Source organism: Podarcis liolepis (genome assembly GCF_965112155.1).
Source record: "Podarcis liolepis genome assembly, chromosome: 11".
Taxonomy (NCBI): Eukaryota; Metazoa; Chordata; class Lepidosauria; order Squamata; family Lacertidae; genus Podarcis; species Podarcis liolepis.
The window spans coordinates 46676010-46819384 of NC_139565.1; the positions used below are offsets into that span (position 1 = coordinate 46676010).

At 44.0% G+C, this 143375-nt stretch overlaps 5 protein-coding genes across 14 annotated transcripts; 4 read left to right on the forward strand and 1 right to left on the reverse strand.

Annotated features, from left to right (window-relative positions):
* Positions 1-6421: 6421 nt before the first annotated feature.
* On the forward strand, positions 6422-10027 carry RPL37 (ribosomal protein L37). Its single transcript, XM_083466344.1, has 4 exons — positions 6422-6578; positions 8174-8309; positions 8984-9068; positions 9922-10027. The coding sequence occupies exons 1-4, from the start codon at positions 6576-6578 to the stop codon at positions 9989-9991; spliced, it is 294 nt and encodes a 97-aa protein (XP_083322470.1). The 5' UTR covers positions 6422-6575; the 3' UTR covers positions 9992-10027.
* Positions 10028-14442: 4415 nt separating this feature from the next.
* On the forward strand, positions 14443-50340 carry PRKAA1 (protein kinase AMP-activated catalytic subunit alpha 1). 3 transcript variants are annotated; one of them, XM_083466051.1, is made up of 9 exons: positions 14443-14614; positions 30966-31107; positions 32884-32977; positions 35296-35440; positions 39893-39980; positions 41132-41356; positions 42297-42780; positions 43346-43472; positions 45333-50340. In XM_083466051.1, the coding sequence occupies exons 1-9, from the start codon at positions 14512-14514 to the stop codon at positions 45575-45577; spliced, it is 1653 nt and encodes a 550-aa protein (XP_083322177.1). In that variant the 5' UTR covers positions 14443-14511; the 3' UTR covers positions 45578-50340. The 3 variants fall into 3 exon arrangements, 2 of the variants coding, with proteins under 2 accessions (XP_083322177.1, XP_083322178.1); XR_014517249.1 differs by having other exon boundaries at positions 14468-14614; positions 43346-43946; positions 44020-50340; XM_083466052.1 differs by having other exon boundaries at positions 14504-14614; positions 32884-34344; positions 34526-35440.
* A 4165-nt stretch (positions 50341-54505) lies between these two features.
* LOC310688833 (uncharacterized protein) lies at positions 54506-61618 on the forward strand. Of its 8 annotated transcripts, none has more exons than XR_014517213.1 (3): positions 54506-55163; positions 57270-57312; positions 60423-61618. XR_014517213.1 is itself a non-coding variant. In XM_083465617.1 (3 exons), the coding sequence occupies exons 1-3, from the start codon at positions 55000-55002 to the stop codon at positions 61604-61606; spliced, it is 1416 nt and encodes a 471-aa protein (XP_083321743.1). In that variant the 5' UTR covers positions 54506-54999; the 3' UTR covers positions 61607-61618. The 8 variants fall into 8 exon arrangements, 5 of the variants coding, with proteins under 5 accessions (XP_083321743.1, XP_083321739.1, XP_083321742.1 ...); XR_014517214.1 differs by having other exon boundaries at positions 60509-61618; XR_014517215.1 differs by having other exon boundaries at positions 60512-61618.
* Positions 61619-62695: 1077 nt separating this feature from the next.
* On the forward strand, positions 62696-88714 carry TTC33 (tetratricopeptide repeat domain 33). Its single transcript, XM_083466283.1, has 5 exons — positions 62696-63024; positions 64215-64444; positions 78124-78205; positions 82017-82148; positions 86382-88714. Exons 2-5 carry the CDS (start codon positions 64224-64226, stop codon positions 86736-86738), a joined length of 792 nt encoding a protein of 263 aa, XP_083322409.1. The 5' UTR covers positions 62696-63024; positions 64215-64223; the 3' UTR covers positions 86739-88714.
* Positions 88715-89667: 953 nt separating this feature from the next.
* PTGER4 (prostaglandin E receptor 4) lies at positions 89668-108018 on the reverse strand. Its single transcript, XM_083466122.1, has 2 exons — positions 105992-108018; positions 89668-93364 (listed from the first exon to the last, which is right to left on the reverse strand). Exons 1-2 carry the CDS (start codon positions 106820-106822, stop codon positions 92783-92785), a joined length of 1413 nt encoding a protein of 470 aa, XP_083322248.1. The 5' UTR covers positions 106823-108018; the 3' UTR covers positions 89668-92782.
* Between the last annotated feature and the right edge of the window lie 35357 nt (positions 108019-143375).

Consider the following 143375-nt stretch of genomic DNA (forward strand, 5'->3'; position numbering starts at 1 on the left):
AGAGAGTACACTGAACTGGTGAGATTATCAGCAAGGCTAAGAGACGTTACGGATGAAAAAAATTATCAGAGAGTGGGATACATACAGAGTCTATGTAAAAGAACATTGTCAAAAGATCAGTCCGTTGGCAGGTCTTGATGGAGCTTCAATGTGCAATTAGGATAATTTTATAAAATAAAACTGATAGTAAGTTAAATAACATGGAGAAAGTAAAGTCCAAGTGTGTATTTAAGGAATTTAATTTGGGAACACAAGGGGAAGATCAGAATCCTTGTATAATTTAATCACAAATGTATACACAAAGCAAGTATGAATAATTGTTTATTTTTTATTTCTCATTTTGCCTATAACATCTATTGTACATTTTTGTTACAAAGTTTTCAACCAATAAAAGCATATATACATATAAAAAACAAAGTTAGATATAATCACTAGGATTTTCAGTTGAAACACAACACATAGTGGGGAGGATTTGTGAGAAGGTCTTCAATCAAGGTGACGAAGGCTGTTTTGGTACTGAAACTCTGATTGGTTTAGATAACCTGCTTCCTCTAGGGAGGACCACTTCAAGAGGGGCTGCATCATCACCTTTTTCAAAGTGGCAGGAATAACTTCCTCCCATAGTGTGGCATTAACCACTCCCTCGATCCATCCTGTCAAGCACCTCTTACTAGATTTAACCAGCCATGATGGGCAGGCAGTCAGGTTCACAATTACAAGCCTCTTGCTCACATCGCCAGGCTGCAACAACATCCACAGTCTGTAACTTGGCAGTGCTCCACTGGTGTCCAACAAGCCTGAACTAATTTTGGCATCGTTCAGCATTGTTGCTGTTTAGCCATTTAGTCATGTCCGACTCTTCGTGACCCCACACGAGCACACCAGGCACTCCTGTCTTCCACTGCCTCCCGCAGTTTGGTCAAACTCATGCTGGTAGCTTCGAGAACACCGTCCAACCATCTCATCCTCGTCGTCCCCTTCTCCTTGTGCCCTCCATCTTTCCCAACATCAGGGTCTTTTCCAGGGAGTCTTCTCTTCTCATGAGGTGGCCAAAGTATTGGAGCCTCAGCTTCAGGATCTGTCCTTCCAGTGAGCACTCAGGGCTGATTTCCTTGAGTATGGATAGGTTTGATCTTCTTGCAGTCCATGGGACTCTCAAGAGTCTCCTCCAGCACCATAATTCAAAAGCATCAATTCTTCGGCGATCAGCCTTCTTTATGGTCCAGCTCTCACTTTCATACATCACTACTGGGAAAACCATAGCTTTAAATATATAGACCTTTATTGGCAAGGTGATGTCTCTGCTTTTCAAGATGCTGTCTAGGTTTGTCATTGCTTTTCTCCTAAGAAGCTTTCAGCATAGTTCCAAGCAATTTTGACTTCAAAGTGCTTCGCAAATCTTGTAGAAAAGGTATAATCTTTTCAGGACCAAGTATTCCTTCGGACAATGATAGGACTGAACAGTCTTCCTCAACCTGGTGCCCTCCAGACATTTTGAACTATAACTTCCATCAGTTCTGGCTTGCACAGTGGTTGGAGAAAGTTGTGCTAGTATTTCTGCCTGGACAACGGAACAGCTGAGGAACTTCGAGCTACGGAACAAAGAACCAAGGAAAAGAAAAAGTGAGGAAGATGAGGCAATATGGTGCCATGAGCTTTAGCTTTCCTCAAACTTTTTTGTTCAGTGCAGTAAGTAATTAAAACTTGCTGCACAAATAGACAGTACTGGAACTGAATGTCTAGGGACTAATGGGATGTTTCTACTTTGGTCCCTTCAGGCTACTTCCATCTGTCGTCTAGAACAAAACAAGATACTGCCTAAGAAAGCTTTAATTCTTCTTCCTAAAGCATTGTAGCATTCCAAAGAGTCTATTATATTTCCTTATGAGTTTTGGCTTTCTCTGCAACAGATATTCAGGTTCCTCCTTAAATTTCAAATGGCTTTGGAGCATAACAACATCACACTCATTAAAATTGATTTTAAGTCATGGATTTTAAGAGGTCCTCTGATCTCGATCTGAAGATTGCAGCTGACAGACAAGCTAACTCATCCCTTGATGCACCATCCCTGTTAATGTCCAAATATTCTCCCTCTCCATTCATTATCTGTTATGTTCCCAGATGCCAATCCTTTCTCTCTATTACTTCTACAGATGGTGATGGTCAAATTATGGCTGGCAAGAGAGAGAGAGAGAACATCGGGCTGATATGTTCTTAGCTTGGGAAATTGGCTGTCAGCAAGAGCTTCTGGACTTTCTTCTGTTAGCAAATGTCATTTACTTTTTCTAATTAGCTGTAATTAGCTGGCTCCAAAGTTCTTAAGGTATTTATCACATTTCAGGGACTAATAGAATGAGCCTAGGGACGTGCCTTTTGGAAATGTGTCAAATGACAGTGTTCGGCTATTTTCTGCAGCACAAATGGTTCTTTCCCAGGGGGCTTAATGGAAGCTAACTTTCATAGGAGCCTAATCAACCTTCTGTTGCCTCCAAGGAAAACAAAGGATTTATTTGCACATGCATGTAGCAGGTTCTATACAACATCATCCACTGTGGACACAGTGTCGCTGAAATTAAGATATGAGTTGCAAAACCATTCCTTAAGCTCTCAACCTTAAAAGTGCAATTTCAGCAACTAACAGTACCAGTTCTGGATTTCAGATGGTAAAGAATACCCAGAATTGGCAATGAAGCAATCGTCCACCTGCAGCATTTGGTGTCATCTGTCTTTGTGAGCAGGGTTCTCAACGATAGTGATCCTCAAAACTAACCCCCCACAAAAACCCTTATGTTTAGTTGCGTGGCAAGTCCCCTCCCCCATGCGGATTGAAGACACTGGACACAGTATTTAAGGTTAATGGGCATAAAAGGCCACAACTTTATTGATTACAGAATTGGAAGGTATTGACCTTAGGCATTGGCTCCTATCGACTACCCGGCATGGGGACCGGGAAGGGTTGTCCACAAGCCGTGGGAGTCCTGTTGAAGTACGCCAACTAGGATCCCAACGGGTGTCACCGCTCAGGGGCGTGCCGGAGGCCCTTACCTCCCTAGGTTTCGGACAAGGCAACGCCCCCCCGGAGTCCTCTACCGGACTACCCTTTTCTTTTGGGGAAGGTGATGGCGTTTCCTCCCCCCCTTCATTTGCATAACAATAGACCCCTGCCAATGCCTAACCGCCAATACTGAAAAAGTTGTGACGTTTGCTACGAGGTAGGCGAAAAAACCAAAAGGCTCGAGGTGTGCCAACTTGGAAAAATTCCTACCAGGCCCCTTGCGGCGACCAACCAAAGTCCATAGCAAGGTCAACGCTACCTAACCTAAGGGTGGGTGGGAAGGGGAAAAAACCGCTCAGCTGGCAAGTGGCAAAGAGGGCGGTCCCCGGGCGTGCCCAGCCTTAAATAGGCTGGGCCACACCTCCCCGGTATGCCTATGGGCGGGCCGGGTCGCCGACACGCCCGGGGATTCCCTAATCACGCGGGGGCAATGGCCTGCCCCCGCGAGCGGGATGTGGGAGGGATTTCTGCCCGCAACCCCCTCTCCTCCCAAGTCGGAAATGGCTTAGTAAGAAATGAGTCACGAGGTAGCCTTTCTAATATGACCCCTCCGTGGAATGAAATCTGGAAGAACAAACATGCCCAGATGCCTCACTAAAACCCTTCAGAATATTTGTATCTTGTAGGATTCAACTTTAAAGAAATAGTGGGGTGTCTGACTTCACCATTCTCTTTCATTTGACTTCACTTTAATTTCAATTTCCCTGCTGACCTTTTGAAAATCACAGTAGTTACAATCACTTATTCCCTCCCACCCTCTCAACCCCAAAAATAATTGGGCGATGCTAGCGGTTAACTGGAGGCATACTGACCTCTAGTGGCAATCTGTGTTTGTGTTGTGCACATTAAGCCTGCACAACAGTCGTATTTTGGCAATCTAAGGCAAGCAGCAAAACCAAGAATTTTATTAATCCCTGATGAGCGCCATACATGACTGTGCTTGATTTGGTGGGGCTCAGACCTGCTGGCCTCTGCCTGCCTCCAGCAATACAGGATTCCTAAAACTGATGTGGAGTTCCCAGTTTCACCCACTGAACATGCAGGCAGGCCTAAGTGCCACTCGGTGGATTCTTGCCTGCAGCAGCCACCCAAGCCTCACTGTTGGGGTCCAGCATCCACAGAAGTCAAAGCTGGTCCTGCCACCATTTCATGAGGGCATCAGGCCCAATTGTTGCATCAGTTTCAGGCTGTTTGGGGGAAGGGACATAGCTCAGTGGGGGAGCCTCTGCTTTAAGTGCAAAAGGTCCTGGGCTCGATCCCTGGCATTTCAAGGTAGGGCTGAGAGAGACATGCCTGAAACCCCAAATGGGCTGCTGCAAGTCAGTGTAGACAATACTGAACTAGATCAAGGGTCAGCAAACATTTTCTTTTTTCTTTTTTTTTTTAAGTTTTATTAGAAAAGAATTCACTTTACATGACAAACTTCAAATACATATATACATATCATTAAAAAGTAGAAAAAGAGAAAGTAAACAATCTTGAAAAAAGAAAATTGCCAATAAGAAAACATTCAAAGGGGAAAAAAAACAAAGAAGAAAAGAACGAGAAAAAAGTCTGTCTTTTTTTATCGTTTTTCCTTTTTTCTCGGTCAGCAAACATTTTCAACAGGGGGGCGGTCCACTGTCTCTCAGACCTTGGGGGGCGGGGCTGGACTATATTTTTTGCGGGGGGGAGAATGAAGGAATTCTTATGCCCCACAAATAACCCAGAGATGCATTTCAAATAAAAGCACACATTCTACTCATGTAAAAACACCAGGCAGGCCCCAAAATAACCCAGAGATGGATTTTAAATAAAAGGACACATTCTACTCATGTAAAAACACGTTAATTCCCGGACCGTCCACACGCTGGATTTAGAAGGCGATTGGGCTGGATCCTGCCCCCGGGCCTTAGTTTGCCTACTCATAAACTAGATCATGGGTAGGCAAACTAAGGCCCGGGGACCGGATCTGGCCGAATCGCCTTCTAAATCCGGTCTGCGGATGGTCCAGGAATCTACATGAGTAGAATGTGTCCTTTTATTTAAAATGCATCTCTGGGTTATTTGTGCGGCATAGGAATTCATTCATTATTTCCCCCCCCCCAAAAAAAATATAGTCCAGCCCCCCACAAGGTCTGAGGGACAGTGGACCGGCCCCCTGCTGAAAACGTTTGCTGACCCCTGAACTAGATAGATCACTCGTCTGAATCTGCTCCTATAAGTGGGGCAGTGATTTGCCTTCACCTTCCTGTTCATGTTCTGCCCCAGGAAGCACACTAGGCCTCTGGTAATGACAGAATGCCTTCTAAATGCTTTATTTTTTAATATACTGTATTTTTCGCTCTATAAGACGCACCGGACCACAAGACACACCCAGTTTTTGGAGGAGGAAAACAAGAAAAAAAAATATTCTGAATCTCAGAAGCCAGAACAGCAAGAGGGATCGCTGCGCAGTGAAAGCAGCAATCCCTCTTGCTGTTCTGGCTTCTGTGATAGCTGCGCAGCCTGCATTCGCTCCATAAGATGCACACACGTTTCCCCTTACTTTTTAGGAGGGAAAAAGTGAGTCTTATAGAGCAAAAAATACGGTATATATATATGCAGAGTAAAACTTTAGGCAATGTAATAGAGAAGAGGTTGTAGCAATGCAGTAGAATTGGGATGTTGGGAAAGCAAGCTCCTGTTTTCACCTATGAAATTAGATACTGCACAACATAAATTGAGCCAACAAAAAAGAATTCACTTTTCAACTCTCAGGATTACGTTCCAAATGGAGGTTTACAGTGCAGCCCTATGTACGTTCACAGAAGTCCCACTGTGTTAAATGGGCTTACTCTGGAGTACTGTTGCGAGCTTTCGTTTAAATTGTTCTGTAATGTAACAGCAAAACCAGCATTTGCTAGAATCGGGATCTGTGGGTAAGCCTTACTGAAAACAGCAGAGTAAACACGCACAGGGTTGTGCTGCAAGGCGTTCCGTGCAAGAGTTTTGCAGGTGGTCCATTTATTTCATAAAATTTATACACTGCTGGGCGGGGTGAGAGAGAAAAAACACACATCTCAAAACAGCTAAGACCAAACAATAAAATCAAGAAAAAATTACAGTTGTTTAAAAACGTACAAGCAAGTTATCGAATACTGTGGCCCATTAAAATTCACCGCAGAATTTCTAAGCATCTGTGCCGTTTGCTTTTAGATCACCTCCAAAAAAAGAAAAAGGAATTTGCAACTCTATGTCCGCTGCCGCCTCCAGGGGTTGTAGCGTCGTTATACTATTATTTGTAAGTTACTATTTGCAAGGGAGGCTGCGTAGCGCATAGGGAACTCTGAGACTCGGGCCCACCCCCACTGACGTCACTTCCCCCGCCGGTCCGGAGCCCTTTCCTCGTGTCACCCTTTTCCCCTTCCGCTCCCCCTCCGCATGCCTATTCAAGGGAGCCTATTAAGCGGTTGCGCTTCCTTCGCCGGAAGCCGCGGCGAGGATATTGCGGAAGTCGGGGGCGGAGCTAGCTCTCTTTGGTTGTGGCGGCTGAAGGAAGATGGTGAGTGCGGGATTGGGGGCGGCGGGGAATCCTTTGCCATCCGTCGCCGTTTAGGGCCCTGCGGCCGGGGCCGCGTAGGGAAGCGTTTCCCCGGAGACTGCTAAAGACGGGAAGCCGTGTATTTTTGGCCCCGTCCCTCAGGCGTTGCGGCCGCGCTCAGCCGCGGGAGCCTCGAGTCCCATAGCGCGAAGAGAGCGCGGGGAGCTGCTACGAGGAGGCCCGGTTGGGCCTACCAGCGCGCTCCGTCTGTCTCGGCAGCGCCACGGGTTGGTTGGGCGGAGGTTAGAGGAGGAGCCGTGCAGAGGCCCGGGCCTGGCTCGGGTCACCTCCCAGCTCGAGCCACGACCCGTAGTCTTGTTTCTAGCGTTGCTTTAAGGCGAGGAATGGGAGTGACTAAACGTGTGGCTGCAAAGTTGATGGGTTGCAAGTATACTAGCGTGTTAGGCTAGCATGTGTTTGCTCTGATTTCTGGAGTGAAAGATGCTACTGGACTGAGAAGGATGCAGAATGCTCGGGTTTCTTAATAAATAAAATCACCTTAAAGTACTGTAGAAAAATGAAAGCTCTTGGTTCTTTTAATATATATCGCATACATCATGTTGGATAGCTTATGTGTGCGAGTGTACACATAGGTCCCCTAATACTGATGCTTTGGCCAGTTGGTATTAAAATGCCTAAGGGTGTCTCAGTGAACTTTGTGAATGTTCGAAAATGCTTTACAGCCGGATCCTACCCATGCATACTCAGATTAAAACCTCAGTTTCAATGGGGCAGATGCCTCAGGGATCGCATCACTATAATATTTTATTGGGTTTTGTTGGTATACCAACTGAATCAAACACAACCATAGCAATGGAAAGGTGAACTAAAAAACAAAAAGGTTGGCAAAAGGGTAAGGGGCTTTGGGCACCTTCTGAAGGAGGCTGGCACCCCTCGTTCTTAGAGGGATTTGAAATTCATTTAAAATCTGAAATGCGTTGTTATTTTGAGTGAAAAGCATGCCTTTCATTTAATAATAAGGTAGTGCTGGAAAAGAGCACAGAAAATTGACAGTGCCTGTAAACCCACCATAAATTTTCTGTAGTTTTTGTCATTCAGTGGAAATGAGAGATTTGTGGTTTCATTTTAGAAATGTTTCACGTCTTTTGTATGGTTAAGCCTTCACCAATCTGGTGTCCTCCTAATTTGGTGGACTGCAACTCCTATTTCCTCCAGTCATGACAGCTGTGTTGTGCTGGTATGGGATGATGAGCATGTATATAGTACATTTCAAGGAAACATTCAAAAAGATCCTAGTTATCCCAACAGTGGGCCAGCATTGTTTCTGTCTTGCTGGGGCAAAGACTGAGGGAGAATTGCTTTTCTGAAACCACAAAGTGAATGGCATAGCAGAGATGGGAGCTGAATATCTTGTAGTTCACACTCTTCATATGCTGTACCAACCCAATAACTTTTGTCCTTATACTATGTATGCAAAGTACACTTGGTTTTTTCTATAAAACACTTGTTGCTCGTTAATGCTTTATCAAAGTGTAGGATTAAGAATGTTCTACATAATCATAGCATTTGCATAAACATTTCCATTTATGTTTTAGACGAAAGGAACATCCTCCTTTGGAAAGCGTCGTAATAAGACGCACACTTTGTGCCGTCGATGTGGGTCCAAGGCCTATCATCTCCAGAAGTCCACCTGTGGAAAATGTGGATATCCTGCTAAGCGCAAGAGAAAGTGTAAGTGCAGAGCTTCCCAAATGCAGGAACATATCTGACTTTCACATGACTGGTTCTGTGATACCTTGCTGCTTTGAGTTCCATAGTGTTGCACTATATAAATGCAAATACATAGTTTATTGTGAAAATATTTTGCCTGAGTAAAACAGTGTAGCCAGTTTAATATAACTTTGGATTTAATGACTTGTAGCTATAGGCAACCAGAGGTTTCATGCAGGCAAGTGACTGGGCTGAGGAAGGAGTAACAGGTTGTGCTATCCTTTTTCTGCTTTGATAGAAATTCAGTGTAGAAATTCAGGCTACTAGCTTGAGCACACTAGTAAAAATGGGCAGGCTAATTACCTGTGTGTGTGTTTCACAGTTTTAACATATGTGGAGAACAAAAAGTTTTCACATTTTCTGAGATTGCTATTCATATTTTCCACCCTTGACCTTTTCAAAGAGAGGCAGCATGGGTAGAGTGGTTAAAGTGTAGGGACTAGTATTGAAGTCAACAAGGTTTGAATCCTTACTCAAGCCATGTGTTCCACTGGCTGACATCGGGCCAGTCACTCTCTGTGCCTTATTTGTGAGCATAAAAATGGGCAGTAGAGGAGGAAAGCTGATACGCAGATCAAATAAACTTGCTTCTTGATTGTAATGCATCACATAATCTCCTTTTTTTTGTATTCTAGATAACTGGAGTGCTAAGGCCAAGAGGCGCAATACTACTGGAACTGGCCGTATGAGGCATCTGAAAAAGGTCTACCGCAGATTCAGGTACAGTAGAGTATCCTTGCTATTACAGATAATGTGTTCTGGAATGTAATGTGGGTTATTTAATGCAAGATCCATATGAATATATGCTGTAAGCTACCATGATGGGTTTTCTTTTTAATGGGCAGGGTATAAATATTAATAAATTAGAAGTAATGAGTTCTAGCTAACTAGATTAATGTGCCTGTTAGTCATGTCCATTACAACAGTAATTGGTAATAAAGCAATTATATCTCTTAAATGAGATTAAGCGTCACTGAACTCCGTGAGACTTTCTCCTTAATAAACTTGTGTAGGATTGCACTGTAAATAGTCTTAACCTGGCAGTGTATTCTAAACAAATAGCAGCCCCAATGGCTGATATATTTCCAGCAGTGCATCTTGAAGTCCATTATACTGTTGAAAACACTACCAGGGTTTTTTAATCTTACTGCTTTAACCCCCCATCCCCTAACACACACACACTTACACATGCAATGTATATACTTGAAACTGAGGATTAAAGTTCACTCATCTGACAAAGCTGATGCTAGTCCATGAAGATTTATGACATAATAAATTGGTTAGTCTTTAAGACAGGTTTGTGTTGCAACAAACACAGCTACCCCTCTGGGTGTGTGTGGAAACATTAAAGGGCACTTTAACACGTTCAGCATGTTGAGAAGTGTTTATTCATTTTAGCAGCTTATCTATGATGCCTACAAAAAACAAAAGTCTGAACATCTGAGTTCATAAGTGATTTCATTTTTTAACTGAGATAAGCTGATTAAAAAGAGCACTAAAATCAGTTAAATGGAAATGTTCGCTCTAGAACCCTTGTAGTAATCACTAACTCCACTTCGTCTTGTATACACAGGAATGGATTCCGTGAAGGAACAGCGCCAAAGCCCAAGAGAGCTGCTGTTGCAGCATCCAGCTCATCTTAAGGACTCAAATGTGTTTTTAAAATAAATGGCCTGAACTGCTAAGAACGCTTGTCATCTTTACATGTTCCTCAGTATCTCCTCTTCCACATTGAGACCTTTGTTCAAGCTTGGTTGTTCAGATAGTTCCTGATGGAAAGGAATCTGAAATATGATGAGATAAATATATAAAATCTCATGTTCAAATATACAACCCCCCCCAAAAAAAACCAACACACACCCAAAACCTTAGTACTGGTTGTGTCAAGCTTCATTTTGGTGGTATGGTACAGTTGGATATGTTGAAGATGTGTCATGAGAAAACTTGCTCCAGAAATTTATTAACATAAAGAATACGTTTTATTGGAGTGTCCACAACTAGCTTTGTATATTCACATATAGAAGATGGTAATTTAGGCTGTAATCCTTAAAGTGCTTGGTATAATTCTCCACCTGCTCCAAAGCAGTCCCAGTGCTGCACCAAAATGAAATTGTTCCAGGAATGTTCTGAAGTGCAATACTGCATAAAGAAGATCACAACTGTACTTTAATGTGGTTAGCAATGGTAAACAAAAACTCAAACTGCATAGAAAAAAATGCACCTTTTCCCTATGCTAAATATTTACTAAGGTTCTTGTTTCCTTGAGCGCTTGTTTTATCACTTTGCTTTGTTGGTCTTTACAACAAGCATTGCTTTATTGTTGCAAAGGGGAAAGACTTGATTTGACAAACATCTCAGCATTTTGGGCTTACCTTCAACATAGCCATGTCAGGTTTCATTTTACTTAGGACTTCCAAATAATGGGATTATATCCACCGAGGTCTTGCCCGAGGTTTGAAATTGGCCCATCAAGTGGGGGCTTTCACATCTGAAATTTATTGAAACATTCCTCTGCAAGTTCACTAGTAAAACGATACTAGGAACAGCTTCATTTTGGTTTAATAGAGGTGGAGCTGCCTTTGTAGTCTTGACCTAAACCATCATACATTTTAGCCTGTACAAGTATTTATTACAATTCAAATGTCGAATTTGTCAGAGGGCGAGTTGCCAGTATATAGTGAATTAAAATAAGGCATATTATGAGATGTTCAGTGTTGGGTATCCTTGACGTAGCGGCGTCAAGTATTTGAAATCGAAATACTTGAGTGTCAGAGATTCTACTACAAGTATGACTAACATTGGATATCACCTACTGTATTTGCATTTAATATACTGCCAAAGTTGTCCATTGTAAGGGGAAAGGTCCAATAAAGTAAGGATTGTGCTATATATGATAGTATTACATGGGCAAAGTTTTGGGCCACATGGGCAAATTTAGAATTTTGAGAGTGCCATGAGCATTGACTTCTTTGCTGTCTCCACATTGGTCTCCAACACACAAACCCAAGATAGCAGAACATAGCATTGGGCCAAAAATATAGGTTTACAAGGCAGGTTGCTCTGAGTATTAACTGCTGTAGTTAATACTAAGCACTAACGTGAAATGCTATATTCTCTAATGTACAGAACCAGATTTTTGATAGCTTCAAGAAAAAACTTTTAAAAAATTTCAGCATAACTGGGACTTTGCACATTCAACAACTCTGGACTACAGAGCTTAAAAGCAACACTTAAGAAAAGTAGCAAAATGCATTATTTCTCAGTAATTATGGATTACCTTCTAGATCATTTGTTGGTATAAGATCTGACAGTGTCTGGTCATTGGCGGGCACAGTGAAGTAGGGCCTTGCTGAGATCTGCTCTGTAAGTATGCCATCCGGTATCAAATTCTGCCATAGTCCGTGCACGCAGTACTGATCTCTATCAACCAATGGTCTGATTGATGCTCCAGTTAATGCTTAGGCATGTAAAAGATGGGTTTGAGCATACCTAATTGGGAGGAGAGACCACAGTTCAGCAAATGCATTTTTTTTCAGTGGAGTTGTAAATCGGATGCAGAAGGTCCCCATCCAGCAGCCATTTTTGCAGACAATCTCCCACCACCTGCATGCAGGTCAATGGAAGTGTGTGCACTTGTTCTTGGGATACTCCCAGTATTTTGTGATTCACTATGAGCCCTCCCCACCATGTACCACTGCAGCAGTTATTTTGTCCCACACCGCAGAAACTGTGGTCATGTCCACATTTTAAGAAATTCTAGCTGTACCCACAAACCACAAGGCTGTAGTTCCAAAGGCTCCCTTGCACCTTTACGAAGGAGCACTGCTGCCAGAACTGGAGAAAATACTTCATTTGTGTTGCTGATTACATGAGGTGGCTGCTATTTCGTTATAGGCATGGGTGAATCGTAGCCAGTGATTTGCAATAATGCGAACAAAGCCAGACCCAATAGCAGGTACTCATTTGATTGTTCTTTCCAGAGAATGTTATCTCTTTGTTTTGTTGCAGTGCTGACTACTCACCTGCGCTAATGCAGGTTTGGCATATTAATGCTGCAATCCTATGCATGCACACTTAAAACATCTACCTTTTAATACAGGGCAACATATTTTTGAGTAACCTTGGAGGGAATCCAGCCTCTCTCTGTGTGAAATAGTGGGTGTGTTTTTATAACGGAAGAGAAGGAGAACTGTGAGTCAGCCTTTCTTCCGCCTATTGCACCTCCCTTGATCTGGCCCTTGGCCAGGTTCATTTCTGAAGAGAGAATCTCTTCTCTGTGTGTCTGTGTTTCAGCTATTCTGGAATACATTTAGTAACTCTTAAAAACTGATTACTGCCATGTATTTTAATCTTAGCGTGGCCTGCAAAAATTAGACAGGTAAATATCTTCCTATCTGCCAGGAAATGTTTGAATATGTTTGAACCAGTGGTCAGCATCACCAGTCTAAAAAGGATAACAAGGAGGGATCCAGTCTAACATCTCTTGGGAGGGAATTCCACAATATTGGAGCAGACACTACCAACCATGCCTCCGGCTCACCTCACTCGATGACTGGGGGCAGAGCACGTCCAGAATGGTTAGGAGTCAGTGGGCAGCCTTATTCACCATGAATCTGCCTAATCCACTTTGAAAGCCATGCAAGGTGGTGGCGGTCAACCCACCTATGAGGGAAGGTAAGAGAACTGCCTTGGGCAGCAGGATTCACTGGGGCAGCAGATTCAGCCTCCAAGGAATGCAGATCTTAGTCCTGATGTAGATCTTCACTCCCCACTTCTTCCCTGGCACAGGGTGGGAGAGGGACACTTGTGGTTTGACTCAGGTGCCAAGATGTCTTGGGCAAGCCCTGCCATCACTATATTCTGTGGGAGCGAGTCCCATAGGGCAAGGTGCTGCGCGAAGGAGTGGATTTATTGCGGTCTTTTAGTTGTGCATGTGCTGAAGCAAACTATGCACACACATAGTTTGTGTATCTGAAGAAGTGTGCATGCACACGAAAACTCATACCAAGAACTAACTTAGTTGGTCTTTAAGGTGCTACTGGAATTTTTTATTATGCACACACATATATATCATAGAATTGGAAGGGATCTCAAGGGTCATCTAGTCCAGGGATCTCAACTAGATCATAAAAGACAGAAGGCAATGATATGCCTTTCCCCACTGCCATGGACTCAAGACTGTTCATAGCCCAGGAACCGAATTGCTGAGCTTAATTAAAAGGCTTGTGATCTAAACAGCATCTACAGTCATACCTCGGGATAAATACGCTTCAGGATAAGTATATTCGGGTTGTGCTCTGTGGCGACCCGGAAGTAATGGACCGAGTTTTGCCGCTTTCGCATGCGCAGACGGTCAAAATGACGTCACGTGCATGCGCGGAAGCGACGAAACGTGACACGCGTAGTCGCGTCTTACGTTCTGTTCAGGATGCGAACAGGGCTCTGGAATGGATCCTGTTCGCATCCCGAGGTACCACTGTACCTCCGAAACAAGTCCCCTTGAACTCAATCAGGCTCACTCTAGGGTCTAGAAGCAAGGCTTTCTGTCGTTTCCTAATTTCCCAAGAAGGAAATTACATACCCTCCAACATTTCACCGATGATAATAGGGACTTTCCATTCCATAATGATAATTATACTATTTATCCCTCCCCCCCCCCCAATCTTACTGGGTTGCCCCAGCCACTCTGGGCATCTCCCAACATACATAAAAAACATAATAAAACAAAAAAACACAAACACTGATTGCCATCAGTCGTCTGGGGGTCGGATACCTCCATACCCTCCAACATTTCTGCAATGAAAATAGGGATCCGGGATCCTATCAGAAACCGGGGCGCCTTCTCTAAATCGGGGACGTCCCTGGAAAACGGGGACACTTGGAGGGTCTTCTGGGATTATTTGGAATAATGATCTTCCCCCCGAGGCCTGCCTGCCTATGTCTCCCCACCCGCCTCCCGCCCCTAGGTAAAAGCGGGGTAAAAAGAAGAAGCCGCGGAGTCTCGCTTCTGGGCTTTCGAGGCGGGCGGGCGCTTGTGTGGTTGAGGCTCCTCGCACCCCGCACAGCCTCGCCTGAGCTCCTCTCTCCTATTGGCGAGGAGGGAGGGCACCGGGCCGCCTCGCTCCCCCGCTCCCTTGTGCGCAGGCTCGGCTCTCGGCGCAAGATGGCGGCGGCGGATAAACAGAAACATGAGCACGGGCGGGTGAAGATAGGGCACTACATCTTGGGGGACACGCTGGGCGTGGGCACCTTCGGCAAAGTCAAGGGTGAGCGCGGGGCAGGGAGGGCGGAGGCGGCAGCGGAGTGGACCCCCTTCCCGGATCATTTGGGGTCAGGGTGGCGGGGGAAAGGGGCTGTGTCCTTTCCACCCCAAAGGCTGCTGGCGCCTTTTTCTAACGGGGAGAATTTTTTGGGGGGTGGGAGAGGCGATGGTGGGAGGGGGCGTTGCTTAGTAACCTGGGGAGGGGTTGCATCAGTAGTAGCTTTGCCCCCCCAGTTTTGCAAAACGGGGCTCTCGTTTTTTGGGGGGTCGGGGAAAAGGTAGGTTGATTGCACCTTTCGGTCTTCCAGCTAAATATCAGGATTGGGTGTGAAAAGACCCACCCCCCCAAAAAATCTGCCTGCAAAACCTCCCAGCAACCCATATCTTATGGCTCTGCTAATGCAAGATGGTCTATGTTGCCTATCCGGATGCAAGTTCACTTCTATGGAAGGGAAGGTGTAGGATTGCAAGGCTTAACCCCGCAGGGCAGCCCCTAACCTGTGCATGTTTACTCAGAGGTAAGAGCTCAGTCAGTTCAGTGAGGCTCTGCTCCCAGAGTTTAGGGTTTGTGTCCTGACAACCTGATCCTTAACAAACTTACTCGCTCAGGACACAAGGTCCCATTGAATTCATTTGGGTTTCTGGGTTGCAGGCAGCCTTGCAGTTGCAATCCACTGCACTTTATAGACGGAAGTAAGCCCAACTGACTCTGATATGACTTACTTCCAAGAAGTGGTATGTTCATTTATGGCTTGGATGACTCACAGGAGTGACAGCTTGTGTTTTTTTCCTAATTAGTTGATGTGGAGCAGTTGATGTGTAGTTTTGTGAACTCACCTTCAGACTTCTTTTCTGTTACTGTCACCTTGCAATCCCTCCTGCTGCTTGCAGCCAGGGCTAAGTTCCTTGTTCTTGCCCTAACCAGTTTCAACCAGTCCAGGGCTGCATGTTCCCCCCCCCCCATTCCCCATAAGCAGCTTTTGCTGGGATGTGTCCTGAAAGTGATATGTTAAAATAAGAGTGTTGGTAAATAGGGTCAGGTAGAGAATTGTGCTCTGTCTGGAAAACTTTACAGCAGTAATCAACAGTCTATAAATTCTTTCTAAAAAGAACAGGCTAGTTATGAGTGCTAAAGCCGAGGTGATTGATGTGTATACATGGAATCTCAAGTTCATGGTGTTCTTACTAAAAGCTGGCAAGGGTGGAATTTGTTTCTCTGTTACTTCTTGCCAAAAAAAAAAAATCCCTCTAAAATCACCATTGGAGATATTGCTAATGTGGTCTTGGATCTTACAAGCCTATCTTAATCATGTTTACTTAGATGCAAGTCTCAGGGGTTTCACAAAAGAAATGACTTGGAGGAATAAACAAAACAGATACAGATACCACAGTAATTAACTCAGCATCATAAAATAATTATGCACATTAAAGTAATAAAGACAGGGTAGGTAGTTGTACATTTAAAACTAGCTGAAATAAATAAGGATTTGGTTCGTCTTCAGAATCCTAATAGTTTTGTAGTCTGGCAGACTCACTTTGGGAACATATTCTAAAATTGTAGTGTTGCCAGAAAGTGTCCGGCCTCATCACCCACTTGTAACAATTAGACAATGATTTGGCCCATGGGATTGTCCTTCAGACTCCTTTGCTCCTTCTTTGCATGCTTCAGTTCCCTCCCTTGCTTCCCGGTTCCTGCTTTTGCATTTCAGCCAAGTGAGCTAGAAGTCATAGTGAGGGTGAGGATCCAGAACATAGGAGTGAGAGTGTGGTCCCAACAGCAAGACCATGGTTAGCTGTGGATCAAGCTGATGGATTAACCCAGGCATCACTTTATTTTGATAAAAATTAACTTTGTTGCATCACTTTCCTCTTTCTTCATATTGTGGGTGGAGTGATTTGCTTTCCTCCTCAAGGGCGTTTTCAAGTGGAAACATGGAGAGATTCTCTTCCTATAAGGCTAATCAGAGGATGTTTTGTTGTCCCTTGATAGCTTTTCATAACATGTTACCTCTTGAATTTTGACTCTCAAGGTAGCTTTCTGCACTGATTGTTGGCTTGGGCTGGCCCTTATTTAACCTCCCGTTAGGGTGATACCTGGAGCAGTGCTCTTCCTGAAGCTCATATGGGGGGGGGGACATTTCCTCAAATATAATGGCCCTGCTAATTTCATGCTCTGAAGGTAATCGGAGCTAGTATCTTGAATTAGTCAGTCAAAGTGTAGGTGATCCAAAGTGGTAAACACCCAGTTCACACATCACTTTAAACCACGGTCAAGCTTAACTACGGCTTAATGCAGGCTGGTGTACATAGGAAAAAAATTGCTGCCTTTTCATTCCTCCATTGCTCCTGTGCTATCAAGAACTAAGCCATGTCTTGGGTTAATGTATCCAAACCCAGGGTCATGGTTTGTTTGACAGAGACTAACCATGTGCATCGGTTCAGACTTCTAAGCCAAACAGTGGCTTAGCTCTCAGTTGCATGGCAACCATAAGGTTAGCTATATTTAAAAGTGATGTGCTAACGAGGGCAGTGTGCCTTCTTTGCATGATTCCGGCAAGCAATTGGAGGGTAGTATTTTGCATCTGTTTGCACCTTGGCTAGAGAGCACTACCTCTACAGGAATAGATCTAGGAGGTTGCAAGAGCATAAGTGACTGTGGCAAACCATTTTCTTCAGGGACTGCTGACAGACTATTTACCAGATGCAACTGAATAAATCTTGCACAATTGCACATTAAAGTTTTGCTTGCATTAGTAAGTAGCTGTGATCTGTTGGCACCTACTATCTGACAAGAAGAGCTTTCCACACAGCAGATGATCACTCTTCATTTGCGGGGACAATGTAGAGGAAGATACTCTTTACTGTTTGTCCAAATGTTCTGTCTTGAAAAAGATAAGGTACAGATACCTTTTCCAACTGCTTGCTAAAATGACTTATTGACCTACTCCGCAGAAGGTTCTGCGTGTATTTGCAAGCAGCGTTAAAAAGCTGTTAATGGATCTTCTTACTGTTGCTAAATTGCACAGAAATATTCAAAACAGTAGTTTGCTCTTTATTATGTTTGGTTTTTGGACTTGACAGTAAACTTTGAACTGGTACTGTTTTGTCGCTGAGCGCTGACTGGCTTTCTAGGCTGTCTGACAAAGTTCTGTGTCACTTGTTCAGAATGCATTGGCCAAATAAATGGCATTGCCTAACTTGGACCCGTGTACTAGAGTAGAATACTTTGCTAGCAGAATAGTAGACATTAAGACTGTATAATGTGTATCAACCAAGTTTAGGAGCTAATGAATTGAGATTTTCTAGAGGACCTTGCAAGGCAATTGCTAAAAGTAATAATTGTGATGGATTAGGTGATTATCGAAGATGAACATAATAAAATCAATGTCCTAACCCAGCTTTCTAATTCAGTACTTTCTGTGTAACTGCAATGTGCTCTAGCTACTCTAGTCAACAAGGCCTTGCAGCTTGAATCTTACATTTATGTAGAAATTTGGAGAAGTTTGATGACACTTATTTCCAAGAAGGTGTGCATAGGGTTGCAGACTTAGAATAGTGTTTTGCAACCTATTTTCAGTCTTTTCATGAAGTTACTAAAAGCAGGTATCCATTTGTATTCCGGATATATGCAGGTGGGATTAGTTTGATACCATTAATAAGTCAAATAATTGGCAGACCTGTTTTAAAACAAACAGAACTGGAACAATGTCTGTAACATGCCCGCCTTGTAGCTTTTAAAATTTATTTTAAAGGTGGTATAAGCTGTTAATGCAAACCTCAGTGGAGAAATTATCTCTCTTGCAGCAATTGCTCTGTGGGCAATTCGAAGAAATATATTAAGCATCTGCTGTTTTGCTTACTGCTGTCTGAGACAGGATTTTCAGTCGGATGAATCACTAAATGTACGAATCAAAATGCCAATTTCGAATGCTGTTCCAGCCTCTCTGACTAATACTAGCAGAGCTGAATTGACATAAGAGGGGAGAATGTTGGTGTGGTAATAACTGGGCAGGTTTTTAGTCCTCTTGTGTAAAGGATCACTGAGGGGGCCTTTCCGAAATGTAAGTGTGTGTTGAGGTCACGCATACATGTATGTATTTGTGGAACTTTTTACCCTGTCTTTTCCAGCAGGCTTTCAAGCATTTTTATTTTGGGGCTTGAATAGCTGATGGAATCAGAATCATCACGTGAATATTTGGATAGCATGTGGCAGATGCTTTGTTCTTTTCCTGTGTATCTTCACAGGAAATTGCAGCCCAATTATATCTGGGTGAGGTCTTATTCCATCTTGCAAAAAGAAAGCAGTTATCACAAGGAAATAATTTTCTTCCACATTGCACAACCGTTTTAATTCAGGTCTTCCCTAGAATGAGAATTTCACTGTCAACCCAGCCCATGTCAATTAGAGCTTGGCAATTACTTAAGTTCTTTGGCCCCAAACTAAATCTTTAGGAGCATTGAGCACCTTCAGGGAGGTGTTCAGGGAGTTTTTAGTCCTGTTGGGCCTTGCATGACCGTTATATAGCACTACATTTGCTTATAGCCTTAGAAACTTGGATAGAAAATTATTGGCCACATGGCTCCTGGAACCTAGGTTACGGGCGCAAAAACAGAAAGTCTAGTCGCCATTTTGTTCTTTTTACAAGAGTGACTTGCGCTGTGGCAGGGGGATTGGTACTTCACTGTGCTGCAGTGTTCCTACTTTGGAGTTGGACAGGAAGGCTTTTCTCCTCCCATGCCCTCAGTGGCAGCTGTGACAATTTTATTATCGAGTCTCAGTCGCCACACATGGCAGCAAGACTTCTGGAAGTGCTCGCATTCTGACAATCCTCCATTGCAAAACGCGCTAGCTAATTTCGAGTGCTGATCATGTTTAGTAGGAGCTGGAGACCTTCAAGAGCTATGTGGTTCGGCAGGAAGGGCCACATTTCAGTGGCAGAACATCTACTTTGCATGCAGAAGGTAGCAGAACATGGACCCAGCATCTCCAAGTAGGGCTGGGAGAGGCCTCCAGTCTGAAACCCTGGAGAATCTATGCTGATCGCTGTAGACAGTATTGAGCTAGCTCAAGCATAGGCAAACTCCAGATGTTTTGGGACTACAACTCCCATCACCCCTGACCACTGGTCCTCTTAGGTAGGGATGATGGGAGTTGTAGTCCCAAAACATCTGGAGGGCCGAGTTTGCCTATGCTTGAGCTCGAATCAGGCATGTCCAAAGTCCGTTTTGGGGGCCTAATCCAGCCCACCAGTTGGTTTAATCCAGCCCCTGCGGCAGTTTATTTCCAACTTTGGGGTAAAATCATAAAAAAGCTCAACAACCTCAATCCTAATCATCAAATCTTGGCTCTCTTTGAAAAAGGTTTGGACACCACTGAGCTAGATGGACAAATGATCTGACTTGCTATGGCAACTTCCTGTGTTTCTAGAAGCCTCAGAACATAACTGGTAATACAGTCTTCCTGTTTTAAAAACAAGACCATCTTCCTCCTGAGTCTATTATTTTCTGTTCTGTACTCCATATTGGAGGTGGCCAGCTTAAAGTCTGCAGGTCATAAAGTGCCTGAAATAACTTTATGAGGCTCCCAGCAGTCCTGCCAAATTTGATTCAAGGTGTGGTTTAAGGTTTTCTCCTCCTCCTCTCTCGCAGAAAAAGGAGCAATGCTCAGTTAAGACAAGGGACAACAGCAGATCTACTTGGTGAGCAGAGCTTTGGGGAGGGACTTTTGTTCCTTTGCAATCCTGTTGATGATCTCTCAGTAGGGTGTCTGCATTATGTTCCTATGAAGTTACTTCTGGTTGTACCAGTTTTGCTCAAGACCCTTATCATATGCGTGTGGGTTGGATTGTTTGACCCCTGAGAGTTTGGATGGAAGCTGCCTATCTTTGCTCTGTCCCCTCTGTACTAAAAGCGATTTCAGTTCTCGGAATAATGGTCCTCATGTGATACCATCCACATCCAAGAGGGAAGTGTCATCAGGTTTGGGGAGCCCTGAGATTTGCAGAAGTACACGTCTGGGTTGGGGAAAGGGGCCCTGTATGGTTCGAATGTGCTCAGTGGACATGGATACTGACTAATTATATGGGGCAGGGTGGGGGGGGGGGAATGGGAGGAAGGGGAATAGAGTGGAATATCCCGGACCGGCATGTTGTATATGGCAACATTTTGTTGCACATCCCATTTGTCTTCTGTAAAGTGTTTTCCTGGTGGGTAGATACTATCTCCTGCCGGTGCTTTCACACACAGCCTGAACCTGTGCATATTTACCTGGAGGCAAATCCCACATGTGTACATGTGAGTGTAACTTTTTGTAGAAATGTGGAGTCTGTCCTCATCCCAAACTTCCAACCATTGTGAAATAAGCTTAGAACCCACTGGGGCAGAAAAGAAAATAATCTGATTATTTTATTGCCCTGCTAATCCCTCAGCATGTCAGCTTTCGCAGCGGATGAACTGTAGATGTTGTGGAAATAAATGTTTATAGACCTGAAGGTGATGGTCTCTGTTCCATTTGGTGGGAGGCTTGTTCCAGGAGGGTACATGATACTTACCTTTCCTGTTGTATCTCAGTTTCATTGGAACATCCTCCCTAGAGAACTCTACCTTGCCCTTAGGGAAATGACAGAAGCCAATGCGTTTTGCCCGACCTTTGAAATTATTGACATTTTAGCTGCTAGTTTTAGAGTGAGCTGATAGCCTGATGATAATGATCGTTGTTACTGGTTTTATTGTATGTGTTTATAGTCCCTACACTGCCCTGGGCGGTTGCATAACTGGTAAGGTGATCTATAAAATTTAAAAATAATAATAACCTGCTTGAGTTGCTGAAGAACCATATCTCACATAGAAATCCTGGCTGGCTAATCCATTTTTTCCCCTCCCAAAGGCCTCTTGCTATCATCGTTTATAGCATGCTGTGCTGTATGTTTTATGTTTCATAACAGTGCAAGACCTAGTTTTCTCAAGGCTACTATTTTGACCCGGGACAACGGTACTGCTATGTTTTGTGGTTCTTGAATCATATTCTGCCCACGCTTTGTTATGAGAAACAATACTCATGTTCTAGGATTTCTGTTTTCTCATCTAGTTGTTACGCACAGCTTTTAAACTTTTGTTGAAATTGGGCTTCGTTGTGCAGGCCATGTGCCAGGCTAAACATATTCTCCAGAGCATCATAGAATCGTGGAATTGCAGAGTTGGAAGGGACCACGAGGGTCATCTAGTCCAACCCCCTGCAATGCAAAAATCCTTTGCCCAATGTGGGGCTAGAAACCCACAACCGTGAGATTAAGGGTCTTATGCTGCACCAGCTGAGCCATCCCAGTATCAAATCAGACTTTGTTACTGTGATTTATGTATGGTATGATGAGCTGGCAGTAATGTGAATACAGTATCATGCTAACTTTCCTCCTATGCTTAAACTTGGACACAGTACCTCTGAAAACTGGCTGTCATAATTCAGTCCTCAGAATCTGCAACTCTCTGGTTCAACCCACCTTAATCCAGGTTTAGGCCATTTTAAACCACTTGATTCATGTTTTTAAATAGGTGGTGCCCACGGTGAGCTACTAAAAAAACACAAAACACCTTCCTGATAAGCAGGCCTCAAAATCTTCCCTGTTTGTCCAAATCTGTTAGACAGCAATCTGAATCCCATTTACCTGGGAGTAAGCCACAGTGAATTCAGTGAGACTGACATCTGAGTGGACATAGTTAGGATTGCAGCCCGTCGGTATACACCAAATGACCAGCACAGGCATTTGAGACCAGGCAGGCTAGTAAAAATAAAAACTAGTAACTTTTTGTGAACTTATTAGGCACGCTAACTAAACTTGCTTCACTTTGATAGTTAGAATTTTGCATCTGAGTATCTTGTGTTCTGATTTTAGAGAAAAGCTGTGTTTTGTGTCCTTGCTTTGTGTGGGAAATAACTTGATGGGATAAGGAAGGAAAGTCTGCTTTGCCTTTTCTTCCTTTCCCACAGAAACCAAGGCAATGCTATGAACTCTTCAAGCTTGCTTTGAACTTTGCAATTCAGTCCCAGAGGTGGAAGCAGCCAACTGTCTGTCGCCAATGAATTTTTTGTCGGGTCCTTTGAACACTTTCTGCTTACCAGAGATTCTTGTTCTCTCTCTTTGTATTAAAAGCATGCAATTTAGCAAATTTAGTTTGGCTGCCTGGCTTTTCTTCAGGTTTTCCAGAAACTGAACAATAAAGCTAAATTGCTTTCTGTTTGAGAAACGGTAAGAAGAAATTGTGAAGGTGAAGAGGGAGACCAATGATCAAAGAGTGACTAGGCACCAAGAGATGTGTTTTTTCCCTTCCTTATTAGCAGTTCTCTCCCCCTCCCAATAATATTTTATTAAGGTTTTTTCATAATACAGTACAAGAAAAAGTAACCGAAATAGAAAGAGAAAGAGAAAATAAAATGCAGAGTCCTTTCTTAAAGGTCGATCTTAACCCTTGTCTCACATAGAAAGGGGTGAGCTTTCCTTTCTTCTCCCAATCGCCCACCCTGGGAGATCTTCCCTTCTCTGCCCCTCATAAAGGGTCCTTCACCAACCATCCATCACCTTCCTGTGTATATAATCCCAATACAGTGGTGCCTCGCAAGACGAAAAGAATCCGTTCTGTGATTCTCTTCGTCTAGAGGTTTTTTCGTCTTGCGAAGCAAGCCCATTGACGGATTAGCGGCTTTTAGCGGCTTTTAGCAGCTTATCTGCTGATCAGATCAGCTGATAAGTGGCTTAGCAGCTTAGAAAAAGGGGGGGAGGGAAAAAACCCAGCAGGAACTCGCAAGACATTGTCGTCTTGCGAAGCAAGCCCATAGGAGATTCGTTTTGCGAAGCACCTCCAAAACGGAAAACTCTTTCGTCTAGCGAGTTTTCCGTCTTGCGAGGCATTCGTCTTGCAGGGCACCACTGTAAAACTCCCAGAGTAGAGGACACCAAGAAAAACAAGGGCGGGAGAGAGATGAAGGAATATAAAAAGAATAGAAGCAAAAGGGAAAACAGAAAGAGAGACAAAAAGGACTTCTGATTTTCCATCTGTCAAAGCGTATTAGCAGTTCTGTATAGAAAAAGATATTCCCTTGCAAACGTTTCACAGTCACCCTTGGGGGAAAAAGCTGCTTATTGATTTTAAGGCATTCTCTATTTATCTAAATATTTGGCCATGCTCTGGCAGTTGCAGCTTCATTTACCAGTGCAGATAATCCATGTAGCATATTTTTCATGCGATCATGTCATAACTTCCTCATACATTTTCTCTCTTGGGATAGGGAGGCCAAGTGCAAATGATTTTTTTTTTTTAATCAGGGGCGTTTGCAGAGGAAATGAGTGACTTATCTCAGGACTTGATAGTAGGTCATCTAGAGAGTGATCTTGTCTGTAAATTAGGCTGCGCCATACAGCTCCGACCAATAAACTAGAGAGCCCAGCAAGAGATCAAAGTTCGTGGTTGGTTTGCTGCTGTTCATGCTTAAGGGAGAAGCAAAAGGGGAAAATCGGCATTCCCAGTAAATGATTGTCCACTGCAAACCAGAGTTTACTGTCCATAGTTTACAGTGATGTGCAAATTGGGCATATGAGCTTTGTAGCTCTAAATTTCAGTTAGACAAATGTTTTTAAATCTTGATTGTGATATGCGTTGAATTCTAATTGTGGTATACATTTTATGTGAGCCTCTATTATAAGGTGTTGATTAACCTACAAGGCCTTGGGGGGGGTGTTGTATTGCAAAAAGGCACACAAAATATACAGTGGTACCTCGGGTTAAGTACTTACCGTATTTTTCGCTCTATTGGACGCACCAGACCACAGGACGCACCTAGTTTTTAGAGGGGGAAATCAAGGAAAAAAATATTATCCTCCCCCCAGCCCCAAAGAGCAACGGACAGGCTGCATGCAGCCTGTCCACTTCTCTCAGAGCTTCTCGGGGCTGCGGGGGAAGCCCGGGTCCCCCCCCCCAGCCCCAAAGAGCAAAGAAGCCAAGACAGCGCGCGGGATCCATAGCCGTGCAACCTCTCCAGCCAGGACATAACCTCTCCAGTGCAGCTAAAGAAGACAAGGCAGCAAGCGCGATCCATCCCGCTCACTGCTTTGGCTTCTTCTTTAGCCTTGCACAGCATCTTTAGTCTTGCGCAACGGGATGGATTGCGCCCGCTGTCCACCGGGGCTGGACTAGATGACTCCTGGGGTTCCCTTCCAACCCTGCAATTCTATGACCTCGGAAGGTGTTTGGGGTCTCCACCACTGGAGGCTTTTAAGCAGCGGTTGGGGGACCATCTGCCTGGCGTTCTTTAGCTGTGATTCCTACATTGTGAGGGGGCTGGGCTAGATGACCCTTGGGTGGCCCTCCCAACTCTATACAGTCCTACAGTTCTGCGGCAGGAGATCCACAGCCACTTCAGACAATGCCCACTCCCAATTTTCACCTGAGAGACATGTGTCGCTCAGTACCCCCCTACCTGCCACACTTCCCCCACCCCACTTAAGCTGAGGGAATTCCTGCCCAGAGAAACTCTCAGCAATCAAGGAGGAGGAATCCGCTGCAGCCGTGAGCAGCGGTGGATCCATGGTCCCCTTCCTTCTCTCCTCCGTAGTTGCTTTGAAGCAGGAAAGTGGGAGAGGAGCTGCTTACACGAGTGTAAGCTGCTCCCCTCCCACTTTGCTGCTTCAAAGCAATCACGGAGGAGGGAATCCGCTGAAGCCTCCAGCAGGGGAGGATCCATGGTCCCCTTCCTTCCCTCCTCCGTGGTTGCTTTGAAGGAGGAAAGTGGGAGAGGAGCTGCTTACACAAGTGTAAGCTGCCCCCCTCCCACTTTCCTGCTTCAAAGCAATTACGGAGGAGGGAATCTGCTGCAGCCTCGAGCAGCGAAGAGGATCCATGGTCCCCTTTCTTCCCTCCTCCGTAGTTGCTTTGAAGGAGGAAAGTGGGAGAGGAGCTGCTTACAAGAGTGTAAGCTGCTCCCCTCCCACTTTGCTGCTTCAAAGCAATTACGGAGGAGGGAAGGAAGGGGACCATGGATCCTCCCCTGCTGGAGGCTTCAGCGGATTCCCTCCTCCCGGGTTCCCTTTGAAGCAGCAAAGTGGGAAGGGAGCAGCTTACACTCGTGTAAGCAGCTCCTCTCCCACTTTCCTCCTTCAAAGCAACTACGGAGGAGGGAAGGAAGGGGACCATGGATCCTCTTCGCTGCTCGAGCCCAGGAGGAGGGAATCCGCTGAAGCCTCCAGCAGGGGAGGATCCATGGTCCCCTTCCTTCCCTCCTCCGTGGTTGCTTTGAAGGAGGAAAGTGGGAGAGGAGCTGCTTACACGAGTGCAAGCTGCTCCCCTCCCACATTGCCGCTTCAAAGGGAGCCCGGGAGGAGGGAATCTGCTGCAGCTTCCCCCACCTCCCGCAGAAGCCGTGCGCTCTTTAAAGGGGCTGTGCGGCTTCTCCTGGCTTTTCTGGGAGGTGGGGGGATTTCCCCACCTCGTAGAAAAGCCCGCAGGAGCCGCGCAGCCTTTAAAGAGGGTGCCGCTCTTGGGGGCTTTTCCCCCAGGAGGGAGAAGGGACTGCTGCAGCCAGTCAGTCCCTTCTCCCTCCTGGAGAAAAGCCCGCAAGAGCGCACGAAGCTTGTGTGCGGCTCTTGAGGGCTTTTCCCGCCTGCCTCCCCCCTGCATTCGCTCCATAGGACGCACACACATTTTCGCTTGCTTTTTAGGAGGGAAAAGGTGCGAAAAATACGGTAATTCATTCCGGAGGTCCGTACTTAACCTGAAACTGTTCTTAACCTGAAGCACCACTTTAGCTAATGGGGCCTCCTGCTGCTGCCACGCCGCCAGAGCACGATTTCTGTTCTCATCCTGAAGCAAAGTTCTTAACCTGAAGCACTATTTCTGGGTTAGCAGAGTCTGTAACCTGAAGCGTATGTAACCTGAAGCGTATGTAACCCAAGGTACCACCATATACCCCTCCTTTCCAAACACTTGGATACGTGCATGTGTTCTCAAACGGGAAAAGTGAATTGGTTTATGTTTGACTTGCTAGCGTTTGTACTCTTTATTAGGGAGGGGCCATAGTACAACCATGGAGCGTATGCTGTGCATGCAGAATGTCTCACCTTCAGTCCCTAGCATCTTTGGCTAAAAAGGGATCGGGCAGCTCAGTTTCCCAATGTTTTGGATGATAACCTCCACCAGCCCCAGCCAGCATGGTCAAAGGTCAGGGATAATGGGGGTTTTCATCCAAAACATTTGGAAGATACCATGCTAAGGGTGGCGGAGGCAAGTGTTGATATAAAAAATATCTGACTGAGATCCTGGAGGATTGCTGTCAGTCAGAGAAGGCACCTGCTGGACACATAGCAATCTTACATCAGGTTGTTCAGAATTGATTGTAGCCTTTATTTTCCTATTCTTTTCTAGTAGAATATTTATCAAATAGGTCTTACGATTGAATAGAATCCAGCAATATCTTGGGGTTGGGAGGGAATGCTGCGCAGTGGATGTTTTGGGGAGACTTCCAACGTGTAGAATAGGTACCGAAAGTTAGGTCAACCTTATCTTCCATTGAAATCATCAGGAACCCTATCCCCCGTTTGAAACATTGAATTCAATGGAAAACAAGCACATCCGAGTACCTTGTTCTGTGTGTCCTTGAAAACCACAGTACTTCAGGTAGAACCTGTTTTTTCTCTGAGTGTTTGCCAAATGTGGGTAAGGTTTGGAGCATTTGCTTTCCTACATGATACAGGGTTTTATGTAGAGGAAAATTTAATCTGAAAGGCATCAATGCGTCTCTCTCTCTCTCTCTCTCTCTCATGCTTGCATACTTATGTCCCTGCTACATTTGCTCCCCAGAACTCCCAGTGTGTGTGTGTGTGTGTGTGTATGTATGCAGTGAAACACAACTTTGGGTGTTAATCATTACAGGCAAAATGCTAAAACCCTAAAAACTATATTAATCATGGGTAATAAGATTTCTCAAAAGTTTCTGGGAATAAAAAGGGTTTTCAAAGGGAAAGCAGAGCTAGCCTGATGAATTTATTTAAGAACTTAACACAGCAATGGCGCCACTTGCTGAAATGACTCTGCTTCCTCACCTTAACTCTCCACACTGAAAGCATATTCTATATAGGCGCTGAATGTATCAACCTGCCTCAGACCATTTTTGCATGTCATGGTAAGCCATAAACCTTAGTTTGCTGTGCACAAACAAATCTTCCTTCCTATTCACTCCAGTAAGAAACAATCCACAATGCCTGGCTTTGCATTTTGCATCTAAATCTTTTGCCACTGGTGACTTTACCAATTGCGGTTCGTTGGAGCAAAACAAACCGTAGTCCCTGGTCTGCACATAACACAGTTAGCACAGAGGAGAGAAAAAGTTCCGGTAAGATGGTTCATTACCTCTGCAACATATAATTATGGCTTATTGCGACATGTGAATGAATCCCTCCTTGTAACTCAGCATTGCAGTCTCCTGAGATCTCAGTTGTGGTATCACAGCACCTTCAGACATCTTCTTGGTCACCTGTCCCTTCAAAAATAAACAAACTGAAGTTTGGGTTTTTGGTGCATTTTTGAGTTGTTTGTTGGTGGGTTGCCTCCTGTTGGTTTTGGAGTGTGTAGGTTTTGCCATTGTTTGGGGTGTGGGGTGGTGGTTTCACAGCATCACCAGTATTGCTTTTGGGAAATGGGTATTTTGTATACCCACAACAGTATCTTAGATTTCCAAATGTGCCTGAGGCCCCCAAAGTCTGGGGACCCCTCTGATGGGGAGTGGCTCTCCAGAGGTCTTTCCCAGCACCTACTAACTAAGGTATTTTTCATAGTAAATGCCAGGGATTGAACACAGAGCCCTTTTGCATGGAAATCATGTGCTCTTATTACTGGGCCACAACCCTCCAGTGTTGTTGTGATGTGAACGCTTCACAGTTTCTTTCTCGTGCTCCATTGCACTTGTTTGCCGCACGAGGCTGTGTCTTAGAGACCCCCTGCGCACACCTGCTGACTCTGTAGCAAAACATATACTGAAGGTAAGCTGAAACCAGGAACAGGCATTAAAACCTCACTGGGAAACCTTGCCTACATATTCCGGGACATAACATAGTTAGACATCTAGATTGTTTGGCTTACCTCCCTGTGTGAAGATGTGTTAATTGATGGTAAATTATTAACAGAACTACCATCCTAAAAGGGGGGCACTGTCATCTCTTAATGATCTAAGTGTTTCAAAATGTGCTGGAAGCTTTTTTGTTTCACAGAACTCCTGTCTAAGCAAAATAAGTGGTCAAACATTAAAAGGAAAAAAGCAATAATAGATTTTAATACCTTTGAATAGTGCACTGTTTTCTCTGAGTCATTAAGACCACAGTATCTTTCTCCTTGGTACACTGTGTTTTTCATTTGGCACAGACTTTGGCTTAGCATTATCTGCAAACCAAACTATGCCTTAGCACAAGCAAGCAAACAATGGATTTCCAGAGCAAAGATCCTGATTGCTGTGTCTTCCCTTGGTCCTGCTATACTACCCGGGGCTAAAACATGGCTTGGGGTTGTGGTACATCTGAACCCGGGCCTGTGCTTTGCTTGCTGCAGAGAAACCATACAGTTTAACCAAGGTTTGTTACTGGTTTGCCACTCATGGTTTGTCTGCAGCAAGACAAACATCAAATCCTGGTATAGGCATTAGGTTATGTCAAGCCATAGTTTAGGACTGGGTAGCGCAGCAGGATCAGGACTGAGGGAAGAGCTCAAGTGCTCTGATCTTTGCTCCGAGAACCTGCACGTTAGCACAAGCAAGGAAAGCCATGGTTTGGCTTAGAGTTACATGAGAACTGGCCAGTGTTCAGCTAGTAATGTGCTTCGTTTAACTACTGAGGATTAAATAACTCCCAGGTTTCTTGAATGGATTTGACCTTTTTAGCATCTACTCCTTTGCTTCCCTTTAACTAAGCTTCACATTTTACAATTCTTTTAAATGTTTCTGTGTTGGGTTTTTCTGGACCGTTTTCCATTTCCTAACTTGTTACTGCCTCCAGACATCTTAACTGTTGTGTTAGTCAGACAATGCTTTTGATTGGAGCTGGGGGCACTGTTATACAGTGGTTCCTCTCCATTCTCTTCTGCCGTGCCCACAAAGTGGTGGTGGGGAATGAGTGTTCAGACCCCTGGGCTCTCACTTGTGGGGTGCCTCAGGGTTCTGTCCTCTCCCCCATGCTTTTCAACATCTATATGCAGCCGCTGGGAGAGATCATCAGGGGGTTTGGGTTGGGTGTTCATCAATATGCGGATGATACCCTCCTCTACCGCTCTTGCAAATCAGAACCAGTAAAGGCAGTGAATGTCCTGTGTGAGTGTCTGGAGGCAGTTGGAGGATGGATGACGGCTAACTGATTGCGGTTGAATCCTGACAAGACAGAAGTACTCTTTTGGGGGGACAGGGGGCGGGCAGGTGTGGGAGACTTCCCTTGTCCTGAATGGGGCAACTGTGCAACTATACCGCCTCCAATCACCTCCTTTCACAGCAATGAAATTTACGACCCTCTGCACCTCTCCCATAACAACACAAAACTGTTGCTAGTTTCAACCATAGACTGTCTTGTGACCCTGTTTGCAAGGTACATTCTCTTGCCCTTTTAAAAATTGCTCCTCCGAAACATTCTTGCAGCCAAGTCTGTGCAAGTTACTGTCCCACAAAAGTCTTTTGTTTTATGATCCCATCTTTTCCCACAGGTGCCTTCTGTTTGGTTTTTGGTTTTGTTTTGGTTTTGCATTATCACTCGACCCTCTTGATGTTTACAAAAGCTTCTCTGCTTGATTGATTGGCAGCAATTCTCACTTGCCGGGTCATTTTTCTTCTTTTGTCTGGAAGGCAATATATAGTAAATAAGCAGAACTGTGTGTGAATGATCAGGAAGTAAGGTGTGTCCTGCTGAATAATTCCTGCAGAAGTAACCAGTGTTGCTTGCCTTTGTTCAGGTAAAGTCATCTGAAAGAAGCCCCCCCCCACCTCTTTTAGGGTAAAGGCACCTGATACAGCATCAATGAAATACAGTGGTACCTCGGGTTACATACGCTTCAGGTTACATACGCTTCAGGTTACAGACTCCGCTAACCCAGAAATAGTACCTCAGGTTAAGAACTTTGCTTCAGGATGAGAACAGAAATCGCACTGCAGCAGCAGGAGGCCCCATTAGCTAAAGTGGTGCTTCAGGTTAAGAACAGTTTCAGGTTAAGAATGGACCTCCGGAACGTATTAAGTACTTAACCCGAGGTACCACTGTAGTCTATGAGAGCCCCTTGATCCCTGGAGTTTTTTGCAGAAATATTTGCCAACCCTGGCTAAACATTTTCTTTCTTTCTTTCAGTTGGCAAACACGAGCTGACTGGGCACAAAGTGGCCGTGAAGATCTTGAACAGGCAGAAGATTCGCAGCCTTGATGTGGTGGGGAAAATCCGCAGAGAGATTCAGAACCTGAAGCTTTTCCGGCATCCGCACATAATCAAGCTGTAAGTTCACGGATGTTTCCGTTCAAGAATAATCTCTCTGACGCTGGGTGTTCCTTGAGAAATGGAGCTCTCCCGTTCAATGGGCAAAATGAATGTTGGCAGGTTTTCTGGTGTGATTCTTGTTTCTTCTTTGTGCTATAAACCAGTCATGGCAAGCAACCATTTATAACTCACAGGGAGCCGGAAGGCACTTGGCTAAAACGTCGAGTGAAGGCTTTTTTAGTCGCACAATAACAAGGATGGAAAATAACTCCCTTGGGGAAGTCAGTGGAAGCAAGGCTTGAATATGTGTGTGTGTGGGGGGTGTATTTTAGTACTAGGTAATGCAGTTGCCCCATGGCAAGCAGTTAAACGTCTACCTATTATGGTATGTATCCTCTTCTGACTACCTGCTTGTGTTGCAACTGCAGTAGGTCTTAGGAGCCAATATCACGATTTTTAATTAAATGTATACCCCACCTTTCTACAAATGTATACAAGGTGGCTTATGCAAAAATGACACAGTACAAAATAAGACAAAAGTGCAACCAATAAACAAGACAAAGTGCAATCTAAAAAGCAAAACCAGCAAGCAGCAGATCACACCGTAGAAGATCAGGGGCCATAAGACTCTCCTCTTTTCCCTTCCTCTGATTCCAGTTTCTTCCGCAAGCCTTATCCAGGGTTCTCTCTTTACCAGGCTTTGCAGCCAAGATCTGAAACAACTTCCAATGTTAAGAAGGGGTTTCCTTAGCAGTAGCACTCAATGCTGATGTAATGCACCATCACGGTTAAGGCAGAGGGAGTCCTGTGAGGTATGGCAAGGGTCAGGGAGATTAACAACAACAACAACAACAACAACAACAACAACAATATAATAATAATTTATTATTTATACCCCGCCCATCTGGCTGGGCTTCCCTAAACAGGGCTGCCTTCAGATGTCTTCTAAAAGTCAGGTAGTTGTTTATCGCTTTGACATCTGATGGGAGGGCGTTCCACAGGGAAGGCGCCACTACCGAGAAGGCCTTCTGCCTGGTTCCCTGTAACTTGGCTTCTCGCAGTGAGGGAACCGCCAGAAGGCCCTCGGTGCTGGACCTCAGTGTCTGGGTAGAACGATGGGGGTGGAGACGCTCCTTCAGAAATACTGGATTGCATGATCCTGAGTTCCCCTAAAAATCTTGTAACCATGGTTCAAAACACCGGGAGTGGTATATTTGCATTGCATCTATGTGTCTCATCCTTTTACAACACACAGTCCATCCAAGGTATAACCTAGTTGATCAAGAACCTGCTTTCTCAGAATCTCCTCTCCTTGTTTTGATGCTGTCCCTAGCTGTGGAAGCTTTGGCCATAGTCAAGTCAAGTCAAGTCATACTGCCTCTTGGGTGATGTGTGGTTAAATAGACTTGGTGGTTGAAATGTTTCCCCCAGCTCCAGATAGTAGTACTTCATATTTTCTTTGGTCCAGGATAGTCCAAAGCAGTCCCTGAAGACTTTCAGGAGTCTGGGGCATCAATCAAAGCTACCATGGATTCCCTCCAGGTGCTCTGCATTTTTTACTGACTCAGAAAATCCTGTGATAGCTGCATGTGTAAATGAAAGGCCTGAGGCAAATCTTTCGCACTCTGAATGTGAAAGTAAGCTCCATTGAACCTGATGAAACTTCACTTCTAGATAAGCACATGTATTATTTGGTTGCTCATCCGTACACACCCTTTAATTGGAAGAGCTGCTCACTTTGTATGGCTCAAGTAAGTGTATACAGTGAGTAAAATAATATATTTTCTTTCTCAGGTACCAAGTTATCAGCACCCCATCTGATATATTCATGGTGATGGAATATGTTTCAGGAGGTGAACTGTTTGATTACATCTGTAAAAATGGAAGGGTAAGTCTACCCAGTTTTTTCAAAGTCCTCCCTATATTTTTCAACCTTGGGTGGACTGCTGTACAGAATTGTGAGTTCGTTGGTTCAGACTAGATATTGAAAGCGAAGTATGCGAAAAGTATACTTCACATTGGAGTAGTCTGCTTATATGAACTTTCTCTGTTCTAGAAAATTGCAGTTTCACAGTTCATGGAACAGAGCAAGTGACTGGACTGTTATCTAACCCCATGTTACATCATTCCCACAATCACTTTTATGAGCAATGTCTTTGTGCAAAGCAGCCCACCTTGAGTTGTAGGACCCAGTCTCTGGCTTATTTAGAAATGGCATCAACTCTGGTACTGTGTAGATCAGTAGTGGGTGATAGGATGCATAAAATGTACACATACATGTAAAAAAATACCAGTAGTGTCGCTCTCCCCCCCCCCATTTCTGTGGTTAACTTTTGAAGAAAGTATCCACACTAAGTATTTCTGATCATTAACACCCCTCTTCTAATAGTAGTAGTATTGTATGCCAGTGCTTTTTCATAGAATTGTACAGTTGGAAGGGACCCCATGAGAAAGGCATTTGACCCCCTGCATTGCAGAAATCACAGCTAACCACAGACCGATGACCATCCAATCTCTGTTTAAAAACATCCAGTGAAGGAGAGACCCATCACCTTCCAAAGTATTTTTTTCTCAATGTATATATTCTCCTGGAAGCAGATGCAGAATAATAGACAATGAACTGGAAAGGAGAATGACTGGCATTCCCAGTGAATACACTTAGTCATGTATCTGTGGCTGCAACTTTTTCCTTCCCTTCGTTATTGATATATTTGTATGACGGATGAATGGTTGCACACTGGTAAGAAGCGGCACGGAAAGGCATTTGGATAGGCTTCAGTCTAGCTTGTAGCTTCAAGGATCAAGGCTGATCTTTGGTCTTGTAACTCACTGGTAAGAGTACATGTTTTGCATGCAGAAGGTCCCAAGTTCAAATCCTGAAATCTCCAGTTAGAAGTGTGAGGCCGCCTTTGCCATGAGACCCTGCTAGCCATATTCAGGCAGATAAAGTCTGGGCAAGATGGGCAGTAGTCTGACCGTATATATGACAGCTTCCATTATGTTTTCCTTGTGCTTATTTGAGCTCCTGTGAGAGCAAGAGCTTTTCCATTGGTTTCATGGGGGGGGGGGTGGCCTTTAAGTATCCGTTGCCATTGCAAACATGGAGCTACATTCATTCGAGATGCCCGGGTTCATATGAGAACTGCAGGTATGGTCTGATGAAGCTTTGTGTGATCTCTTTGATCTTGGTCTAGTCAGTGACAAAAGGCGTCAATACAGTGGTACCTCGGGTTACAGACGCTTCAGGTTACAGACGCTTCAGGTTACAGACTCCGCTAACCGAGAAGTAGTACCTTGGGTTAAGAACTTTGCTTCAGGATGAGAACAGAAATCGTGCTCCGCTGGCGCGGTGGCAGCAGGAGGCCCCATTAGCTAAAGTGGTGCTTCAGGTTAAGAACAGTTTCAGGTTAAGAACAGACCTCCACAACGAATTAAGTACTTAACCCGAGGTACCACTGTATTTATACTGAACCAGAGTTTTTACCCAAAGGGATGCTTAGTATTGATTTCAAAACCAAACAATGTTTGGCACTGTTTAGAATGCCACCTTAAGCGGGAACTGATGGACCTCTGGTTTTCTTATCAGAATGATTGATAGCTTTTCATATGGCAAGTTGCATTATTCCTTCTTCACTAGGGAAACAGCAAAATCACATATTAGCATTGCTAAAAGTGTGTTGCAGTTTGGTTTAGTTGGGGGTCGGAGAGGTTGAGGATGTGTGTGTGTGTGTGTGTGTGTGTGTGTGTGTGTGTGTTGACATTTTAACCCATGTTAGATACCCTTATTAAGTAAAGTCAACGTGACAAAGCATCTAAGAAGCTGTTTTCTGAATCCTGAAACATCGGTTTTGACACAACTAAGCTCTTCAAGGACCAAATGTTTTTTCCTCTTTTTTGGAGACAGCAAAGTTCTTAATCTAGCTCCTGCCACCACCACCACCACTAAGTAAGCAAGACTTATTTAACTTTTCCAACTTCTTTTGTACCCCAGCATTTTTCTCCCCACCCTGTTTTTGAACAAAACAAAACGGAATATATTTGGCATCCTAATGCCACAAAGCTGACATGCTCTGCCATTAATAAATTGGAAATGCTCAAGTGTCTTGCAGTATCTTTGTGTGTTTGTTTGTTTGCTTGTATGTGTGTGTGTTTGTTTAAAAATGTATCCCTTTCCTTGTTTTTCTCTCTCCCTCCCTCTCTTGTTAGCTTGATGAAAAGGAGAGTAGACGTCTGTTCCAGCAAATCCTTTCTGGTGTGGATTATTGCCATAGGCATATGGTAGTGCATAGAGACTTGAAACCTGAAAATGTACTGCTTGATGCACACATGAATGCCAAGATTGCCGATTTTGGTAGGTTTCCTTTGATGAATGTCTTGTATTTTTTGGTATACAATGAACATTTATGTAGTACTGAGTTCCTGGTGCTTGCATTGAACTCTGATACTAAACAGTGCTCTGTGTCTTGTGGTACTAAGGTGTTCCTTTGCCTATTTAGGAAGCAAAAGAAAGAAGGGTTCTTAAGGTCTGCCCCTCAATTTTTTTGTAGTTATTAACTTCTAGAATGCATTGATTATTTTCTTTCTTTGGGGGCAATTCTTTTTGTTGGAACACTGCAGAAAAATGCTATCGAGGCTCTGCCCATTTAGGAAGCATTTAACTCAATACTGCTGCTGTTTGCATTATTATTTTTTTAATTAACAAAATACATTGTTTGAAAATTTCAGAAAAAATGGTAACTAAAACAAATAAGAACAAAACAAAAAAATGCCAAACGGTGATTCAACAGCTCAATAATTAGTCTCCCTCACCAGGTAAAATTGGTCTGCGGAATGTTTAATTCTATATAGACTAACAGATGTGGTAGATTAGCTCCTACATCCAGATGATGCTCACATTTTGTATTTAAAAACCTCAGTATAATATACTTTAGTGAAAGCCAGTGGCATTAAAAAATAGCACTGCAGTGCATTCTGTATACTTGCCTATTGCTGTTTGAAATCAAATGCAAACTGTTTACTTTGGATTTAAATTCGAACGCTCAACATGCATCTTGGCGATTAAACCACCCAAGAGGAAAAGCAAATGTCTTACTAAATCCTATTTACTCTGCCTTCTTTTCTGTTTATATGGGATCAAAGCCGGTGCCAATACTTGCTTTGACCAAGCTTATGTAATGTGAATTTGCAGCCCAATCCTCTGCTTGTTAACTGGGTAGTAAGTCCCACGAGTTCCATGGGGACATTGCAAGCAACCCTTCATAAGCACTGCATCCTTAGCAGTGCAGTCCTATGCATGTTTACTCAGAAGTAACCTCCCACAGTGGGGCTTACTCCCAGGTAAGTGTGTAGGATTGCACCCTCCATCTTCCCTGCTTCACTATGTGAGTTGGCACCTTACCACCAGCCGCCCACTGTGTCAGCCTGCAGTCCCTTCTCCCTACTCCATCCTTTTAGTGAAGAACCTGTTTTCTAGACAGAAGTGCCTGCCCCCCTCACCAATCCCTAAATATATCATATATCCATGCTATTTGTATGCTGCCTTGGCTTTTAAAAAACTGAGTCTAGTGAAAGCAAATCGACAAACACCTGCTCTGTGGATTGTCCTTACAAATAATTTGTGGCATATAAATTTGAATATATGGCTGCGTAATCCTGGCCTTGGTTTTGTTCCCATGGTGTTTTAGCACCTGCCCTTGTAAACAGCTTTGAGGTCTCTGATGAAAGATGCTAAATATTTAGGTATTTCAAAGGTACGGTATAATTGGAGGTTCACTATCTTGCCACATCTTTCCTCTCTGGTGGACTGCTACATCTCAATGCCCAAAAGCTTTGGGACAGCAAGCAGCTTTGCTTGCTTATTTTTAAAGTAGAATGTCGTTTTAACTTTCCAGTATTAAATATGGTTTAGAACAGCATTAACACAAGGAGCTGCCTTTTCCCAAGCTGGATTGCTGCCCAAGTGGCCAACTGCATCTGCTCTCACTGGCAATGGCTTTCCCAGGCAAATATCCCACCCCTTTTTTGCTGGAGAGGCTGGAAACTGAACTTGTAGACTTCTGCATGCAAAGCATATTCTCTGTTGCTTGATATATGGCCCTTCCCCTTCTGCCAGCCCTTTGCAAATACAGTGGTAGCTCAGGTTACATACGCTTCAGGTTACAGACTCTGCTAACCCAGAAATAGTGCTTCAGGTTAAGAACTTTGCTTCAGGATGAGAACAGTAATCGTGCTCCGGCGGCACGGCAGCAGCAGGAGACCCCATTAGCTAAAGTGGTACTTCAGGTTAAGAACAGTTTCAGGTTAAGAACGGACCTCCAGAACTAATTAAGTTCTTAACCCGAGGTACCACTGTAGAGTAAGTAATTTGCCTGTGGTTGGCTTTAAGGGGAGATGAGCTGTCCTTCTGTGGCTGAGGTGGGGAAACTTTTTGGCTCAGCAGGTCAGATCCTTATCTGGCCACAGCCCTGCAGGCCAACTTTGACCGGTGGGCAGGACAACCCACCCGCCAATCACAGAACAGCATCATGCCGTTGGATGATTGACCTAGGTTGTCCTGCTACCTGCCAAAACCCCTTGCATAATGGTTCCCAAGGGCCCAACAGCCAGCTGGCTGTGGAGGGCTTGGAGACCCCAGCACAAAGCAGTTTGCATGCCCTTTGCAGCTGATTTGGCAGGCTTCAACTCTACCACCCATCAGCTGCTGCTGGGCAGTAGAGCCAAAGCCTGCTTTCCCATGCCACTGTGCAACTGGGAACTACACACTTATGAACTGGCTGTTAGTATCTTCAGCTCACAGGCAGAGGTACCTGGCCTCCCCCGAGGCAATTGAGCGAGATACTGTGCTTACCGTCCGTCTGCGACCTCGGCAGGCTAGGTAAACAAACCCGGCGATTCTTCTCATTAGTCGTGAGAAGAACACACCCTCTGCTTCTCTCTCCCTCCCTGCATTCTCCCAGGGAGGAGAAATGAGACAGACAGGAGTCCTTTCTACATGTTTTATTCCTGTCACTCAACAGTACATAGAAATGTGACTGCACCCTTCAGTCTCCATCAGAAGAGTCACACACTCCTACCCTGTACTTCCAGCACAGGTCATATGACACTCTGAGCTAACATCCGGTGCTCAGTACAGAGAATAGGCTCCACCTTTTCTCCAACAGTACAGTGAGAAACCACAGCATCCTGTTTTGCATTCCAGCTACCTGGAGCTGGCTTTTGCGTTGGTGCTTTTTCCTGACAATGGCGACTGCATCTCTACCTGCCCCATACCTAGCGTCACATATGACGTAAGGTGTGGAATGGGTGACTGCGGTTTGGGGAAATGGCTACAGTGGTACCTCGGGTTACATACGCTTCAGGTTACATACGCTTCAGGTTACAGACTCCGCTAACCCAAAAATATTATCTCAGGTTAGGAACTTGGCTTCAGGATAAGAACAGAAATCATGCAGCGGCGGCGCGGCGGCAGCAGGAGGCCTCATTAGCTAAAGTGGTGTTTCAGGTTAAGAACAGTTTCAGGTTAAGACAGACCTCCAGAACATAGCTGTCAACCTTCCCTTTTTTTGAGGGAAATTCCCTTATTCCAGTGCCATTTCCCGCTGCTATCCCGGATTGTTAGATATCCCGTAGACTGTCCCCAGGACAGGTGAGGCTGCTGATCCCTTATTTTCAAATCTGAAAGTTGACAGCTCTGCTCCAGAACGAATTAAGTTCTTAACCTGAGGTACCACTGTACTTTAAAACTCTGGTGAGCCGGGTTTGGCCCGTGGGCCAGAGATTCCCCACTTTGCTGTGCTACACAGATGATGGTGCAAATTTGTGCTGTGCCACCATTGCATGTCATCTCAGCAGAGCTGTACCTTTTCATCTAATTACGCACACTTGAGAAGCATGATGTTATCTGGGTTGTGGTTGCCGTTGCTGCTCGCTTCCCAGTCTTGTCCCCTTCCTTCCTGCAGAAGCGAAAACAAAAATAAGCTACAACTTGCAGGTGGTTGAGGGGTCATGCTGAAGTGGTGGTGCGTCAACTGAAGGAGACTTAGCAATGAATGATAGCAGCATGCTATCTCTGTTCTTCTTTATGTGAAGGGTACATGAAACAGCATTTCCTCTTTATGGGTCCAATGTTAAGTCATTCTCAGAGTAGGCTCACTGAAATCAGTGGACTTCAGTGGTCTACTCAGGGTTTGCCTTATCAGTGGTCCTCCAGCTGTTTTGGGACTACAATTCCCATCATCCCTGGCCATTGAGCTAGGGATGATGGGAGTTGTTATCCAAAAACAGCTGGAGGGCCAAGTTTGGTCACCACTTAGCTGGTTATCATCCTGTGATTTGAAGTTTGGATGTGACATCTATAAAATATGCTTGTCATTGGTTGCCGATTGAGTTCCTTATTAATTATATTAGCAAGTTCTTAAAACTGATGCAGAGGAACATTTCCTCCTTATCTTCTGGGACACAGCTGCTGTTTTGTTTTCTTAAACTCCCTTCAGAATTCTTGGTCTTGCCACATTCTGGTACAAGCCTCAAAATAGCCAATTCAGTTTTTCCTAAAACTTCAGCTTGGGGGGCAGGGTGGGACTCATTTACCCTGTTGTGTATAATTTCTGTTCAGATTACAACCATAAAACCTATTTCTTTACATTACTGTATGTTTGGTGTCATCACTTTATTTTTTCTGCCTGTAATTTATAAGCCCAGGTAACAGTGTGCAGGTAGGCCAATAATTTTTTTAGCACTGTGAGAGGCTTTAATATATGTTCTGGGGCTCGTCCTCTTCATTTGAACTTTTGTGCATTTTCAGGCCTCTCAAATATGATGTCAGATGGAGAATTTTTAAGAACAAGCTGTGGTTCTCCTAACTATGCTGCTCCAGAAGTAATTTCAGGAAGGTAGTTTCTCTTCTTGGATAAATGTATAATATGTATTGTCAAAAACAAAGCCCTGCTCTTCAGTGTTAAAGCCGCAAGGTAGATTGCTGAACTTCCAGGTTTGGAAACTTGAAATGTCTGACTTTAGTGACTTCTTTTGGTTCCTTTCAATGCTTGTTATGTATAAGACCTTCTCGGGGGGTTGGCATTTGGACAGTCATATCATAATAAGCCAAGATCTGAATATGATCCTTTGGCTGCACGTGCAGCCATTCCATTTCTCCCTTTTACACAAACCGTTTTGTCCAAACTGGGAAAATACTGTTAACTGCAAGACTTCTGGCTTGTTTATGTGAAAGGAAAATGGAGGGGCTGCATGCATGCTAACTTGTATCCTCCATGGAGTCGTCCTGCAAGAATGAAGTAGGAGCAGGATAGCAGTGGTGTTGGGGATGCACAGGTGCCTCATGGGAGCCATTCATTGCGCACACTGCTGTACCCAACCATGCCACTGCCCTAACCGTCCCCTTCATCATGCCATTGTCAGGAGGGCAGTCCAACTGGTGCAGTCCAACAAGATACAGTCATCCTAACGCTGCCTATAACTTGTCCATGTGGTTAAAAAAAAAAACACAGTTTGCCAATTTTAGTCATTCAGCTTTGCTGAAAATATGCAAGTGCTTGGCTTTAATGAAGATGATAAACTCATATATTTGAGGAATGCTTGGGAAAATAATTTCAGTGTCTTAAGAACCAAGGTGACTATGATCCTTGGAGGATTTTCAGGCTTTGCCATATGAATTTAAATTATTGTAATGTGGTTTTGGTTTTATCAATTCTGCCTTAGTGGGAAGCGTATTGGGTGATATTCCTAGCACTGTGATGCCAGCAGAGGCATCCATTTATAGAAAAAGCAGGGAGACAAATAGTAGCCATGGTTATGAATAACCAGGGCTTGATTCTAACCAGGTTCTTGACATAGACATGGTGGCTAACTAAAAGTTCGCCACACTTTTTTTGGTCCATTTTATAGCCACAGTTAAAAGCATATTGAATTTTACTGCTGTGTGTAGTCTTTTCCATTAATTGCTGAATGACTGACAAACCAGATCAAGAAGTGCTTTGTGTATGTGTTACCTGAACAAAATTTAATTATGAGCCTCATTTTTCAGGTTATACGCAGGTCCTGAAGTGGATATATGGAGCAGTGGCGTTATTCTCTATGCTTTGTTATGTGGAACACTTCCGTTCGATGATGATCATGTGCCAACTCTTTTTAAGAAGATATGTGATGGTATCTTTTATACGCCTCAGTACCTGAATCCAGCAGTAATTAGCCTTTTGAAACACATGCTGCAGGTGGATCCCATGAAGAGAGCTACAATCAGAGACATAAGGTATTTTTCACTTGGAGTAAAAAATAAAATAGAGACCAGGACGCGCCCCTTTTTCTAATTTTTTATGCTAGTGTATTAAAAAATAGATTTAACACAACCTTCATTTTAATTTCCTAGAGGTTTGAATAACTTCCTATGCTGATGCTTCAAAAACAGTATTTGCAGGATTCATTTCTTTGCTTTTGCATTGTTTTTCTTAGTTATAGTAATGTATTAAGTCCCTACCATATATTTAGCTTTATCATATACTGATTTTTATATTAGATTTCATTGTAATTCAAATGTTTTGCAACCACCATTCAAGTACAGGAGAATAAGCTTTAAATAACAGGAAAATAGACTCATATTATAAAATATGTAGAAAAGACTAAGTCAGTTTTAAATCAAGTTGTGAATAGAGTGTTGTATCTTATTCCAGCTTCGCTTTTAAATATCTGTCAGAAATTATAAGTTGTATCCTACATCAGTCATACTCAAGAGTAGACCCACTGAGATTGCTGGACATGACTAACTTAGGTCCATTAATTTCAATGGGGCTACTCTGAATTGAATCCAATCAGACACAATTCAATATGAGATGAAGGCAACAATGCTGCCCCACTTAGAATGGGGAATAAGCCCCTTCTGAATACACTTGGTTAGGATTGCAGTGTAAGAGAAGTACTCATGTTTAGACTCTGTAAGAAGCATTAGCTAGAAGGCGTGTGTTGGGTGGAGAGAATACTAAAAAGGCTTACACCCTAGCCTGATGACTACTTTGGCCACAGTTGCAGCAATTATCACAGCGTTCTGTTGTGAGCCACATCAAATTCCACCTGCAAAGTGAGAACTGAAAATTCTTAAGCTGCTAAAATCCGTATTTGCAATGTTTTGTTGATAAAAGGCTTTCTAGCTAATACACCAATTAGCTTTTGAAATGACTGGATCGTTTGGCATCTAGGGAACACGAATGGTTCAAGCAAGACCTCCCCAAGTACCTCTTTCCTGAGGACCCGTCTTACAGTTCAACGATGATTGACGACGAAGCCTTAAAAGAGGTCTGCGATAAATTCGAATGCACAGAGGAGGAGGTGCTGGGCTGCCTGTATAACCGGAACCACCAGGATCCTTTAGCAGTCGCCTACCACCTGATTATAGATAACAGGAGAATAATGAATGAAGCGAAAGACTTCTATTTGGCTACGAGCCCACCAGATTCCTTTCTTGATGATCACTTCTCCCGCCCCCACCCCGAAAGAGTGCCATTTTTAGTGGCTGAAACGCCAAGGCAACGCCATACGCTCGACGAGCTAAACCCACAGAAGTCCAAACATCAAGGGGTCAGGAGAGCTAAGTGGCATTTGGGAATCCGGAGCCAGAGTCGACCCAACGACATCATGGCAGAAGTTTGTCGAGCAATCAAACAGCTGGATTACGAGTGGAAGGTGAGATGATTACTTTCTGTTAACAGGCGGTTGTTTGAATAGTAAGTTACAAAAATAGGCTTAGGGTTAAATCCCAACTCAGTGGACTTGTCATGTCTGTCTTCATTGGCATCAACCTATCCATTACTGTTTTGGAAGTACCTTAATTTATTTATTTTTTAAAAGGTGGGGTTTTAACTTTCAACTATGTTTCCTATGGGACGCGGGTGGCGCTGTGGGTTAAACCACAGAGCCTAGGACTTGCCAATCAGAAGGTCGGCGGTTCGAATCCCCGTGATGGGGTGAGCTCCTGTTGCTCGGTCCCTGCTCCTGCCAACCTAGCAGTTCGAAAGCATGTCATAGTGTAAGTAGATAAATAGGTACTGCTCCGGCGGGAAGGTAAACGGCATTTCCGTGCGCTGCTCTGGTTTGCCAGAAGCGGCTTAGTCATGCTGGCCACATGACCCGGAAGCTGTACGCCGGCTCCCTCAGCCAATAAAGCGAGATGAGCGCCGCAACCCCAGAGTTGGCCACAACTGGACCGAATGGTCAGGGGTCCCTTTACCATTACCTTTATGTTTCCTAGGTGGTGAATCCATACTACTTGCGTGTTCGAAGGAAGAATCCAGTGACCGGCACGTATTCCAAAATGAGCCTCCAGTTATACCAGGTCGACAGTAGGACTTACCTACTGGATTTTCGTAGCATTGATGGTATGTCATGTCGATCATTTGCCAGCAACCTCTTCCTTACCCAAAGTGCTGCAAAACATTTATTGTGCTTATCCTGCCCTAAATCTGTGAGGCAGACCGCTATTATTCCACATGTGGGATCTGAGGATGGCTTAAAAACACGATGAGATTTATTGCAGCGGGTTTAATCTATTAATTTGTTATTATTACAGTGGTACCTTGGTTGTAGAACGGCTTGGCTCCCAAACAAATTGGCTCCCGAACGCCGCAAACCTGGAAGTTAGTGTTCCGGTTTGTGAACGTTTTTCTGAAGACGAACGTCCGATGGGGTTTCCATGGCTTCCGATTGAGTGCAGAAAGCTCCTGCAGCCAATCGGAAGCCGTGCCTTGGTTTTTTAACTGTTCCGGGAATTGAACGAATTAAGTTCAACATCCAGGATACCACCATATTATTAATTCAGACTTAATAGTTACTTGTTACCCGGAGGTCTTCCAGCAATTTACAACACATTTAAAACATAAATATAAATACACTATTCCATCAGAAACGGGGGGGTGGGACCCATAGGAAGTTACACTAGTAACAAAACAACATAATTTTAGCTCTTATTAAAAACCTGGGGAAAGAGATCAATTTTTCCCTGCTACTGAAAAGAGATCAACAAAGGTGACCATGCCTGGGGAGAGCATTCCACAGAATGGGAGCCACCACCGAAAAGGCTGTCCCCACCCTCTGAGCCACCCTCGGTTTAAGCATCTGGGAGAGACATTCCAGAAGAAATTGGGGTCCGGAGCTGTAAAGAGCTTTGAGCTTTCTTTTCTTCCTATTAGCTTTATTGCACATAGCCAAAGGCTGCCACAATGTACACAGAATCATTCAACAATTAAAAGAAAATATACTGAATTGATACAAAAAAATTAAAACATTTATATTATCAAGACATTACCTACTCTGAACAGAGCTATAAAAGTACCTTAATATATAAGTTAAGACATTAAACAATAAAATTTATAAGCTAAAATTATCACATGGCCACTAATATATTAAAAATAATGTTAATTAATACAGAATTAAAGCAATCTGTTCACCTCAAGCCTGTCAGCAGTTGTGCCACCACATTCTCTACTGTTGCCACATGTGGAAGTGAATACTGGCCATGACTTTTCATGGAGGAAAGGTACCAGGGTATCATAGTGATGATAGTTGTATGAGAGACTCCGGTTTAGAGATGGTATATGTCTAAGGACCAGATACTGGGGGACGAAGGGAATGGCCAGCACCATTGCTTGCGAGCTTCCTGGCTGGCCACTAGTGGAAACAGAATGGTAGGGGGAGATTGAACAGCAAGGCAGTTCTTACGGCCCCATTGAGTTCATAGGATTACTTCCAGAACCAGATGTCAGCACTTCTTCCACTGAACCACAATGGCTTTGCCTGGTGAGCTGTGACCATAATAATCCACACTGAGAGCCAGTGTGGTGTAGTGGTTAAGAGCGGTGGACTTGTAATCTGGTGAACCGGGTTCGCTTCCCCGCTCCTCCACATGCAGCTGCTGGGTGACCTTGGGCCAGTCACACTTCTTTGAAGTCTCTCAGCCCCACTCACCTCACAGAGTGTTTGTTGTGGGGGAGGAAGGGAAAGGAGAATGTTAGCCGCTTTGAGACTCCTTAGGGCAGTGATAAAGCGGGATATCAAATCCAAACTACTACTACTACTACTACTACTACTACTACTCTTCTTCTTCTTCTTCTTCTTCTTCTTCTTCTTCTTCTTCTTCTTCTTCTTCTTCTTCTTCGTGTTGTAACAGCTTCAGCTACCTCATTTGCCATTGTACAGCCTTGTCACTGCGGCTCTTAAATTGTTTTCCTTTCTTGCACCAGATGAAATTACCGAAGGAAAATCGGGGACTACCACTCCCCAGAGGTCAGGCTCTGTGACGAACTACAGATCTTGTCAGAAGGATTTGGACACTGAAGCTCAAGGAAAATCCTCTGATATGTCTCTTACCTCATCGGTGACCTCTTCCCTTGATTCCTCTGCAACCGAGTTAACCCCAAGATCAGGGAGCCACACGATAGAATTTTTTGAGATGTGTGCAAATCTTATTAAAATACTTGCACAATGATTTGTAAGATTGGCTTTTTTTTTTTACAGCAATAAGCATGCCTAAAAAAAGAGAGAGAAAATCATAGTCTGATGCTTCCAGTTATAATCAAGTTGTAGTTAACTTCGGCGCTGAGAAGACTAGCCACATTGCAATTTGCACAGGAATTGAACATACATTTAAAAGCAGTCTAGACCTCTTAACGTAATGAAGCAAATTATGATTAGACAGTCACTGTTGTGATAACAGGTACAAAAAAAAAAAAATGACAGCCTTTTCCAGCAAGAGTTTATCTTTCATTGTACGCACATTGGGGCTTCATGGAGTATTAACCGTGTGGATCATTTTTGTAGTATGTATTTCTATTGCTGATATTATATACCTGTTACAGTATAAGTGGTCACTTTCTAGATGAGGGGTGACTCTTTGGATCCCAGCCTTCAGCTGCACCCTCCTCTGTCAGTATAAGCGTTCTCTTTGTCAAACAGCTCTTGAAACTTGTGGCACTGGTCTCAGGTTTTTGGCAGCCGGTGGTGCGCTGGGATGAAAAAGGCTAAATCAACTTCTACTTTTGCTAGTCAATGTGTTGGCAGATGCAACTAGGTTGTACGCAGAGTAGACCCATTAAAATGAAAGAACTGAAGTTAGTCGCATCCATTGATTTAAAAGCGTCTACTCTGAGTAAACCTTAGTTAGAGGCAGCCCAATGTCAGAAACCTTATGCATTTGAATTCTGCATAAAGCATAAGAGTGACAATTGTAACGCCAAATAGAGTCAATCAAAGCAGTGTTGGGTTAGATATTGTGATAAGAGTGGAAGAAATGGGCCGGGATCTAAAGAATCCTGGAACCTGTTTTTGAGTCTGAGGCCGGTTTTAGGCGTGACTTTTCTTGAGCAGCCACTGCATATGCCACACACGTTTCAGAAGCATTTCAGGGACCTCTGTTTGGTTGGGGGAGCAATTCAGAATTCTCACCACACTTAGTGCAGGCTCTTTCTCTGAGCCTAATCGGATGCTTGGATCTTGCTTGTGGGATTTAGTCAAGAACTGCAGAGAGCAGGGATGGAAAACCTTAGCCCCACGGACTGGATGCAGCTCATAACCAGAGTTCATCCAGCCTGTGGGTCCCCTCTTGACCAGCAGCTGCTCTGTAGGGTGGGAAACGGCCTTTGGTGTTCTGCAAAGTCCGCAATTCCAGCTCCTTCCTCTGCAAATAGATCTGCTGGAATGTGGCCCCCAACAGCTAATGCGGCCCTCAGCCCCCCAAAATATTATCCACCCCTGACTTAGGGAAAGGGGCTCTCCAGCCTCTGGTGCTACCGATCTTTAAAGTCAAGAATAGACTTGGTAGGTTCACAACTGTGTAGATTCAGCAACCCATGTGTCATACCGGTAGCTAGTGAACAGCTCCCTGCATGCTACTTACAGGATGTGGCTCCTGTGCCTGCACCCAATGAGCATGTGGCTCATCAGACAGTCCCAAGCGGATTGGTGCATGCAGTTCTGGAATCTTGCACTGAGAATTCCTTGGCGCCCTGTTTTCATATGGCTTTCATATACAGATTTTTGGCAGATTACTCTTCTGGTAATGGCCTGTGTTGCATAAATCACTTTTTTTACACAACTTTTTAAATACTGAATTCAGATTTCTAAAAAAATAAGTAGCTTTGGTTCAGTTTTGAAATGTACAGGAACCTCTTGATTAAAAAAAAAATGAGCGAGCAGGTTTGGCTGCTAGAAACTTAAGTGTGCTTTTCAGTAATGAACTGAAAGTGTTGACAGAATGGCCAGCAACAGCAAAAAGCAGCTGGGTGCGCTGTGGGTTTTTAAAATGTTTATTTGATGAATTTACTCCAAAGAACACATTGATTTAAATGTTTTTTGTGTGCGTGGTTTTTTTTTAAAGAATTGCAGAAGGATATGCCAGTGGAAATGCTACATTTTCCCAATCATTGCCCAGTGCAGACATACCAATCATGATCAACACATAGTTTGGTCTGTTGCCTTAATCCTGGTTAGGATTTCAAGCATACCAAACACACAGTGAAGCTACATCTTAGCTTGCCAAGCTAAGTCCCGCCCCAAATAATAAGGTACAGAAGACTTGCCTTTCACCTTGCAAGCAGGTAGTGGAAACTGCCTTGCCTATGGTGCTTTGCGGATGTAGCACTTTCACCATGGTTAACGCAAACTGTTTTTGCACCTTAGTTTGTAGCCAATCCTTAACCATGATTTAGGTCAGCCTTCCCCAAACTGGTGTCCTTTCAGATGTTATTGTACTATGACTTTATTATCTCTGACCATTGTCTCCTGGCTGGGGGCGATGGGATTTGGAGTCGATAACAACATACAAAGGGCATCAGGTTGGTTAAGTATGATTTAAGTGTTCAGACAGTTAAGGAAAACACAACCATGTTAAGTGTTATGTTTGCTGCACAGTACCTGCAGATCACAGAAAACGGATCTCTTACTCATTCATTTTGGTGGTAATCTTCCAAATGTATTGCGCCAGCAATAAGTAGAAAACCACCGAAGGGAACAATCCTGTTTGAACTGATATAATATTAATCTGGATCTGCTAATGGGAGAATTTATAACAATAATTTCTCAGCGTAATGAGCTGAGATATGAACAAGCCTTTTATGCTGCCTCTTCATTCCTTACTTTGTGATAAGAACAAACCAAACGAGAAGCCTTCAATTAATTATAGTTTCCTGTTTTGTATGAACAGAGAAACCATGGTTAACAGCTTCAGAACAAGGCACCATTTTCAACCAAATTTAAGCAGTGGTTTAATACCTGGCCTGTTGGGTTATCCGTAGTTTTCCAATTAGGACAAAATGGGAAACTATACTTAATGGAAAGCTTCCTGATTTCCTTGCTAGCTAATGCGAAGGGGCTTTGTAACACTTGTTCACAGCTTGCCTTTAAACCAAGGTAATGATTGTCCCAACATAGTCAATATCTGCGCTTGAATATGCACTGAGTTAGAATAAACATGCAGCTGCTTAAGCTCACATCTGCTGCATGAATTCACGCACTGTCGACGGTCGGTAGTTTAACTAGAAGGGAGTTGGACCATTGCATGGCTTATTATGGTGTCAAAAGCCCATAAACTCCAGCTACTTGGGAATCTTGCCATGCCCTGGCCTTTCAGAGCCAGATACATTGAGTGGTCTTTTCACATCACATTTTCCGCCTATTTTCAAACAGTGACATAACTTTCCAGAATGCAGCAATGACTTTAGAGTGGAACTTGAGCAGCGATCTGTAATTTGTCCTCCCAAAGGAGAGAAAGTGTGTGTGTGTGTGTGTTGTCAGAAGAGAGGGGGCTTTAAAGGAACAAGGGGTATGTACTGCTGCTGCGATGCCGTAAGAGAGAGAGGTTGTCTTGGGGGACCAAGCAACAGTCCTACCTTTTATATAAATACCTTTTATGTCTAGTTCTTTTGCACCTATTCAGTAATTGTGATTTTATTTTTGTTGTTGTTAATAGTGCACTTGGCAAAATGATATGAACACGCTCTTCCCCGCCCCTTTATTTGCTGGGTAGCTTTCCTAGGATGTGTTCAGAAACCAACCCAAAAGCTCTCTTTCGCAAACGTCAGACAATAGTGGGCACAAGCCATAAGCATCGCTGCTGCACATCGTCTGTCTTATCTCTGTGGGATATGCAGCCCAATTGTATGCATGTTTCTATGGAAGTCCCACTCAGTTCAATGGGGCTTATTCCTAATTCTGCTTGCGTTAGGACTACAGCTTCAGTGAGACTCCTATACAAGCTCCATTGTGAGGGATGGGACTGGGAAGATATATGCCAGCAACATCTGTCTTTACACTGGGAACAATATATGTCATTTTTCGTTTTGTGCTACCAGGTTGTCTGGGTTGTATCCAGTGTTAATTCTTACATAAAGCAGAACCATTGAAGTTAATGGGCATTAATTTGGGGCCTTTAATTCTAATGGGTCTGTTCCCAAATTTAACTTGGTTGGATACCAGTTTTAATTATTTTTTTAAAAAATAGTTTTTGGCCATGAAACATTCTCTTTCTATTCCATTCTTTTAAAAATAACTTCCCCCTGCCTCCCCAAAGTGCAGGCTATCCAGTGTGTATTATTCAAGCAAAAAACAACCCTTTTTCATAGTGTGTGTGTTTTTTTACACTTTCAGTAAAATATTGATGTTGTAATTACTTCTTTTTTGTGTGACCCTGTGAGGTCACCTTACTTTTCTTAGTGGTATGTTAGGATAGGGCAATAGATGGTCATGCAACAAGAGGAACTGCTTTGTAAAAGAGACAGCCATGGAACTGTGAAGGAAAAAAAGGGCTTTCTCAACAGCAACTTCAAAAATAAATTCAATAGGGAGCATCATGTTAATTGGCCAAGTACCGTCAAATGATTTGTATTTACTGAAATTCATAATCAGTTGCGAGGTGTGTGTGTGTATAAAACTGTCCACGTGCAATGTAATTTAACACTGGTGAGAGGGTAGAAGTCCATCTTTGTGGTGCAATATTTTCAAAAGACCAACTTTCGTATGTGTTCTGACATTTTATGTGTTTCAGTACAAGCTTTTGAGATACTTTCTTTTGTCAATTGATTTTACCATTGTATAGCTTATGACATGGATGACCACCTTCTCTTACAAACAAGATGTGCCTACTTCTATTGCGGATTTCTTTTTTCTTTTTCGGCAATACTGAATGAAACAAAAATGCTTGTGATAGCTGTATATGACTTGTTACTTTTAATAAACATTAAATTGTATGCAAGTAAATCTGTGAAATGTATTTGTGTGCACGGTGTTCTGGCTTTCTTTCTTTTATATATATAATGCTTTATTATGCTTACGCATCAACAAAACACAAAAAAGAAAATCATTTACATCATTTACCACACAAGTACAAAGTCATCAAAAAAGAAAAAATAGGTTCAGATACTTGACAGTAAATTTTCTTAAAATACTTCTAACTTTCCGTTTTCTCCATAGTTCATTTCTTGTTCCTTAACTTTTTGCATAAACCTATCCACTCATTCATAATAAAGTATTATTTCTTCCATATCATTATTTTTTACTTAGTACAGCTACAGAGGTTATTCAAAGCCAGCAACTGAATTCAGACTACCACAGTTGTTCTTAATAAATGTTTTGCATTGTTTTGAGTTGTCGGTCAATTTTTCGGTTAATTTGACTAACACTGCATATTCGGCTAATTTCAATAGCCATTCTGGCTTTCTTCATCTCTACATTGACATCTTAACCCTTTGGGAAGCTGTTAAACTTGATTTCAGGCTTACAAAAGTGGTAAAAGTATAAAAACTACACCAATGGAGTTCCACTTCACTTCTGCTTAATATCCACCATGTGCTTTTCTTTCCCAAAAGCCCAAAGCAGTGAATCAGAAATTATCAGTACAGCAATATCTGAACAGCCCTTACAACAATATAGCTAACAATAAGTAGAATGTGGTAGTTATACTAAGTTCATATAAAAACTACTTTAAAAAATCACAAATGGCTATTAAATAAATGCAACAGTAGCCATTTATTTCAACTGTTCCTGAGCATTTGCTGGGTTTCTAGACATTTGTCAGATTCTTTAATGAGGACATTAATAATGCCAGACAAGCTTCCCTGAAGAATATCCATTATTGCTGTTGCGATCAGTATATTCTAGGGGATGGGTTTATGAAACCAAGTGAGGTGGCGTGAAACATTGTGCAACCAGAAGATGTGCTGCCATTTCAGTCAGGGGTCAGCAAACCTTTTCAGCAGGGGGCCGGTTCACTGTCCCTCAGACCTTGTGGTGGGCCGGACTATATTTTGAAAAAAAGAAAAAAAGGAATTCCTATGCTCCACAAATAACCCAGAGATGCATTTTAAATAAAAGCACACATTCTACTCATGTAAAAACACCAGCCAGGCCCCACAAATAACCCAGAGATGCATTTTAAATAATAGGACACATTCTATTCATGTAAAAGACAGTGATTCCCAAACCGTCCACAGGCTGGATTTAGAAGGCGATTGGGCCAGATCCGGCCCCCGGGCCTTAGTTTGCCTACCCATGGTTTAGGTGCATCCTTTATATTGCCCGCCCTGAGAGCATTTGTGCTGAATCGTGTAGAATATAAATGTATAAATGAATTATTTATTAGTAGCATTTGTAAAAAGTCAATGTAACTCAAAGCAACACAACCTGTTAGAGGTAGCATTGCAGTTTAAAATCAGTTGTAAAAAAAACCTTCCCTTTCACAATAAGTGAGTAAAGTTTTTCAGAGAGCACATGATTTCAGAAGGTTAAGATCAGCGTGGTTGCATATATTTATGTGTTTCCACTGTCCCCAGGCCAGATATCTGGTGTGCGCATAACCCCTTTTTTGTGGCGTCCATCAAGCCTGTTGTCTTTGTCCATGGAGTTTTCTTGGCAGGGATACTGGAGTGGCTTGTCGGTTCCTGCTCACCTGGGATCACGTTTAGTCAAAACTCTCTGTCTGTCTTGGGTGGCCCTGCAGGGCATAGCTCATAGCTTCTCCGAGTTATTCAAGCCCCTTCACCACGACAAGGCAGTGAGACTCTCGAGAGTCCCATGGACTGCAAGATCAAACCTATCCATTCTTTTTTTAAGATGTATTTTTACTAATGATTTTCTTGGTCTACAAAAGCATGTGCAATGTCTTTCTCTCTTTTTAAGTAACATTTTTTGCACATCAGTTTTGTTTGTTGAGACGTTAGGAAGAAAAGGGGGAGAGAGGTGAGTGGGGGTGGGGTTGGGTGGCGATGTTTCTATTTTACTTAATATATGTGGGGTTTTGTGTCAGCCTTGCTTGTACAGGCTCTTTGCTATTCACTTGTGTCATAGCTGTCAACCTTCCCTTGTAGCACCCTGCTTGTGGTTAACGCTTAGCTGGAATGAAATATTCAACGCAGCAACAGAGAAATTAAAATAATAATTTATTTGTCAGACAAATAAATGAGAGGCACAGTGGTATATGGTTACCAAGCTCTGGCCTGGCCTCCTGCCATTATGGCCAGCACTTATATTCCCTTAATCCAGCCCCCTTTGCTCCTCCTGTGGCTGCCTCTGTTCAATCAGCCTGGTTGAATTTCCTATTGGCTGATTGCTATAACCAATTCTAAAAGATACACCCATATCCTCCTGTCCTTATATGGAACACAAAGAGCTATATATTGTTACATCTATAAATGACAAATAAGTAGTAATATATCTTACATGTGTCTCAACAAGGAATCTTAATTACCAGCTCACCTCTTGCCCTCCTTGCCCTATTGCCTTCTAAAACAAATGGTTAATAATTTTAAATTTTTATCTTGAACAGATGTCAGAGACCTTGGGTTCATATTCTCATGCATCATCAATGAAATATCTCCTTTTGGAGGTCTTTAAACAAAGGCCTCACAACCATTTTGGCATAAGTGCTCGATTGGCGTCTCCTGTCTGGCAGGGGGGGCTAGGCTGATGGCTGGCTTAATTTCAGGATAAATCTAGCATTTCTTAAATCCTTTGCATAATTACATTTAAGCCAGCATATTTAAACTTCCTCAAAGTAAAAAGGAAGGAACAGTAGGAAGGAACAGTTTACAGCCTCAAAATAAAATAGGAAAAAAGCCTCTTCCCCTGTTTACACTCCCCCCCCTTCTCCAGCCAGTTGCTTTGTTTCCATGTGCTCTTGGCCTTTTGTCCTGTGGCTCAAGTTTAACGGTTTTATTTTACTATTTACCTATTCCTAATTATGTTTGGTCTATGTAACCTTGTTCTTAACCTGTAATTCCCTTTTTACGACTTTGAGAATTGTTTTCTGCTATAAATCAAGGGGGGGGGGCCCTTGTCTAGGAGGAAAACATTGCCTGTGTTCTTTAAACAGCTGGCCTTCTTGCCTGGCATGAAACTTTTGAAAATCTTTAAGCTCTCTCTTTAATTTAGGAACCTGATCAAGATATAAGCCAATATATGCCTTGATTAAAAATGCAGTCTATATTCAGATGCCACACCCTTTTTTTGCGGGAAATTCCCTTATTCCAACACCGTTTCCCGCTGCTATCCTGGATTGTTAGATATCCTGTAGACTGTCCCCGGGAAAGGTGAGGCTGCTGATTCCTTATATTTGAGGCTGCTGATCCCTTATTTTCAAATCTGAAAGTTGACAGCTATGACTTGTGTTCCTTTGGTGGTGAGAAAGGTTGGGGTTGGAAACCTATCCATTCTTAAGGAAATCAGCCCTGAGTGCTCACTGGAAGGACAGATCCTGAAGCTGAGGCTCCAATACTTTGGCCACCTCATGAGAAGAGAAGACTCCCTGGAATGTTGGGAAAGATTGAGGGCACAAGGAGAAGGGGATGACAGAGGAAGAGATGGTTGGGCTACTGCAATGCACTCTATGTGGGGCTACCTTTGAAGGTGACCCGGAAACTACAACTGAATCCAGAATGCGGCAGCTAGACTGGTGACTTGGAGCGGCCGCCGAGACCATATAACACCAGTCTTGAAAGACCTACACTGGCTCCCAGTATGTTTCCAAGCACAATTCAAAGTGTTGGTGCTGACCTTTAAAGCCCTAAACGGCCTCGGTCCAGTATATCTGAAGGAGTGTCTCCACCCCCATTGTTTAGCCCGGACAGAGGTCCAGCGCCGAGGGCCTTCTGGTGGTTCCCTTGCTGCGAGAAGCCAAGTTACGGGGAACCAGGCAGAGGGCCTTCTCGGTAGTGGTGCCCGCCCTGTGGACCGCCCTTCCAGCAGATGTCAAAGAGAAAAACAACTACCGGACTTTTAGAAGACATCTAAAGGCAGCCCTGTTTATGGAAGCTTTTAATGTTTAATAGGTTATTGTATTTTAGTGTTTTGTTGGAAGCTGCCCAGAGTGGCTGGGGGGACCCAGCCAGATGGGCCGGGTATTAATAATAATAATAATAATAATTGTGGACATGTTATTCTTATGTGCCAGTATAGTGAAACACTGGTTCTTTTTCCTCTTGCATTATGGGAATTATTTCTAGCATCCTTTGCTGCTAAACAGACTAAAAAGTCTGCTTATAATCAAACACGCTTCTCCCCCTTTTCAAGGGCACAGCAAAAACCTGTCCCTGGCACACACATCCCTGCATTCCATTCCCTGCATACCACACCTCCTTCTGTTTTACTTCACTTAGTTCACTTTAAGTTCACAATGATATGTTAATCCCCAATGTATAATTAATTATGTGAGTCTATATCATGATCTAAACATTATAATCGATCTTAGTCATAAATGGATTAAGAGCTTATATACCTGTCTAAGTGTAGCTCTAAACATTCTGTCTTTCAAGTGCCAAAGATCTATGGAGCTATGTAAGCCCGCCTTACATAGCAAATGAGCCAATAAGATTTCAGTTTCTTTGTCTTGTACTGAGCCAATCAGCCACCAGCACATTCGTGGCCATGTTTTTTGTAACTTTGAATAAAGAGGAGAGGCTGCGAGGCTGGAAGAGGAGATTCTCTCTCTCTCTGATCACACGCAAGCTCTCTGAAACAAACATCTCTTTGTCTGTCGTTATTTATCAAAAGCAACATCTGGTGACCCCCCGACGTGATTCTGAAGAAAGGTAAGTAAATAGATCCCTTTAGAGCTAAGCATTCCTCATACTAATCCGACTGGGGAAAGTCTAAAGCGCTTAATTCATTAGTATGGGAGGAGATTTGAGTAAAATGCAGAAGGCTCATGGGAAAGAATTATTTTCTTTAGTAAAACAAACAGTAGATAAGGTTCAAATTTCTCTAAAGGATATAGAAGGCTTGCTAAGGGAAATAAGCTACCAATGTCCTTTTTATCCTCAAGAGGGAAAATTACAAGTTTCTGTATGGGAAAAGATAGGCAAGATTCTTTTTTCCGAGCCTAGAGCTCCTATTGAATGCCTTCTCACATGGCAAAAATGTGCAAACGCTATTGCAAAGTTAGAAATGGCTTCTCCCTCAGTTTCCCCACTCCTTGCCTCAGCAGACCATCCCCCACCATATCCCAAAATTTTACCTCCTTTGTCTCCTTCATCACCCTGCCTAAATCACCCCTCCTCCCTCTCCTCTTCGCCTCAGCTTTCTGAGACCCCTCCCCCTTTCCCTGCGATGCCTGCTGTAAAAGTTATGGCTCAGCCTGCTGTTTTTCCTGCTGCTGCTCCTTCTCAGCTCACAAATACACCCCCCATCCCCCTTAACCCCCCTCCTTTGTCTGTTTCTCAGCCCGTTCCTTTCCAAGCCTTGAATCAGCATGCTTCTCTTCCCCTCCCTTCTGAGCATGCCCCTCATTACGGAGGAGCCGTTCGTGCTGGGCTTTTACAAGCTCAACAGAAAGGTCTGCTTTCAGTGGACGAACGATCTGAGTGGTCTGGGGAAATCCCGTCTCTTTTCCCATTCAGTTATTTACCCATCCCTGGGACTGCGCAGCAGCAAGTTTCCCATGACAAACTTCCATACTCTGTAATGAAAGACCTCAGAAAAGCTATCTCTGACTCAGGCTTAAAATCCCCTTATGTCATGGGAATAATAGAAGGTATATCTAGCGGATTCACGATGGCTCCGCAGGACTGGAAGGACCTGATGCGTATGATGTTATCTCCTGCGCAATACGTTGTTTTTGAAAGTGAATTTAAACATAGTGCCATAGCTCTAGCTGATCCAATGCATACAGCCAGTCAACTTTTTGGCTCTGCACCATTTGATAGTTTGGCCGCTCAAGCGCTTCTATCAGATTCACACTTTCAACGCACAGCAACTTGTGTACAGCGTGCATTTCGTAAAATTCCTGTTTCAGGACAGCCCCAGAGTTCCTTTGTAAATGTTAAACAACATAATACAGAACCTTACCATCAATTTATAGATAGATTAAAAGAATCGATTACTAGACAAATTGACAATGTGACAGCTCAGGATGAGTTGCTAAAAAAATTGGCTTTTGAAAATTCTAATTTGGATTCAAAAAAACTTCTGCAGTCTATTGTAACTCGCTCAAAATTTAGTCTTGCTGACATGATACAGGCGTGTGCAGAAATTGGAACGCATTCACATACAATGTCATTGCTTGCTACTGCAATCCAGGCTTCGGCGAAACCAACAGGAAATTGTTTTAATTGCCAGCGTCCAGGTCATTTTGCCAGACAGTGCACAGCCCCAAGGGGAACTGCACGTAAGGATAATACTGCAAATACCACAACCAGACCTTCCAAAAAATGCCCAAAGTGTGGGAAAGGATATCATTGGGCAAATCAATGTAGGTCTCAGGGAAACTCCTTAGGGCCCCAACTCTCGGGCCCTCAAGAATAGAGAGTTGTCAGCCTTTAATTTCTGCTGCTGCAAAAGTTTCTAAAAATGTGCCTTCTGAATTTGTTATTGATTTGATTAATCAAGAGACCAAATACACTGCATTGCCTGCTGAAATTGTAATTATGGCCAGCCAAATGGCAGGCCCACTCCCTTCTAAAGTCACAGGCTTAATTTTACCTAAATTTTCTGCTGCAAAACAAGGGATTCAGGTCATCCCAGGTGTCCTGCCTCCTGACTATGTGGGTACAATCATGGTTCAATTTTGGAGCCATATGCCCATGCAGTTAACAAAAGGAGAATCTTGGGCTCAATTGGTGATGCTGCCTTCTCCACCTGATGCTGTTTCTGCTGTTGACACTAATTTGCACAGGCTCTCTTTATCTATTCCCCCGCAGCTTCTAGCTGTGACCCAACGTATTGGAACAGGAAAACTCCTTCGTAAGTATAAAATTAATGGGAAAGTGTTGGAGGGTCTTATAGACACTGGAGCAGATGTTTCGGTCATATCCACCGATTTTTGGAATCCAATTTGGCCCCTTGAATCTTCTCCTGAAGTGTGGGGCGTGGGAGGCACCCAGACTTCTTGCAAAAGCGCACAGTGGCTGCCTGTCTCTTTGCCTGATAGCTCAGAAGCTATTGCATATATTCAACCCTGTGTGCTCAAAATCCATCTCAACTTGTGGGGAAGAGATTTATTACAACAATTAGAAGCAACCATTCAACTGAATGAATGAGTTTGTGCTTCCACTTAGGTGGAAATCCACTGATCCTATATGGGTTCCACAATGGCCTCTTTCTACAGAGAAATTGTTTGCTTTGAGACACCTAGTCGATCAGCAATTAATTGCTGGTCATATAGAACCTTCATTTAGCCCTTTCAATACCCCAGTTTTTGTAATAAAAAAGAAAAATAATAAATTTAGACTTTTGCACGATTTAAGACTCATAAATCGCATTATTGAACCCATGGGGCCTTTGCAATGTGGTATGCCTAATCCAAATATGATTCCACATTCATATCAATTGGCTATAGTAGATCTGCAGGATTGTTTTTTCTCTATTCCCCTGCATGCAAAGGATCGCAAATTTTTTGCTTTTACAATTCCAGAAATAAATAATTCCAAACCAGCTGAGAGATATCACTGGAAGGTCCTGCCGCAAGGAATGATAAATTCTCCCACTATGTGCCAATTCTTCGTGGATAAGGCGCTTAAATCTTTCCGTCTTAAGTATCCACATCTTCAGGTCTGTCATTATACGGACGATCTGGTTTTCTATTCCCCAATCCTTCCCCCTAATTGGAAACATGATTTAATAACCTGTTTGTCTATGTATGGCTTAAAAATTGCTCCAGAGAAAGTCCAGGAATCCCCCCCCTTTCAGTATCTAGGACATAAAATGATAGCTAGCTATTCTATTCCAATAATCCCTGAACTTCATATTTCAAAAACAATGACATATGTACAACTGCAACAATTGCTGGGAAATATTAACTGGATAAGGCCTTATTTTAAAATCCCTCTTGAAGTGCTAAAGCCATTGTTCTCAGCTTTAAAAGGCCATCGGTCTCCTGGTGAGCAAATCACCTTGACCTCTGATCAACTGAACACTGTTGCACAGTTGAAAGGAATCATGCGTACTCAATGGGTTGATAGAGCAATACCTAATGTTATGCCTGATGTAGTCATAATGACAGATTCTGTACAACCTTTTGCTGCAATTATACAGATAGGTCCATCTAAAATTCACATACTAGAATGGCTTTATTTACATCATGCACCAAGGAACACAATAAACCCTTTAGTGGATCTCCTTGCTCAGCTCATTTGCAAAGGACGACGGCGTTGTAAGCATCTTTTTGGTATTGATTGTAATCAAATTATTGTGCCTATGCCTTTAGAACAATGGGAAACTGCTCTCTCCACTAGCATGGATTTGCAGTGTGCTTTAGCTGATTTTGTGGGTCACGTGGATTGTCATATTCCAGCTGATACTCGCCTGCAAATGAGCAAACAATTTCCCCTGTCCTTCTCTTCTATTTTGTCCCCTGTTCCTTTGGATGCCCTGACTGTTTTCACAGACGGGGCGCCTTCTAGAGGAGTTGTCGCTTGGCAACAAAACAAGGAGTGGCATAGCCTGTACACTCTCCCACAAAAGTCTGCTCAGCGTTCTGAGCTTGCAGCCGCTGTAAAAGCTCTGCATCATTTTTCTTCACAACCAATTAACTTGATTGTTGACAGCTTATATGTTTCAAACGTCATATGTAGAATGCAAGGCAGTTATGTAAGTCCCTTATTGGATGATAACTTGTTGAGTCTTTTCCTGTCTTTACAAATGCTTCTTTCTGCTCGCTCTCACCCACTCTTTGTAGTCCACATTCGCTCTCACCAACCTTTTCCAGGTTTCATATCAGATGGAAATGCAAAAGCAGACTCCTTGCTAAAAATTTTGCCTGTCTCTCCTATTGAAAGTCATGCCTTTCATCATCAGAATGCAAAAGCCCTTAGCCGCCAATTTCAAATTTCATTGGAAGCGGCAAGAGCTATAATTCAGCAGTGTCCTCAGTGCAGCAATCAGATTGGCCATCCCAGCCCTGGGGTTAATCCCCGTGGACTGGAAGCAAATCAGTTGTGGCAAATGGATGTAACTCATTTTGCCCCCTTTTCACCCTGGAAGTTTCTGCATGTCTCTGTTGACACGTACTCAGGTTTTCTTTGGGTCTCGCCTCAAAGAGGTGAGCAAGTTAAGCATGTTTGCAATCATCTTGTTCGTGCAATGTCAGTTATGGGCAAGCCTCATTCTATAAAGACTGACAATGCCCCAGCATATTGTGCAAAAGGCTTTGCTCAGTTTTGTGAAACATGGGATATTCATCATCTGTTTGGCATCCCTTATAATTCTCAAGGCCAAGCTATAGTTGAACGCTCTCATCGAACCCTTAAAACTGCACTGAGCAGGCAGGAAAAGAAAGCAGGCATTCCAAACTCACTTTCAGAAAAGGAAAGTTGGTTGTCTAGTGTGCTTTTCACTCTTAATCATTTGAATATTTCCATACAGGATCATCAATCTTACACTCGCCTTCAAAAGCATTTCCAGCAAAAGGAAATTCTACCAGCTCCACTGGTCCGCTATAAAATTCTGCCCTCTAATGAGTGGAGTGAACCAGTAAAATTGATTACCTGGGGTAAGGGTTACGCTGCAGTTTCTACTCCACAGGGTGCCCGGTGGGTTCCTGCACGTTGTATTCGACTACACCATGGCGTGGCGACAGACTCTTCCGGATCCACTGCCTCAGTTCAACCACCAGCTCCAGATCACCCGCGATGTGACGTCCAGCCCCCCCAGGATTCGTAAGCGGGGAGATCGCAACGCCCCAGTGACATGGGGCCAGATTAAATCGCTCTCTCTTCAAGCTGAGCAGTATAGGAGGGAACAGCAGCTGGAAGCAAGCCCTACTAACCTGCTTCTCTCCCTCGTTGCTTGTCTTAATATGAACTCCATGATAATTCTCATCTTCAGTATTTTATTTTTGCCTCTCTCTACCTCAGCTCTTCCTACTGGTGATTCCTCAACGCCAAATGTATGGGAATCGTTTGCAAGAACGCTTAACGTGTCCTCCTTTTGTCTTACCCAGCAGGTGGCCATCGGTGAAATCCTTGGCTCTTGTCTTATTCCTGTTTGCCATGATCCTCTTGACATACAAAATGATACTTGGTTTTTCTCATCCTTACCCAAAAATAGTTCTCTTCGCACCCTTGGTTACACTGTTTATTCTGTCTGGGGTGACCAAGTGCGCAAACGCCCACCTTTAGCAATTGACTTGACAACCCCATATGTGGCTTCTTATAACGTCAGCTGCGCCCGTATGGTAAATTGTACAAAGTCAAATTGCATAAAAATGGGCAAAGATAACTTTAATTGCTCTGATTATGTAAACATTTCTTATGTATATAAGTACACAGAACTACCAGCAGGCTGGTTTTGGTCCTGCCCAGGTTACACATTCAATTATATTCCAGCAAACATTAGCCACGGTACACCTTGCTGCTTAAGCCGTCTGTCTATCATATTGCCTGAGAAACATCATCTCTCTTACTCTAGATATCAGCGCAGTGTTGAACTGTCTGAGGACTGTGATGATCTTGTCTCTCTCCCTAGCAGGTCTGAATACATCTCTTTAGCTGTTTCTCTCTTAGGTGTTCCAGGTTTGGCTGTACGTAATAGCGCAAATATTAATTCTTTAGCTTGCTCTGCAGCAAAATCCCTGAATTATACGTCTAAGGCGCTTCATCTTCTCAACACAGAGCAAGCTGAACTTCACGACGGTTTACTGAAGACGAGAGCTGCTTTGGACTATTTACTCATGATTCATCATTATGGTTGTGAACAATTCGAGGAGATGTGCTGTTTTAACATCACTGACAATTCTAAGGCCGTTCAAAATCAAATTTCTCATTTGCAAAATCTTACTCACCACATTAAAAAGGATATCGGATTTTCTGGCCTCTGGGACTCCTTATCCTTGTGGTCCACTGCCTGGCTTCCTAATTTTGCCTGGCTTCGCAATCTTTTTTATTATGCCATTATTATTGTATGTATATTGATTTCGCTTTGTTGCTTTCTCCAATGCATTCCTAGCCTTACAAATCTTTTTTCTCGCCTTTTTTCCCCCCCTCCACCACCTAGTGCTCTCCTTGCAGCCTATTATGCGAAATGGCAACGCCACCAGTAAGAAAAAACAAAAGGGGAGATGTGGGTAGGATTATTTTGAGATTCGCTGGCAAACCACTAATCTTGAAGTATTTTTGCCCCATCAACCCTAGCAGTATTATTTCCGGCATCCGATGGCAAACCACTAATCCGGAAGTATTGTTGCTTTATTCACCTAGTTGCCTTATCTCGCTAAGAAGAAAAAAAAGGATGAGATGTGGACATGTTATTCTTATGTGCCAGTATAGTGAAACACTGGTTCTTTTTCCTCTTGCATTATGGGAATTATTTCTAGCATCCTTTGCTGCTAAACAGACTAAAAAGTCTGCTTATAATCAAACACGCTTCTCCCCCTTTTCAAGGGCACAGCAAAAACCTGTCCCTGGCACACACATCCCTGCATTCCATTCCCTGCATACCACACCTCCTTCTGTTTTACTTCACTTAGTTCACTTTAAGTTCACAATGATATGTTAATCCCCAATGTATAATTAATTATGTGAGTCTATATCATGATCTAAACATTATAATCGATCTTAGTCATAAATGGATTAAGAGCTTATATACCTGTCTAAGTGTAGCTCTAAACATTCTGTCTTTCAAGTGCCAAAGATCTATGGAGCTATGTAAGCCCGCCTTACATAGCAAATGAGCCAATAAGATTTCAGTTTCTTTGTCTTGTACTGAGCCAATCAGCCACCAGCACATTCGTGGCCATGTTTTTTGTAACTTTGAATAAAGAGGAGAGGCTGCGAGGCTGGAAGAGGAGATTCTCTCTCTCTCTGATCACACGCAAGCTCTCTGAAACAAACATCTCTTTGTCTGTCGTTATTTATCAAAAGCAACAATAATAATAATAATAATAATAATAACGATAATAATTTATTCTGGTTGGACAGTGTTCTCGAAGCTACTATCGTGAGTTTGACCAAACTGCAGGAGGCAGTGGAAGACAGGAGTGCCTGGCGTGCTCTGGTCCATGGGGTCACGAAGAGTCGGACACGACTAAACAACAACAATCCCATCAAACACCCACTGGCGCATCAGGGCGCTGCAGCCTTCCTTGAACTACAACACCCAGCATGCTCTTGGGCGGAAGTGTGGAATTCTCAGTTCCGCCCGCTCCTGTAGAGTTCGGAAGGTAAATAAAACATGCAACGGCGAAGGTCGAGCGGCGCCGCTCTACCATGGAAATCTTTATGGTCTCTCCCGGCCCTGAGAGGGAGGGAGAGAGTCGCGTTAGAAGCCCTTGCGGCAAAAGACCGTCAGGGGAGAGCGAACGCTCTCTAGACCGGAAGTGGACTTCCATAGACACTGGTTTCCCAAACCGGCTGAGCGCGACTACTTCCGGTTCTTCCCTCCCCCGCTTCCGGGGAGCTGAAAAGACAGATGTGACCCGGCTCGGACTGTGACAGAGCTGGAGAGGGGAGGGGGCTCCAGGTAAATATCGCCTCCCCTCTTCAGTTGGGGATTATGCCTCCGCTCCTCCCCCTGTATTATTATATTATTATTATTTTTATTTATACCCGCCTTTTTCCTTGACAGGGACTCAAGGCGGCTTACGGATAAGAACCGCTAAAAGCATAGGGGGCGCGCGCGGTTTGGGGGCGAGGCGAGGCGGGGTGTCATTAAAAAGGCAATTAAAGGTGGATAGAATATTCTCAAGGGAGAAATGGCTGTTCTCTGACTCCTGAAGGAGAGAAGCGCCTTCCTAAGTCTCCCACTTTTCGTCTCTGGTTTAGTTTCTGTGAGGGAGGTTGAGGAGGCAGTGGAAGTTTGGAGGTGCAGGCTTCTTTTCCCTCACCCCACCCCATAATAGCCATTGCCATTTACTGATACTTCACTGCCACTGTATTGCTGTATTGTAGGGACAGGGCTGGCCCACCCGTGAGGTAAGGTGAGGCGACTGCCTTGGGTGGCAGGACCCCCAGGCAATCCCAGTGTTGGTCTTCCTTTCCCTACCCCCTTGTTCCTGATGTAGATCTTTCCCTCACCCTTTCAGCCTTTGCTTGAAAGGTGGCCCAAATATCCTTGTAATAGTCACAATTATTATTACATTTGATGGAACCTAGCCTTTGGAATTCCCTCCCATTAATTATTAGATGGGGCAATACCTCTGCTGCCATTATTATTATTATCATTATCATTATTATTACAGTGATACCTCTGGTTATGTACTTAATTCGTTCCAGAGGTCCGTTATTAACCTGAAACTGTTCTTAACCTGAAGCACCACTTTAGCTAATGGGGCCTCCTGCTGCCGCAGCGCCTCTGCCACATGATTTCTGTTGTCATCCTGAAGCAAAGTTCTTAACCCAAGGTACTGTTTCTGGGTTAGCAGAGTCTGTAACCTGAAGCGTATGTAACGTAACCTGAAGCGCATGTAATCCGAGGTACCACTGTATTCCTAATGTTATTATTGATGCCTATTGAAGACCTTCCTCTTTCAACAAGTCTTTAAAGTTTACAAGGCTGATGTGGAAGTCACATCATGGCCAGAATTCATTTGTACAAATCAGTCCCTTTTGAGCAAGTTAACCTCTGTCGCAGCTAATTTCAGTTGTCATTTGTTATGGTTTGTGTTAAAACAAAATGGTGCCAATGGCTGAAATTACCTTCTTTTCCAAAAGCTTTCCGAAATGGCTTCCTTTGGGTGGAAGAGGAAAATTGGTGAGAAGGTGTCGAAGGTAACATCTCAGCAATTTGAAGCTCAGGCTGCTGATGAGCAGGATCTTGCTGACAGTGATGAAGCTGAATGGTTCCATGACACTAAAAGAAAAAAGGGGCTTCTCCTGGAAGACTGCGTAGCCAAAAGTAAACATCTGAAGGATGAAGGTGCAATTTTGGCTGAGAATGAAAGGTAAAGATGATGGTTTTTGAAAAATTTAAATCTTATGAGGGATTTTTTCAGGTGTACAGTGGTGCCCCGCAAAACGAACGCCTCGCGAGACGAAAAACTCGCAAGACGAAAGGTTTTTTCCTTTTCGAGTTGCTTCGCAAGACGAATTTCCCTATGGGCTTGCTTCGCAAAACGTAGCTTGCCCCGCAAGCTCCGGGGATAGCGGGGAAGCGCAGCGCATCTTCCCCGCTGTCCCCGGACCTCTTTTCAAGCAAGGGGCGGCGGGTAGAAGATCGCTTCTCCCCGTTGCCAGCCCTGCAATCTCCGGGGACAGAGGGGAAGGCGCACACGCCTTCCCCTCTCTCCCCGGACCCCTTTTGAACTAAGGGGCGGCAACGGGGAGAAGCGATCTTCTCCCCTCTGCCCCTTGCTTCAAAAGAGGGGACAGAGGGGAAGGCGTGCGGCGCTTCCCCTCTGTCCCCGGACGGTCTCCATAGGAACGCATTGATTGATTTTCAGTGCATTCCTATGGGAAACCGTGCTTCGCAAGATGAAAAACTCGCAAGAAGAAAAAACTTGCGGAACGAATTAATTTCGTCTTGCGAGGCACCACTGTATAGGTTGTTTTGGCTGGGCAACAAAACTTCCTCTCTGCTGTGTGCCACCTAAATCTGTTCTGAGGGTCCCCCCCCCAACCCTCTGGAGCAGATTTCAGGAGAGTGTGGGACCACAACGGGGAGAGGAGGGGGAAGTTCTATTGTCTATGGTCAAAAAAAGAGTACAGATCTAAAAAAATTTTTTTTTTGCCATGATCTAGTAGTAGTAGTGTTGACTAGCCACTAGATGGTGGTAAAGACCTCTTTAATACAGTGTTGTCTGAGGATTAGAAATACAGTAGGATCAATTTTAAATCTATTTCTTGATTAACGAGATCTTTGAAAAGAATAGAAAGTCATCGAGATAGGTGGCCTAGAAATAAACTGAGAGATTTATTTTAGCCGCTGTGGATACATTACTGACCTACATTCTAACCTCACTTAATGGAGTTCACACATGTAACCTGAGACTTCTACACAGAAATCATCGCTGCACTTCCCTCTTCAAGGCCTTCCTGGTTCTAGGAGACAGTGGGGTGGGAGATGGTGGGGATTCAACCAACCCACCACTTGGAAGATCACCTTCTTCCTCCACTTCTAACATGTCCTGTGCCCTCGATTATGTCTCTGACTGCTCAGACCCTTCCCCTTCCCCCCATCTTGCTTCCAGCTTCGCGGGCGGCACCAAACTCCATAAATTGCTGGCCTCTCTCCTGGGTCAGCCTTCTGCCCCCTCTGCCTCCATCACACACCCATCAGAGCCCTGCCAGGACTTCTCTCTAACACCCATGGGCAGGGAATTCCAACGTGTATGTGTGGCCACGCTGAAAGATTGATTGCTTGCAAATGTGGAATTAATATTATTCAGTGTTTGTAAAAGTGCCAGATCCTTAAATTTATGTGGTCAAATGGGCACAGACGGGGTGAGGCAGCCCTAAGCCATTGAGGGCTTTATATACCTATAGGAACACTTTAAATTTGTCCCAATAACATATAGTGTACATCTCTGAGCAAGACCATCTTGTCAGTGATCATGCTGCAGCATGGTGTGCTAACCATGGCTTTCAGACTAAGCTCAATGGAAGCCCCACATATAGTGTGTTGCAGTAATTGTTGGGCTATTGATAGACATAAACGCTGTTAACAGCTTTGCTTCCTGTGTACTTTATTGCTGCTCAGGTTATTAAAAAATTATCATGGAGGTCAGAGCTGTTTAACATTATGCAATCAGTTTGTATTTGATATAGGAACAGCGTAAAGAATTTCATTTTTCTTGAGATCTGAAGCCATTATGGTTGCTAATTCCAAGCACGTGTTTCCTTCCGTAGAATGTTATGATACCAATAAAACATTATCTCTTGGCTTAAAGGTACATTAGATGCCGGATCATTTGAGAGTAACAAAATTATGTTCTTTCCTGGATACTAATTACTTTTAAATGTGGGGAACATTGACAGAGTACAAAGTTGTTAGAGTTGCTTAATCAGTTGAGGAAGCTGACACTTCTTGCACAAGTGTAATATGAAAATGTGATATGAACCAAATAATCTCGGGAGAAACGTACTTGCTGTTTAATAGCACATAATAATGTTATGCAGTTAAGAATATGGCATGCAGTTGCATGCAGGCTTAAGCGTAGCTTAAGTTGCAATTTCAATAGGATACTGTGACTTGGATCCCAAGTGGTTAAAGCAATCTGGGCAAGCCACTCATTAGAAGAAATGTTACTCTGCTTCAGAAAACACCGCCATTATGTCAAGTTTTGCTCCTATCTACTCCACTATATGTTGGAGAACTTTCTGTCCTGTCCAACCCCACTTCATTGGCTGCTCTTTGAAAGAAAACGTTGATGATATCTGGAGAAGAGAATGCCATACTACTTTCTACAGAAGATGGGAGTAGATTTAAGATGGAGTGCCATTTTGAGTGATTATTCAGACCTTGTGATCTGCAGAAGCAGGGAGAACAGGCCTGTTAGATTGTTGTATGCAAAGAATACCAAACTGGGCCAGCCCACAAGGATAAGATTGGAGCAGTACTGTAGTCATATATTTGCCTAGAAGGAAACCCATTGAACATATTGGGCTTTGCTTTTGAATACACACAATTCTGGAGATCCTACAGGCCGTACAAGAAATCTCATTTCACTGTAATTTGTAGAGCATACAAAGGTTTCAATCAGAATAATTTATGGATTTATCTTTTCTGATTTTAATAGCTTTCATTATCAGAATGAAACTTGAGTTCAAAATATCAGGCTTTGGACATTAAGAAAAGTTTTTATTTAGTGTGCTTACAGGAAAACATGGAGCACTTTTAGAAACAACTTGAACATCCTCCACATATCAGCATTTAGGTTTGTACAGATTGTTGCAACGGTAACATATATTTGTATACATTTTTTTTATTTTGCTTAGTTACCAAAATATTTTATTTTATCCCCCAGTGTGTATGTAAATCTCTCACACACAAAAAGTGCCTTGTGTCTTGTAGAGATTACTGTGCTTGGAGACTGAAGAGGTACGGCCCAGGAAAAACTTTACTATGTGATTTTTACCAATTGTGTAGACTCTTTCTTTCTTTCTTTCTTTCTTTCTTTCTTTCTTTCTTTCTTTCTTTCCTGTTCATTTACATCTCATTCCATAAAAACACAGCATTAGCAATACCAACAAAGAGCAGTGGTGTACAGATTTTTGCATATGTTCTAAATCAGCTGTACAGTATCCATATTAATCATAATGCTTTTTGGACCCTTGCTTCTTTTGAATAGCAGCCCACCTTCTACCTCATGGCAAACATGGGGAGTTGCTGTTGTTGTTGTGTAAGTGATATGGCCTAAGGATGGTAGTTTCAGGCATTAAAAATCTGTAAGCCTGTAAACTGTAAAACCTGCAAATTCTTTCTATGGCATAAAATGGGGAGACTGCACAACCTTTGGAGCTAACTTCACTGGAGCCCACTAAGCTAGTACATTATTTCTGAAGACAAACCTGGATATTATACGTGGCCTGTTACATGTCCAGAGAATGCTTGTAAGTGTTTGGGAATTGTTTCCTATACTAGATGATGAGGGATCCCGTCACCTAAGACGTTTCAGAGCAGCACTTGATTAATGAACAGTAATTGTTCCTTAGGAGACTCAACCCCCTGATTATTATGGTGATAACAAGTCTTGGTTGTTTCCAGCTTCCGTGATTCCAAGGAAGAGTAGGAATGAGCTCATGCAATGGGTCCCCAAAGAGCATTTGTCCAGGGTAATAAAGCACAAATGCAACAATTGCTTCTAAGGAGAAATGAAATGCACTTGCAGTGCTACTGGTTACCATGGCAGTAGTAGAATATAGTTGGGGGAAAATACCTTCTGGGAACTAAACTATTAAACGTATACAAAAGAGATGAAGGGTGGGACATTTATTTGCGGCTCATCTTTGCAAAGCAGCTTTGCCTGCCCCCAGCTATTACAAGTTCTTGAAACCAAATCCTCTGTACACAAGTAGAAGTCATTGAATCGCACACAGCTTTAAATTGCATGATGATGCCCAAGAGAACCATCGTTACTGAACAGGAAATGAGCTAAGTGGGAGTGGGGGCATATGCATCTTTCAGAAATAAGTGAGTGTCATTGTCCAGAGAAAACCGAGTTGTCGTCCCCCGCCCCACAACACACTACACTTTAGTCTAAACCAATATAAGTTTCACAGCTTTTCTGCAGGGCCCTGGGGATAGAATTCAGGGTCTAGGGCAGAGGCTCTCAAATTATAGTCCACAGACCCCTGGTGGTCTGCCAGCTCCATTCAAGTGATCTGTGGAAAGATTGTGGAGCAATCGGGAGTGTCTGTCCCCATAGTTGGAAGGGGAGGGGCTGTACCTTAGTGGAAGAGTATCTGCTTTGCATGCAGAAGGTCTCAGGTTCAGTTCCTGGCACCTTAAGCTGGGTGGGGAGAAACACCTTTCTGAAACCTTGGAGACCCTCTACTAATCAGTGCGAATCATCCTGCGCCAGATGGACCCAGTAATCTGACTCTGGATGAGAAAGCATCCTATCTGTGTTGGGCCTTGCATTTGAATCTTCTTCCTTTTTCAGACAATAGAGGCCATTGTTGTGACTGTGGCCAGAGTCACGCCATCAACATTGGGTTCAAAGACATGGATTATTTGGGATATAAATTCATCTTTTCAGAATTTTCTCATTTTTCTTTGTTTCTGTTTTGATCCAGCCCAGTTCAGCAGTTACTATGATATCTCTGGACTTGTTCTTACAAGGTTCTCTCATGCATAAGGCTGGTTTTCATGTGACAAGTGCCTCCTCTCATAATGTGTTTGATAGTGTTGTTTTCTGCACAGACTCAATTTGTGAGTTGCAGCTCTTGTCTTCTGATAGATGGGTTCATTGTCATTGTGATTCAGTAATAAATAGGAGAAACTAGGTTTTGAACCCTCCCTTTGACCATGGGTCTATGTCCTTGATTTCCCTACTCCTCTCTTACATCTGCCAGTGACATGAAAACTTCTTTAAAACACCAAATATTATAGATTCCCGATGTGTTAATGCATGTGTAGACAGTAGCCTTTTAAAATATGGAGCAGTTTCCATTCAGATTAAAATACTGTTCAGGATAGACTAATGACATTCAGTGAAAGACAGTTTTTATTTATTTAGAATGCTTACATTCTGCTGTATAGCTCCATGAGACTCCATATAGTCGAGCATCATTGATTTAATTGTAACTTGCTTTCCAAACAAGTGCGTTTAGGATTGTTGTGTGCCTGTTGCCGTATTGTAGCATCATTGCATCATTAGATTTATTGTAACTTATTGTCCATTGTGTATTATAACAGACCTGCAAAAGTGGTGACATCATTTGTGATATAATCTAGCTATGCTGTATCACAATCTGTTTCTGAAATACATGTTTATATATTTCTAATTTTTGTACTACTTTTGTATATGCTTTATGGGGTTTTTTCTTGTTCCTTAAACAAAAAAAACATTGCCAGGCCATTTTTAATCAACTGCCACCAACAGCTTAGAAATGGAAGGTGCAGGAAGGCTATCAAATCAAAGCAATAAGACTGCCTTTCCTTATTCCACACAATGTGGGTTGAAACCCCATTTCCACCCATAAACATGCACTGAAAAGATTAGTCTCCATTCCTTTACTTCTTCTTTTTTACCCTCCTCATTTGTGAGGTCAAAAAACACATACCCTGATGTGTTAAATGATCTTGAGTTCACACCCTTTAAGAGAGACCTTTTTCCTGCCCACAACTGAATATGAACAAAGTACCAAGACTTAAAGGTAAAGGGACCCCTGACTGTTAAATCCAGTTGTGGACAACTGGGGTTGCAACGCTTATTACTCTTTACTGGCCGAGGGAGCCAGTGTTTGTCCGCAGGCAGCTTCCGGGTTATGTGGCCAACATGACAAAGCTGCTTCTGGTGAACCAGAGCAGTGCATGGAAACGCAGTTTACCTTCCCGCTGGAGCGGTACCTATTTATCTACTTAAACTTTGATGTGTTTTCAAACTGTGAGGTTGGCAGGAGCTGGGAACCGAACAATGGGAGCTCACCCCGTCGCGGGGATTCGAACCGCCGACCTTCTGATCAGCAAGCCCTAGGCTCTGTGGTTTAGACCACAGCGCCACCCGCGTCCCAAGACTTAGCTGTCCATTATTTCAGCCAAGAGATGCCTCCAACAGCACTGTGTTTCTCAGAATCACAGTTCACCCCCGCTGTAATAAGTAATTGTGATTCAGATGGAAGAATGCTGCCAGCTAAATCAGCAGTACCACGTCCTGTCACTTTTGGAACCATTTTTTTGCTGGTGTTTCGTTTTTGTGGTGTGGCCAATTAAAAAGATGAGCCCCTTCAGTAAAAAAATCTTTTCTCCAAGTCCTGCAGTGTCTCTGTGTTTTATAGAAGGAAATCTGGCTAGATCATTCTCAGAGGTCCTTTTAAAAAAAGAAATGAGTAACAAAAAGGCGAACCTCTCATTTGTTTGAGATAAAAGGAAGAAAACAGCTTCCTTTTCACGGGGGTCTTTTATCCTGTTCTCTTTCAACCTTTGACATGCTAACTATGAATGTCTTGGTCTGGTTTTGCCAGGAAACCTCATTCCCCGCCCCCACCGCCCACAGACATTGTCAGGTCGGACATCTGCAGTTTGATATCTCCTGAGATCTCCTTGTTTATAAATGTTCTCAGAGTAGATTTGACTTGTATGGAAATAATATTGCTCTTCTTATCAACCTGGGAAGGTTGTACCAGGATATTCCTATCGGATAGCAGATACTATGACGAGTTCAAGAGTGATAAACTTCACACAATGTTCTTTGACCCGGCTTTTCATTAATTTATTGTGTGCCTATACATGAGAGTATTGGACATGGAGATTATACTGCAGTTTCTTTGTCAGATAGAAATATAGCAGCACTAGTTTGAAGCAGAAAAACAATAGTTCCCTTTAACAAGCAGGACAGGGCAAGCTACTTCCTTTGGATGCTGTTGACACAAGCCCTACAGTGCTGTAAGGATTGGCTTTGGATTTGCAGACTCGGAAGAGGAGGAGGGGCAAAAAACAGAAGGCAGGGCCTGAATAGTTGGAACCTTACTGGCTCCTCCCCCCAACTTTCCTATGTGTGGAGCAGAGAGCCCAGTGGAATCTGGTAAAGGTTTGAAGCAGCTATGGGGCGGCAGGGAGGAACCGGAGGTGTCAATAACTTAACAGGAGCCCAAACAAGGGGGTGCAGTCTTGTCACCTAGAATCAGGTGCCACCTTTGCAGATGGGGCAGACTACGTGAAGGAACATGGATTTGTTATTCCAACATTCCCACAAGGGGAGCGAGTGCGCCACACCTTGGTGGGTGGGGCATGGGAAACTTATTGGGACAGCTTCGTTGTCTCTGTCCAGTTCTGAACTTCTTGCCCTGCTCCTGAACTCCTGGAGCATGGCTCCTGAGCCTTGTCCCTGTTGCTGAGCCTATACCATTATTTGCTTGCATAAAGATCTTTTTCTTACTTACAAGAGCTTTTATGTGTGTATTTGGGGGCGGGAGACAGGGCACTATGACTGGCCAACTTCTTTACAATGTGATACAGAGCCAAGATCGCCACCTACAGTTGTTTGAGTTCTCTCAGAGGTGGCTGTTGTGCCTATTGAGTTTCCTCCCGTCTGCGGAGCATCAGACCAGGTGTTCAAAGCAGGTATACTAAATGTCTGAAATGGGGAGTGTATCTCTTTTTTTCTGCTGGATTTTTGCTTTTTTGTTGCTCTACTACTATTATTTTACTTTTATTGTTTTATAACTTGGCAGTTTCAGTTTGGAAAACAAAAGCAGATTACAAATTTTCTAAATAAATAAAGCAAACCTTTGTGCCTACAGTGGCTCCCAACATCTTAAGGCTCACCAAAGCCTGAACTTTGGAAGAGTGGAAGAAATGTTTTCAGTTCTTAGTGATACAGTGGTACCTCTAGTTATGTACTTAATTCATTCCGGAGGTCCGTTCTTAACCTGAAACTGTTCTTAACCTGAGGTACCACCTTAGCTAATGGGGCCTTCTGCTGCTGCACCGCCGCTGCACGATTTCTGTTCTCATCCTGAAGCAAAGTTCTTAACCCGAGGTACTATTTTTGCGTTAGCGGAGTCTGTAACCTGAAGCGTATGTAACCTGAAGCGTATGTAACCCGAGGTACCACTGTAATAGCATAATATTTTAGATATTTGGTCTACTTTATTTTAGTTTACTTTAGAAGTTCTTTGTAATAAAAAAGTGGCATAAAAACAAAATATTCAAAGTGGTTTGAAAGAAATCTTCAAAATTCCAGCAGTACCAAAGACTACCAGGCAACTATGATTTTTAAAGTCTACTTGGAGTGTGTTTCGCCCCCCCCCCCCCACCAAGGGAATATATCAGAGATCATTGTTATGTTTATCACAGTTGTTGCTATAAACATAAAGTGTTATGTAGATGAATCATACAATATAACTGACTAAAACATAATATGTAGTCCAGTGTGCACTCATTGAATTCTTACTGCAATATTAGGTCCATGGAATTATGTGTAAATGGTTTGAAATGTTTGACGCCGCTGGAGTTAAGTATATTGCCTGTATATTTATAAGCACGAGAACTTCAGGCATTCCAGATATAGTCTCCAGAGATGTCTGTTTATCTGCTACCTTACTTTAAAGAAAGAAGATTAATATTGTGTATCTTAAAATTTAGCAAAAATGCTGTCTGATCTGTGTTTTTTAGTCTGCTTGCTGTTGGCAGTGTTCCACCATGAATGCTGATGTGTGCACTGAAGGCTCCAAATTCCCTCAAACATTTTCCAACAATAGGTCTGAGTATGTTTCAGAACTGCAGTCTGCCTTGGTTTTTCAAGATTTGGGTTATCTGGTGAGCTGAGAAGAAGTGGGAGTTGCTTTTGCTATGTTCTTTGTCATCCATCCATGACTATCAGTTGTGATGGCATCACACTGTTTCTCATACCAGACCAGCGTTCGAAATTCACCAGGCGCAAGGCTTGTGACTAAGTGATGGTACCCGGGTGCCAGGATGCCACTTGACGTCTCTACCATCTGGAGGTGCATGCCTGATGGTTCATGCCCAGCAACACATCCTGTAGTATTCTATCTGTTATATTTTATCTGCACAGTCAGAATGAATTTCAGAAACCAAAAAATGGTATTGAAAAATATAGCTTTTGAGCCATCTAGTCCAAAAATGGCAACTAGACATTCTGTTTAGTTGACTACAACCCTGGTTAAAGCAGCCATTTGACTCCTCTGTATCTGAGTTTATAACACTATGTCAAACACAGTATGCCTCTAAATACCAGTAGCTGGGGATCATGAGTGGGAGAGTGTTGTTCTTGTGTCCTGCTTGTGGCCTTCAGACAAGCATATGGCTGGCTACTGTGAGAACAAACTGCTAGAGTAGCCAGGCCTGTGACTGGATCCAGCAAAGCTATGTTTTCATGCATCCACAAATCTTAATGGACAAGTTGCTGTTTGCGTGTGTGTGTGTGTGTGTGAGAGAGAGAGAGAGAGAGAGAGAGAAATTGGCCTTTAGAGAGAGATTTTCAGGCTTCTAATTTTCCAGCTTGCTGGTAGAGGTGGTAATTGGTTCTTATTCATAAGGAAATGTTATTTAATGTTTCCTTTTATGTAAGAGCAAAGCCAATTAATGCCCTTTTCATAACCTTCTCATACTACTTCCTTTCAAAGGAGTCTGAATTCATCTGTGCACATCACAGAGGTAACATTAAAAAACTCAGTGTAGATGGAAGGACCTGTTTCTGGATGTGATGAGGCTGGCGTGGAGAGGAGCTTCATGTGTCCTTTGACTTCTGATATTATCTTTGTGGCCTGGGAAGCAGCAGCACCTCAAAGATGACTTGAGTTGCTTCCATAGATAGCAGGAGATACCGTATTTTTCGCTCGGTAACACGCACCCAACCATAACACGCATGTAGTTTTTAGAGGAGGAAAACAAGAAAAAAAATATTCTAAGCGAAACAGTCGATGTATGATTTTTGTGGTTCATGCTGTGGCCACAGACATGTGATCTGACGGTGAGTTTGGGGTAGCCCAATGCAAAAATCCTGAGGATCCATGTGGATCCATGTTTGTAACCACGTTTTTGCACCACTGCAGCCCCAGGCAACAGTGGGTGCGTGATTTTTTTGGTGCAAACTGTAGCCATGGACATGCTATGTGATCTGATGGTGAATTTGGGGTGACCCAGTGCAAAAATCCTGAGGATCCATGTGGATCTGCGCGTTGTAACCACGTTTTAAGTGGGGAGGGAAGGAAAAGCACTCAAGGGACAAGAAGCACGCGTGGAGCAGCCTCTGCTTCTCTCCCTCCTCCCCCCCCCCTTAGCGAGCTGAAAACCTTTGCTGGAGGGACAGAGAGCCTGCTTGCTTTAAAGGAGCCTACCGGACAGGAGCCGCTTACACGAGTGTAAGCGGCTCCTCTCCCCTCCCACTTTGCTCCTTTAAAGAAGCAGGCACTCTGTCCCTCTCTCCTCCCCATTCAGCGGCTCTTCTCCCGCTGGAAACCACGTAGGAGGGAAGCATTCGCTCCGTAACATGCACAGACATTTCCCCTTACTTTCTAGGAGGAAAAAAACGTGTGTTATGGAGCGAAAACTACGGTAACTGGCACAGTTCCCCCCTTGCTGCCTTCTCTTTTCATGTGGGGCTAGAACAGTGTTGACATGAGGTTCGCTTCAGTCGCACAGTTTCTCCTTGTGTATGTGTGAAGTCCCTCAGCCGGTTTCCTTGATCTTAAGCAACAAAATGGAGACATAACCCACTTGCATTTCTGTGCTGCAATGTGGTGATTTCTGGATCTGGTAGTGAGCAGATGGTAATGTTACAGAGGCATGGAGATGGTACAGTGGTACCTCTGGCTGCGAACGAGATCCGTTCCGGAGGCCCATTCGCAACATGAAAAGAGCGCAACCCGCAGCGGTGAATCTGCGCACATGCGGGTTGCGATTCGCTGCTTCTGTGCATGCCCATGACGTCATTATGCGCTTCTGCGCATGCGCGAGCAGCGAAACCCGGAAGTAACCCTCTCCAGTACTTCGGGACGTAACCTGAAAGAACGTAACATGAAGTGGACGTAACATGAGGTATGACTGTATTGTGGAACCTAAAGGGTCTTTTCCCTGAACTTTTCCACCATTGTGATCAGGAGATGTTCCATTAGAAAGCAGAAATAAAGTGAACCCGCCAACTTTTCTTGGTAAAGTGTGCCTTTAGCACCCCGGGAACAAGCATAAGGGAAAATGCTATTGTATTATAGATTTAAAGGCCATTGTGATATCATCGGCAAATAAACCAATCCTCTCCCATCACCCTCTTCCTCTAAATAACAAGTTGGGCAATGATGTAGGTCTCGCAAACCTCTCTGCTAGTTCTACATAATGGCTGAGATGTGAAGAGTCATTGTGTGCATATGCAGCAAAATAGTTGCATTCACCATTAGACATGAAATTTAGGGTTAGAAAAGATAGCTTAAACCTTTCCTTACTTTTTGATGCCAGTCTTTCTCATATACATCTCTCAGTGGCAGCATGTGAATTTTTTATTTTTTATTTTTTGCAGTGTTTGATATGCTTTGGAATTGCAAAATATGTGGGGACAGGGCTGAGCCGCCCCCCCCCAATCTTCAGAGCCTCCCTGCAGTGGCAGCAGGCCTCCTCCCAATGCTCATGATATCACATGTGTGATGTCATGCACACGCGATGAGCCCCTCCAATGTTGGGCAGAACTCGGTGCCTCGCTGAGGCGCCAAGGGTTTTCAAAACCCTATTTTTATCATATGATTTGGAGGCGGCAGGGAAAGGAGGAGCTGCTATGTCAAATTCCTTTCCCAGGCCTAAGTTCCACATCATTTGTGTTGGCAAAATGTTTGAGGCCTCTGTAGTAGCCTCTAGACCCAAAAGTTTCAGATTCTGACCTGGAAGAGCAGCACTTCATTCATTGTGCTGAATTTGTCCTTGTTAAAAAGTGTATGCAAATATCCCCCCCCCCCATTCATGGAAAAATACGTTGTCTTCTTGCTTGGCATGGATTATGGCCTGCATTTTTTCATTCATTTTGCTGACTATATAAGCCCCCAAAGAGCTTAACTTTTATTACAGCTCAAAAGTCATGGTTTTAATCAGCCATTGCCCTGACAATTTTGCAGCCTTGTGGTGTTTGTTTGTTCTCCAGATATTTTCAGTAGCACGTCCAACATTCAGTTCTCTACATGTTCTGTCCTTAAAAAAAAAAAGAATATCTGTTTTTCCTGTGGTTTTTTCTTTCTTTAAAAATAATAATTGCATGTTTTACATTTGAATGTAAGATATGATTGTGAGGCAGCTGTTAATAAAAAATGTAAAAGTTGTACAATTCTGTAAAAAAAACCCACTTTCAAAATAGAAAACTCACTTTATAATGCATTGTATACTTCTCATGAAACTGTATAATTATTCATTTTGTAAGGTTTTTCCTTCCATTTAAAGTAAACAGCACTTGTGGAATGTTAAGATGGGCTATAAATTAGTTTTTATTTATACAGTTTCTACAGCAAAAAGTTGTATAGGATGCCTTCATAATTTTAAAGGTGGTGCAGTACCACACTAGCACACTTTCGTTGCCAAGTTTCGAAAAGAACTGCCTCATCAAAATCTTGTTTCACCATTCTGACTAAACATCAGGAAGAACTTTCTGACAGTAAGAGCTGCTTGACAGTGGAACAGACTCCCTCGGAAGGTGGTAGACTCTCCTTCCTTGGACATTTTTAAGCAGAGGTTTGATGGCGATTTGTCACGGATGCTTTAGTTGAGATTCCTGTGTTGCAGGGGTTGGACTAGATGACTCTCAGAGTTCTCTCTGCGATTCTGTGATGACAGCTTGAAACTAACAAAATGCAGTTAAACAATTGCTCACTATTTTTCTCTAGTGCGTATTTCCCTCAGGCATAGTCATCCGGATTCTGCTGCCCCTTCTGAGGATGGGGTTTCCAAGGTCCAAAAGAAAGTTTTATTCATCCATTAGGGCTTTTCTGTGCACTTTATCATGTGCATATCTCCACAGGTTCAGATTTTCACACATGAACTAGTTGCTTCAGTTGACAGGAAGACATGAGCATAGTTGCACGGGGGTTCTGTGCATTCACATGAGCAGGGGAACAGTCTGTTATTTTCTGCAACGGACATAGGAGAACTTGCTATTGCATTGACCCCAGGAATGGCTAAAACATATAGAGTAAGCTCCAGATTTGGCTGAGAGGTCACATGCGGAGGCCTACTTTATTCCCACCAATTACGTGCATCTGTTCAAATGCATACTAAACCATGTTTGGCAAAATACACAATAAGAAATTGAAATTGCGCTGTCTTTTTTTTTTTAACACCCTGTGTCTCATGGGGTGGTAGGATGGAACATTAATTTATATTTGTGAGATGCTTGGAATGAATATCTAGTCAAAGCAATGTTGGTCCCTTAATGAAAAGGTAAGAATACCAGGCCTTTGAAACACCCATAAATCTAGTAAGAATGAACTAGTAAGAATGAACTATTGTTTTAACAACTTGCAGGTACCGGGAGGCTATTCAGAAGTGGGATGAAGCACTTCAGTTAACTCCAGAAGATGCTACCCTCTATGAGATGAAATCACAGGTAATGCATGACAGAGCCTCAGCAGTGTAAGAATTTGTGCGTTTATTTATTCTGACCATAGGCCGTGATGCAAGCAAAACACAGAGCAGATAGACTTTTAAAAGTACCCCACATAGTCTGTATGCGTTTTTCTGGGTTAATTGCACATGCAGCACCCTCTCTACCCATAGTGTGTGTAGGGCAGGAGGGTGACAGGGACTGGTATGCTGCCAATGTTTCCCTTAGGAGCCAGCTGGATGCATGGCACATGGTAGTGGCAGGCAGTTGGTTTCTGTGCTTAGAGGCGATGGTGGGGCAAGGGGACAGTGGTTAATCAGACTATGATGGCACTGAGCTGCCTCTTCCTACCTTATTTGCATGGCTGTTTTATCTACAAATGACTCCTCTTGCTACTCACAAACTTGGAATAGATCCCTGAGTACACAGGCAGCTTCTTCAATTAATAGCTGGTACCAGCATTGAAGAAACATAGAGTCCAAGATCTTTAAATCTATGTATGAGCGCTTTCACAGCCACCTCAACGGAAGCCATGAGACCCTTTTTAACTCCCTGACCACATCTCTTGATGTCTGACCACATCTCGATTGCTCAGGCGATGCTGTATCAACTTTCTGAATCAAGCCAGTGCTCAGCCATAAACATTCTGGCTGCCTCTGTGTCTGCACTGCTTTGGCTCCCGCTCTGTTTTAGTAAACCTGCCAGATGGTGTCATCCTAACCTACTTGTTTGCCCTGCCTGCAGTTTTAATTTATGAAGCATTTGTAATGCGGCAAGTGCTTTTATTGTGCTATCTTTCACCATAACCATGGGAGGCATGTAGCTTTGTCCAAGGGCGCACATATCCAAGTGCAACTCCACACCCACTGACGTGCATTTTCAGTGCCTGCATCCACACATTATCATATTCACTGCCTTCTCACTTACCAATCTCGTCTTGGGGGGAAATAGGTTCCTCGCTCCTGACTTAACAAGACTGTTGGCAACTGCATTAGCATCAATAGAATTTTGAATCAACAGGATAAATATGAATGAGATGTTTCTCCCAAGCAATATGCCACAATAACATTATTTGTTACTGACAACATTAAGGTGACTGCTTGGTGTGCAGAAGATCAGATATAGAATTGTTGTGTCCAAGGCTGCATCTGTCTCATGGGAGATAATAATCGGAAGGCAAAGGTGAAGAATCAGCAAAAAAATTATTGTTGCAGATGGCGAAAGTTTTATTGTAGCTGCTGGTTTCCAATTTTGGCTTTAATGTAGAAGGACTCTGATTCTGAGCTCATTGTTCTGACCTAGATGATGAACAAACATGTCCTGGGAAGAGCTTCCCACATTCCAGTTTTTACAACCGGCAGTATCCTGCAATTGTTCCCATTTGTTCCCATTTCCCAATGTTTTGTGGGAAGAATTAATACTTGGCAGAGACTTGGATCTACCATACGCTCTGCAAACATCCAAATGAAATAGAAGCTTCTGTTAAGTCTTTTCTACTTGACACCTGGTACAACGTTCCTGCGCAAGTCCTCTTTGGACAAGATGAGCAAACAAAATGAGCCCGAGTGAAAGCGACAGGGAATCTGATAGGGTTCACTTCTTTCCTCATTGCTGAATGAGACCAGAACTTTCCAGAAACAAATGGTTGAAACCAATTAGGACATTGTGGTCCCTCATTGAATTTCCTTTTCCTCTCCTCCCCCTGTACACCTATATTTGCTCCAGAGGGTATGGGGAATGACTTAATTGGATAGAACTCAAGGTCTGGTAGTTACTGGGGAGATATAGTGTTTTTGTGTGAGATGGAAATTATATATCCATGTTGATAACAATCCTAAATATTCAAAAATTTAAAAGCTGGCATATTGTAGAACTTGAGTAATGGAGTAGTTTGTCTAAAATTAGGACTATGAGTTCAACCAATCAATCCTGATGAAACAGAGGATGTTGTCTTGTAGACCCAGGAGCTTAATCCTAATACTTGTGAGGACTAGCTAATTCTCGGACCACGGTATCAACCATAACATTATATATGATCTACAGTGGTACCTCCAGTTACGAACTTAATTCATTCCGGAGGTCCATTCTTAAGCCGAAACTATTCTTAATATGAGGCACGCTTTTGCTAATGGGGCCTCCCACTGCTGCGTGACTGGTGCGCGACTTCGCTTGCATCCTGGGGCAAAGTTTGCAACTAGGGGCATCTACTTCCGGGTTAGCAGAGCTCGTTACCCAAAGCATTCGTAAGGCGGACAGTACGTAACACGAGGTTCCACTGTATTGTACAATACTGGTGATCATTCTTGACCTCAGCATGCAGATTTCTTTGGCCAGCATTCTTAAGCTCAGTGAGTTTGATTGAAGATTCCAGATTTGATTTTGAGAGAAATCGTTAAGATAGGCAGTAAGCAACCAGCTTCCTCAGGGGCAAAAGTAGCCCTTAGACAAGTATCCATTTGATCTTCAAGTTGCTAACTTAGAGGCAGGAGAGATATGTTTAAGGTTGTGGTGGTTCTGGCAACAGGACTTGCACTCAGATTTAAGGGCTGGGGACTGAGGGGCTGACCCTCCGTCTCCTTTGTTTTTGTTGACTGTGATGTAGATTTCCGTATGGTTGTCTTGCATTCAAATTTCGTTTTAACTGAGCGTATCTTTAAGATGTACAGTATAATGATTTTTTTAAATTATTTTTTTTTTAAGAACTCCTGGGACCCATTTAATATCTGCTTTATTCCACTTTAGTCTTCATTAACCATTCATATGCTGTCAGCCATGTGTTCAGTGCAAGAGAAGCAAGGGTTGAGATTGCCCTGTTAATTATCTTGAATATACTGATAATTTTTGGTTCTTTGCTCCAGGCTTTATCCAATTTTCTCTGGGTAGGTGGTTCATTCTGATAGTCCTTTGTTCAGGCTAAATACAGAGTTCTCTGTGAGTGGTGGTCATTGGAATCCCAACTGGTATTTGCATGGGAATGAGTTTGGGTTTACGTTGTTTACAAAACTGGTTGATGAAGCAGATCGTCAAACTGACTACCGTGTTGCTGTTTAAGAGAGCATTTAGAACAAGAGCAAATTGCATAAGTATGACTCCATTTATGTGCTTTTAAAAATCAGTGCAGTTCAGAGTCAACCCTTTCCCCTGTGGCGCAGTGGGCCAGTGCATCTTACTGAACCAGAAACTTGGTGGTTCAGGCCCACTCAGGGATGGCTGGGAGCAGGATTCCTGCATTGCAGGAGGTTGGGCTAGATGAGCCTTGGGGTACCTTCAAACTCTAAAATTCTAGGATTCTGTGACAGTTCTTTTGGAGGTAACTACCTAGCTCATAAGGGACACGGGTGGCGCTGTGGGTTAAACCACAGAGCCTAGGGCTTGCCGATCAGAAGGTCGGCGGTTCGAATCCCCGCAACGGGGTGAGCTCCCGTTGCTCAGTCCCTGCTCCTGCCAACCTAGCAGTTCGAAAGCACGTCAAAGTGCAAGTAGATAAATAGGTACCCCTCCGGCGGGAAGGTAAACGGCGTTTCCGTGCGCTGCTCTGGTTCGCCAGAAGCGGCTTAGTCATGCTGGCCACATGACCCGGAAGCTGTACGCCGGCTCCCTTGGCCAATAAAGTGAGATGAACGCCGCAACCCCAGAGTCGGTCATGACTGGACCTAATGGTCAGGGGCCCCTTTACCTTTTACCTAGCTCATAACTGACTCCAGAACCATCTGCATTGCAAGCCCTCTGCATACTCGCCTTTTGAACTCTTTTTGCGTTTTTGCAATATAATTGGTTAGTTTATGGTTTGTTCTGTTGTGTATCCCCTTATTAGGTGCTGATGTCTCTGCATGAAATGTTCCCTGCGGTGAATGCTGCAGAAATGGCTGTCCAAAGAGATCCCCATTCTTGGGAGGCATGGCAAACTTTGGGACGTGCCCAGCTTGGATTAGGAGAAATCACACTGGTAAGTATGAAAAAGGAGAAAGGCTCATCTTCCACTCCAAATTGTTTACAGACATACAGCTATATCTTGCTGTGGCCTTCACAGTGCATGAAATCATCTTTAAACTTCCTTAGATCAGAATGCCAGATATCCCAAAGAGAACAATTAAAAACTTTAAAAGCAAGCAAGTTGAGAACTATAGATAGATGATTCCACTAATCAGCCTTGGGCGACCATGGAGAGGGCTTTTGATGTTTTTGATGAAATGTAGCAATTTTTCTCATTTTTATAAATAGCCAAAAGCTTTTGGGACAAAGGCTGCCTTTCTGGGAGAATTAAAAAAAAAAAAATCCCAGAGTTCTCTGCTGATCATCTATTTGAAAAGTAATAAGAAAATATCCCTTGTGTTTCAAAGAAGCACTTTGCTTCAGTGTAATTTATGCATTATTCGAAGAAATGGATGCTATTTGTTCTGCCATTTGTCAGGCAAGCAGAACAAAGGAAATTTTATTCGTTTCAGCAACTTGGAAATTATCCGAAATAAAAATGCTTTCTCAAAATACGTCAGACCTGTTCTTGGAACAGATAGAGATCAGCTTCAGCATCTTGTGATTTTTATACTAATATCGTTGATGAACCCTTTTGGATGTTTTTGTTTGGGGGGGGGAAGCTGCTCAGGTTAGAAAGAAAGAGATGTAAAGGCAGTCCTTTTATTTGCATTGGCTCTGCTGTAGTAGAGCTAAAGGAAGAAGTGTGAAAATGTAGGCCAAAAGAAAAAGTCAGCATAAACCAGGAAGTTGAATAGCATCTTCACATCAGTTTGAGTGCAGTTCCCTAGCAGCAAATTTGGAACACGATAACATGAGGGATTCCTAGTCAAGTTATGATTTCCAACTATTATCATTATTAATATATATTGGATGTTAAGTATCGTTTTCTGGTCCCACACTGGATCTCACTGAGAAGGAGGAGGCAAGGCAAGGCAAGGATGGTCAAAAGTTGCAGTACCATGGATAGCTCCAAGTGAGCCACTCGCTCAGGTTGAGACTAAACTGAGACCCTTTAAACCACATTATCTGCACTGCCTCATTTGAGCTCCACCATTTAAAGGGCCAACCCTCAGGTCTGAAGACTGACCATCCTGCTTCTTTCCATAGCTTCCCTCCCAGTGTGTTCCCTGCCCTGCAGGGACTAGTGAAGTGTGATGAAGAGGCATGTGGTGGCGTGGGAAAGTTCCTATTTGGGTCTAAACCCTACCCCTGCAGCCCCTGTTGGTCCAGGAGTCTCCTCTGGGGGCTCCTGCCTGATAGTCTTAGGTGCAGTGCTCTCCTGGTCTCCAGCAGCTGGTTCAGAGTCTTGAACTTGATCCATTTGCCTGGCTGGTGTCTCTGGATTCAGAAACCTTTAATTTCCCATGCCATCCAATATTTCACAGTTGAAAAGAGGCACACAGGCATAACAGTCAAATTCGATGCCCTGGATTGATGTCCAAACTACACATGCACATTACATGTTGCAAAGATACTGCAGGAAAACATAATTGTCTTAAAATCTGTTGTCTGTGCACAAAAGGGACTGTCCTACTATCTATAAGCAAGCTGGATAGCTCAGTTGGTTGGAGTGTGGTGCTGATAATGCCAAGGTTGCGAGTTTGATCGCTGTATGGCACAAGTTGCATATTCGTGCATTGCAGGGGGTTGAACTAAGATGATCCTCAGGGTTTCTTCCAGCTCTACAATTCTGTGGTTCTGTGTTTGTAAATATAAATGAAAACTCTGAAGGGTGGGTGTGTGCGTGCGTAAAAATAATAATGATTCAGATCAAATGTGCATGTTGTCAAGTTTTGCTAATCTGACAGCATGATAAAACCAATCATACTGATTGGGGGATGAGAGATTACGACAAAGATAGAGTAAGATAGTAAGATAGAGAACAGAAAAATTGCTTGGCCGTATTACCATTGTATTGCAGGGAGTTATTTACTGATAGATCTATAGCCACTGTACATGTTATTCGGGGTCCTGCAGAAGAAATAGTTTACTAAGGTGGGACATAAACATAATAAACGAACAATAATAAACAGTACATTAAATAATCTGAGTTGCAGATGCAAGTATACATATTGTTGTAAGTGATGCATACAAAGCCACTTAGTAATAAGTTTCCTAGCTCTGTTTACACTGTGCGAAAGACACTCCCTATTGAATACATTCTATGAGGTATCTCTCATGCAGAGAGGTGTGGCCCTTTGTGTGGAGCCCATCCTCTGACCCAGCCATGCGGGTCACGCACATTTGGAACTGTTGGGGAAATGGTGAGTTGATAGCAGTTCAGCAGAAAGCAGGGGGAGATAGAGCTGCAAGGAGATCGTCTTTCTCCCTATGAAATAGGTGACTAGTGTGACTTCCGATGGATTAGTAGTGCCAAGTGGAGTCCTGGGTGCTCAAACACAGATGTTGCATCAGGCCATGTTATATAGCTTTTCCCTTCCTATATTATTCCTGAAACTGAAAGTGGGTGGTGTGTGTGAGAGAGAGAATTGGCCATTTATTTTTAAGGATTCTAAATTCCATTAAATTATGGCAGGAATGAATTCTGGAACAGATAGCAATTTTACCATTCACGTAGCCAACTGTACTTTGTCTCCCCACCAAATTTGTCTCTCCATTTTCAACCTTTGGCAAGGATTGCTTTTGCCACGACTGGTAAATTTGCAATAAAGCACCTGGCTCTTCTAATTCATTCTTGTAGATACCCTATCAATATAATTTCAGGATTTCTCTCAAAATGATGCCCAGTTTTGATTTTGCAATCAGCCCTTCTCTGTGATGTATCTTAGCTTTCAGGCATTGCCCTGAAACAAAGATTTTTACAGGATGTTTTTGGCAGGGGCTAGAGTTAATTGACTCGTGGGAGTCAGGTTGTTTAATGCTATGCTAATCCTGTTACATTTTAGCATCCTTGGCAGACTTACATCTGACTATGGAAATGACCATTTATCCAATAGCAGGCATTAGTCTAGAATGTGCTGTTAGAACAAAGGTGCTTAGTAATACAATTTATGGCCTCATAAAAGCGAATGGTACTTTACTGACCAAGTTATACAGTGACAAACCTATGCCCTGAGGAACTTTAAAAAAGAAAGAAATCAAAGCGTTCTTGAGTTGTTTTGTAATACTTCGGATATTTTCATATTTACTCACAGTTCCGCAGCCTCTTGATGCTAACAGCTGTTGACTGGTGCTACATTGAAATAATTAAGCTACACTGTTTCAAACATTTGGCGTGTCAAGCATGTTCAGAAACATGAGTGCTGGCAAGTAGCCTTCAAATGCAAATCCCTGCCGCCCACTTTTCTTCCTTTCTCCCTTGGAAACCAAAGGCAGTTGATCAAGACGAAAAACAAACATGCCATAGTTATTATCTGGGATTCAGCATTTCTTTCACAGAAGTCACAAGGTTCACAACTCTTTTCTGCTGGGACCAATCCATCTCCATATGGAATGCATATGTTGCAATGACAACTGGGGCAGGAATTAGTTGGCTCTGTTTTTCTGCCTTTGGAGTGACAGAAGGAAAGCTCTGTTATAAGCAGTTCCAATAGCTTTAACAGAGGCCTGTACAATGAAATACCTTCTGTCAATGTCTATGCGTGGAAGCTTCTGAGTCACCAAACAGTATAAATCTGCTGAATGCCAGTGTACCAACATGCAAAACAATGCCTTCTTTATTTTGCATTGTAAGGAAATATCCAAAACAGCTGGTGCTTATACCCTAAAACTGGAAGAAGCGGATGCATGTGCAAGATGTGTTTATTTTTGTAATGCATTTTTAAATTTTTCATTCACCCTTGCTACTTTATTCAGCTTTTACAGGTAAGAAGTGCAGGTCGTGGTTTCCCTTCTATGATCTGGGAAGATAGCAGCTTTCAGTCTCACATGAATTGGCAGCTCTCCCGTTATTTGCAGCTGACCTTGGGCATCAGCCCCAAGACTTGAATCGCTCTTTATAAATGTGAAGAATTGTTATTACACTTATCCAAAGCCCCCAGTGAGTTTGTGGCAAGGATTTGGCCACATCCCATAAGTGGACCCTTACTCTTTGAAAATAATCAGGTTCTGTAACGACTGCTGTTGGCATTTATGAAACATCATCTGTGTTTTACTCAATGATGTGACTTAATCTCTTGAGCCCAGTGTGTCTGTTTCATGTGGGCAAATTCTCACTGTGCTGTGTCCCTGCTCATCATTACAGGCCATCCGAAGTTTCCAGGTTGCCTTGCATATCTGTCCACTAAGCCCTGAACTGTGGAATGAAGATCTGTCTTGGGCGAGGAAATTACAGCAGCAGAAGAAAGCAACCAAAGCTGAGACAGGGACGCAAAGCACGGCATCTCAGGGAGAGACTTCAGAGGAAGCAATCCCGGATTACGATTTTGAAAGTGACGAGATATTAGCGGTGTGTGCAGCCATTGCCGAGAAAGAGAAAGCCACATTGGCCTCTAAAACTGTTGTCATCGTCTCTGCTTCCGGCGAGGTTGAGACCGTAACTGAAAAGAAGGAATGTGCAACAACAACCCCTGACGGTACCGTTTTTATAAAAGCACGGTAAAGGGCACAGACTCTGCTGATTGACAGCCGTGCCTTTGAAATCCTGATTTCCAACTTTCCCCCCATGCTGTAGCCTGTTTTTGGATCATCTTGCACTGGAGTTCATCTGCCCCCAACAAGCTACAGTAGCTGCAGTTGCTTCACTTTACTTCCTGAACCCCTTGCTACCGATATCTCAAGGAAGGAGAGAAAGGGCCTAAAGGCCACATCAGTGCCCTGGAAATATGACAGAGCACTATGGAGACAGAGGTGGCTTCTCCTGGACATGTTGGGTTTCCTGAGATGGAGATGATGGTTTTGAGCTGGAAGCTAGGAAAATGTGCATTCCTGGTCCCATAAACAGCCCTTGGTTAGGTTTTCCTCCTCTGCCTTACTTTATTCTTGTCATGAGCAGGAGGGAAAAGGAGGCAGCACCAAAGGGACAGGAACACAAAACAAAGAAAGGGGAAAGGGTGGAGGCCGAGCCTCAAAATGATGCTTAGGAAAAAAAATCTATCGCAGTACGTGGTATGCCAAACATGTTTCAACTTAAAGCCTCTGGCGACAAGATCTGATTTAATCAGATTCCACTGTTACTGCAGCAGTTTATGGTATCAGATGTTGCTTCTGATACAAGATGCTTCAATTCTTTTCTTTTTTAAAAAAAATCCAGTTACAGAAGAATTCCCTATTTGCAGTTGAATGGATACACGTGAGGAGTACAGGGTGCAAATTGTTCCCTTCCTTCCCTTCCAAGAAACAGGTCTTGTTTCTTCACAAAAAGTAGGGCATTGTAAAGTAACGGTCAGCAGAAGTTTGGAGTACATATATTGTAGTTATGGCTACCCAAATATGTTCATAAACTGGATTGTCCTGCCCATCTGCTTGTTTCCAGGGTGTGGAACAAGTTGGGCACTAGGTTGTGGAAACAACTAGCTTTCACTACTGTAATTTTAAAATGAAATGAAATAGAATCTGCAAAGAAACAAGATAAAATGCAATGCCCTCCATAATATTTGCCCTTGTGTTCATGCCATTTGTCCAAGTTGTTGGGTCAGGGTTTATGAAATTCTAGTATATTGAATAAGGTGTATGTGTAAGTGTGCTCTTTTCTGTAAATTTCCTTGTAGCTGGGAACCAAATTTCTTTGTAAAGAGATCTGCACCACAGTAGCACTTCTCAGGTCATCCCATGAAATCTTGGTAGCCACGCTTAATTTAAAATTCTTTTAAAAAGCCATTATTAAGAAATTGTTTGACAGTAAAATTTGGAATAAACTCAGTTATACAAACCTGAATTAATAATCTTTTGAATAAGTGCATAACAGGTTGAAAAAAATTGCTTTTGTAAGGTCCATTGATTGTCATAAGATTCATATGAAAGGTTTTTCATATAGTTTCCCACAGATCAGTGAAGTCTTCGACTCAAATCACCTTGTTCCCATAATAGTTCCACATTTCTAATTTACCTAGCCATCACTTTAATCCACCTATTCCTGTGCATGATCACTCAGAGTAAGTCACATTGAGTTTAAAGGGACCTATTTCCAAATAAAGATGCATAGGATTGTACCCTATGAGAGACTGGGAACCTGGGAGCTACTGTGACATTTTGCATAAACGACCTCAGGAGAATCTAAGCTGCTGGTGGTGTCCTTGTTCCTGCCAGCTTGAACATGGAAAGTGTCATCCTGAGTTAATTTAAACTTACCAGAACTTTTTTGTTTCAGTGTTGTGACTTTCATATATGCACCACAGTATGATAGCAAATGAATTAAAGAGGACAGAAGATCAAGACTTCCCTCTCAGATATGTAACTTCATCAGATAGTCTCATGAAGAAGTAGCCGTCGGTCACTGTTCTTTAGCTACTGATATTTTATCCATTCTACTGGCTTTATTCGTTTTATCCTAATTTCATATCCCTGATTATGTTTTGCATGCCTAGGTTTGTCACTGAATATTCCTGTGTTGTAATTAAAGTTGGCTTACTATGAGAACGAAGTCTTTGCTTAAAATCTGAGTTGTCATTCAGTAGTCACTGAGTGTTGTGCCCAGGGGTGTGTGTGCTCCACACTAAATAAATTATGTACCCAGGCAGTTCTGAACCATGAAGAGCTGAGTTCTATGATGTAAATATGCAAAACTACTTAGGTTTTGCCTGCTTAGTTTGTCAGTGTTTAGCGTTTTGCATAACTCATTTTGGTTTTCTAGGCTGGGAGCAGGGAAGGGACAATGAAGAGCACTGGGGTTCTTGTTTACCTGACTGTTGTGCCTTGAAAGATGGCCAAGCATGCAGATGTTCGATGCACCAAGGAGGAGGACTCTGTTCCCAGCACCGCCAGGTCCTGGCCAGACAGGCTGTGCCTTCCCCTTCTGGTTCCTTCATTCCTCTCAGTGGGCTGCTGCCGTTTCCTTATTGCTTTGCTATGCAACTTCCCCAAGAGGGAAGAAGGGAGCTAGAAGTCCTGTTTCACCAGCCAGGTCTGAAGAGGTATAAATACCTGCCTTCTTCAACCTCTGTTTCCTGGTCTCAGCCATATGTCATCCTCCTGTCCCCCGTCCTTGTTTGGCTTAGCCTGCCCCTCCACACCTGAGCCTAGATTTATGACAATTCTTTGGGGCAATAAATTTACATGAAAACTTAGGAGTATCAAGAAAAGGAATGCTTAGCTATGTCTTGCATTGGCTGTCTGGCCATAGCTAAATCCCTTAAAGCAGGAATGGGGAACCTGTGTGCCTTCAGTAGTTTCAAAGACTCCAACTCCCATCAGCCCTCCTCTCACCCCACCAGCCAGCCAAGTGTGGCCAATGATCAGGGGTGATGGGAGTTGTAGTCTGGAGGGTCACAAGTCACCCACCTGACTTGGATGTGTGCATTTATACTTGTTGAATGTGGTGTTTGTGTTATAAAAGGCAAGATAATAAAAGACTTGAGTAGACAGACACAGACTTCTGTACTCCAGTGGCATGCCTGCATTTAATGGTGATTGCCAGAAGAGATTTTGTGCCAGTACAAACAGTTTTGTAAAACATATCGCTGACATTCAGGCTCAGAATTCTAATTCCAACAGAAAGCAATGCACATGAAAACATGTTGAGCAACATTACATGCTTAATATTTTCCTTGACGAAAACCAGGCCTCCCAACTAGCTGTACAGGATAACACCAGGAGGCAAAGTGTAACCCTTTGAACATGGCACACAGACATAAAATCCCCTCTAGCTTTACCTGTTATTTCTAGTGAAGTGAAATCTTAAGGCTAATAGTCCCCCTAGTATTTTACTGGTCATTACTTCGTGTCACCCTTTTTTTGTTGAGGTCTAAAAATCAGTGTATTGGTTTTTAAATGTGAGGCACTCTTCTTTTCCCCATGTATTAGTGCAAACTTACTTTCTCCCATATAACAAGTGGAGTGTATAAGGCCAAACTGAGCAGTCTAACTTCAGATGAGCTGAAACTTCTTTTCTTACATTCTTCTTCAATCATGGAACCCAAGACAGTAGACTATGGTTCCCAGGCACTCACCCATCCAGACACCAACCAAACGGAGACCTAGACCTGCTTAGCTTCTGCAAGGTAGTGGCCTCATGTACCTTTAGACCAGCGTTTCCCAAACCTGGGTCTCCAGCTGTTTGGGGGCTATAATTCCCATCATCCCTGACCCATGGTCCTGTTGTCTAGGGATGGTGGGAATTGTAGTCCAAAAACAGCTGGAGACCCAAGTTTGGGAGAGACTGCTTTAGACCCACACCCGAGCCCGGGGAGGGTGGTGTCGAGCAGGGATGGAGAACCACAGGCCTGCAAGCCTCCCTTGTCTGGTCCTCGGGACTCTCCTCAGGCCACACTTCTCACTAGTCCTGCTTCACATCCTCCTTCACTTGTCAGAAACATGCCCTTGAATTAGGACGATGCCCCTCGCTCGCTTGTTTGCTTGCCTGCCTGCCAGATGGAGAAATGTGTGTGGGTATCAGAAGCCTCACATTCCCATGGGTGGAATATAAAACTACTGTACAACAAAGGTAAGACTTGCATCTGTTGTTCCAACTATTTTTGCCCCCAACCCCACCCACCTCTGGCATGCAGCCCCCACACCAGGCTGCCCATGGTGGAATACTGATCACCTCTACGTTCAATCCTAAAACATGCACATGGACACAATATGGCACCCGGTCCTGTGCTTCCTTGCTGCTCCACATCTCGTACAGTGGTCCAACCCTTAATACAGAAAGCAATGGTAACTAGAACGGTAGAATTGGAAGGGGCCGTCTATTGACAATCGACAAAGTATTCTGTGCAGGCAACTGGCAATAGTACACTCCTGTAAGCCAAGGGCACTGTACAATGGTAAAACATTTAACAAGTCAAAATATTTTAGCAGCTTTTTTCAAGGCTATGCATTTCTTCATGCACTTGGTCACCTCTAACTGATGATGTGTTCATGGCACGGCTGTATGAAGTTCCATGGTAGGATTTACTGCTCCCAAATACCTGCAGCCCAAAAATATATGCAATGGCAGTGGCCTTTTTTTTTTAAGCTGCCACAAGCACACACACAGCAGCAGCTGCATATACATATCCCAAGTGGAAGCAGCACTTGCCACAATACTTGCCACTGTACAATGCTTGTTAGACCACTGACAGCCCTGCAACCTCCGGCAAAGGAGCAGCTAACTACATGAGCTGGTCCTATGATTACAACCCTAAACATATTTGCTTGGGCTCCACTCAGAAGTTGCTTCCGAGGAAAGAAGTTGAGCAAAAAGGGCACGGGCCAGAGATGGATGTTTTGAGCCATGATCCGGGAAACGTTTTCCAGATTGCAAGAATTCCCGCTATCATAATGAAGGCTGCAAAAGCTTCTTCCTGTTTGCCTGAGACTAAGCTCCGCTGAACACAGCGGGACTTACTTCTGAGTAAACCTGAGTAGGATTGTGCCGAAAGTTTTGGATAAAATGTTTAGGGGACTGGATTGTTGGCCTACATTGAAGCCACTGCATTTTGAGAAGACATTCACAACACATAAACTCTGCTTTCTTGCTCGCTTTCTTTCTTCGTACACGCACACATACAATACAAGGAACATTTTTAAAAACATAAAAGCCTTTTCCTTTATTTCCCCCAGTGGTTTCATAACATTTTCCTCATTTGATTCCAAATCCCTCCACTCCTGCCTTAGGAATTCGCTCTGCTATGGCCTGCTGAGTTTGCATATCTGAAAAATAAATTTAACGTAAAACTATCTATCAGCAGGCGTAAGGAGGAAGAGAGGGCTGGTAATATTTCTTTTTATATACTTTGTATTAATAACGAACCTTCTCACAGAGAAGAATACAGCATTTTTTAAATACATTCAGTCACACTATACACAGCCAGAGAAATTCACATTTTTTTTCACGCCACAGGAGAGATTCTCAATTCCACCATTGACTGGAGCAGTTTACACAGTTACCAGCAACTGCCTGAATTAGTTCTCTCGAAACCTTATTAAGTAATAAGGGAGGGGAGAGGAATAGGGGGTAAGTATGCTTCGGTCATGTATGGGTGGGGAATATCAGCAACTCTTTCCAAACCCTGGATTTTCTGCAAAACAGTCCTGTGTCACAGGGCAAGGAAAGGCAACAAGCAGCAGCCTGCACACCTGCCACCGCCATACATTCACCTGTTACATCGACAGAGTCTGATGCATTTGTGGGGTGATCCTTAGTCACCTGCAAGAACTGTGCTTATCACACTCAAATGCACATCCGGTCAAAGTTACAGCTCCACCGCCCAGCTTTTCAGGAAAGATGGCGTACCATCTTTTGCAGCCAGGATGTTTAATTCCACCCCATTGCCATTTCGTACCCAAATGAGCTCTCTTACTAGATGCCCATTTACAGCTCACCTTGCCCTAAACGGCTACACAGTCCCATTAGATCAGCAAGGCGGCCTTGTTCGGCCTCTGGTGTGCCTTAACCACAATGGGCAGAGCAGACCGGATGGCATTTGATATGTCCGCTGTACGAGTTCCTTTCTGGTCCTCTTCCAAAGGACCTTCTGCACCTCACAAACGTCCTTCGTTCCTTTATATACACTTCTCCGACAAGTTCAGTGTCTCGCTGGGGAAGGTGACCTGAAGAGAACTGCCCTTTGGAGCAGCGCCGGGCCTGAGTTCGTTCACCAAAAACACCGTCTCCGACTCATGGCCCTGGGACGACTCTGAGGTGTTTGAACTCCTTAGTGTCCTTATGGACGTAGTGTCTGACTGGGCCAGGCGGCTGCTGGCCCCTGGCAACAGCATCCGGTCCCCAGTGGCCCCCTCGCTCGGCTCCAGTGGGTACAGAAGCGTCTGGGAGGTGCTGCTGACTTCCCTCAGCTCCCGGGAAATGAAGGAGGGCGAATGGGTGGCCGTGGCAGAGGAAGCCCGGCGGCCGTCCGCACAGTTGAAGTTGCTTCCCGAGTGCTGGCGGTGGCCTCCGCCGATACGGCAGAAAAGGCACTTGACCTTCTCGATAGCTTTGCTCAGCACCGTCTTGCGAAGCAGGATGTACACCCAGGGGTCCAGAATGGGGTTGACCGATGCGATGCGGATGGCTTGCAAGTCAGGGTTTTGCTGAATGTCCTTCACCAAAGGCGGCTGGTACAACTGGTTCACAAAGACACGCACCTGAAGAGAGATTGCGGGGAGGGAGAGAAATATAAAGTTGATGAGCGAGGGCCAAGCTGACATTTCAAAGCTAACAGCTGGCTTAGCAACCGCATGTTACAGCAGGCAGGGTGATGGGCAGAGCGAAGGTTTGTGTCATGTCAAAAGAGAGCTGTTTTCAGAACCAGGGTCGGGGGGAGAGATTTCCAGTGCAGAGAGAAAAAGACCTTTGTGCCACGCCTTCCATGCCATCTAAAATACTGGCATATAAGCAGGCCAATGAAACATGTTATAAGAAAAACTGCTCCCTTTCCCTTATGGGGTATTCCAGAGCCTGTACAGTGGTACCTCAGGTTACAGACGCTTCAGGTTACAGACTCCGCTAACCCAGAAATAGTACCTCAGGTTAAGAACTTTGCTTCAGGATGAGAACAGAAATCGTGTGGCGGCAGCGGGAGGCCCCATTACCTAAAGTGGTACCTCAGGTTAAGAACAGTTTCAGGTTAAGAACAGACCTCCAAAACGAATTAAGTTTTTAACCCGAAGTACCACTGTACAGAGTCTTTAAGTGGGTTCCCTATCAGTAGGAGAAAGTAAGAGGCCAACCAGAGTATATTGAGAAGCAAAGCGGCTAGTAAGCCTGATCTTTATGTTGCAACAGGGTCCCCACTTATCGCACGAAGGGAGGGAGGAGAATCCTGAACAATGGTGTGCAAGCCCTTATATAGACTTTTGAAATTGCCCACCCTGTAGCCCAAGACCACGCCCCTAAAACATCATACATACATCACAGAAGGAGGCGGTCTACAGGAGAAATCCTGCCTGCCTGGATACCTGATAATGGTCACTGATTGCATTACCTAGGCAGCCTGGCCATTCTTTTGTGATGGTTAATACTTTAGTTCCTGAATCCAGGTCACAGGCTCACCCTATTCATACAAAAATATGCCCTTAAGACAGGATTTGCAAGCAAAAAGACAATCGGAAGGCTTTCCCTCATTTGCCTCCCTTACTGCAGAGGAATATTTGAGGTCATTTGGAGAGTCAAAATGGCTTCAGGATTGCTCTCCATTACTATTTCAGACACATGGTTCATATATTTAGATATGTGTGCATTTATTAATATTTATTCTATATTTGAGACCTTAAAATTCTTATATCAATTTTTTTGTGAATTATTTCTGATGTGCCTGCTCTCTGCATTCCCTGGCGTTTCGTCTCTCTTCCCTAATTTAGAGCTCACAATTAAGCCTCTTCCCAGTTTTGTTTTTGTTATTTCAGCCACCTTCTTTTTCTCTCCCTTCTACAACCAACTCTGCTATTAACTGTTCTGGGTGCGTAAGAGCTGCAGAATGTGGCCTTGAGTCATTTCGGGAGATCCAGCCAATCACCCTAATCCAGCCAGCCTCCTCATAAATATATGTTTCCAAAAAAAATAAAAAAAATTGGACCCAAACTTCCACCTCACAGGCAAATTCTCTTTCAGGGACAAGCCTGGAACTGTATGCTCTTTGAGGTTAGAAGTAACTTTTGCTAGTATCTTCCAAGGCTTGAGTATTCCAGGATTTTTATAGGTATATACCCTCCAAATTTTGCCTGTAGAAGCTTGTCGGAGGATATTCTGCTTTAACGACAGCTTGCCTGGAATGAACCTTTTCTTTTAATAAAAAAGAAAGAAATGTACAACACTTAAAATGATGAACTGCGTCAAATTATGCAGCTGACATCTTCCCATGTCCTATTTATAATGTTTTACACAAATCCTGGCTGCAATTGGACAGATAGTTTAAAGTTGAACAACAATGGCATAGGATGATGGCCAGATACTTAAAAGGTGTTCATAGGTCTTAAAGACTTTGGGCTGTACTTCACACAGAGCTAAGCAAAATGTTTTGTCAGTGCAAGGATTTATCCTTGTGCAATGTGATGTTCTCCCTCCGGGTGCCCCCCCCAATCTGTTCTGGGGTTTCCCCAACCCTTTGGAGCAGATCTGGGGGATACCCCGAAGGTGGGGAGGAAAGGGGGAATATCCCATTGTGCCTGTGCTAATCCATATGCAAGCACAACCTTTTTGTTGAATATCTCCCTAAGGGCATGAACCAGCCAAAGTTAATCACTTTGTAAAGACCTGCTTGGCTTTAACTGTGAAGTGCCGTATTTTTCACTCTATAAGACGTACCAGACCACAAGTTTTTGGAGGAGGAAAACAAGGAAAAAAATATTCTGAATCTCAGAAGCCAGAACAACAAGAGGGATCGCTGCGCAGTGAAAGCAGTGATCCCTCTTGCTGTTCTGGCTTCTGGGATAGCTGCGCAGCCTGCATTCGCTCCATAAGACGCACACATATTTTCCCTTACTTTTTAGGAGGGAAAAAGTGAGTCTTATAGAGCAAAAAAATACGGTAATTATGCATGTGCTGAAAGCTTTTATTCAAGTCAACAAGACCTGAAAGCGCTGAACTTTGGGCTTGGGCTACACCCTAAGCCAGGCATGTCCAAAGTCCATTTCAGGGGCCAAATCCGGCCCGCCGGTCGATTTAATCCGGCCCCTGTGGCAGTATATGCCCTGGAGGGGAAACCCTTAAAAAAGCTGAACAATTTCAATCCGAAAAAAAGCTGTGCCAGTATTATATTTGCAAATTCTCAACGACCTGTTTACAGAATAAGCCCCCACCAAGAAGCACCTCAGCTCTACTGGAGCGTAGTTTCTTTGACCTGAAGGTGTTACTGGTTGAATTCAACTGGACGCATTCAGTTCAAACCACTAGGTGGCAGAGAGACTGTGCTTCCAATGCTGCCTTTAGAATTTGCTTTCGGCTTTGGAGGGCTGTAGCCCAAAATGAAAGCTGGTTTAATATGAAGCAAGAAAGTGCAGCAAAAGTCAAACAAAATTAGATTGTGAAAATTAAAGTCACAGGCATCGGATTTGTACCCAATGAGGAGCTCACCACTTACCTGCATAGGAGTTAAAACAACAAAAAGTCTTGTGGAAACTTAACCTTTAACACTTGGCATGAGCTTTTGCGGACCAGCCTTCTATTTCATCAGATGCTCTAGTCCACAAAAGTTTATGCCGTACTAAAATGTATCCGTTTTTAGGGTGCCCCAAGACATTTTGTTGGTTTTGCTGCCAGAGACTAATACGCTGCCCCTAATTATTTAGGAGCTGTTCAGGGACCTCTCTATTTATTACAGTGAGAAGATCGGCCATTGTAGAAGATCAGGGGCTGCCCACCACTGCTGATCTTTGCAGTAAATTCCAGGGTGTCTCAGGTGAGATCCGGGTGTGCACTTTCAAACCAACAGGGCTGGCCAACGTAGTGCAGAATGTGAGCTTTCAAATATTTGCAAGTACCTATTGCAATACAGAGCAGATGCAGAAGAAATCCTTAGCAGACAAATGGATGTGGAAAGTGTTTCCTGAAAGAAGAAAGTCTGAAAGCTGATGGCTTAAGGCAGCCCTGTAAATAAGCCCACAAAAGTTACTAGCCTACAAAAAAGAAAAAAAACAACCTACCAGGAGGAATAGGAAGCTCTGTCCTGCTTATGAAAGGGCCATGGCTCAGTGGCAGAGCATCTTCCTTGCATGTAGAAGGTCCCAGGTTCAATTCCTGGCATCTCCAGGTAGGCCTGGGATAAACCCCTGCCTGACACTCAGGAGAGCTGCTGCCAATCAGTGTAGACAATACTGAGCTAGATAGACCCAATGGTCTGATTCTGATAAACTGATAAGGAAGTTTCCTATGTTCTTCCAAAATGGAGGAGGGGCTTCCCTCTCTGGCAGGACACATTATTTCTACACAGGGCACAGAGGACGGACCCCCAGCCCCCTCACTCGCTTGCATCCAATGCCTTGTTGCACTAGGCAAGTGTTTAAATACAAGGCAGGCCGAGGTGAACCATATTTCCTCATCTGTGCTACCTTGCATTTACCATTTTACAGAGTGAGAAACTGAGGCAAGCTATGCCAGAAGTCCTCAAGAGAATGCAGATTTGAAACTCAGGTGCCAAATCCAACCGCAGTGTGTTGGCTGTCCAGTTTCATACTGCTAAGGGAGAAGAAGAAAATCACCACCCCATAGGAAATGGTAATCAACCAGGCTTATTCCCTTTCCTCCAAAATACCTTTAAGGTACTCTGGATCTCTCTTTCCTTGGTGACTCACCAAAGGATGCATCTTGGCATCTTTTGGGAGCCTGCAACAATTTTCTGTTAAGGCTGAATTCTGAGTATCCTGGTTATAGCTTGTATAGGGGTGAAGTCACTGCATATTCGCTGCTCTCTTTTTTGCATATGCTTTAACGTACTGCAGTCTTGCAAATAAAGCCCACAAAAATATTGACTGAGCCTGCCTGCCTGCCTGCACATGCCTCTGTTATTCATTTATGGTGTGAAAGGAAAACAAACAGCCTGGATCCCCTAGAGCAAATCTCGCTCACCACAGGTGACAAGCCAATGACCACAGCTTTTCCTCAGGTTCAAACCCAAACATCTACAGATTAATTTTTTAAAAATTAGCAGAAGTAGGCAGGGCCATAGAGAACCTGGACCCTAGAGGGCCATCACCAGTCACAGTAGGGCAATACTGGGCTAGAGGGACCCTGTATACAGCTTTGTACATTCACTTCTAAATAAAGAAGAAGTATATTTTATTATTTGGTAACAAATACCTAAAGCAAGGGTCGCCAAACTGTTGTCGTTCACGTGCTGATGGATTCCATCAGCCCCAGCCAGCATGGGATAGAATTAGAGAATTGTAGAGTTGGAAGCGACCCCAAGGGTCATCAAGTCCAACGCCCTGCAATCCAGGAATCTTTTGCCCAACCCGGGACTCGAACCCATGACCCCGAGATTAAGAGTCTCATGTTCTACCAAGTAAGCTACCTCTGCTGTTGGATGCTGTAGTGCAGCAACAAATAGGGCTACAGGTTAGCCACCCTTGAGCTAAAGACACTTCAAGATAAAATTAAGAACCATTTGGAGAGCAACAAGCCCCCCCCAAAAAAAACACACACCCAGCCAGACCAACAGCCACCCTCACCCCCAAGGGAACCTAGAAGCTTCGCTGTGTGTTCCATGGTGCCAAATGCATGGCTACATTCTAGGACAGTCATGGATAAATGTATTCCACATACTCTAGTGAATCTACCTGTTGCACACATAGTTGAAAGCATCCATTTCACCCACATAAAATATGTTACCTGTAGGGCTGGGGGATATGTCAATATATCATCTAGAACCCAAGTTTGAAGACCATATTGAGATATCGATTTCATTATTTTTGACCTGGCAGTATATCGTGAATCATGATGGGAGGGGTATGCAGAAATCATAATGTGGGGGAAACCGTGAAGCCAGCCAGTGCATCTCTCGATTCCTGCAGCCCACGTTCTGCCGGCTCAGCTCCCCCCTGTCTCCTTCTAGGGCAGCGAATCACAAGAGCGGGCGCTGGCAAAAATCATGAAGCCAGGAAAACCATGAAGCATGCCGATGCCTCTACATAGCTGCATCCTTATTTCAGACATTGTGATATATCAGTACATTGCGATGTTCAGCTGGTTATGTATCACAATGTTGAAAACCAGTTATTGCTCAGCCCTAGTTAAATGTACGAGGGACGCGGGTGGCGCTGTGAGTTAAACCACAGAGCCTAGGACTTGCCGATCAGAAGGTCGGTGGTTCGAATCCCCACGACGGGGTGAGCTCCCGTTTCTCGGTCCCTGCTCCTGCCCCCCTAGCAGTTCAAAAGCATGGCAGAGTGCAAGTAGATAAATAGGTACCGCTCCGGCAGGAAGGTAAACGGTGTTTCCGTGCGCTGCTCTGGTTCGCCAGAAGCGGTTTAGCCATGCTGGCCACATGACCCGGAAGCTGTACACCGGCTCCCTCGGCCAATAAAGCGAGATGAGTGCCGCAACCCCAGAGTCGGTCACGACTGGACCTAATGGTCAGGGGCCCCTTTACCTTTTTAGTTAAATGTACATCTTAGAAATGGGCAGTTCTGAGATGTGGTGCCACTTCTACAGAGTAGGCGTGAGTTGGCAGCAAGCTAGATGTTCACTAGATGTGGCTGGTCCACAAATCCCAGAGGTCATGGCTAATGGCCAGAGACAGCCAGAGTTGTAGTCAAGCAACATCAGCAGGGCAGCAGGTTGGAAACAGCTGTCCGACGAGGTTCTGGACAACCCTCTCAAAAAATGGCCATCTGGCAGCCCTGCTGGCAGATGCCAAAACCGAGCAGTTCCTAGGCAAGTCTAAGTGCCAGACACAACCAGATAAGCTTATCTGAATTCACAAATGTCTTCCCACCCACCGCCCTCCCTGTAATTGCACAAATGAAGTTGCTTCTTGCTTTAACACAGCTACTCCAGGGAAATGCAGTCATGGTCTAAATTCCACTCTCAGACGAACAGCTTGTTCGGATAAAAGCGTTCTGATGCAGAGACCGCTGCAGGGAAATATTAGTGTGTATCCAGCTGTTCCTAAAACTCGTATGAAGTTGACACAGCACGCCTGACTAATGCTGATTTTTTAAAATAAAAAACAACCCAATCAGTCACTAAGCAAACTAGGACACTTAACTCGATAACCTTCCTTTTTATGGCAAAGCCGCATTAATTGCTGGATATTTGTAGGGGCTGTGTGCTAGTGATGCCTGCCAGTCTTAACTCTTTGTACACAGTGAAAGGTGCTCATATTTTGGAACCTGGTCACAGGAGACAACAAATGACTTCATTCCCAAAGGAAGCTCCACCCCGACCTCTTTACTAGCAGGGCTGCTGGTGGAAATCAAACTCAAAACAGTGCAATCCAACCCATGTTTGACTCAGAAGCAAATTCAGCTGAGCTCAATGGGAATTGCTTCCATTGAAATCCTTTCCAGCAGAGGTGGGGAACCTTTTCCAGCTCGGGGGCCAGAATGCCTTCTAGACAACCTTTTGGAGGCCACATTCCAGTGGTGGTTTAGCCTGGAAAAGAGGAGACTGAGAGGGAGATATGATAGCCATCTCCAAATATCTCAAGGGCTTGTTTTCTCCCACTTGGGAGGGTAGGGCTCAAACCAATGCCTTCAAGTTGCAGGAAAGGCGCTTCTGACTAAACACTAGGATGAACTTTCTGACAGAAAGAACTGTTTGACAGTTGAACCGTCTCCCTCCGGAGCTCAAAATGGGAAGGCTTCTATGTCTCAAACATGCTTTTAGAGTTCAGCTATGAAGACTCCCATGCGGTACAGTCCTCCACGTGGCTGTGTCACCTCAGAAGGCACATGAGAATGGGTGACAGAGTACGCCCCCCATGTCAAAATCTCCCTCCATGCGGAAAGCTTCCATATCCAGATAAGATATTTAGCTCCCGGTGTGATTCTGAGGTTTTGCAATGCTAAGAAAAGACAGTATTGTGAGCCAGCCTGGAACAATGAGCTTACATACATACCAGTCATTTAAAGCACATTCCCCCACCAAAGAATCCTGGGAATTGTCGTTTGTTAAGGGTGCTGGGAATTGTAGTTCTGTGAGGGGTAAACTATAGTTCCCAGTATTCTGTTATGGGGTCAGAGGGATGTGCTTTAAATGTGTCGTGTGAAAGCACGGGCTTTAGTTTTTATCCAATACTTTAAGGGAAGGGGTGGTTTTTCTTTTTCCCTGCCCTGACTCAAGGCAAACATTATATACGCCTTACCCAGCAAAGCTTACCATAAAGTGCCCTTTTATAGCAGTTACCTCCCACAACAAACAAAGGAGTCTCCTTCCACCAAGTCTTCACCTGTGCTCATAAAAGTCCCTCTATCACATTCTGATACACGGCTATATATAGCCAGCCAGTTAATATTAAGTAGGAGGCTGGATTTACGAAGTAACCTTTGCCCAGAAGAACTTGGTACTTGTCTTACGCAGCCTCCGTGCACTTCCAAAATCTGGGCTGCTATCTCATCAGTGCCAGCTGAAACCAATCTAAAGAGAACATGGGGGGCTTTGTTCAGAGACCCCAGGTGATCACAGATGAACAGAGCAGGGATGTCGGTAGACTCCCAGCTCGCATCAGCCCGAGTGCAAAGGGATGATAGAAGTCGTTTGAGTCAGTCCCATGTTGCAGGATGTGAAAAAGGAAAAGACTCCTTGCTCTAAAATCAGTGCAAGAGTCCAATTGACAGTCAGGGCTTCTTTTGAGCCAAACTTCAATAAAAAGTCACTTTGGTGGAGGGAAATCGCATGTCACCACAGTGTAAATCACTAAGCTGCTTTTGGTCAAACCAAGAATGGCTTGACAGAGGATCAGATCTGCTCCTCCAAATGCAAGATACTGTTATTCTTAATACCTCAGCCTAGTGGAATAAAATGCCTGCCTCTCACCAGGCAGATCTGGGTTCAAATTCCTGAGTTGGTCTTAAGCCAGCTATTCTCTCTTATGGGGACCCTGTGGTCCTCCAGATGTTGTTGGAATTCAACTCCCATCAGTGAGCTCTGCTGGCTGGGGCTGATGGGAGTTGGAGTCCAAAATGTTTGGAAGGCAGCAGGTCGAAGATATAAATCACGAGAAACTCCTTGTCATAACTTACTGGAGTGAGGGCATGATACAAATACATTGCTGCTGCTGTTTCCAAAAAACACATGTAATAAACCCTATTATGACATGATCTCATTCAGCAGGGAATGTGCTGTTTGCTAAATATACACCTCCTTTGGGCTTATTACTTGCCTCTTCACTTTAAAGGTACACTAAAGGCCTTCATTCAATGTTTGACCACGGATATACAACCATTTCAAATGTGTGGAAGCAACATGCTTTTATTTGTCTCTGTGCTCTTTTTAAGTGGCTGGGGAAACCCAGACAGATAGGCAGGGTATAAATAAGAAAATAATAATAATAATAATAATAATAATAATAATAATAATAATCTTAATTTCTTCCAGTTTTCTGTCAGATTTTAGCCAAGTAACTTGACTCTTCCAATGCGTCAATAAATATAGGGCACTAGTTTCTGAAATAAGCTCAGTAGGGGGATTCTCCCACTAATTACATGCATTTACCATTAGACTACTTTCATATTCATTAGCCAGTTTAAATTGCAAGGCATAACTTAGTCTGGTGGTTTTTTGTTTAGTTATCTATTCCCCATACTTTTTTCCCTCTTTTGCTACAAGCACTGTGCGCTAGGCTGCCTGTGTCAGCCCTGTGAGGGCAGAGTTGTCCTTCACTCCTCACAGAGTAAATAATTTCACCAAACTTCACAGCTATGTACCGGTAGTAACTGTTGCGTCGCCAATGCCACAATCAGCCTCAACTTTCCCCAAACACAACATACATTCAACATGCATGAGTGTTGGGCTTGGACCAGAAATACTTGATTTCAAATCCATATTCATTCATTAAGCACACAGGGGGGTCTTAGGTAAGTCACTTTCTCTTAGCCCAGTAGCATAGACAGACGATAGATATAGATAGATGGATGGATGGATGGATGGATGGATGGAGCTAGCACTGGAGTAAACTCAGTTTCCCTCTAAATCAGATGCAAACATTCTCAATCAGTGCATCTTTTCCTTAAAAAAGAAAGAAAAGAAAGTATGTACCTCCAAACAGTTACTGGGAAGCAAACCCCGCAGAATTTATGTACCCATGTTTAGAACTCACCAACTCTTACACAATTATCCCATCTTTGTATCCAACTGCTGTTTCCAGTTGACAATCTGGACAACCATTTCACATGTCCTGTTTCATTTTGGAATCTCAGGTGGATTTAATAAGAATATAAATAGCCTTGCTGGATCCGAACAAAGGTCCATCTAGCCAAACAGCCTGTTCCCACAGTGGCAAACCATCTTAACCTTCAGTGCTTCCCGAAGTGTCTCTCTTCCCTACCCCTACCCCCCATATTCTGCATCCCGGTAGACCCACCACTGGACTGCCAGGGTTTTGCTATCCACTAACTTGTGGAACTCACCCACTCCCTCCTTTGCATCCTACGGCATACACAGAGGGCTTTGGAAGAAGCAGGTTCTCTTGATTTGTGTGGGATATGGAGAGAGGTAAGAAACAGTGGGACTCTGTGGTGCTGTTTCTTACCTGCTTGAAAAATGCAGTAGAAACGAGACCTGAGAGGTAGGGATCAGTGTGGTACCAGGTGTCTGCAAGAGGACACTTGCCCTGGGAGCTGGCAAGCTGGCAGATGCCTGTTAAAGTACGAGCCTATACCTCTTAAGAGCTGGAACAGTTCTGGACTGTTGCACATCAGGTGGCAGGTCAGATTATTGTATTTTTGACACAATAGGTATCAACATCTTCCAAGAGATAGATAGATAGATAGATAGATAGATAGATAGATAGATAGATAGATAGATGATAGATAGATAGATAGATAGATAGATGATATAGATAGATAAATAGATAGATAGATGATAGATAGATAGACAGATATTTCTTAATATCTTAAAAACAAGAACACTAGTTTTACAAGTTGCAACAGAGCTTTTGTAGAGGGATTGCATCCAAAACTATAGCGGTCCCCAGCATGCAGTCTGAAATGGTACGGTCCGGAATTCTCTCATCTCAAAATGTGTAGGAGGCACCAGCACGGCCCACTCACTATAGCTGAACTTCTAGGACCAGCCATTGGTATTTAGAATATGTTTAGGTGGAGAAACAGGCATTCCAATTAGTGCCTATTAATACACGTTGCAGCAATGTCAAAATGCTTGGGTTATTCTATTGCCCAAGGAGTCTGTCTGCTGCTGAAACGAAAACAGGCTAGTGCCTGGGTAGTAAACAAAGTCTATTTTCACTGTTCAGAGTTTGCTTTTTGTCCAACAGCACACAAGTCGGTAGGCTCAGATTCCCTCTGTTTGTGAATATATTCTGCTTGAAATACCCCGTGACCCACGATGTTTTTGACTCAATCCATTCCATGTTTTAAAAGGATGCTTCTTCCTACACAGAGACCATCTCCACCCACGAAGGTAGAAGGCACATGTGTCTCTTCTGCTGAGGCAACCTTTGCAGAGCACCGACTGCATGCCTCTCCTATGTGTCGATTGCACTTTCCCCCCCTTAAATGGAGATGGTTTCGGTGTAAGAAAAAGACTGTGCAACACAGCCTCTGGTACAGTCCCTGTAAACAGCACTGCATGCAAAGGTGTCCAGTTACACACCGGAAAACACCAGCCGGACAGCTTGTCAAGTGCTAGTAACCCAGACCACAGCTGGATTATGCTAGTTATGTAGCAAAACTGGCCTGACTTGTAAAAGTATACCATTTACCTGAACAGTTCAGGATTGTGCTCAGCCCAGTCCTCTTTCCCTCTTAATTATGAGCCTCCCTGGTTTTGCTACACCCTCGAGAGGGAGTTATTTCAGAACAATTATTGCCTACAATAAACTCCATTGCACCAAGCTGGATTTGCCACACTTCTCCCCTAACAACGGCTTAGCTCCCGGGGTGAAAGGGCGGGGCGATAAGCAAGTATGTGCTGTCAGTTGTTTGTTTAATGTACCCTTGCCAAGAAAGAAGTGGTTTGCCATGTTTCATTGGTTTCTGTTTTATTGGTACAAGTCTCAGCTAAGCTCACAACTGGTTTTCCCCACCACCACCCCCGGCACACACCTTCACCCTCCCCACCCCAGTCAATGGGGAAAGGAAGACAGGCACTGGTCTTTCTTTAAGGGTGTGCTTTTTTCTAGAAGTTGAAGGTTTACCTCCTGACATCAAGCACACAACTGTTACTGAAGCAATCTGTGCAACAATAACAGCTCTGCATTTCTCAAAGGGAGATCTTCTTTTTGAAACCAGCTAAAACCAGCAGACTGTAAGGCGCAGACTGTGAATCTTTCAGCCTGAAATCCTCGTCCAGAAATATTTATGGAACACATGTATCGCCAACAGCTGGGGATTTTAAAAAACACCTCAACAGTCATTTTATTCTCTGGCATGTGAGTGTCTCTGCAAATTTCACGCTAGCCCTATAAACATGTAGAAATTCACCCAACTTCCCGTGCTGGCCACAAACTTCGCAGTTTCAGTAAGTTTGAGGTTAGGAAGTATCTGTGCGTGCATGTATGTTTCTATGAGCTTTAGTTCAAGCAACGCATTGGTATAGAATTCAAGTATTATATAACTACTCCATGTGCAGGGCTGCTTTTATATTTGGGGAGCTATTGACAATTCATGGGGCACAAAGGGACTTTTCAGAAACTGGGCTTCAATTAGTTTCTCCCATACACCCACAGACACACCCACCACTTAACTTTGAGTGCAATGTGTATTTCACATTTGGACTGGCCCACAATGTGCATTTAATGTCTCTTCTGCATCCTGTCCCACGTGAGCAGGTGACAAAACATTAACATGTGACACAAAGAGCAAGTTCAAAGGTGCTTCTTAGTTTCTTTATGAAAATGGCCACAGCCTTCTCCTACCCCGCCTAGGAATAAACAGTGTCAAAGAAGAAGGCTGGGACAGAGTCGCTTCCTTCTTTTCCCTTGCGGATGGCGGGGGGGGGGGCGTTGAGAGAACATTTTAGATCACCTGCATGGAAATATCGCCGTTAGGAACCTCCCTTTCCAACCACAGAAGCAGCCTTTGGCTTTTTCTGCTGTGGGGGAATCTGTAGCTGCAATGACGAAACTGGGAAGAAAAGGCTAAGCCAACGTTACTCACCACGAGAGGAATGGAGCAGATCAGCACAACCAAGGAGGTGGCAATGAGCAAGATGACCATTTGGATCTCTGCGCCGGCCATGCGCCGGAAGCTCCTGCGCCGGCGGAAGTCCGACAATCGGCTGGCGGTATTGTCCGTTCCCAGGGAGGTGCGCCGCATGAACTGTCGGTGCATGCGAATCAGGGCCATGCACACCAAGACATTGGAAACCACGGTGACCATGATCAAGAAGGAACTGAAGCCGGCATACATGTAAGAATAGGCGGCGTGCGTGGAGACGTTGGTCCGCCAGTCTATGAAGCACCAAGTCTGGGGGTACTGCAACTTTGTGCTGCCCAAGCCCATGCTCGGCAAGGCACAGAAGAGGACGTTGGAAACATAGATGGCAAAGAGCGTGAGCGCTGCCAGCTTCTTATCCACATAATGGCTGTAGAAGTACGCATGGTTGATGGCTAGGTACCTCTCAATGGACATTGCGCAGATGATGCTGAGTCCAGACAGTCCAAAGAAGAGGAGGATGAAGGTGCTGTATTCGCAAAGCGGTTGGCCGCCTGGCCACTCGTTCTTCAGGTATGTGGCGATCGTGACCGGGCTCACCAGGCAGGTGCCCAGGAGGTCCGTGACGGCCAAGCCGCACACCAGCGTGTAGAAGGTGGTCTCTTTCTGCTCCTTCCTGGACTTGCAGAGCACCACAATGGCAATGAGGTTCCCCACCACCCCAAAGATGAACATGACAGCGGGGATAGTCAAGGGTTTGCTGCCCTCAGGTGCCCCTCCGGTCCCATTGGAGGAGCCGTTGGCAGAAGGCAGCATGGTGGGGTTGAAAGACATGGTGAGGCTGGGACAATCGCAAGGAGCCAACTGGGTCAAAGAAGAACAAAACGGCAGCAAAAGTCAAGAGTCCCAGATTTCAGCCGGAAGAGGATGGAAATCCAAATCGGAGAGAACTGAAGAATCCTGCATTTCAAAGGCGGAGCCAGGAAAGCAGATGGTGGCTTTTTCGGAGAAATTCATAAAGTGGGGAGGTTAGAAAAAAGGTGGCCAGTAATAGCAAAAAGAGCTCTTAGAAGCCGAGTGCAATTTGGCTAGCCAGCAAAAGATGCCTTTTCTTGCATAAAAGCGTTCTCAGTTGTCTCTTAGGCTGGCTTTCTTTTCTTGCCAGGTCTCGCGCTTTTCAAAGTTCAGCTTGCAAACTGGTCTTTGCCTTCTGCCTCAGTGGGACTTTCCATCCCTCTCTTCTAGTTCGGCCAGTCCCCGCCCACCTCACTTGTCACTCCGATGCAAGTCTTCACCTACGTATGCATATGCAATATGTCAACATGAAATAAATCCCCTCCTCTCCAATATATATATACAATAATAATAATAATCCGAATTGTATCTCCTCCAAACGCTTTGCCAAGTTCAAAGCCGATCGCCGATTCCAAAAGCTTCGACGCCACCTAGAGCCCTTCGGTGGCTTCGGAAAGTCCGTCTGCCGTTAGCAGCGGTGGCGACTCAAGTGTCCGCTGCGCGTCTTTTTCTTTTCAGCGGCGCGCCGGGAGCAGAGAGGCGCAGCCGGGGCGCCGGGCGTCTCTCTCTCGGGAGAATTCATCAGCCGCCTTCCGAGGGCAGCTGGGAGCCCGGCGTCCCAGGCAGCCAAGCCGGACCGAGGAGCAGGAGGAGCGCGGGGACGAGAGAGACGGACAGACTCGCTACCCGGACCGGGCGCCCGCGCGTCCTTGCGCCGCTGCTGCCACCATGTGCTCCCGCCGCCTGGCTCGCGGATTACTCACTCGCTCGCAGCGCCGTTTGCAAGTTCGCTCCTTCGAGCTCCTCCAGTCGGGGAGGCAGCTCGGCCCGGCTCCGCCCAGCCCGGCGCCCCATTGGCCACGGGGCAAGTGGGTGCAGCCCAGCCGCCTCGGGAAGCGCCCGGAGGGCCTTTCCCCGCGGCTGCGAAGGAGCGAAGGCGGCGCGCTCGGGCTTGCCAAAAGCGCACGGAGAAGGCGCGGGGCGCGGGAGCTGGTGGACGCCGGAGAGCGAAAGGGCGCCTTCCCTCGACAGTAGAAGCTGGGAGGAGGGCGGGTGGGTTCCTCCCTCTCCCTCCAGCTAAGTCCCCCCCACCCCGATCGCCACCATCCATCCTGGCAAAGGATGGGTGCAGCCCTGCCGTCCCGCGAGTTCAGCTGAGCGAAATCGGTGGTGTAGGGCGAGCAAGGGCCGTGGCGCGCCTGAGCCTCTGCGCGTTTACTCTCAAGTAAAGGCCTCGTCGGTGATGCAGATGGATCGGGTGCATTCCTGCTTTTTTCCCTGTGGCTCCACTCAAACGAAGTTTTTCCGGCACACTCTCCCGCCCCCCGCAGGTCTGCAGTTGGGAGTTCGGCACGTGCGCGAGAACGTTTCGTCCCCATCCAACGATACTTTGCGCGTAGAAAGCTAGCATGTCAGCCTACCCGCAGCAAAGAACCTAGTTTGCCATCCACCAGCATCTGTACCGTAGAGTTCAGCCACACAGACTTAGCTGTGCCCGCAAACGCAAACTAATACACAGAGGGAGAGACAGGACGGGGAATGGAGATTTCATGCCACGTTGAAATGCACAGACTCTCGCCTAAACCTCAGGTGCTGCAGTCCAGGGAACATATGATTGCTACCGCTTGCTTCGGGATACCCCTTTCCCTGTGCCCTGGTGATCGATTGAACAGCCCAGCAAAGGCAATGCAGCCAACTTAATCTTCTGCGTGCTGACTTGGAAAGGCAGCTTGCAAGAGAATCAAGCGGCAATACTTCCCTACCCTGGTCTGTACTGTCTCATACTGCAGACACAAGTTTGTTTTTATTTCAGTACCGTTCTGTGAAAAAGTTTCCGCATACAGACGCTAAGCTGAACCTTTCCCGCTGGCAGGCTAGTTTCGCACATAACCGGAGGTTTTTAATGTCATTGCAATGCCTCCCTCCCCGATCCTGTGAAATACTCAAACATGCCATCCTCCCCCTGCAGGGTGAAGTGGTATAGTCCAAGGAAAGTGTTGCTGCTTGATTCTCCTCCTGCAAGTATAAGCAGGACTTAGAATTACAGAATTGTGGGGTTGGAAGGGACCATGAGGATCATCTAATCCAGCAATGCAGGAATCTTTTGCCCAATGTGGGGCTCGAACCCAAAACCTTGAGATTAAGAGTCTCATGCTCTACAGACTGAGCTGTCACAGAATTAGCTTGTCTTAACTTGGTTCGGCTGGACTTCTAAGGAAGTGCAGATAGGACTGCAGCCTTACTGTCACCATATAGAATTGGGGACATTTAGCAATGGCCTCCTGTTTTTAAGTATTAAATATGGAAATAGGGGTGGTTATATTCAGCGCAAGTCCTACTCTGAGTAGACCTATTGAAGTTAACAGGCATTGCTGATGGAGGTTCTTTAATTTCAGTGTGTCTAACTCCAGGTAGGACTTAGCTGACTACTCTGGGTGCTTCATTATTATTATTACTGTCATATTTCATTGCAATATCCGCTTCGGACGAGAAGAACAAAATAACATCCCAATACATCTCTGCAAACATAAGAGGTTGGAGCATGGTGCTGATAATGCCAAGGTTGCAAGAGGAGCCTGCTGGATAAGGCACATCTATTTTCACAGTGCAGAAAGTCTTATAAGCAGGACCCAAACACAAAAGCACATTCCCCTTCTGCAATTTCCAGAAACGGGACTCTTTATTTTTACAAGGAATACCGTGCTACGTTATAGGTCTTTGCTGCCTTCAGCACCCTCTCTTAATAGGGCATGATCCAGCCACAGATAAGCACTTTTGACTGATTGATTGTCCTGTTGATTTCAACTTCCCCCCTGAAATAAACGGGGGCTTAAAGTTGCTGAGCTTTGGGTGTGCGCAGACTCCATTCACCCCAAGCTTCGCACTGCAAAAGCTGAACCTGAGACTTTGAGGGCAAAGGCCGCAGCATATACCCTGCATGCGAAAGGTCAGTTCTCAGCATCTCCTGTTGAAAGGACTGAGGTGCACAGGATGTGAACGCCCTCGAGGCCAAACTAGAAGCTCTTGCTCTGGAGCCAGCACAGGTTCAAATTCAGGCAGCGGCGTAGCGCGAGTTGTCAGCACCCGGGGCAACGCAAGTAATTTGCGCCCCCTAACCCGGGGCAAGGCAAGTAATTTGCGCCCCCCCTAACCCCTAACCTGCGAGTTGCCGCTGGCGCTGCCGCCCAAACGACGCCGCTTGCCCAGAGGAGGAGGGGGGCAGAGAGGCGAGGAAAATGCAACGGCCCAGCAGCTGCAGCAGCACCGGCGGAGGCGGGGCTGTGAGGAGGGGCTGCCTGGCGCATCCTCCGCGGCGAGCGCTGAGAGCCGCTGCCTGCCGGGCGCCTTCAGCCCGGACGCGCGCACAGCTCGTCGGTTCCGCGAGACATGCGGGTCCGCTACAGCCTGCGCCCGAGGCTCTTCGGCGACTCCGGAGGCAGCGAGCGCGCCCCCCCCCAGATGTTGCGCCCGGTGCGGCCGGCCCCCCTGGCACCCCCCACGCTACGCCACTGAATTCAGGAAAAGGGATTTGGACTAAGGCTGCATACACACCACATGTTCAAAACGTATTTTCTCACACACAGAAGGAATCCTGGGAACTGTAGTTTGTTAAGGGTGCTGGGACTGGTAGCTCTGTGGGCAGTAAACTACAGCCCCCAAGGATTCTTTGGGAGGGTAGATGTGCTTTAAATGTATGGTCTCTATGCAACCTAAATTAGGTGTGGCTAGCCCTTCCCTGTTCTCGAAGCTACCAACATGAGTTTGACCAAACTGCGGGAGGCAGTGGAAGACAGGAGTGCCTGGCATGCTCTGGTCCATGGGGTCACGAAGAGTCAGACACGACTAAATGACTAAACAACAAGCAGCCCTTTCTTGACCCAAGGATCATGTTCATCTTCGACCAACCCTCTGGGGCCTACATGTCGGTGGGTGTGGACAACACACACACACATACAAACAAACAAACAAACATACAGGACCTACAATTCCCCCTTTTGCAGATCTTTTTGTTTTATTTCTTTATAATATTTTAGTAAGAAAATTCCAGTTATAGAAAATAAAGTGCAAGTAAAACACGAGAGAAAAAAGATACAGCATGGTGCAATAAATAGAATCAGTTACACTATCATATGTTATTATATAGATCTAGAAGTACCATTGTCCAACTCTGATAAGTGAGAAGGGGGACATTTGAATCCCCATTCCTGCAGAGAGAGTGCAAGAGAGACTTTAAACCTAACAGAGATCTGATGGTGATGGAAAACCATGAATGAAGAATTCTGATCAGGTGCAAAGTAGTTTTGGTTTTTTTAATGCAGCTGGTGATGGAGTGCCACACAGCTATTAAAAGCACAGGTATCTTGACAGATACCAACAGATGGCAATTTTGGCTGTAGTTACATTTTACAGCCGTGTAATTTGCATAGCTGATGAAGGGAGCGTCCCTTAGAAAGAACACTCCTGATTATTATTTATTTCAAATGTCCCATTGCATTTGAAGCAAGCTCCGGGGCTGAGGCATAGTTCAAATTAAGCCTGATCCACGTGCAGTTTCGAGGGCTAGGCTTGAGCGGATTACCTTTGAAAACAAAGCAGATATTTAGGGAAGGGGTGGGAATGGCAGTCATGTAATTCCTCCAGGGCAGGTATATTTCTGGCCAGCTCACTGGTTTGGCACAGTTTATACATCAAGAGTGAAGCTACCTGATGCAGCCACATGTTCCCTATCTGTGTACAGTTGGGTTAAGAACTTAATTCATTCTGGAGGTCCGTTCTTAACCTGAAATTGTTCTTAACATGAGGTACCACTTTAGCTAATGGGGCCTCCCACTGCTGCCGCACTGCCGCCATGCAATTTCTGTTCTCATCCTGAACCAAAGTTCTTAACCTGAGGTACTATTTCTGGGTTAGCGGGGTCTGTAACCTGAAGCATCTATAACCCGAGGTACCACTGTATGTGGTCTGAATCTCCCACCCCTGACTTGAGTTTTCTGGAATTCGGTTTCCCGGCAATTTTTTTCTTTCCTTTAATGAGTTTCACTTCACCAATAAGCTTTATTTAAATAGGACGTCGTCCCGGATACGATGTAAAATGCTGCTGAATCCATAAAAATAAACAATGGCCCCAAAGTGGAAACAGTATATTAAAAAGATCTCAGTACTGTTGCGCTGCAACCCATTAAATTATTAAACACGTAATAATGTGAGCACATAAATATATTATCGTTCTTATATTGTTCCCAGCAATGCATAAGGCTGCGCTGCGTCCCATAGCTTTCCTGAGAAGTTTTGGCTTGGCCATAGCCTGCCCTGTGCCCAAGAAGTCTCAATAGCCCTGCTCACACATTAGGTTGCTGACATGCTGATAGCTGCCTGCCTTGTCCATAGCTCCGCCTGTTAGCTTGCAATTCTATCCTCAGTGGCAGAGCATCTTTGCACCCAGGCTGCATCCCTTGCATTTCCAGGAAAGCTGCTAAGCGAAGATGAGTCATTGGTTTGTCTCATTATAAGACATCTCCATGTGTTCCTATGGTTGAATTCAGTGGCATTTACTTCTGAGTGAGGGACGCGGGTGGCGCTGTGGGTTAAACCACAGAGCCTAGGGCTTGCTGATCACAAGGTTGGCGGTTCGAATCCCCGTGATGGGGTGAGCTCCCGTTGCTCGGTCCCTGCTCCTGCCAACCTAGCAGTTCGAAAGCAAGTCAAAGTGCACATAGATAAATAGGTACCGCTCCAGCGGGAAGGTAAATGGCGTTTCTGTGTGCTGCTCTGGTTCGCCAGAAGCGGCTTAGTCATGCTGGCCACATGACCCGGAAGCTGTACGCCGGCTCCCTCGGCCTATAGAGCAAGATAAGCACCGCAACCCCAGAGTCGGTCACGACTGGACCTAATGGTCAGGGGTCCCTTTACCTTACTTCTGAGTGAACATGCATATGAGGATCAGGCTGCAAGGCCCTACATTGCACCAGTTCCCCTTCTACTGGCGTCCAGGTAGTGTGCTTTTGCAGCATTGAATAAAACAAATGTCATAGGGCGATGCTGGAATAAGTCCCATTTCCCTTAGGGGGAATGTGTGCTGCTAAAGGTGTGTACAGGTAGCGATGACATGCCTTGAAATTAGCTAACGAGGAGGTGGAGAGGATGCCACTTCTGCGGGTGCCATAAAAGGGAAAGACGGGCATGTGGAAACTGAGGTTGCTCAACGTTTCCCAAGAGCCAAAAAAGTGATCTCAGCTTTCTAAGATTGCCAAGAAGAGAAGTGGCAGAACTCCTGGCAAAAATAGTCAAAGCCCCAAGCAGTCGACTTTGGTGGTTTCTGTTGCTGAGATGAGATCAGCTTCCCACTGCAGAGTGAGCATCTGCACTCGATGATCCCCTTCATTTGGCAGAGTCTCAAGAATATTTTAATTATTGTAAAGTGTTGCTAAACATGAGGAGGGTAGATGTGCATGGCAGAAAAGAATTGAGACTTGTTTGAGTAGGAACATCACTTATTGCACTCCTGATAAAGGTAAAGGACTCCTTGGATGGTTAAATCGAGTCAAAGGTGACTATGGGACTATGGCCCTCATCTCACTTTTCAGGCTGAGGGAGCCGGTGCTTGTCCACAGATGGCTTTCCGGGTCATGGGGCCAATATGACTAAACCACTTCTGGTGCAACGGGACACCGTGACGGAAGCCAGAGCGCATGGAAACGTCGTTTACCTTCCCGCTGCAGCGGTACCTATTTATCTACTTGCACTGGTGTGCTTTCGAACTGCTAGGTTGGCAGGAGCTGGGACAGAGCAACGGGAGCTCACCTTGTCATGCAGATTTGAACCACTGACCTTCCGCTTGACAAGCTCAAGAGGCTCAGTGGTTTAGAGCACAGCGCTACCCATGTCCCCACACTCATTGCAGCTTTACAACACCAGACTCTTGGGATGAAAAGATTGCATTGAGTGTAGAACGCTGGTGGTGGCTCAAACTTACCCAGATTTCTAAGGTGTTTTGCAGCCCAATCCTGTGCATATTTGCTTGGATGGAACAAAGCCCCACTGTGCTAATTCCCATGTATGTTTGCATAGCAGGGCTTCAACCTTATGCACACATAGCTGGGTGTAAGCCCTATTGACTGTAATTGGGTGTTTACCTTAAGGCCAGAAATGGGGAACCAGAAGTCCTCCAGATGTCATTGGGCTCCAGATCCATTAGCCACATCCAGCATGGCCAATAGTAAGGGATGATGGAAGTTGTAGTACAACAGTGTCAAAAAGGCCACAGACTCCATCCCTGCTATAGTTAATGGAATTCCTGGATGTAACCTGCAGAACAGTTAACACAGAATCATAAAATTGTTGTTATTATTGGTCTTTATTGGCATATGGAATCATAGAACTGTAGAGTTGGAAGTCAATGCAGAAATCATTGCTAAGGCCTTGCTGTAGCCCAGAAAGCAGGGCCTGTTCTTGAAAGATAATCGGGGATCTACCCCACCTAGACCTGGAACTTGAGGTCTACCAGGAGGAGCCCAGCTCCCTCTCAAACACTCAAACATCTCCCACAGGGACAGATGAGACAGCAAGGCAGGCGGGAGCTAGCTGCACATGAGGCTACTCTAGAGGAGGGGGAAGCGCATGGAAGCACCTGCCTATATCAGGGCCTGTCTGACAACCGAGAAGAGGTGGAACCTGCACCTCCTATATTAAAATTCCAGTCTGAGCTTTTTGTTTATTGAAATGTCAGCTTTCTTTCCAAACTCCAGCATTCCTGAGCTGGGGAAGTGGACAAAGCTGTGGATCAAAGGATTGATTTTTATTGTCTGGGCTACTTTGCAGCAGTGATGGCTGTCCATTATTACGAGAACATACAGACATTGGGGAGGAAACTTACTGTTAATTGTTGTGGAATCTTACTGGGGGAAAATATATATCGTTTTGACTGTGGTTCCAATTTTCATGAAGAAAAATCGTTGTTCCTTAGTTGTCCATTTACCTGTGTTCTTCTGGTACTCACAAGAAACACCATGAATCATAGCCAGAAGGCACATCACAGGTTATTGAGTCCAATCCCTGCCTCAAGGCATGCTACCTAACCATCATTTCCTGACCAGGCGACTGTCCAGCCACTATTTGAATGCATTCATGGAAAGAAGAAATAGCTTCTGACAAATAGACTAGTACTATTATTTGCTTTGTCTACACCCCAGAAGACAGGCATTCCTGAAAGATGGTTCATCCAGGCTCCATGCTTCTCAGCAAATGTGCTTCGCTGAGTCCACTTCTGTGTTTGCAGAGAATGAGAGCATAACAGAGGGAGGGGGTCTAGACCTCCTTATTGCTCAATCTCTTCCAATTTCGCAAGGGAAGCATCTGAAGAACTTGCAGAATGTCAGGCTGGTAGATGACTGTCCCTGAAATCTCCACTGAATCTTCAAGTTGCATTAATTAAGGTGTTTAGTGTTAGGTTTGCTTAAACATTTTCAAATTGTACCACTTGATCTTATGAGCATTAACGGGACAATCTCTTGCAAGCCATCTTGAGTGTCCCTTGTTATTAAACACAGGTTGGGAGAGACAAAAACGGAAAGGGTAATTTATGCCATCTGTGAGGAACCTGTGGGCCTCCAAATTTTGCAGATTTGTACCTGTATCCCTGGCCATTGGCCATGCTTGCTAGGGCTACTTGTCATGGGCCAGGGGTCAGCTTCACCTGCTGAACAGCAGCCTGAAGAGGAAGAAGGTGGATTGACTCCACCTGCAGCTGATCTGTCTTCAAGAACACAGAGGAGAAGGCGCTGATGGGGACTAGCTGGCTCCAGCCTTCTTAAACAGAGGTCTCAGCAGAAGTCAAATGCTGGAAACAGCACCTGTAGTTCCCGGCACTACTTTGCTGCTTTCTGCACTCCATCAGGACCCTTGGCTCTGTGTTCATATGGATTCCCTGACCTCTAGACTTCCTGACTTTGTCTGCTCTCAGGTTAGTGTTCCTTGGAAGACTCCTAGCCCCTGCTTGCTTGGAAACAGGACTCGGACGGAGCTATGGCACTAATGGGAGTTGTGGTTCAGCAACAACTGGAGGACCAAAGCTGGTGCAAAAAAAATTATTGTTGTTGTTGTTTGTTGTTTTATTTATTACCCTTCATCCATAGATCTCACGGCAGTTCACAGCACAAAAATGCAAGATAAAAACACAAAATACATAACAAAAACAAGAAAACACAGCAAACAAAACAAATTAAGCTGGTATAAAGTCCAAACTCCATTCAGGAGCAGGGCTCCGGCTGGCTGAGCTGGCCCAAGCCTGGCAGAGGGAAAATAAGTTTATGCTGAACAGGCTTGGGATCCACCCAGACCCTGGTCCTACTCTGAATTACCCTTTTCAGGCCATGCCAAAGAAACACCCAATTCAGACATCGAGCTGAACAGACCTTCTGATAGGATTGCACCTATGATTTTATGGAGGTTTGGAAGCAGAGACTGGCTGGCTATCTGTCATGCATGATGTAGCTGAGATGCCCGGATTGCAGGGGGCTGGACTAGATGACCCCTGGAGTCGCTCCCAAATCCACAATTCTATGATTTGACATGATTTCAGAAATACTGAAAAGAAATATCTGTTAAACACTTTGGCCTAGCACTAATTGGAATTTTTAACTTTCAAGCCATAACGTTCCTTTAAAAATAAATACTTTTTTTATTTTAAAAAAAATCACAATGGATGTAAATGTAAAATGATTTATCTTAAGGGCAATGGTTACAGACTGAATAGTTTGATGGACACAGCAAAACAAATTCTTATGAATCATAGTCTTAAATGGATCAAGAGAATTCTAATGAAGTTAAAAGAAACTAGGTAACAAAAAAATGATTCATAGTGTAAATAAACATGCACGGACAGTCATAAGATTAAAAGTAGCACTTTAGAGATTATGTTGGCTGTTAGCAAATACGAATTAAAATGAGGAAAGCAGACTGAGCTTAACATAGAGGAAAATGAAGATTCATAAAGATTCTGCCTTCCCTTCGCTCATACTGTATCGTTTCCTATACAGTTGTGTTGATTACTCTTAGAGAGCATTACTCTTGGAAACCAGGCAGTGTGAACAGGGCAGCTACTTCCGTTATTATAGCACAACTGGTAATGCAGAATGCTAAAATGACAGCAACACCGCCAGAGAACTCAAATTCATCCGCCTTCCTGGAAATGAACCAACAGCTGCCTATGGAACATTTGATAGCTAGGTGCCCACAGATGTTGTCGCCAGCTTAGCAGTAACAAGAATATTTTTCAGTCTAGGGAGAACTCCCAGTCACCGAGTCACATGCCATCTGCAATGCATAATAAAGCATGCAACAATTACATTATGTTCCCTGCATTTAGTTAAAAAGTTTATATGTTCGCCCAGGCATTGCATAACTAATAATACTGATTTGGCACAAACCATGGTTTACAGCAGATGCTGCACTGAAATCCTGTACTTTAGTTTTGCATTGGTTTTTCTAGTGCTTTACTGCTTTTGCAGACCACTTTGGATATATATATCTATATATTTTCGTGTTTTGAATGAATGAATAATGCACATTGAGAGTAATGTTCCCCATGTTGAAGCACTTCTAAGAGCCATCTCTTCCGCCTTGAAAGTTCTCTGTACCCTGCAGTCACTCTGCACATGGTCAGTGGTACTCTGTACACAGCAGTCGTACTATTCTCATCCTTACTGGTTCTAGGGGTGAGCCCATGGACAAATCAAGTCATGCTAATGTCACTGAGCTTCTTGCTTCAATAGCTGGTTTGGGGTGTTTTCTATTTACATGTGTCTTAAATCACCCTTTGGTTGCTTTTGAATGGATTATTGCAACTCCTGATTTTTCCAGTGAAAGCAGAAGCCAAAAGTAGGACAGAGGCATTTGTAATGTTGATGTGCGTTCTGGCCAACATATAGGATAGGAATGCACATTACAGGCCCCAGTGCAGCAAAAGCTGTTCTCGGCTTCTTGCCTGTAATTGGCCTCTTACTCTAGGGCTCACTTTTCACCCACAAAATCTCTGGGCTGGGCACTACAGTTTATCCTTTTGTGGAAAAGTCTAATCCAATGGGAGCCGTCAGTTGCAGAAGAATTGCGCCACTCACCGTGGGCCTCAGAACTGTTGTGGTTTTCAGCGGAGTGAGGGATGATTCATGCCTGTTGGCTCTGGAAGACGTTGGCGGGTGAATGCCATGCTGAAACTGACAGGAAATTCAAAATGTGTCTCCCTTGCTGTTTGCGGCAGAAGGCTTCCATTCAGAGGGGAGGAGCACAATATCAGATCAAAGCCAGCATCTTGCTTTCAATATAAGCCAGCTGTTAAGTGCCTCTGGGAAGCCTATAAGAAGGAGGTGAAGTCAACAGCTCTTCTGTGTGTGTGTGTGTGTGTGTGTGTGTGTGTGTGTGTATTTGTTTGTGTGTGTTTGTATGTCCTTGGCCCTGGTATCTTATATTCAGAAGTCCACAGCTTTTGAACACAGTGATTTCATTTGGCTTTTGTAGCCAAGGATTGTTGACAGATGGCTTCTCCACACGTTTTCCTAATCCAGGGTTGCCATCTCACCCTCAGGATTGTGGGTGTCCGTCACTGCAATGCGGGAGTGAGATGTCACATGAACACGGCTGCATGTAGTGCGTGTGACATTGCATGTCTGCGTTGCGGCAGCCGCTGGTGGCAACTCCTCTTCCTCTTCTTCCTCCTTTTCCGCAGGGAGGGTCTCAGAGGCAAAGAGGCGGGAAGGAGCGCAATGCTCAGCCTGGTTGTATTTGCTGCATTTCATCAAAAGCGAGGCAGAAATTTTTGGAACAAATAAAATTTCAGATTTTCTTTTGTTTTTTTTAAAAAAGGCTTGCTAGTTAAACAATGCCCAGTACGGCTGTTTTCTTGCCCACCTGTAAAATCTGCTGCCAAAAAGAGAGAGAGAGACTTGTTTGATATACGGGAGGGAATGTTTGTGTAATTTATAATCAGAATGGCAGACTTAGGTTTAAACACACCCTTAGCTTGCGAAATCATGGACTTGCAAATCTCAGAAAGAATTCCATTTCTTTTTCTGAGGAACACCTACCGTGTGTACTTTGGCAGGCTATCTTCCTTTTTATTTACTACCAATAGTTATTTGTGATACTAAATTGCACCTGGATATCACAGGTTTCTGTCATCGCCTATACCTCTTCCTGGCAAAGCACTTCAAGGGATAGAGCTACTGAGTTGGAGCAGTAAAGTGAACAGAAATAGTGCTGAAGGCTTGAATTACTTTCAGTAAAAACAAAGAGTTAGGCCTGCCTGACATAATAATACCTTTCAAAGACCGGCTGATTATTGGAGGCGGGTTGCCAGCTCTCCAAACTACTCAAGAGCTCGGATTTAAGCCAATTCAATCACCTTAAATCCATTGGATTCCAGTTTAACCAGTGGATCAAGGTGTGAATTACTTCCTAGGAAACCTCATCTGCAATCTTCTAATAATTTGTTTGGTACCGTATGGCTCATTCCTCCCATATATGTTCTTTCTCGAAAACTGTATAGTCTTTGTGTGCAAATGTTAGGGCAATGGGGGAAGGTGTGACAGGTAAGTCAAAGTTTACCAGCTCTTTAGTTTCCATGGTCAAATGAAAAAGTGGCTTTTCTTACTCTATAGTTTCTGCCTCTCACTTCCTTGAGTGGTGATGGTAAGATGTTCTAAGGCAGAGGTTTTCAACCTCCATGGTTCCCCTGACCCCTGACATTCTTTCTGTGGCACCCATGTGGGGTTCAGGAGCCCAGTTACGTCATTCCTTGCCTGCAGAGCTGGCAGCCTCTCACCCTTTTCAAACAGCCTCCCTTGTGGAGTGTTCCCTCAGCCTCCTCTCCTCTCCCTTCTCCTTGGGAGTCCTCTGGGCAGCCACTGCTGCCATCCCTTGTCTCTGAGCTGCTTTCCCCTGCCCCAGAAAGAGATGCCTCCTCACAGTGCCCCACAGGGGCCTGGGACTTGTCTGCCCATTCCCCAGCAAGAGCTGGCAGACTGGTTGGCTGGGCTCTCTTGCCTGCCTGCTTGCTTACTCTGAGGCCATCTCAGCTCCTGGCACCAGCACGCCCTGGCCAGCCCCAGAGGCGCCATTCGCCTGTGGAGTTTGTAGCCAGGGCTGCTGCAACAAACAGCTGTGCAAGCCTTTGGGAGGCAGAGATGCAAAAAGGCATCAGAGGAGGCAAGCAAGGAAGGAAAGAGGGACAGAGGTCAGTGTTGCCCTCAGCACCCCTGACCATCATTCAAAGCACCCCAGGGAGCCGTGGCACACTGGTTGAAAACCATTGTTCTAAGGCAGGGGTCAGCAAACTTTTTCAGCAGCGGGCTGGTCCACTGTCCCTCAGACCTTGTGGGGTGCCAGACCATATTTTGAAGAAGAAAAAGGAATGAATTCCTATGCCCCACAAAGAGCCCAGAGATGCCTTTTAAATAAAAACACACATTCTACTCATAAAAAAACACACTGATTCCTGGACCGTCTGTGGGCCAGATTTAGAAGGCGATTGGGCTGGATCTGGGCCCCAGGCCTTAGTTTGCCTACCCATGTTCTAAGGCAATGTGGCTAGGTTTGGTTCCCTTTGCATGAGGAAGTAGTGGAGACCGAAAGTGTCTTTGTAATGTTTCCTTTACTTAGAAGTATAGAATCATAATATGAATAAAGACAAACCGGAATCTCAGCAAGCAGGGCCCACACTCTCATGAGATGGACTGAGGCAGTTGCCAAAGAAGTGGCAGTGGTTTCCAGCAAGATCTTGTGAGATCTTGCAGAACTTCTGTGGCATCTCACAAGTGTTTCATGAGATCTAGCTGGCAGAGCTGGTAAATGAGGCTTACCACACACCACTGGTAAGTGGGGCTTCTGTGGCAGGGCAGCGAGGGTGGCACCTTTTTGCTTTGCCTCTGTTTTAATCTGCTTTTCCTTTATTGCTGATTTTAATTTTTCTAAAATAATTGCTATTTTTAACCATTTTTACTGATTTTTTAATTTTATTTTCGTAAACCGCTTTGAGGTTGTTGTTGTTTTACAATCAGGTGGTGTATAAATTTTATGAAATAAATACATAAATGAAAGAAAGAAATCCACAGACAAACCCAGGATTTTAGCTGGTGCCCACCCAGAACCACAAAAAAGGAGCAGTGAAACCAACAGTTCATGCTCTCTTTTTTTTAACTCAAAACTTCCTGTGGTTTTAAAACAGTTCTTAACAGCACTGCAATGGAGAAGTGATGGGCAAGGAAGGAAGCGCCAACATCTATCTCACAGCAGGGAGATGATGTCATCTTCTGTGGAGCCGTTAGCCAATCTTCTGGATGCCACATAAATAAGCTGTTCTCAGAGAGGGAACCCACCAAAGAAGTTCAGTAGAGGAAGAGGCAGTAGCATGCATGGTGAGCGGTTAAACATGCCACTTTTATTTTGGAAAAAACAAACCAAAACCCCTTTATTGTGACGCAACGAAAATGTCACAAGATGGTGAGCAAGCTTTGGAGTTCACCACAGCCCTTCACCAGGCTGCATGTAAATCAAAGCCATGGTGGAGGAATGAGAAATATCTGGCTTACCTGTCTGCATTGGTCAAAAAGTTCATTTTTGTTGCATAGACTTAGGACAGGGTATGGCTCTGTGGGTTGTCGTGAAGAGGATCAGTACTTCCTAGTTTACCACTACACTGTTATGTACTGAGCTGAATAGGATCCAAAATGCAGCAGTCTGATTGGTCCCAGAACAATAGGATTCAGAATGCAGCAGTCTGATTTGTCCTAGAACAATAGGACCCAGAATGCAGGAGTCTGATTGGTCCAAAGGAGCCACCCAATCCAGCTCCAGGTGGAAGTGAATCCGCAACCTAATTGGCCTACAGGAGAATCCTGGAATTAGCCAATCACGTGGGGCCCATTGTGTAAATAGTGTCTATAAAGCAGACATTCTGGGGGAACTTCCATTTCTCCTCACCACTATGAGCTGAATAAAGAACATGAAATACACCCTCGACTCTGAGTATATTTCATACACCTGCTGGTTTTTAAACATAATGCATCTGCATGCAAATCAAAGGAACAAAAAACTTCATTCAGTTAAGCTGGCAGGACTGGGCAGGGCTGGGACATGAGGCAGTCTGAGGTAGCTGCCTCAGGTGGCGGAACAACAAGAGTGGGCACCCCTTGAAGCATCCCTATCCAGACAAGGAGACGGGTTGTTATGGATCCATTCTACCTTGCTGAAGAATGCCTAAGATTTGGACCATATAGAGTAGCCTGGCTTGGGGCTGATGGGAGTTGTCAAGAACATCTGGATGAGCTTATTGTGCAAAGGCCTTCCTCCGGGGCTATCAAAACAAAGACAACATATCACATGAATATTCAACATTTGGAAACAAACTAAGCTGATTGTGTTGAGCTGTTTTGAAAATAATATCCTCATTCTACCCCACCTCCCAGCATCTTGCGATAACATCTCCTTTGTTGGGGAGAATTTCAATTTCTCTCATCCCTCACCATTGGCCATGCTGGCTGTGGCTGATGGAGGAGTGCAGGTTTGTCCCACTCCTTCCCCAGATTCCACAGTTGTTAGATTTAACTTGACCCCCAAACCACTTCTACATAAAAGTCTCTTTCTGAAATACTGTTTTCGTTCCCAGCCGTTACACTCTGTTCCAAAATGAAGTCATATTTTCATGTCTGTCATCAGGGTAAAACTGCTGATGGGTTCAGTATCCATTCCAATTCCTGAAAAAAAATAGAAATATCTTCTGTGGCTACTATTTGTAGATATCAGACTTTCCCCCCTGTTTCCTGTTGAGCAATAACAGGGCTTATGAACAGAGCTGTTCACAGATCTTTTCAAGTGAAAGCTTATGTTCACTCAGGACTTGCGGCATTTTGTTGAACAAGGTCGTGGATGAAACGTTTTCTATCGGTAAAAATGTTAAAAATGTCCCACAGGGGTTTCCATTATAGCACTATCAAACCACAGTTACCAGCTGGTCGACATGTGTCAGGTCAGGCGCAGAGTCAACAATAAATACCAGGATCTCCTCACAGTCTGGCCATTTTTTAAACTTCTTTTTTGCTCCTTGTAAACCCTGCTTGATTCGGCATATACAGTGGTACCTCGGGTTAAGTACTGAATTCGTTGCGGAGGTCCGTACTTAACTTGAAACTGTTCTTAATCTGAAGCACCACTTTAGCTAATGGGGCCTCCTGCTGCCGCCACGCCACTGGAGCACAATTTCTCTTCTCATCCTGAAGCAGAGTTCTTAACCTGAAGCACTATTTCTGGGTTAGCAGAGTCTGTAACCTGAAGCATATGTAACCCGAGGTACCACTGTACATCTGGTTGTTTTATTTTGGAAAAACACACACACAAAAACCTATGTCTTGCATTAAACAGTTTTGTATAAAATCATTATCAACTCTTTTGGGCCAGTGCCCATGGTCATTGTATTCTTTGAAAACACTGGATTTGCTTCCTGTTTCATGCTTCCTCTCTCCCCCACCCCCGGACATTTTGCTCATTTGGCAAAATTCCCGCTGACACCATTTTTACACCCGAAGACCAGGACTTATCAGGAATTTTCCTGACAAGCCTAGTGCTCATCATCTGTATCAAAAGTGGGTTAAATATTCCTAGAAAGAGCTGCCACAATTTGTGCACTGCCGCTGGCTTGGCTTGTTTCAACGGTCGGTGTTGACACACTTGACACTGCAAAATAGTTTTCGACATTTAGAAATTTCGACAGATCGCTTCCCCCTGAGTTTGCGTTTTTGGCATCAACTTACTCGGTGCTATTTTTCTGGAAAAAGAGGTGCTGGAGCTCAGCATGAGCTTTCCCCTTGTTCTCTTAGAATGGCAATGGCACCCACCTGAGAGGTGCCAGAGCTGAGCTCCAGCTGAAAAAAAAGCCCTGCACTTACGTCCTTTCGTGAACTCATCGCTATTCGTCTAGGGTCTTGACCTCTGTTAAAAAGGACGGAAGTACAACATCTGTCCTACTGACTCTCAAACTTTGGGATTGTTGATACACACACACACCAACAACAAAGAAGCTAATCAACTTGAGTTGTGTGACTCAGATTGGGTCTACTAGACCCCAAAAACTTAAGTGGGCTAAAGTCACTTCAAGGGACCCTCCGGAATCAGGGGCCCTGAAGCTTAAGCTTCATTAATTTCACAATACATCTGTCCCTGGGGGAAAACTCAGGGCAGATTTTGAGGAGGAGAGGTCATCTCACTGGGGAAAAGAGGGGAAGTTGCACTGTGCTTGCGCAATGACTTTGTAGGACCCAGAAATGCCCAGAAAGAAGAAGAAGAAGAGTTTGGATTTGATATCCCGCTTTATCACTACCCGAAGGAGTCTCAAAGCAGCTAACATTCTCCTTTCCCTTCCTCCCCCACAACAAACACTCTGTGAGGTGAGTGGGGCTGAGAGACTTCAGAGAAGTGTGACTAGCCCAAGGTTACCCAGCAGCTGCATGTGGAGGAGCGGAGACGTGAACCCGGTTCCCCAGATTACGAATCTACCGCTCTTAACCACTACACCACACTGGCTCTCAATCTATGCTTGCCAATCAGGTATGTCCAAAGTTTGTTTCGGGGCCTAATCTCACCCACTGGTTGAACAATATCAAAACATGAATCCCCAACTTTTTGTTTACTTCATCAAATCAAATCTGGCCCTCTCTGAAAAAAGTTTGGGCACCCCTGACCTAGATATATATCAGCAGCTCCCAACCTACCTTTTGAACACCCCAGTTTAAACAAGTGTATCGCTCAGGTTTAAATGATTATTTTAGAAAGTTTATTGTTTTAAATTGCTGATCTTAAATCTTATTCGCTTCAGGAGCTCTTTCAGGATTGAAGAGCAGGGTAAAAATATTCGTAGATAAAGAAGGATAAAAATAAGGGGCTGCTGATAAAAAATGATCATGTTCATCCTGGGCAATGATGCTTTTAGAACATAGCATCCAGCTGTCCAAAAACCACATTCTGCCCATCTTAATGTTTCATAAAGTAGCTTGCTTATTTTTGCCAGTGGCAGATTTGTGCAATCATAGCCACGGCTCCGGAAATAAATGTTCTTCAAGCTTTTGGACTATGCAGCAAGCACTGGTGTGATTGAGGTCATAGAGTTGCATTCATTTAATAAAAAAATATTTCGAACAGTTAACATCATGTAATTTTATCATGTACCAAACTGTAGGTGCACCTTTAGAAGACATTTTGATGACGACTGGATTGCCAGTGGCCTTAATGAGATCTTTTCATTAGTTCTTAATGTACTGGTGTGAGATTGGTTTTAAAAATAGTCCTCAGGTGTTAAGGTTAACAATTGTTTGAAAAGAGTGTTTTACCAGAACATTGTGGAGGCTGATGAAGACTAAGCTGCTCCGTTGAGGTTCTTCTTACAATCAAGCAATATATATATTTTTTAAATAAAATAAACGTTGGCTTCTACCATTTCAGTTTTAATTCCATTTGAGGAAAGGCTCAATCTGTGATTGCCAGCCAACCAATCTCTGAAAGTGGAGTGACCTGAAGCAGAGCCTCCACCAATGGTCAGTGTACAAGCAGGTTGAGATGGGAAGAAGTAGCTGCTTTGATATCACAGTCCAGTCTTCTACAAGGCATCATCACTGCTGATCAAATTTAAAGCATCATTGTCTTGTGAGAAGTTTCCAACATAGAAACATCTAACAGTGGGCATAGTCTATGGTTAAAACTGGTAAGTACTGCTGTTCCATGCTATCCATCCACCTCGGTGAGGGTCTTGAAATGAATGTTGCAGGCTGGTGCAGGATGCTTGATCTTTGTTGATTCTGATACCAGCTGACCTGATCTGCACCTCCCAAATGAATGATGTTGTTGTTGTTTAGTCGTTTAGTCGTGTCCGACTCTTCGTGACCCCATGAACCAGAGCACGCCAGGCACTCCTGTCTTCCACTGCCTCCCGCAGTTTGGTCAAACTCATGCTGGTAGCTTCGAGAACACTGTCCAACCATCTCATCCTCTGTCGTCCCCTTCTCCTTGTGCCCTCCATCTTTTCCAACATCAGGGTCTTTTCCAGGGAGTCTTCTCTTCTCATGAGGTGGCCAAAGTACTGGAGCCTCAGTTTTAGGATGTGTCCTTCCAGTGAGCACTCAGGGCTGATTTCCTTCAGAATGGATTGGTTTGATCTTCTTGCAGTCCATGGGACTCTCAAGAGTCTCCTCCAGCACCATAATTCAAAAGCATCAATTCTTCGGCGATCAGCCTTCTTTATGGTCCTGCTCTCACTTCCGTACATCACTACTGGGAAAACATTAGCTTTAACTATATGGACCTTTCTCGGCAAGGTGATGTCTCTGCTTTTTAAGATGCTGTCTAGGTTTGTCATTGCAAATGAATGATAGAAGTTTATAAAATTATGTGTGGAATGGAGAAAGTGGATAGAGAAAAGTTTTTTTCTCCTCTTGCTCTTATACATCCATTGGATGTACATCCATTGGAAAATAAAAAGAAACAGCTCCCTGTAGTGCTTGATTTATAACTTCAAACACAACTACTTTATAATAGGAAGGGTGTCAAGAAAGACTTAGAAATCTGGGAGAGACTGAAACTTTCCTTCTTAGGGAGGATCTCAGTTATTAAAATGAATGTCCTGCCCAGAATGTTATTTCTGTTCCAAACTATACCAGTAATGAAAGGACTAAAGCAGTGTAAAGATTGGCAAAGGATCCTAGCAAGATTTGTTTGGCAGGGGAAAAGATCAAGAATAAAAATGAAAATACTGGTAGATAAAAAAGAAAGAGGGGGTTTTTCTTTACCAGATTTGAGTCTATATTATGAAGCGGCCTGTTTAACGTGGGTGAAAGACTGGATAAAGCTAGAGAATACTGATATCCTGGATTTAGAGGGCTTTGATAACAGGTACGGGTGGCACTCGTACCTGTGGTATGAAAAGGTGAAAGTTCATAGAGGCTTTCTAAATCATATAATTAGAGGATCATTATTTCAAGTATGGGAAAGAAAGAAGAACCTGCTGGAAAGGAAGACTCCATGGTGGATCTCACCAATAGATGTCCTAACTGTCAAAAAAACTAATATGGAGGGGGGGAAAGCCACCTATGAAGAACTTATCAATAAAACTGATCAGGGCATAAAACTTAAGCCCTATGAGGAGGTAAAGAATGTACTCACAGGATGGCTGAAATACCATCAAGTGAATGATCTGTTAAAAGATGATAAAAAAAACTGGGATTTGAAGATAAAAAATCTAAATTTAATGTGGAAATCATTGAAGGCAAAAACAAAACATTATCTAGGATGTATGACCTCTTACTGGAGTGGTATACAAAAGACGAAGAGGTGAAGGAGGCTATGATAAAATGGGCCATAGACATTGGCTATAATATTGACTTTGTAAAGTGGCAAGAATTGTGGAATGTAAATATGAAATTCACGGCGTGTACGGCATTAAGGGAGAATCTCTGGAAGATGATTTATAGGTGGTATCTCACACCAGTTAAATTGGCCAAAATTTACAAGCTGAAGAATAAGAAATGCTGGAAATGTGGAGAGGGGGATGGTGAGTTCTATCATATGTGGTGGACATGCAGGAAAGTAAAAGGCTTTTGGGAACTGATCTACAATGAGCTTAAAAGGATTTTTAAATATACTTTCCCCCAAAAGCCTGAAGCTTTCCTGCTAGGAATAGTTGGCAAGGAAATTAAAAAAGAGGACAAAAATCTGTTTCTATATGCCACAACGGCAGCTAGAACTATGTTGGCCCAAAGCTGGAAATCAGAATTAGTACCTACTATGGACGACTGGCAGAACAAGATGATAAATTATGCTGAACTAGCTAGAATAACAGTAAGACTAAGAGACCAGGGTGACCGGAAGTTTCATGAAAATTGGAATAAATATCTGACGTATATAAGAGATAAGTATAGAACTTTGATGACTCTGGCAGGGATAGAATAACTCTAACAGTGTTTGGCAAATATGTAAAGGAGATAAAACACGTAACTTTAGAAATTATGGTTCCAGTAGTAGATAGGTAGCCGTGTTGGTCTGCCATAGTCAAAATAAAAAAATTCCTTCCAGTAGCACCTTAAAGACCAACTAAGTTAGTTCTTGGTATGAGCTTTCGTGTGCATGCACACTTCTTCTTCTGAAGAAGTGTGCATGCACACGAAAGCTCATACCAAGAACTAACTTAGTTGGTCTTTAAGGTGCTACTGGAAGGAATTTTTTTATTTAGAAATTATCTGATACTTACCAATAAAGTGAAGGGAAGTCTGAGGCTTGGTGGAGCCTAAAATAACTGTGTACCATATATATGACTCTTCTAACAGCTATGTTATATGCAATTTATGTAATCTAGATTGTATTCATGTATAATCAATGAAAATTAAAAAAAATGTATAAGCAAATATATATATATATATATATATATATATATATATATATATATATATATGGATCATGGGACATCCAGGAAGTATAAAACAGTGCAGTTACATGAGCACATGAATCATTCCAAAAATGTAATATTGATGGTACTTGAATCTTTCTGCCATGCTTGCCATAGTTCCCTGCCACACCATTGTGGCATGCCATGCCCTTTGAGAGCCACTTCTCTATGTCCACGGCTGGAGACAGAAATGCTTTCAAATGCCAGCTGCTGGAAACCACAGGAGGGGAAAATGTTGGGTTCATAATTTTGGGCGTCCTTGGGACACAAGATGCCTCCTCCTTACTTATGGGTAGCCTGACCCTGGATGTAAAATAAAGAAACTTTAATCTGAGAAAAAGTGAGTTGTTATTCCAAATATTGGGGCATCTTGAGCCCTTCTTGTGTGTAGATCTCCCCACAGAGTATGGCAGGCATGGTCAAACTTGGCCCTCCAGCTGTTTTGGGACTACAACTCCCATCATCCCTAGCTAACAGGACCAGTGGTCAGGGATGATGGGAACTGTAGTCCCAAAACAGCTGGAGGGCCAAGTTTGGCAATGCCTGGCATATGGCATTCAGAGTCAAAAGATGTGATAATGGTCCTCAACTTAGATGGGTTTAAAACAGGATTGCACAAATTCAGTAAAGGCACAGATTCAGGGTGGTCAAGACTGTCAATAGATGTCATCTAGGAATGAGCTTGTGCATATATTTTTCATCCCAGGTGCTATCTGATGCACCATTTATTATTTCCTGGTCCATGGCTGTTTGCAATCCACAAAGCTACAGCTTCAGTGTCCCTCCTGTCCAAGTTATAATGGCAGAATTGAATGCTGATGTCTACCCTAAGGATAGCTCAGTGATTTCTTACATATGTATCTAACATAACTTCCAGTGCTGCCGGTGCTATCTCCATATGTTTCCAGATTGTTTCTATTTGCAAATCAATGAGCCAGCTAATTGCCCATCAAGTAGCCATCTGCTTGCAGGGTTATTGTCTGTCTGGGGCATGAGTGATGAAAGGACAGCAAGCACCATACTAGGTTGGATTCCGCTGCCCCATTGGTGATGAAGATGAAAGATGAGCAGAGCTGGACAGAATTATTTTTTAAGTGTCTTGCAATGGTGAAACTCTAAACCCTAAGCTATCTTTTGCGGCAACACTGAAAAAGGGGTCAACTGGAAAGCTTATGCCAACTTCAACTTGATTATTTTCAGCAGCAGCAATTCTGTTGTCTTTTTATGACTTTCCTAAATATGTAGTTCAATGTTTTCGATTGCAACCTCTGCCCTGTATTCTTCTCATCTAACTCTTAAGAGTGTGTGACACACTTACTGGTCTTTGAGCACCCCAGCCGCCGCCACACATCAACCCTGTGAGGTAGACACACTTCAAATTTTTAACCATCACAAGGTCACAAGTTGAGCTTCATGGCATAGTCATGACTAAAATATGGGTTATGGTTCCAAAGCATACATTGATTTGGATTTTCCTAATAATAGAATATACATTATCTGAAAGCAATGCTCCCTCAAGATCTAGAGAGAGAGACAGGATTTATCTGGTCTTATGAGCAGTTAGATAATGTGGAACAGACTCCTTAAGGACACTGTGGACTCTCCATCCTTGGAGGTTTTTAAGCAGAGGTTAGATGGTCATCTGTCCATGATCCTTTAGTTGAGACTCCTGCATTACAAGGGATTGGACTAGGTCAGTCTTGGGGTCCCAGCCAACCCCAAAAATTCTACAACCAATTTTTATTATTGGTTGTTAGCCACCCTGAGCCCGGTCTTGGCTGGGGAGGGTGGGGTATAAACATAAATTTATTATTATTATTATTATTATTATTATTATTATTATTATTCCATGTGGTGAGAACCAGTAGAATAAAGTTAGTCTGCAACCCTTAATCGACTTAAATGGGAGTTATCTCAATTGAACATAATGGGAATTACTTCTGAGTAAATATGTACAGGATTGCCCAGTTAGCCATTATGGAAAGAAAAGCATGTTCAGGACTAGTACAATTAACTAGAATTATAAGGGCATGCACTTATCTTCTGTTTTATTGCATATTTTAATTATGAATATTCATATTTTAATGTTTGTGTAATTGTTATTCGTGCTTGTAAACAGTTCTAAAACATGCAGTCCCCCAGCACAGATGAACATTTCGTTAATTGTTATGCTTCAGTTTCTCTCAGTCCAATTATGCAATGGCCCAAGCCTCACACCCCTGCTACTTTCACAGTGCTCAGGCTTTTCGCTTCAAGCACCACTTTTCTAAACAGCACTATCCTTTTGTGACGTTGTGGCAGAAAGCTGGAGAAGCTTATGAAAATGGAAGAAAACCAACATTACAACGGAGCTGGTTTTGTTAAGGAGGTCATAAAGTCTGCCGACCTTTAAAAATAATAATAATCAAAATCGGTGAGAGTTTTGGGCGCTTGTGTGAAAGTCGTCTGGTCTTCACATAAGACAAATATGCTTCCTGCTGCAGAATCAAGCCGAACTTGAGTGGATTTGGCCCCTTCCCTGCTCTCAACCATGCTAGCTAAAGGAGACCACCATGTTTAGAAGCAGTTTGGCTCCAAATGTAATTTACAGGTAACTACCATGTTCCCTCTGCCAGCAGCTATTAGCCACTAGTAGGACCTACAGCAAAGTGAAGCAGCGTGGAGTGTTTCTTGTGCCAGCCAGTCATGCCCCTCTCCACAGTACTCCATTCCATTCAAGCATTCTGCATTCACTGAGCATGGTCAGCCCATACAGGACTGTTTTTGAGATTCTTGGAGTTCCCCTCCGTATGAGTTACTCCATAGGATTGGTGATAGGTGCTGACCTAACACCCTCTCTTCCTTCCTCTCCGGCCCTGAACTGCTGGTCAGAATGGAACATGTAAGCTGCAGGGAGGTTTGAGGGTCAGTAGGAGCTAATTAAAGCTTCTTGGAATTCTTCCGGTGATCTTCACAGTTGGGCTTTTGCATTCTTAAGTTCTGACTAAGGGCCAAACTGCAGTCACATATTGAAACAACCTCTGTGCCACAAGACTTTCTGTGCTGTCATAAGAAGAGCCGAAGAGCCTGTTGGGTCAGGCCAATGGTCCGTCTAGTCTAGCATCCTTTTCTCACAGTGGCTGATCAGATGCTTGTGGAAAACCAGGAAGCGGGACCTTGGCACAAGAGCTTGGCTCTCCCCTCCTTTGGTCTCCAGAAACTGGTATTCAGAAGCATTTCTGCTTCCATCCATGGAGGCAAACCATAGCTATTGTGGCTAGTTGCCACTGATGGTAAAGGGACCCCTGACCATTAGGTCCAGTTGTGGCCGACTCTGGGGTTGCGGCGCTCATCTTGCTTTACTGGCCGAGGGAGCTGGCGTACAGCTTCTGGGTCATGTGGCCAGCATGACTAAGCCACTTCTGGCGAACCAGAGCAGTGCACGGAAACGCCGTTTACCTTACCGCTGGAGCGGTATCTATTTATCTACTTGCACTTTGACGTGCTTTCAAACTGCTAAGTTGGCAGGAGCAGGGACCAAGCAACAGGACCTCACCCTGTTGCGGGGATTCGAACCGCCGACCTTCTGATCGGCAAGTCCTAGGCTCTGTGGTTTAATCCACAGTGCCACCCGCGCCCCTACCACTGATGGTACAACCCTCTTTTAAAGCCATCCAAGTTGGGGCCATCGAATATACACATTTTTTTGTAAAGCATACTTTCCTAACCTAATGTATCTTTGTATGTTACTTTCACTAAGGTATGCATTTTAATGCTCACTTTACACTAGTATATGTATTTCTGTACACACAACTTGACTGGAGAACTGCATTGCAAAATTCAGAGAAGTGCAAATTTTGAAGGATGGTGGTTTTGGTTCATGTATTGTTTCAGGAAAGTGTAGATTACGTAGATTCACCTATAAATGAGAAATGAACTACATTCCCCCGCCCATCCCTGACTGTAGTGGTTAAGAGCGGTAGACTTGTAATCTGGGGACCCGGGTTCGAGTCTCCGCTCCTCCACATGCAGCTGCTGGGTGACCTTGGGCTAGTCACTTCTTTGAAGTCTCTCAGCCCCACTCACCTCACAGAGTGTTTGTTGTGAGGGAGTAAGGGACAGGAGATTGTTGGTCGCTTTGAGACTCCTTTGGGTAGTGATAAAGCGGGATATCAAATCCAAAGGTACTGTTTGCAGTAAGCAGCATGTTTGGGAGCTAAAAGCAGCCAGGAAAGAGAGTGGCTTTTCAGCAGAATGGTGGTGCAGGGCCTAATTTGCTTCAGGGCTATGTTCCAGCTCAGGGGCTTGTGGCTTCTTTCCCTTTAAAATAAAAAATGGGCATGTTAAGCATGCTTGCTTAAACACGTTACTTGCATCACCTGCTGTTTGTCCCTGAAGCAGATGAGATGGTGCAGGCTGTTCTTGAGCTATTGTTACAGAGTCAAACAAATAAACCTGCTGATCAAATAAACCTGCTAATATCAGGATTTTGCCAGTCTCGCGGCTGGATCTCCCCACATTGCACAATTAGTGTATGTCCCACCTTGGGGGGGGGGGGGTGAGGGGACCCGTATCATCTTACTGTCCAGCTGCACACCTCTTGTTGGCTTACTAATCCGAAGCACAGATCATCCTAAACGCAGATCAGGAAGACATATTAAGAGAATAAGCCAGGAGTCATATCTAGATTAAGCCTCTTTTACCCAATTGGTATCATCTGAGCCAACAAACCATCCCACCCTATAAACAGGGGAAAAAGAGCCAGTGTGGTGTAGTGGTTAAGAGCGGTAGTCATGTAATCTGGGGAACCGGGTTCGTGTCTCCGCTCCTCCACATGCAGCTGCTGGGTGACCTTGGGCCAGTCACACTTCTTTGAAGTCTCTCAGCCCCACTCACCTCACAGAGTGCTTGTTGTGGGGGAGGAAGGGAAAGGAGAATGTTAGCCGCTTTGAGACTCCTTAAAGGGAGTGAAAGGCGGGATATCAAATCCAAACTCTTCTTCTTCTTCTTCTTTTAAGCAAGGCTTAAAACAAGGGAAGTGTTGCTAAATTGTTCAAAGGAACTTGCATGCTTTCCAAGAACGCTAGAAGTGATTTTTCTTGCCAACAGCTGATTTAGTCACAATTCAGTTATGTTAGGCATATCGTCCTCAATTTATTTTTTGGTCAATTTTTTAGAAGGGAAGTCTAGGATACTTAAAATAGTTCTCCCCCCTTGCCCCAGTGCTACAATGACAAGGGCAAAAAGGAGACCAAGACAGCTAGGTTCGGTCAACATTTGCTTCTGTTCTGTGTCGCTGCTTCTGACTCAAGTGATAGACCCCACCTTGTCTGGAGATGCTCCTTAAAAAGTTTGCAGCCATCGGCTTTCTTGTTATACACATTCATTTTCACCAATTCAGGGGGCAGTCCAGGGGTCTCTGCGAAGGCATCCCAGAGGGCACAGAGTATTGTGGAGGGAGGTCTTCCTGTGATGAATGGAGACCCCACTGGTTGGTGGTAGGGCTTTCTGCTGCTGTAGTCAGCCCCTGGTGGTGTGGGAAGGTGATGGAGGCATGCCAGTGTCAACTGAATCTTAAAGGTAAAGGTAAAAAGGTAAAGGAACCTCTGACCATTAAGTCCAGTTGCAAACGACTCTGGGGTTGCGGCGTTCATCTCGCTTTAATGGCTGAGGGAGCTGGCGTACAGCTTACGGGTCATGTGGCCAGCATGACTAAGCCGCTTCTGGCGAACCAAAGCAGCGCACGGAAACACCGTTTACCTTCCCACTAGAGTGGTACCTATTTATCTACTTGCAGTTTGATGTGCTTTCGAACTGCTAGGTTGGCAGGAGCTGGGACCGATCAACGGGAGCTCACCCTGTCGCGGGGATTCGAACCGCCGACCTTCTGATCAGCAAGTCCTAGGTTTAACCCACAGTGCTTAGTTTTAGCTAATTCCGTTCCTTTGGAGGCAGTGGGAAGGAATCAAAAGGGTGTGGAGGAGCCCCACCACAATATTCTGCCCTAGCTGTTTACAAAACCATTGTTCTCTCCCTTCCGACCCCATTGTTTTGCTGAGAATTTACAGCAAAAGCTCTCCCCGTAAGAACTGTCTCTAACTTTCAGGAGCAAGAAACAAAATGTGGTCCACTGTCAAATGATAAGGGTCCTTTTCACTTGTAAAGAGCTAAGCAACCTGTGGGAAGTGTTAACATGGAGATTAGAAGCGAATTGTCACAGTGCCAATAGGTGCTAAAAATGCTTCCTCTAGCAGACATTCTTTTCTTTTTAAGCGAAGGCTAAGGTATAGATATCCTGTTGTGAAAAGCGTTGGTGGATGAAGCGGAGCAGTTGATTAAATGAGAAATGCTGAAGTTAAGCAATATGCCCTTTCCTAATCCATTTAACTCTCTGGCTTGATGAAATACAAAAGGCTTCCCACAAAGAAAGCGGACAAAAGGAGACAAAGTCCAGCCCTGAATAAACAGCCATTGTACTTTAGGTGTGCTAGATGCTTTTCCAGGGGCATAAATCGGTTCGAAGCCTGCCTTTATCATGTTGCCAAGGTGGCTTCCACAGGGAAAGAATCCATTATTAATACACAATAAAATTACTACAGAGGTACCTCTACTTGCGTTCACCTCTGGTTACGTATCCTTCAGGATATGTACGCAGCAAACCCAGAAGTATTTTTCCAGGTTTTGCCGCATGCGCAGATGCGCTCTATGTGCTGCACGCATGAGCAGAAGTGCTAAACCGTGCCGCTTGCATGCGTAGAAGCGGCACCTCCAGTTGCGGAAACCTTGGGATCCAACCAGAGCTCTGAAATGGATCCTGTCCACAACCGGAGGTACCACTGTATATATAAAAATTAGGGAACCTTGGCTCTTAAGATGCTTTGAAAATGTGCTGCTATGTTTTTGTTTTCTCACCCCATCCCAATTTTATATTGCATTGTCCACCCGCTCGCCAACTGCAGCCAGCAATCGCATGGACAATTGTCACAGCGGCAGCCAGTTCACAGCAGCCATTGCCGCAACTCCCGGCTGCAACCAATCACCCGTCCCCCCATGCACTATCTGTGTATAACACGACCCCCATTAATTTACAGTAAAAAAATCCTCATCTTATACATGGAAAAGTACGGTCATTTGCATTATATTTAGTTTTTCACCACGCACACACAATTTGTTAGAGACCCTTTTAGTATTAAGCAGTATATAAATGCATGCAATATTAAATAAATTCACTAAAGTCAGTGAAGCACAGCATATAACATATATTCCTTCTTACAAGGTGGTGTGACAGAAATAGAGACAAGAGAAAGAAGAGGCAGCCATAATCAGGGGACCCCTGGGGTTTGCAGACAAAACTTTTGTTTTAAATCAAAACCCTGAAGTGACAACCCAGCTCCGAAAAGAATCATAGAGCCCAACAATGGGTTGAGTGTCTCCATAGGCAAAGGATGTTGATTGCCAATTGGAAAAGAAAAGTGGAGAACTGAAAGAGAGGAAATGGAATGACCTGCAGAGGTAATAGCAGCTGGTGGGGTGGTGTAGGTGGGGCTGCCCTGCTCCCTTGCACCTCCTCCTCCTCTCGGTTATTGGCAACAGCACATGGTGTTGGAAAGCTGAGTGGGCAACATAACACCACCTGTGCCTCCCCACTGGCTGCTGCTAAGATTCTGGAGATGAATTTGAGGCACTGCCTCAAGCACCTCTTTGCCCAATGTCATCTAGATCCATAAAAATGGATCCAGGCTCCTTGCAAGTCCTTCCCCCCAAGTAGTGCTCATTCCACACCATTATGTCCGCCCAAGAGTGCAGGGAACACACCAGGTGGGGTGGCACAAAAAAAGGAGAAGTTTCAGTTTCTCACTTTCACATGGATGCACATATGCCTTTCTGTACACATTCCTCACTGCTTGGCTGGAGAACTGCATTGCAATATTCAGAGAAGTGAAACTTACAAAGTATCTGTTTTTTCCGTTTGCATATTGCTTCGGAAAACGTGTGGGTTCTCCTTTGATTATGAACTGCATCGAATTTCTCCTGCATCCACAACTCCATATCTAGATTTAGGTTTCAACTACAGCAAACGTTTCCCTAAGCTGTTTTGTAATGAAATGACAGGGTGGGAAATGAGTCAGTAATAGGTGTTTGATTTGGCTCATAGGCTTTGATTCTGCCCCCCCTTCTTCTTTTTTTTAATTCTCAGTAAAATATTATTTTAAGTACCCATTCAACTTATTCTCCTTTTCAGTGCTTGTGTTCAGCCTTGGTGATTTGAATCATCTCTGCCAACATTGGCTTGTCGGTCTCCATCACACAAGAAGTGGTTACTTTCACTTTACAAACGCCAATCAGCACGAGACTATTTGCAAAGGCATTTGGTAGCAATTTGAAAAGCAGATTCAAGGGTAAGGTCACTGGAACCGTGCTCATCATCCAATGACTCCTGCAATGTGAATTGCTCAATTGCATATGTGAAACCACCATCACGGACCAAGCACCACAGATATATATATATATATATATATATATATATATATATATATGCTTTCGTAGATTTTCACAGGTACAGGAATGCAGGTTTTGGTGTCTTCGGGTGTCTTCCCGTGTAAGAGTTGGGGTGTCTAGGCGACGTTTCGACGAGGTCTCACTCGTCATCTTCAGGCTGGTGCTTTCGGCTTCTTGTTACTGGAAACAGTAACAAGAAGCCGAAAGCACCAGCCTGAAGATGACGAGTGAGACCTCGAGACACCCGAAGACACCAAAACCTGCATATATATATATATATATATATATATATATATATATACAGTATATATATATCTGTCTGTCTATCATCTATCATCTATCTATCTATCTATCTATCTACCTATCATCTATCTATATCTATCATCATCTATCTCTTCATTATTAAAAAGGAAAATCACATGAAAACAATATTTTTCAATGAGAGCAATTCCAAGGATGCAAAAAATTGTTGTTGCTGTTGTTGTTATCAGTGCCAGATTTATGTATAAGCTAAACAAGCTATAGCTTAGGGCCCCACTCTCTTGCCCCCCCCCAAAAGGAAAAAAAACCCTGGATGTACAAAATATAAGATAAAAAACAAATAAAATAAAACCTACATATAGCAACAGTGCTTTGTGTTGTGTAGGCTCCTATGATGTCAGTAATGGGCCCCACCTGCTAGCTTGCTCTATAAAATATCACTGGTTTGCTCATTTCTATATATAGAGTGCCTATATATGGCTTTAGATAGCTATTAGGTCCATAAATTACCATATAGCATATATTCAACAGAAAAACAGTGACAATTTGTTGTTGATGAAGGACAGCTGGACATATAAAGCGCCCCATTACCTTCAGTAGCTAAGGGGCTCATCAAACCTAAATCCGGCCGTGGTTGTTACGGTTGTTATTAATTAGATTTTTGCATGCCCTTCCCTTAAGCATGAGGTTACAGGGTGAGTTGCAGCAACTTGAAAATGCAATATTTTAAAGCATTGCAAACATGTAAAACAAATTACAGTTAAAGGAATAGGGTGGCCCTAAAATATATCTCTATGAAGGTCGGGGTAAAGAGGTGCAACTGAAGCTACACAATGAAGGTAGTCTATGCACCTTTGCAAGGACGGCCCTCTCTTGCTTTCTGGATTATCCCTTTGGGAATCGCTGCCTCCTCTGCTTTCAGTTTCTTACTTTTCCAATCAGCTCTGCACATTTCCACATCAATTGGTTAAAAAAAAAAATCATGCCTGAAAATTCATCAGCGTTTTAGTGCAAATGTCTCCTGATCTATGAGTTTTTGGACGCAACCTTGTTGAATATAAGACATTTAAAAACGTTGTTTTTGCTAATATATACATTTTAATGCATATTTTAACTTAATATGTACACATTCTTGTGTTGGAGAACTGGATTTAAAAAATATGTAGAAACAAGAATGTTGAAGGATGACTGTGTTTCAGTTTGTGCGCTGTTTTGTAAAATGTGTGGCTTTGCCAGGGTTGCCTTTAAATGTGAACTGAATTGACTTTCTCTCCCATCTCTAGTGAGAAATAGGGAAAGGGTAGGAAAGAATGAAGATGGAAAGAACAGGTCAAGCCTACAGTGCTGAAAACTCCATTCATCTTTGTCTTTGGCTCCACCCACTTTTGAATCGGGCGCCTCCCACCATTAGCTACAGCCCTCTATTGTAATGTTGATACTGGAGGCATGGAAGGGATCCTCAACAGGAACATTGATGATAGAGAAAGAATTCGCTGCAGATAAAAAATGTAAACACCACAGTCAGAGGTGGCTTTAGGGTATCGTGACCAGTTTGGCTGCATTGGGCACTGGCGCCACAAAAGTGATGTAGAACGGAGTGCGAGAGGTGGGAACATGCCAAAATTTATCATTACAGAGAGCGCTGCTGAAATTTGAGAGCCTCTGTCACTTGGAGGTAAAGTTGTGATGCTGGATTGGAGAAAGACTATTGCTGGCTTTTACTTATAATAATAAATAACTGGAGAACCTCTTTTAGGATTTTTTTTATTGCAATGAAATCTTATACATACAAAAGAGAGAGATTGATTCCATTTGCATTGTATGATTTAATGTCCTTTCTTTTTGCAACATAAACATTCACTTTATGATGCAGCTGAGCTCAAGTCTAGCAGGTGAATTAGTCATAAGTGAGACATTAATCAGTTACATAATACACACCACCCCAGAATTAGTGTCATTCTTTGTACTCACAGTTGTGTTGTAAATTAATTTCACACTTCTCAGAATGGAAAGTTTGGCTGATAGATTCGTGGGTTTTTTTTATGTACTATTTTTGGAAAGGCTGGAAATTTACAACTTCCTTTCGGCTGAGCTCGGTTTCCAAAAAGAGACAGGGAAAGTGATAATTCATGAGTTGGCTTCATATGAATGTAGCCTTAGTGAAAGAGAATGTGGACTGAAAGCAGTCCGTGAAGGAAAAGACTTTAGCTTGAGACCCTGGAGAACCAACTGTCACCAGAAGAGAGGTGCAAATAATTTGACCTGGCAATAGTTAGTGTTATGTACTGAGCTGAATCCTAGAACAATAGGATCCAGAATGCAGCAGTCTGATTGGTCCACAGGAGCCACCCAATCCAGCTCCAGGTGGAAGTGAATCAGCGACCTATTGGCCTGCAGGCGCAGCCAATCAGGCTTCTGGAAGAAGTGAATCTGCAACCTGATTGGCCTACAGGAGCAGCCCGGAATTTCCCAATCACGCGGGGCCCATTGTGTAAACAATGTATATATAGCAGATGTTTTGGGGAAAGATTCATTCATTGCTATTACAAGCTGAATAAAGAGCATGAAATTCACACTCGGCTCCGAGTATATTTCAGGTAGTTTCCTATGTGCCTAATTCTCAAAGCTGGTCCATGGGGTCACAAAGAGTCAGACACGACTAAACGACTAAACAACAACAACAATTCTCAAAGCACACAATCCATTTGAAACAGAGACTGGTGCGACACACACTGACACACACACTGACACACACACACACACACACACACACACACACTATACATTTAATGTGCTATTATTCCACGGTAACAGTCATGGCTCTCTCTCGCTCTCGCTCTCTCTTCCCCCCCCCCCCCGATTCCTGGAGAATAGTAGTTTGTGAAGAGTGCTGAGAGCTTTTAGGAAACTCATCTCCAATTTGTAATGCTTTTGTGATTTTAGAATAAGACAGTTTATAGAGGGAGGCATTTACAGTGTAGTTCTAGCGAAACAGAAATCAGCCAGAAAGGATAGGTGGTTGGGTTTTTTTAATGCCAGAAAAGATTGTTATGCAAGTTTCATGTCACCCAGAGACGCTTCAGGTTGCGCAGTCCTCAGCATGACTAGTAAGCATGATAGAAATCTCTTATTTGTTTAGCATAAAAGCCCTTGTCTTTCAGACTGCTCAATGGCATCACACAGTCACCTTACCATATATAAACATGTAATATTATATTTATGAATATAAGCCATTAAAACAAAGCATGTTTTTGCTTGATCTTCCTGTTTGATCAAGGCGAATTCTTTCCCTTCTTGTGCAATGCACCGAGATGAAATGTCGTTCTGCTACTGGAACATTTCCTTATTGAAATTTGAAATGCATCGGCAATAGCCAGCCATAGAAACGACTTTCTACTTCATGGGAAGATGGGAAACCTGTGGCCTTCCAGGCGCCATGTGATCTGCCTTACACATAACTTGCCATGCTTGGGTATAGCAAAGGACCCTGCTTCATTGCCTGTCAGACTGCCTGTCTGCCTGCCTGGGTTTTACGCAGGGAATGGAGTTGAGGAGGCACCATCTTGTGCAGAAAAATATTTTTGACTAGTTCTGAGCTTCTGACGTGTGTCGAGGACCCGCCACCCACATGGAGATAAGAAAGACACAAGAACACTTGTATTTGGGTTAATGGGCTAAATAAGGCCACAACTTTATTGGTTACAGCATGTGAGAGGTATTGGTTTAGGCATTGGATCAGACAATTATACATGACACCACCCTGCTCAGCAGGGGGGGGGGGTCAATCGACGGTTAACAGCCAATGGTAGGAGCTTGTTGATGCAAATACAACTGAAAGCTTCCCCAGACGTCACTGGGGGTCATGCCATGACTAGCAGGGCATCGGACGGGATCCACGACCACCGGATTCCTTTAACAGAATACCCAAATAAGGGGAGGGGTAGGCGATGGCCACAACCTGCCCTCCAACACAACACACAAATTCCAATGCCTAACCGCCAATACCCGAAAGGTTGTGATGATTTGCTATGAGGTAGGCGAAAACCAAGAGGCTGGGGCCAATTTACCCAATGGATCAAATTCCTACCAGGCCCCCTGGGAAACCAAGGCAACCAATCGAAGTCCATAGCAAGGTCAAAAAACACAGAGGGAGGGTGGGACATCCAAAGGAAGCAGGAAGCCAAATGGGGCCCCAGCGCCGCCGCTGCCACTTAAGCGTGGCTGAACCCTGCCCACAGCCAGCCCTATTGGCTGTCAGCTGGGCTTGGCGCGGCAGCTAAGGGAAGGCTGATGCAGGGGGCCGAATGCGCCCCCCTGCTGACGTGGGAGCCGGTTCCCGCACACAACTCCTTCCCTCTGGGAAGAGGAGAGGTCTTCTCTGAACCTAATTGTGATACAGATCCATCTACATCTGTTGCCTGCTGCACCATCAGCCTGAACCAAATATGATCTCGGGAGTGATAGATTACTCAAAACATGTTAGCAGGTTTCTGCACTCTTAAGTTACAGGTGTTAAACGGATTCCCCATGGAGATAAAGGCTTTGTTCTACTAATGTTTTTATTGTCTCAATTTCAGATATGTGTCTATATCTCATTTTAACAGCTTAAACACATAACAACAGTGCTGGGATAAACAGTCTTGTTCTCAAACATGCTCTCAGTAAAAGATTGGCAGGAGATCCTACGAGATTTCTTCAGAAACTTACTTTGTGCTTGGTTCACTCTGTCTGCCTTGGCACTGAAATGAGGAAATAGTGGAGCTGAGATAGGATAAACAAAATCCTATCCTTTTGCAAATATTCAGAGATCTCTGGAGCAAAACTCATGTCTGTTGTCACTCGAAATTTCTTCTGGGATACCATGTCTTGGAAATAGAGATTGGCAGTTTTTGATTACTGAGTTACATGTGATACCCTTAAGCAAACCAGCCTTGTATATTTTGAATAGCAGTCAACCAGAATAAGTCTTTCCTCTAAGGTAAAGCCCTTTCCAGCTTCTAAATCCACAGTTCCAGGAAGCATGGGGATTTTCTAAAACTTCCACTGAAATATGGGGTGGTGTGGGTGCCATTCCAGATGAGAAACTATTGGAGTAAAGCATCCTTCGCCCAAAATGCCTCACTCACAGAGTCATGCACTTTAGCATATCCACCACTGGAGAACCCTGTGTGTATGTTCAGGGCCAGATTTAGGTTTGATGAGGCTGTAAGCTACTGAAAGTAATGGGGCCCTTTATATGTCCAGCTGTCCTTTGCCAACAACAAATTGTTGCTGTTTTTGGTGTTGAATATATGCTATATGTTAATTTATGGACCTAATAGGTATCTAAAGCCATTTGCACATGTTGCCATGCAACAAATCCATGAAGAATGTAGGCACCCTGTATATAGAAATGAGCAAACCAGTGATATTTTATAGCGCAAGCTAGCAGGCAGGGCCCATTACTGACATCATAGGAGCCTACACAACACAAAACACTATTGCTGTGTGTCGGTTTTATTTTGTTTGTTTTTTATTTTATATTTTGGAAATGTACATCCAGGTTTTTTCCTTTAATTTTTTGGGGGGCCCCCAAGAGAGTGGGGGCCCTAAACTATAGCTTGTTTAGCTTATACATGACTCTGGCACTGAGTATGTTACTGACTGCTTTGCTGCAGTGGAAAAGTGGCAATGGATGGTTGGCTGGTAGTTGGGCAAATGCAGGAAAACCCCGCTGCTCTTTCCATTATGCCACCTGAGGTAAAGGGCTAAGAGTGGGCCTGGGCGTTCCTCCCTTCATTCTTCAGTGGGGCTATCCACATTGTTCTGCTTTCCTTATCACGCATCTGCCCATTCATCTGCTCAAGTATGTCTTCAGCCCTCTGTGTTTCTTCATTTTAGCTTATTTTTAGTTTTTATCTTTTGAGTAACCATCAGGTACGGTTTATCCTCTTAGCTCAGGCCTACCAGTACAAAGGCCTGTTTAACTATGAATCTCAGATGTTTCGGCTGTGTTGGCCTTGCCTATCTATTTTTGCCTCTCCATAAAAAAGTAGAAGAATCCTTTGCTCACTGGAGGCAGGGAAATAAACATGTCCTGATCTGTTGGCTCCCACCCTTTCCCACTCTCTCTCTTAGCTTTCCTAGTGGTGATGGCACACAGTATGAATGAATGTTCAAGGA

Coding starts and splice junctions, on each gene's coding strand:
- RPL37 (XM_083466344.1), top strand. Junction 8,310..8,983: donor TGCTAAGCGCAAGAGAAAGT/GTAAGTGCAGAG, acceptor TTTGTATTCTAG/ATAACTGGAGTGCTAAGGCC. Junction 9,069..9,921: donor AAGGTCTACCGCAGATTCAG/GTACAGTAGAGT, acceptor TTGTATACACAG/GAATGGATTCCGTGAAGGAA.
- TTC33 (XM_083466283.1), top strand. CDS start 64,224: ATGGCTTCCTTTGGGTGGAAGAGGAAAATTGGTGAGAAGGTGTCGAAG. Junction 64,445..78,123: donor ATTTTGGCTGAGAATGAAAG/GTAAAGATGATG, acceptor AACAACTTGCAG/GTACCGGGAGGCTATTCAGA. Junction 78,206..82,016: donor TCTATGAGATGAAATCACAG/GTAATGCATGAC, acceptor TCCCCTTATTAG/GTGCTGATGTCTCTGCATGA.
- PRKAA1 (XM_083466051.1), top strand. CDS start 14,512: ATGGCGGCGGCGGATAAACAGAAACATGAGCACGGGCGGGTGAAGATA. Junction 41,357..42,296: donor GCTACAATCAGAGACATAAG/GTATTTTTCACT, acceptor TTTGGCATCTAG/GGAACACGAATGGTTCAAGC. Junction 42,781..43,345: donor AGCTGGATTACGAGTGGAAG/GTGAGATGATTA, acceptor TATGTTTCCTAG/GTGGTGAATCCATACTACTT.
- PTGER4 (XM_083466122.1), bottom strand. CDS start 106,822: ATGTCTTTCAACCCCACCATGCTGCCTTCTGCCAACGGCTCCTCCAAT. Junction 93,365..105,991: donor TCTGCTCCATTCCTCTCGTG/GTGAGTAACGTT, acceptor ATCTCTCTTCAG/GTGCGTGTCTTTGTGAACCA.
- LOC310688833 (XM_083465613.1), top strand. CDS start 55,000: ATGTTTTTTGTAACTTTGAATAAAGAGGAGAGGCTGCGAGGCTGGAAG. Junction 55,164..60,090: donor CGACGTGATTCTGAAGAAAG/GTAAGTAAATAG, acceptor TCTACTCCACAG/GGTGCCCGGTGGGTTCCTGC.